Below are 119,253 nucleotides of genomic sequence, written 5' to 3'. Positions count from 1 at the left end.
CAGAAGACCTGAGGCTGCCATAGTTGGGGAGTTGTTCAGGCCTCAGGAGTGCAGTACTCCTGGGATTTCACTGGGTTAAAAGCCTGTGATTGGTATTATTGCCAATCCTTGACTTTGCCTTTTGAGTGTCTGATGTGTGAAGCGATTTCAGCACATGTTGACATGTTCTGCTGACGTGTGCCTGCTGGGATAACTTTCACATCCATTTTCTGGGTCTTTCGATGTCTGCAACGAAGGCATGTTGTGTTTTTTTTATTTTTATTTTTTATTTGCTTTAGATACTGCTCACTCACTGAACCATGTATACTTGGTCTACTTTCACATTCATGTTTTGGCTTTCAGTTTGTGAGATCTGTTCAGGGCTCTTACAAGCGGTCCAAAACGGAGCATTCTGAATGGAAAAGCATCCGCTCAGAATGCATCAGTTCAGACTCAATTCCGCTTTGGAGACGGACTACATCTGATGAAACAGAGCCAAGCGGATCTGTCCTCCTTTGACTTTCAATGGTGTTCAAGACGGGTCCGTCTTGGCTATGTTAAAGATAATACAAACCGATCTGTTCAGAACGGATGCAGACAGTTGCATATCTGAACGGATCCGTCCATGACTGATTCACACTTGCGCTCTGTGCGGAAGTAGCCTTAGCCGGGCTGACCCTCCAGAGGAGAGGATTCTCTGTTGGACCCCAAAGGTCTAAGAGAATAATCCAATTTGGAGCGAATCACTTACCACTAGAATCACTTATTTCTTTAAATCAAAACCTGTTAGACACTATTGATGATATATAGGTTGGGCCCAAGGGAACCCTAATGTGACACTGTAATGAAAATTTTACTGACAGAAATTTTTGTTTCTGGTAGTCCTACAGCAGCACATAAACAAATGGGTTTTATCCCCTAGGTACAATCAGAAGAGACATTTAAATAGCAGTATGCAATTAAAGGGGCTGTCTCATGGACAAAGCCCCCATTGCCTTATAGGTGTGTGTCCCACCGCTGGGACCCGCACCTATATTGAGAACGGAACCCCACAAGATTGGAATACTCATGTCTGGCCACCACCAAGCTGGCTCCCCATAGAAGTGAATGGGAGCGTTCTGCTATTTTCGGCGGCCCCATAGAAAGTGATTGGAGGTCGGCTGTGCATGTGCAGTGTGCCCTCCTTCACTTGCAGGGTTCCTTTCTCGATATAGGTTTGGGACCCACACCTATAAGACAATGGGGGCATATCCTAGCAATATGCCCCTATTGTCCATGATGAGACAACCCCTTTAATTAGACACCACCCCTTTTTATAGGTAGCTAATGAACAGACACATTGTATTAATATGCAGCAAAAAAAATAAAAAATTATTGGGTGGGAAAGCTGTTCTCCCTACAGACTGCACAAATTTCGATGAGTACATTTTTATTTTCTTGGTTGTCCTACAGCACAAACACAAATGGGATTTGATAAGCCATTAGTTAAGGGGGTGTGTAGTAGTTACTTCAAGCACTCTTCTGCCAAATGTAGCACCACATGGCAGCTGCACATATCTGGTAAAGAGACTTGGGTTAGTTCTGCCCAGGATGTGGCTGTTGAGTGAGCTCATAATATTTAAAGGACATGGAACGTCACTAATTGAGTAGCATTTTTTGATGGTGCTGTGGACCCATCTGGCCAGGGTTGCCTTACTAGCCTTGTGCCCCTTGGTGTTTTTGAAAAAGCACTTATGTTCAGAAAACCAAGGACTTCAGAACATAAGTAAGGATAGCTCTTCTGACAAGCCAGTGTATGCAGATTCTCTTGTTAATTTTGTGGCTCTGGAAAGAGCACTGGGAGGAAAATCTGCTAATTTATGTTGACTGCAGAAGTTACCTGCATAGTGTGCAAGATGAGTCTCCCAAGTCTCTGAAATGCAGTTCTTTAGAACGATAAGGTTTGCTGATTGTTTTGGCAGATGTAATAGCCACTAGAATAAAGGATTTAAGAGTAGAGAGATAGAGTTGAAACTTGAGGAAGTTTAAATTGCAGTCTTGGTAGAGCCGATAGCACCAGTGAAGTTGAGCATTAATTGCAGTGAAACGCATTGTTGAGCCTAAGACCTTTATCCAGGCCATCTTGGAGAAACTGCAGTACAGAAGAGATGTCATTAGGTTTTGCATAATTTCTACTGCACCGGGATTTAAATAATGACCACACTCTTATACAACCTGAAAGCAGCTGGTCTTCTAGCGGATGGTAGATGATACATTAGAGAGACCCTTATTACTCAGACTTTGCTGCTCAGCCTCCAGTTGCAGTAGATGGGGATTGGGATGTAGAATCTCTCCTCGGGATACGAGTTGGGCTTCCAGTAATTTCCCTTGGACAGAGTCCACGCTAGAGAGAACCATCCTTCGCAGCCAGAAGAGAAGAATAGCAATGGCTTCAACTTTTTCTTCCTGGATAATCAACGGTAGCGTGGGAAATGCATATACCAGATGGGCAGTTCTTGTGCCCCGTCGTATGCCAACCTACTCCTGGGCTGGTGGGAAGAGTCTGTCGTGTTCGGGGACCCATCTCCGTGGTTCACCGAGCATATCGCCCTCTGGTCACGTTACATAGACGATATTTTCGTCCTGTGGAGCGGACCAGAGGGCGAATTCGGCAGACTCATGTCTGAGTTAAATTCCAACTGTTTCAATCTCAGATTCACCTCTGTAATTGTCAGGGACCGCCTCCCTTTCTTAGATGTGGTGATCTGCAGGGATCATAGAGGAGGCCTGAGCACATCCATCTATCGGAAACCAACTTCGACCAACTCCCTGTTGAGGTGGGACAGTTGTCACCCTGTCCCCCTTAAGAAGGGGATCCCAACCGGACAATACCTCAGGCTTAAACGTAACTGCTCGGAACTCGACGATTTTAAATGCCAGGCTAGGGATCTCAGACTGAGATTCCAGGAGAGGGGTTATCCGGACAGGACCCTGAGACTGGCGTACGAAAAAACTAAGATCCGTACGAGAACCGAGCTCCTCCACCCTACAACTGGGGTGACGAGCGAACCTGCAGGTATTGTCCGGTTGGTAGGTACTTTTGACGCGGCGGCCTCTCAGGTCAAGAGAATCTTGGCCCGACATTGGGATACCCTTCTTATGGACCCAGATCTCTCAGATGTCCTCAGTCCCACAGTTTCTTTAACGTTTAGGAGAGGCAGTAATCTGAGGGACCGTCTGGTTCATAGCCATTTTACTCCACCAGCCAAGCCACGGATGTGGCTTAATACACCCGTGACTGGTTGTCACAGGTGTGGTTCGTGTAGTTTCTGTGGTAGCCTGTCACAAGGTAAAAGCTTCACTGGGGAACCCAATAATACGGTTTACCAGGTGAAGGGCTTTATCAACTGTCGCACAGTTGGTGTGATTTACCTTGTGACATGCATATGTGGGCTTCGATACGTGGGTAAGACCTTTAGAGAATTGCGTAAACGCATGGGGGAACATTTCGGGGACATCCGTAATAGTAGGGATACCCCCATAGCACGTCATGTACAGTTTGCTCACGATGGACGTGTCTCGGCAATCAGGTTTATGGCAATCGAAAGGGTACCCAAATCCATACGGGGAGGCGATTGGAACCGACACATCTTGCAGAGGGAATGTTGGTGGACGTTTACCCTCAATACGGTTGCCCCCCATGGCCTTAATGAACAGATCAACTATAGCTGTTTTCTCTGAGTGCTGGCTGTTTGTGTCTTATTTCCGTGGCCGGGATGTACGGCCATTTAACCCCTGTATCTTTGGTCTCAACTTTGGGGATGTTGGACGTTTACCGTCAGGTCCCCATATGTAATAGGGACAAGGGGGTTAGGGCTTTCATATATGGTTGAGGTGATTCTCTCCGTTTCCCCTCCCCCCCCCCTTGGTGTATTTTCCTTTGTCCTATTACTTTAGCCACTATGAGCACTGTGTTGCCCCCTATTGATACACCCTTGATGGGGGAGTGACGCAGCCTTGGGGCATGCAGACCGGGGGAGCGGTTCTGCATGTCACAAGATATCGAGGATGCCCCTGGTGGGTTCTATACTTAATAAGTAAGGCACTTTACCCGGCATGCCTATCACCAGGAGCGCCTCTGCTGTGGCTTGGTTCCGGTCATGTGACCGCCGCCGTGACGCATCAGCCTTGTGGGCGGCGTCCTGCGGCGGTCACATGGTAGGGAAGCACAGCTTTGCGTTCCACTCTGGGCCCTTTGGAACGCATGGGCGCCGAGTGCGCATGCGCGAACGGACGCCCGTGCGATTGCATGGTCTCGCCGCAACACGCCTCCTCTGACATCATAGGGAGGCGTCGGTGATTATGGGACGCTAAACAGGGCCCCATGGCCTCTATAAAGGGGCGCTTGTCGCCCCTACTCGCTGCCGGTCACCCCAACACAGCGGACACCACCACCCTGGGTCCTAGCTGTGAAGGTGGATACATAGCTGTATGCTGACCGCTGCCAACCATACACGTGAGTACTTCTCCTCCTGAACCCGCCCCCCCCTGTGGGTGGTCAAATGGAGGTCTGCTTAGGTTATGTGACTTACATTGGCGTTTTGTTTTTGCTTTTGTGTTATCCTTAGACTCAGCCACACCAGGACTGAAGTATTTACGCAGGCCATTTCCCTGCTCCTGGGCTATCCAGCCTGAATAGGATAACTGCCATTCTTGCCCCGTGTCCCCTGATGAATCTTGGGGCATCCAGTGAGGAAACGCGTCGGGACACATGAGTATCTTCCCACCCTCCTTTCCCTTTCTGGGGTGACTGAGTGGGGTATTTTTACTCATTTTTTTGTATTCTGCTGTATATGCCATTCCTTCGGACGGATACTCTCCCCTCTGCTAGGGCCTGACCAGGGTCATTTAACAGGGAGAGAGTTCCTGTCTGGGCCACCCCTTGCGGGGCTTTTTGGACCCCGTCCTTAGGACACAGTCTATAGGGTGACTTAGGACAAGCAGGGAGGCAATAGGGCCAGTTTATTTGGTCTCCATACTGTTCTGCCCGCCTTCTGTTACCATCAGTCGTGTCCGTCACCTATATATATATATATGTGTGTGTTTGTCTTTTAACCCTTACTCACTCGCCTGGTGCGGCACTATTACGTGCGCCTGGCGTATGCGCATAGGTTTTTCGTGTTGTTTGTCTGTGGGGCTGTCATTTTATCTCCCAGTTTTCATTAAAATAATATTTTTATCTCAGTATACTGCCCCTTATAGTTTCTTGACTTTTGTACCTTAGCAGTATCTAGGGGGTTGTTCCTATATCCCTTTACTGACCACCTTTTTTCTTATTTAGTATCAGGGGTATGTCCGGCTTTTTGTCCACGGGACTGGACAGGAACGTCTGGGTCTCAGAGGCCAGTGTTGTTTTTTCTGAGCAAACTTTTGTTCAGAAAAAGTATACTCCCACTCTGAACGGTGCCTTTTCTGAGCTGACCCGGCTCTACAGGGAACATATCAGTTCATGGTGGGAGGTTCAAGGCCTTGAACATTACATTAGACAGGGCATCGTACCTAGGGGTCTTCGGATTACCCTCACTCCCGGACACCGCAGTAGGAGTCCTGAATTCTTGAAAAAATGGGAGAGGGAAGCCACATCCAGCTCCCTTAAACTCATGCAACTTCTCCTGGATGAGGAGAAACTGATTCTGACTCGAGCAGAAAACAGCCTCGATGAACAAATTGAGGTTGCTAAGAAGTTCCAGTCAGAATCGGAGTTTGCTGTCAAGGAAGCCCAACTTCAGAACACGGTTGAACGGTATCAATACCAGCTAAAGGACCGCAAACATAAACAGTTCAACAGGGACTTCCAGGACTTCCGGGATAATAAGGCCTATCAATTTTTGACCAATCCACCCGCCACGCAGAATACAGATCTTTCCTCCACCGACACAGACGTTTCTGATGTGGAGAGGGAAAGATACCCCAAGAATAGGGGGCGAGGCCGGGGTGCATACAGGTCCAAGGGACGCGGTAACCGCCCTAGACAGAACCCACAAAACCCTCCTCAACACATCCCAGCACCGACATCGGGTTCACCTTTTTTAGACCAAGGGGCACACTACTATCCCCTCAGGAGCCGGAACACTCAGCCGTAGACAACATACATAACTCTACTATCCCCCCTTCGCTCTGTGTGGACAAACGGGTTATTAATCTCTCCTCCCGTGTACTCACACAGACCGAACTTAAGTTGTTGGGACGGGGATTATCTTTTGTTCCCACAAATAAATTTGATATTTTCCGGTGGACAAGGGACCTACACCTCTTTGCCCGGAGATTAAAGTGGCACAAGTTTTACAAACTGAAAGAGAAGAGGGAAAGTCGAGAACTGGGCGTGCCTGTCGACATCTTGAAGGACGTCCATCTCCTCTTTGACCTCGATCAGGCCCCACCCAATGCAGAGGGGCTAGGCCCCTTCACGTCCCTTAGGAACAGAAGTACCCGCATGCCCCCCATGGGTGACGTATCTTGCGTGGATGTGTTTCTCCAGCACACCACCGCAGATTTGGCCACTATACATCCGGTCCCCCCTAGGTTCAATTGTAGTAGGGAGGAGAGAAGGGCCATCGCCAGTCTGGAAGGTGATAAAGATATTATCATTAAACCTTCAGACAAGGGGGGCAACGTTGTAGTGTTGGACATGGCGGCATACAAAAGCATGTGTCTCTCGATCCTGGAAGATGTTACGGGGTATGAGATACTTACTCATAACCCTACTAATGATCTGCAAAGGACCCTCAGACACATTCTTGAGAGGGCTATAAAAGCCTCTCTAATCAGCGGGGAGGAGTTCGATTTTCTGTATCCGTCTCACCCTGTCACAGCCACTTTCTATTGCTTACCGAAAGTGCACAAGGAGACTGTCCCCTTAAAAGGACGACCCATTGTCTCGGGAGTGGGGAGCCTATCCCAGAATTGTGGCATTTATGTAGATGAGGTGCTACGTCCCTTTGTGTCATCCCTACCGTCCTATGTGAGGGACACCGGGGATCTTTTGGGGAAGCTGGAGGATATCTGCATCGAACCACACTGGTTCTTGGCTTCCATCGATGTAGAGGCCTTATACTCCTCCATCCCACATGACTGTGGGTTGGAAGCCACTAGCCATTTCCTCCAAACCAGGGGTCACCAATTCACGAAGCATAATGAGTTTACCCTTGAACTGTTGAATTTTATTCTATTGAATAATTTTTTTCTGTTTGATGGCCGACTGTACCACCAGCTCAGGGGTACGGCGATGGGCAGTTCTTGTGCCCCGTCGTATGCCAACCTACTCCTGGGCTGGTGGGAAGAGTCTGTCGTGTTCGGGGACCCATCTCCGTGGTTCACCGAGCATATCGCCCTCTGGTCACGTTACATAGACGATATTTTCGTCCTGTGGAGCGGACCAGAGGGCGAATTCGGCAGACTCATGTCTGAGTTAAATTCCAACTGTTTCAATCTCAGATTCACCTCTGTAATTGTCAGGGACCGCCTCCCTTTCTTAGATGTGGTGATCTGCAGGGATCATAGAGGAGGCCTGAGCACATCCATCTATCGGAAACCAACTTCGACCAACTCCCTGTTGAGGTGGGACAGTTGTCACCCTGTCCCCCTTAAGAAGGGGATCCCAACCGGACAATACCTCAGGCTTAAACGTAACTGCTCGGAACTCGACGATTTTAAATGCCAGGCTAGGGATCTCAGACTGAGATTCCAGGAGAGGGGTTATCCGGACAGGACCCTGAGACTGGCGTACGAAAAAACTAAGATCCGTACGAGAACCGAGCTCCTCCACCCTACAACTGGGGTGACGAGCGAACCTGCAGGTATTGTCCGGTTGGTAGGTACTTTTGACGCGGCGGCCTCTCAGGTCAAGAGAATCTTGGCCCGACATTGGGATACCCTTCTTATGGACCCAGATCTCTCAGATGTCCTCAGTCCCACAGTTTCTTTAACGTTTAGGAGAGGCAGTAATCTGAGGGACCGTCTGGTTCATAGCCATTTTACTCCACCAGCCAAGCCACGGATGTGGCTTAATACACCCGTGACTGGTTGTCACAGGTGTGGTTCGTGTAGTTTCTGTGGTAGCCTGTCACAAGGTAAAAGCTTCACTGGGGAACCCAATAATACGGTTTACCAGGTGAAGGGCTTTATCAACTGTCGCACAGTTGGTGTGATTTACCTTGTGACATGCATATGTGGGCTTCGATACGTGGGTAAGACCTTTAGAGAATTGCGTAAACGCATGGGGGAACATTTCGGGGACATCCGTAATAGTAGGGATACCCCCATAGCACGTCATGTACAGTTTGCTCACGATGGACGTGTCTCGGCAATCAGGTTTATGGCAATCGAAAGGGTACCCAAATCCATACGGGGAGGCGATTGGAACCGACACATCTTGCAGAGGGAATGTTGGTGGACGTTTACCCTCAATACGGTTGCCCCCCATGGCCTTAATGAACAGATCAACTATAGCTGTTTTCTCTGAGTGCTGGCTGTTTGTGTCTTATTTCCGTGGCCGGGATGTACGGCCATTTAACCCCTGTATCTTTGGTCTCAACTTTGGGGATGTTGGACGTTTACCGTCAGGTCCCCATATGTAATAGGGACAAGGGGGTTAGGGCTTTCATATATGGTTGAGGTGATTCTCTCCGTTTCCCCTCCCCCCCCCCCTTGGTGTATTTTCCTTTGTCCTATTACTTTAGCCACTATGAGCACTGTGTTGCCCCCTATTGATACACCCTTGATGGGGGAGTGACGCAGCCTTGGGGCATGCAGACCGGGGGAGCGGTTCTGCATGTCACAAGATATCGAGGATGCCCCTGGTGGGTTCTATACTTAATAAGTAAGGCACTTTACCCGGCATGCCTATCACCAGGAGCGCCTCTGCTGTGGCTTGGTTCCGGTCATGTGACCGCCGCCGTGACGCATCAGCCTTGTGGGCGGCGTCCTGCGGCGGTCACATGGTAGGGAAGCACAGCTTTGCGTTCCACTCTGGGCCCTTTGGAACGCATGGGCGCCGAGTGCGCATGCGCGAACGGACGCCCGTGCGATTGCATGGTCTCGCCGCAACACGCCTCCTCTGACATCATAGGGAGGCGTCGGTGATTATGGGACGCTAAACAGGGCCCCATGGCCTCTATAAAGGGGCGCTTGTCGCCCCTACTCGCTGCCGGTCACCCCAACACAGCGGACACCACCACCCTGGGTCCTAGCTGTGAAGGTGGATACATAGCTGTATGCTGACCGCTGCCAACCATACACGTGAGTACTTCTCCTCCTGAACCCGCCCCCCCCTGTGGGTGGTCAAATGGAGGTCTGCTTAGGTTATGTGACTTACATTGGCGTTTTGTTTTTGCTTTTGTGTTATCCTTAGACTCAGCCACACCAGGACTGAAGTATTTACGCAGGCCATTTCCCTGCTCCTGGGCTATCCAGCCTGAATAGGATAACTGCCATTCTTGCCCCGTGTCCCCTGATGAATCTTGGGGCATCCAGTGAGGAAACGCGTCGGGACACATGAGTATCTTCCCACCCTCCTTTCCCTTTCTGGGGTGACTGAGTGGGGTATTTTTACTCATTTTTTTGTATTCTGCTGTATATGCCATTCCTTCGGACGGATACTCTCCCCTCTGCTAGGGCCTGACCAGGGTCATTTAACAGGGAGAGAGTTCCTGTCTGGGCCACCCCTTGCGGGGCTTTTTGGACCCCGTCCTTAGGACACAGTCTATAGGGTGACTTAGGACAAGCAGGGAGGCAATAGGGCCAGTTTATTTGGTCTCCATACTGTTCTGCCCGCCTTCTGTTACCATCAGTCGTGTCCGTCACCTATATATATATATATGTGTGTGTTTGTCTTTTAACCCTTACTCACTCGCCTGGTGCGGCACTATTACGTGCGCCTGGCGTATGCGCATAGGTTTTTCGTGTTGTTTGTCTGTGGGGCTGTCATTTTATCTCCCAGTTTTCATTAAAATAATATTTTTATCTCAGTATACTGCCCCTTATAGTTTCTTGACTTTTGTACCTTAGCAGTATCTAGGGGGTTGTTCCTATATCCCTTTACTGACCACCTTTTTTCATATACCAGATACCCCTTCCAGCAGATTGACAGGCTGTCTGAGGCAACTGCTTGATCAGAGTGGTAAAGGGAGCAGAAGTTCTTCACCTTCCTGTTGGTCACCAAGGCCATGGCATCTAGAACTGGTGGTCCCATTTTTATTTTTTGTACCACCGTATGGTTCAGGCTCCACTCTGATGGTTGAATCTGATTTCTGCTGAGAAAATACGCTTTCTGATTTGAGGACTCCTGTGATATGTAGCATTGAAATGACCCGGGTGTTCTGTTCTGCCCACTTGATCAGCAGTCTGTACTCTGCTTCCAGTTGTGGGCTTCTGGTACCCCTTTGCTTGTTGATGTAGAATACAGTAGGTAGATTGTTCAACTGGACCAGAACAGAGTTGTCTTGGAGAAGAGTTTGGAAATGAGCTAAAGCCAATCTGACTGCTCTAAATTCGTACATGTTTGAGGAAAGCAACTAGCCCTTGTTTGACCATTGCCTTTGTACCCACTGATTATCTACATGGGCACCCTAATAGGAGACATCTGTTGTGAGGAGCTTATGAGGATGAGGGAGAAAACCCCTTCCCCTGTGGAGACGTGAAAGGGCTAACCACCATTGGAGATCTTGTTTCATGAATAACCAGAGCCTGAGATTTGTCCAGGTGTAGATGAGACCTTTTCCATGAAGGAAGAAAGTTTTGCTGGAGGGAAAGAATGTGGGCCTTGGCCCAAGGTACTCCGTCGATAGCCAACATCAGAAGGCCCAGAATTCTCATTGCAAAATGGACTGTCACTGATTGAGCTATTAGGAGACGTACCCCCTTGTGGATCTTCAGTCTCCTTTCTTTGGATAAGGTTACTGTTATCTGAATGGAATCTATGATGAAGCTCAGGAACTGTAAACTTTGAGCTGGGAAAGGTGAGATTTTTGCATAGTTGATCAGGATTTCATGATGTAATAGGCGGAGAGTTGTATGGAGATCCTGAGAAAGCTGGTGAGAAGAATATTTTACCAGCCAATCGATTAGGCAAGTATGTTTTATCCCTCTTCCCCCTCCATAGTTTCCTAGGGTTGGGTACCAGGAAACGGACACAAGACTTTATTTAAAAAACTAGAGGGGTTCTGCCCCAGGATATGGGGCAGACTTGCTGCTGTTAATGGGGCCTCACAAGGTTCTGCCAGGAAAACTGAGGAATGGATTCCAAACCAAGTATGAACAGCAGACAGGATCTGAGGGCCCTCAGATATTAGGTGGCAGCGGATCTGTGCCACACTATGTTGTTGTAGCACCAGGACCACCTCTTACTTCCCCTCTAGGCCGTCGGCTACGCGGCCACTTAGGGGGTTAATAACATCCTTGCAGGCGCTGCTCACTCGGCCGGCAACGGTCATACTCCGTGGTGGTCCCGCAGCTACCACCATCCACCCTCTCGGGATCCGGCACCAGCAAGCGCTGCTCCGGAAGGGTTAACACCTGTATGATGCCAGCCGCCACAAGGAATTTCGGCCCACGATCTTCCCAGTCCGGGGTGACCTCCCCCGGCCGGTGGGTGCAAGCGGCCACTCTCTTTTCTCGGTCCCTCTGCGCTCCGGCTGACCGACAGATCCCGGTCGGCCGTGCGTGAAAACTTAGACCATGCATCGGTCGATAGGCAAGGAAGGGGGCGGAGGAGCCCCCCCACTCCCCTATATGCGATCCGCTCATGTCAAGGCACTTAGGGGGTTAATCACATCTCTGGACAGGGGGTGGGGGTGCGCTGTGGAGCGAATTCTTCCCGCTTCCCTTTCCCACAAGCCGCTAGGCCCCGCCATGGGTCCTCAAGACCGCTTAACCCCTTCTGGCCAGCCACCTCTAAATGCGGCACCAGATTATCTGATCTTATCTCTAGTGCAAAGTGCCTTAACGTTAACACAGTTAACCCCTTCCAGCCTCTCTGCCCACTTAACGCTGTGCGTTCATACGGCCCCCCTCATCACCGCAGGACCACCCTGTCTCTGTGGTACCAGGCTGGGTCCGTGTCCTACAGCGGACAAAGGAGGACATCTCATAGTTCCCAATCCGCCCTCCTGGGTCATTGGTTGATATTCCTCCACCTGCGCAGATCCAGGGAAGGACAGCTGAAGTATTCCCAATCCACCCTCTGGGTCGTGTGGTTGGAAGTTCTCCAGTACAGGACCTCTGGATTCCCAATCCGCCTTCCGGTGCCGTTTGGTTGATAATTCTCCAGCTCACTGCAGTACAGGACCTCTGGATTCCCAATCCGTCCTACGGGTTGATAATTCTCCACCTGCACTATCCAATGGAGAACCTCTGGAAGTTCCCACTCCATCCTCCGGGGTTGTTTGGTTGATCAGCTCTGCCTAAGCAATCCGGTGGATGGAACTCTAGATTCCCACTCCACCCTCTGGGTCGTTAGTTGATATATCTCCACCGGCGTGGCCTACAACTGCCACGGGCAGTTTCTGAGAGGTAGAACTGCGCGAAAGCGGGCCAGAACAGAACATTTCTCCTCTGTCACCTGCGCACCCCCAAGGGTCCTGCTCAGACGCACCCTTCTATCTCTGAAGAAGTTCGGTCCGAGGGGGGAGGGGAATCGGTCATTCGAGCTCTAACGCGAATCCGTTACAATCTTCCAAGATTGCGTCCACAGTAGCCAGCAGTTCTTGTCGTTTGCATTACCCCCTTTCATAAGGTAGAGTATTTGCACCTCTGCTGCATACAATACCTACCTTAGGCATTACCTCCTTCTATAGGTGAACTAACTGCTAGAGAGCTGTTTTCAGTGACGCCCGTAGGCGTTTCCCCTTCCATAGGGGACAGAATTACATTTCCACTAGGTACAGTCCGTACCGTATGCATTAGCCTCTTCCATAGGTGCCGTTATGGCATTATCGCCGGTTCGGTGGTTACCGTAGGCATTACCCCTTCCTTAGGTGGAGTAACTGCACATCGCATATGCATTGCCCTTCCATAAACGGCGTAATCTCTCTACCGTTGCATTCAGTTCAGTTTTTGTATGCATTACCCCTTCCATAGGCGGAGTAATTGCACTACTACTGTTACAGTACTTGCCTTATACACTGCTCAAAAAAATAAAGGGAACACTTAAACAACACAATGTAACTCCAAGTCAATCACACTTCTGTGAAATCAAACTGTCCACTTAGGAAGCAACACTGAGTGACAATCAATTTCACATGCTGTTGTTCAAATGGGATAGACAACAGGTGGAAATTATAGGCAATTAGCAAGACACCCCCAATAAAGGAGTGGTTCTGCAGGTGGTGATCACAGACCACTTCTCAGTTCCTATGCTTCCGGGCTGATGTTTTGGTCACTTTTGAATGCTGGCAGTGCTTTCACTCTAGTGGTAGCATGAGACGGAGTCTACAACCCACACAAGTGGCTCAGGTAGTGCAGCTTATCCAGGATGGCACATCAATGCGAGCTGTGGCAAGGAGGTTTGCTGTGTCTGTCAGCGTAGTGTCCAGAGCATGGAGGCGCTACCAGGAGACAGGCCAGTACATCAGGAGACGTGGAGGAGGCCGTAGGAGGGCAACAACCCAGCAGCAGGACCGCTACCTTCACCTTTGTGCAAGGAGGAACAGGAGGAGCACTGCCAGAGCCCTGCAAAATGACCTCCAGCAGGCCACAAATGTGCATGTGTCTGCTCAAACTGTCAGAAACAGACTCCATGAGGGTGATATGAGGGCCCGACGTCCACAGGTGGGGGTTGTGCTTACAGCTCAACACCGTGCAGGACATTTGGCATTTGCCAGAGAACACCAAGATTGGCAAATTCGCCTCTGGTGCCCTGTGCTCTTCACAGATGAAAGCAGGTTCACACTGAGCACATGTGACAGACGTGACATAGTCTGGAGACGCCGTGGAGAACGTTCTGCTGCCTGCAACATCCTCCAGCATGACCGGTTTGGCATTGGGTCAGTAATGGTGTGGGGTGGCATTTCTTTGGAGGGCCGCACAGCCCTCCATGTGCTCGCCAGAGGTAGCCTGACTGCCATTAGGTACCGAGATGAGATCCTCAGACCCCTTGTGAGACCATATGCTGGTGCGGTTGGCCCTGGGTTCCTCCTAATGCAAGACAATGCTAGACCTCATGTGGCTGGAGTGTGTCAGCAGTTCCTGCAAGATGAAGGCATTGATGCTATGGACTGGCCCGTCCGTTCCCCAGACCTGAATCCAATTGAGCACATCTGGGACATCATGTCTCGCTCTATCCACCAACGTCACGTTGCACCACAGACTGTCCAGGAGTTGGCAGATGCTTTAGTCCAGGTCTGGGAGGAGATCCCTCAGGAGACCGTCCGCCACCTCATCAGGAGCATGCACAGGCGTTGTAGGGAGGTCATACAGGCACGTGGAGGCCACACACACTACTGAGCCTCATTTTGACTTGTTTTAAGGACATTACATCAAAGTTGGATCAGCCTGTAGTGTGTTTTTCCACTTTAATTTTGAGTGTGACTCCAAATCCAGACCTCCATGGGTTGAAAAATTGGATTTCCATTTTTTTTTTTGTGTGATTTTGTTGTCAGCACATTCAACTATGTAAAGAACAAAGTATTTCAGAAGAATATTTAATTAATTCAGATCTAGGATGTGTTATTTTTGTGTTCCCTTTATTTTTTTGAGCAGTGTATATTGTCCCCTGCCGTAGGTGGACTAAGTACAATTACACTGGTTTCAGTGCCGGACGTATGATTTCCCCATTCGGTAGGTGGCGGCATCGCATCTCCACTGGGTTCTGTACCTGCTGTATGCATTTGCCTTCTCCCATTACCGTGCTTCCTGTTGCATTTCCCCCTTCCACAAGTGATCCGCTTACAGGGGAATACCTAAGCATTTTGGGGTTGTGACATCCTCTGTCTTCTAAGAGGATTTGCCTAGCAACACTTGTGGGAGAACCACTCATCTCCATGGGCCTCCTCGGTACCAGTCAGTCATGATATGGTCCTCATCAATACGTAGTGCATTCGCCATTGCGAAAAAATGGGGAGTACATTCCAGTGAGTCGAGTGTCCACTGACTCTGTAATCCCCCTTAGCTGGGGGTTTTGCCCTGACGCTAGCTTGCTGTTGCTCCTGTTCAGAGCCCTTCCATGGTAAAGTGTTTAAGGCTATCTCTACTTAACTGGGGCAATATGGTGCCATGGCTTCTACGGGATAGCCTCACGCCTCCTTCTGGGGGAGTGGTATTTGCGTTACCACTGCATACTATGGTTCTTACTGCACAGCTCCTTCGTCAGGTGGCGGATTCTTCTAGCACTGAATTGGTGGCCTCTGCGGTGTGCCCCCTCCTCCGCTGGGGTATGGGCTAGCGATACAGTTGTGGCTCCCCTTGTTTGACTCCCTCCTCTGGCGGAGTTTTGGCACAGTTACTAAACGCCTTGTTGCATCAGCATTTGCACAGGGTATTCCTTTGTGGCCTTCTATTCCAGAGTTCCGGACCCGGCGGAGGTTTTTCGACGGATGTCATCCGTAAGCCTAAATCATCCAGGATCTATTCAGGACCTGGAGGTCCTTCCTGGGTTTCTGTGGAAGCCGAAAAATGTTCCGCCACTTCGTTTTTTCTCTCCCCACGATCCTGTCCTTTCTACAATCAGGGTTGGACCTTAGTCTGGCCCTTAGTTCTTGAAGGGTCAGGTGTCGGTGCTTTCTATCCTTTTCCAGCGCCCTCTGGCCCCCCCTGGGGCCTGTAAGGACCTTTCTTCAGGGAGTGGCACAAACGGTTCCTTCGTACTGTCCTCTTTTACCGCCTTGGGACCTGAATTTAGTCCTCTCAACGCTCCAGGTTTCTCCTGGAGCCCTTGCGGGAGATTCTCTCCGACTCCTGTCCTGGAAGGTAGTTTTTTCTGGTTGCTATCACTTTCATCAGACGGTGTCTGAGTTGGCAGCGCTCTCTGCAGAGAACCCTTCCTGGTTATTCATAGGGACAAGGTGGTTCGCCGGCCTGTCCCTTCTTTTCTTTCAAAGGTGGTCTCTTTTTGTAATTCCGGAGGGTCCTCGACAGGGAATGGCGGCTTCCAAGGTGGTAATCGCACACTGAATTTGGTCTACAATTGCTGAAGCATACCGCGCCCGAGGCAGGGTTCCGACCTTAGGTGTCACGGCTTACTCCACCAGAGCGGTGGGCGCATCTTGGGCTCGGAGGAATCACGCTTTGGCTGTACTGTCGTGTAGGGCGGCTACTTGTCCTCCTTACACACATTTGCAAGATTTTACCAGGTGCATACTTCGGCAGCTGCTGCCTTAGGCCACTCTGTTTTGCAAGCAGCAATTTCGCTGATGCCTGCAGGTACTTTTGCTTCCATGGGTCTGTGGTTTTTCCCTCCCGTGGACTGCTTTTGGACGTCCCACAGTTCCTGTGTCCCCCAATGAATATGGGCGAGAAAAGGAGATTTTTGTATAACTTACCAGTAAAATCTCTTTCTCGCTCTTCATTGGGGGACACAGCACCCACCCAGTATTTTTGTTCAACCACAGCTGTGGCTGTTTCTGGTTAGAACCCCGTTGGGGTTTTGGCATGGTTGGTGTTCCATGTTTTTTTCTTTGGTTGGCTTGCTTCTCCTACTGCATGTACACAAACTGAAGCTCTCTCTCCAGGCTGGAGGGGGTATAGCTGCCAGGGGAGAAGCTAACAGCTTTTTACTAGTGTCAATGCCTCCTAGAGGTCATAGCTATACCCACGGTTCCTGTGTCCCCCAATGAAGAGCGAGAAAGAGATTTTACTGGTAAGTTATACAAAAATCTCCTTTTTGTTAAAAAAAAAAAATTCTTCTGTTCAGCAAGGTTTGACGGAGAATTTGTTTTGAAAGATGAGGTCTATGATCAATCTTCATTTGCTTCCAGGTTTGGGAATGGAAAAGACCTTTTGAATATACTGCTTTTCCTTTTTCCTGTTCAGAAACTGGTTCTAGCACTCACTTTTCTACAAATTCGTGAACCAGATAACCTACTGGATTTTGGCTTGAATTGATAAAAAATTTGGAGAAATTTTTTTCAAATTCTAAACTGTAACCTTGATTTATTGTACTGGTAACCCAGGCATCTGCAGATGTTTGTGACCATTGATATGGAAACGAAGTCTGGCTCCCACTTTTTCTGTTGGCCTGGTGTTGATAGTTCTGTTTCCTGTTGTCATTCTTCTTTTTGAAGGAGGTATTCTTATTTCTAGCTTTACATCTTCTGAAATCTCGTTTAAACCTGAGAGATCTTCTTTGGAAAAGAAAGGACTGATACTAAGGGGTCCTTTTCTTGGTTGCTGGAGATTTTTCTTTCCCCTTTTTCTTTACGTAGGGATTCTAGGATTTTCTCTAACTGTGGTCAATAAAGGGAAGCTGGCTGAAATGGAAGGCTGCAGAAATGCTTCTTTGATAGAATGTCTCCTGGCCCCTGCTTGATCCATAATGCCCGCCAGGCTGCATTAGTGAGTTCCATGGATCTTGATGAGAACTTCATGGAATCCAAAGGAGCGTCACATAAAAATTCAGAGGCTGACTTTAGGAGCAGCAAATTGGAGAGCATTTCTGCTCTGGGGACTCTGTCTTGTAAGTACTGCGTGAGCTGGCTCAACCAGATTCAAAGCACTGGCCCTGTGGAACATGCTGCCTTAGAGACTGTAACAGAGGCAACATAAGATTTTTCTGTTCATAGGGTCTTTTAAACGGGAAAGAGCTTCAGTAGGAAAGACTGCTTTTTTGGAAAGTCAGATTAACTTTGGGTGATGATTCCTAGTCTTGATATAATCCAGCCTGTAGGTGTATTTAAATCTCGCTCCTGGATCATGCCATTTCTCTGGTCTCAATTGTGCTTTAACCACTCTTGTAGCAGGGGATGCCCGGGAATACCTTTTTCAATTGTAGGTGGAAAATAAAAAAGCCTGTTACATTTAGGTTTGTGCTAAACGTCTTGTCTCACTCCACCTTTTGGTTTTACTGCTTTAAGCAGCTTCTTTTCACGTAATGGAAAAAGCTTGTCTGAATAGTCTAAATCGGAATCTTCAGAAATGATTTGCCCTTCAGAAGTAGAAGCATCATTCGACGATGATATAATCTGGAGGTGAAGACACATTCTTTTCTAGGTCTTCTGGATTTCTGCGCAGATACTACTTAATCAAAGACTTTTTCCATCTCTTCTTTAAACCAGGATAAGAAGTCTTCAGGCTATATTTGTGCTGAACGGTGAGGAAAGACGCACTGCAAACAGACATCATAGGAACAATCATCATTGGTTACAAAGTCTGCCTTGATTAGCCTTTCCTCTTTCTGGCACAGTCTTGAGATAGACATTTGTGGCCAAAGAAAACATATAGCAATTAGAAATAATGCACATAAAAACAGCAGCCACAAATAGGGAGCGAAGCTTCTGATATAGACGGACATCAGAAGTACTGAACACTTTAGAAACAGCAACGAGACATAATCCCTAATCTAAAGCATTTCTTCTTACTGCAGTATATAACAGAAGTTTACATGGGAAGAGACTCCTCATGCCCTTTACTATTTTACATACCTTGCTGGCAGAGCTCACCCAACATTTGAAGACTGCGGAAGACATAGTCTAGCTTCTTGTGATGCGCTGGCAGTTCCCAGCACATGCGCGGTATGAGTGAATGTCCCCACAGCCTCCCGGAAGTGACAAAATGTATCGGCTAAGCGTTGCACCGCCACTGCATACAAAACCCAAACCGTAAGGGGGAAAGGATGAATACAGTCTATGTGCTATGCATGCACACATGGGAAAAGGCACCATGCTTAGCACTGGAGTTGAGCGAAACAAGCTTCAGATGCTTTTTCTTTTTTTTCTTTAAAGGAAAACTGACTTAGTTGTCCATAGCAGCCAATCAGAGTCCACTTTTCTTTTTTCAGAGCTCCTTGGGAAAATGAACAGTGGAATCTGATTGATTGTTTTGGACAATTAAGGCAGTTTTCCTTTACACCGGTTTTGATACATTTCCTCCCTTGTGGTTTTTTCTTGTCTACTAATTTGTCTAAACCTGATACTTCTCTCAGTGTGTGGCACTTGTGAACAAGGCCCTCATTCCTCTTCTGCTAATTGTTGACTTGTTTGTTGCTACGTAATTTATGACTCTGTTCGTACATGAACCCCTAATTGTACAGAAAAGCGGAATACGTTAGTGCTACACAAATAAAGAGTAAAAGTTGTAGTTTTTAATGCACCATATTAGGGTACACACACTTTTTGGGAGGAAAATGAAAAAATATCAGCAATACCGTCACTGTCTTTTTACATTGTAAATTTTATGAGATTCACTTTATAGCACAAATAATATAACTTTCCTCTCTTCGTCAGTACGATTACAGCAATACTGTCCTCTTTTGTGTTAATCACTTTACACAGTTTAGTGTCATCTGCAAAGATTGATATTTAACTGTGCAACCCTTCTGCAAGATCATTAATAAATATATTGAAGAGAAAAGAGCCTTATACTGACCCCTGTGTAACCCACTAGTGACAGTGACCCCCCAATACTGACCCCTGTGGTACCCCACTAGTGACAGTGACCCCCCCCAATACTGACCCCTGTGGTACCCCACTAGTGACAGTGACCCCCCCAATACTGACCCCTGTGGTACCCCACTAGTGACCCCCCAATACTGACCCCTGTGGTACCCCACTAGTGACAGTGACCCCTCCAATACTGACCCCTGTGGTACCCCACTAGTGACAGTGACCCCCCAATACTGACCCCTGTGGTACCCCACTAGTGACAGTGACCCAATCAGAGTGTGCACCATTAATCCCTTCAGGGCCGAGACATTTTTCACCTTAACTACCAGGCCAAATATTGGAAATCTGACGTGTCATTTCATGTGGTGATACCTTTGGAACGCTTTTACTTATCAAACCAATTCTGAGTTAGTTTTTTTGTAACACATTATACTTCATGTTAGTGGTAAATTTGAATCCATGTTTTACCTTTGCTCTGGAGCTGTATGTCTATGGCAAAGACCATAGACGGGAGCAGTGGACAGGAAGTAAGTACGGAGACGGCACGTGCGCACTGCGCTCACCGTCTCCTCATACGGCTGATCGACGGGGGTGCCGGGTGTTATACAACTCCTTTAACATTATTTCCAAAGCTGCTTTGGTTATATAAGTTGTATATAAATTGGTTGTATAGGTTTCAGTGATCATTGAGCCCCTTTGGCTGCTCAGATAGATGACAAATGTCTCCACTGGACATAGATGATACCTTTCAACAAAAAGTGCCATTGACATAAAGTTTGACCTCTATCATAAGAACATTTGATGTTCAAAAACTGCAGGAGTACAGAATATGAGCTATGGTGCTGAGATATTTAATTTTAGCTTTAGGTTGTGTTATAGGTAAGACATTTTCATCTCTCTAGAGGTTTGAGTTGCTCAGAATCTTCCTTGAAACCTGCAAATTAAACAAAACAATAGATATTTTTTCCAGTAGATACAGTATGTCGTATGCAGTAGAAAGCACTGAAGTCAACGCCAAGATAATGAAAAGTACCTTCAACCTCCTCACCTGCTAGATGCTGGTTATATGCCCTTCATTATTGACAGAGAAGCCACTGTGCAGTTGTTTCTGGATCCCACCACGTGTCCATCCTTCTCTGTCTCTACCATTGGGTACACGATCATAGAACCTAGGATTAGGCAGTCACGGTTACATATAGAATCTGTAGGATTGTAGGATCTATAGGATGAGCAGCCGTTGCCATGTGCAACCCCATACAGTATCAAAAAAATCCACAGAAAAAACTAAGATAAAAACATCCTGCACGATATGATATACAAATGTGTGGATGTCCCTGGCCATATTATTAAGGAAAACCACTGAAATAAGATAATAATGCACTTAGTAAAGTAGATGCAAGTATTATATATGGACAAAGTCCTCACTCTGATATGATAATATCTGAGACACTTAGTCAATATATTTTGATCAAAACACATCTGAGCCCGCCTACCAAGCGCCAAGGTGGTCTCAGGTCAGGTGGGTCCTACGCTAAACCTACCTAAGCCATTGGGCTTCTATGTTCAGGAGCGCAGACGCCGCACATATGGTGTGCTGCTCCTAGTCACCTCCATGTGCATGAAGCAACCAATGGGAGGAGGAGTAAGCACACCCATATGTACCACCTAATCAAGGCGCTCTATTGGATAGGAAGGGCAAAAGTGCAGAGGAATGCTACTCCCAAGATAAAATAGGTGCGCATTCACACTTGAAGGTGCCACTCCCTCAAGCAAATACTACAGACAAAAAAATCCTGGCTTAGGTAGGTTTAGCGTAGGGCCCGCCTGACCTGAGACCACCTTGGCGCTTGGTAGGCGGGCTTAGATGTGTTTTGATCAAAATATATTGACTAAGTGTCTCAGATATTATCATATCAGAGTGAGGACTTTGTCCATATATAATGCTTGCATCTACTTTACTAAGTGCATTATTATCTTATTTCTGTGTTTTTTTTTAATAATATAGACAGGGACATCCGCACATTTGTATATCATATTGTGCAGGATGTTTTTATCTTAGTTTTTTTCTGTGGATTTTTTTGTCTGTAGTATTTGCTTGAGGGAGTGGCACCTTCAAGTGTGAATGCGCACCTATTTTATCTTGGGAGTAGCATTCCTCTGCACTTTTGCCCTTCCTATCCAATAGAGCGCCTTTATTAGGTGGTACATATAGGTGTGCTTACTCCTCCTCCCATTGGTTGCTTCATGCACATGGAGGTGACTAGGAGCAGCACACCATATGTGCGGGGTCTGCGCTCCTGAACATAGAAGCCCAATGGCTTAGGTAGGTTTAGCGTAGGGCCCGCCTGACCTGAGACCACCTTGGCGCTTGGTAGGCGGGCTTAGATGTGTTTTGATCAAAATATATTGACTAAGTGTCTCAGATATTATCATATCAGAGTGAGGACTTTGTCCATATATAATGCTTGCATCTACTTTACTAAGTGCATTATTATCTTATTTCTGTGGTTTTCTCCCATACAGTTTCACACTAAATCTCTCAATATTGCAGCATGGGTTGGACTATGCCAAGAGAGTGCTCTGGAATATGCCTCTTTGTCTTCTTTAAAAAATAGTTGGATGCACAGTATGGGCAAGCGGTGGTCTATGAGCCCAGCACCATGGGAAGACATGGGTGGAGGTTTCACACGTTAATACTAAGCAAATTATAAATACACATTCCTGGCCACCATCACCATGGATCCTTTCACTAGCTCTATAATAAACAGCAATATAATCATACGACTATGTCATAATAAAGAGGTTTTCCGAGATATTTTAACTGATGATCCCTTTTCCTGCATAGGTCATCATTTTTTGATTAGTGGGGGTCCCTGCCGATCAGATGTTTGAGAAAGCACAGGCATTCACAGTAGCACCACAGCCTTCTTACTGCTTTGCCTAGGCCAGGTGACATCATGTTCATTGGTCACATGACCTAGGCGCAGCTCAGTCTCATTGAAGGAATGGGGCTGTGCTGCAATACCAAGCACAACCACTATACAATGTAATGCGCTGTGCTTGGTGAGCAGAGAGAAGGCTGTGGCACTACTGCGAGCCTTGGTGCCTTCTCAAACAGCTGATAGGCGGGAGTCTTGGATGTCGGACTCCCACCGATCAGATACCAATAACCCATTCCAAAATCCTGGAAAACCCCTTCAAGTGTTAACCACAAACCACCCTAAATCTCTAGGAATTATATATATATATATATATATATATATATTGATCACCATCCTTAAACATCATGGAGAATGGTTATCAATATTGAAGGGGTTATCTGATGAAAGTTTCTTATTGCCTATCCACAGAATTGGTGATAAATGTTGGATCATTGTAGTTCCTCGAGTCCCGTCTCTGAATGGAACGGTAGCGTGCATGTCAGTCCACTGCATTCACTTCTATGGGAGTGGACAGACATGCAAACTACCCATCCATTCATAGATTGGACCCTTGGTACGCTGTGATCTGAAATATTATATCCCTATCCATTTATCCCCTTCATCACCCTAGACCACCAGTGATTCTGACTCCTGAACAATCCTATGTGTGATGTAATACATGGTAGAAAGTGAGCCCGAACAATCAGTGGAACATCTGTTAAAGGATTGATACCCAAGCATGATGCACAAATCTTTGAGATGGGTAAATCAAATTTGCCAAATTGATTTCCCTATGTCTAGTAATAGAAGAAGCTCTAATTAATATTTTACCAAAATGGAATAGAAATGTGATTAATGATGAGGTTGGTCTAGATACACCACCTTAGGTTGTAGTTGGTCATATATTGTTGTGGGGGCTCCTTCTCTGACTGTACATAGGTGAGATTATTCTTACTGAACCCAGATGCCTCCTAAAAGAAAAACATGGAAGTCGTATATTATAATCTATGATCCTAAACACATTATTTGCCTGTTTACAAACTTTCCATCTACTCACCTTCTTCCCAACAAACATCCTGCCCAAAAGGTCATCATTGTTCTTATCTTTATCACTGGGTCGGCAGTCGTTCAATGGACCCTATGTTTTAATTGTCAACACAAGCAAAGAGAAAATCCTGTTGGAGATGACAGCGGTGATTGAGGGATACAAAACTGAATGAATAAGTCTTACATTGGTACGAAGAACTTGATCTAGTTCTCTGGAGAAACCACTGTCTCTGTCGGAGTTTCTGGCCAAAGCTGGTAATGGCTCTCTACCCTGTTATGCAGGAGAAAAAAGATGTTTTTTTTCTTTCTATTGAACTGATGTAGTCCTCACACGAAGAAACTATGAAGGACCAAGGGCATACGTAGCAAAGAGGAAGACCATGCAGCTAGTATAGGGCCTTTGCAGAGAGGGGGCACAGCCCTGATTTTCTACCCATGCAGTGGAAACATCATCGCTTTCAAAGAAGGGGTGAGGAATTGGCTCAAGGGTCACACAAAGGGGTAAGAACCCCATATTGTTCTGTCCTGGGTGGAAAACATGGTCCTATAATGGACAGCCCCATTATGATTTTCGCTATGGTACTGCCTTTTTCTATGAACTCCACTGGGATGTCCAGTCTACTGTTTACCTGCAAGATGGAAGCTGGTAGAAAATCTGTCTTGGTAATGCTGTGTCCCATCAAACGGTGGTACCCCTTCTATGACATGCAAACACATATGAACATCAATCATCAGTGTGGGGAATAAAATTATAAGAAAGCAAAGCAAAGGACAAGGAAACTGCCTGGCCTACACATTCTGGGATAGCCATTGTGTTGAAAAGGAACCAGTTCTGCCAGTCTGAATTCTCATAAAAACGGCATACAACATGTTATATACAATGAATGTTTCCATTTCAACTGCATTTTATGTCGTATTTTCATTTTAATAGTTTTACCGGCACACGATGCTGTGAAAAAGGATCATGGTTTATGGGTTCCAAATTTGATCCTTCCGTGAATCCAGAATTTTCCATTTCTCCAATTTTTGCTCTTTGGGATAGGCCTGTAAAGAAAGACGTTGATAAAGCATACCAACAGAGTTACAATGCAAATGCAGTGGGGTTCATGGAGAAGAGGACCTCTACTCAGATTGTTACCATCCCCTTTCTTGATTATTGGTGTCAATTATTGGTCTTTCCCTAGGAAGAGGCGCCACAACATGTTGGGAAATGACCACAATCCTCCCAATTTTCCCATATAACTGCATGGTCACCTACTGTCCTCATCCTTAGGCCTCTTGCACACGAACATTGTGTGCCCGTGGCCGTATTGCGGTCCACATACGGCTGGTCCGTAATACACGGGCACCGACCCGTGTGCACTCCGCATCATGGATGCGGACCCATTCACTTGCATGGGTCCGCAATCACGGGGATGCGGAACGGAAGCACGGATCGGAAGCCCACGGAACCACTACGGAGTGCTTTCGTAGTGTTTCTGTCTGTGCCTCCGCACCGCAAAAAAATAGAACTTGTTCTATTTTTTTGCGGTGCGGAAGGATCACGGACCCATTCAAGTTGAATGGATCTCGATCCGTCCCGGCCGCCGCACAGACGTTTCCTGGCAAATTGCGGTCCCCAATGCACGGAACGGACCCACAACGGCCGTGTGCAAGAGGCCTTAGTAAGTGACTTGTCAAATTACAAGGTACAGGGGCAAGGCAATCCAAGATATTGACAGTGAAAATTTTAATTCATAAGACAACTGCTCATTTTTCTGAATTTCTACTAGAAATGTCATATAGGTGGGGGGTCTCACCTGGGTGATGAGTTGCCTTTGGTGTGAACCTGGTTTTGTACTCTGTAGACATGAAGGATGGACCCTATGACAATATGATTAATTCATTATGGAAAAAAAAGCAGATGTAGATACTTAGGATAGGCCATCCATGTGTAATTACTGGGGTCAAACCTCCAGGGCCCCCACTGATTAGCAGAACCTTCATCACACTGCAGTATCTGACATATTAGCATTGCAGCTGACCCCTATTCAAGTTAAGAGGACCAGGCTCTCGTATTAGAAACAGCTTCAGGGTAGAGAATGGCACTCGAGAACTTTGGTGAAGGAGACAACACCCTATTTGCTCTGTTAATTGGTCCCAAAGAAATCCTACTCTAAGGACTGTCTTCATACCTGAAATGTGTAAGTCTGCTTATTACCCTTTTATTAAATTTTGAGATATTAGGGAGGGGGACCCCTTCAGTGCTTTTATCTATCAGTCCAGACACAGAGTAGCTCTGGAGGACACAGCATTGCATAGTCAGTCCATTGATTTCAATAAGAATAGTGTAATGCCTCAATTACCCTGTGGAGGCACTATAGACAAATGAAACACTTTCCGCCACCCTGAGATCAGCAAGTAAATTGGGTAGAGCTGCAATATAAAGTCTATGGATATCTGGGCCACTGTTTCTAGAAAATGGAAAAAATATACTATTTTCTAATCACGGACAATCCCTTTTATTGTGGAAGGCTGTAATTCTTCAGTTAACAGTAGAACTTTCCAACAAACGTAACAGTTTGTTAAGTGATAGAGCAATGAATGACTACCCTTGATATTGACTCACATGTTGGAAGTTCTCCATGTCAGGAGATCCCTTTGCTTGGGGCGCAAGCAGCAGTGGTCGATGTTGTGGTAGGATACCAGGTATGACTTCAGAACCATGATCCCGAGTGTCAAAATGAACTGACTTTACCTGTCATAAAGAATACAGAAACATTTTGGAGAACCCCTTTAATAGATACAGTAAATAGATTAGCATTACCTGTGCAGTAAGGTTATTGTTAGTGGTTCTTTCCCTTGAATTCCTTGAATTGTAGTTGGTTAGTGGTACCAGGTACCAGGCCATGTTCATGAGGTCTAAAGCACGGGTGGGGAACCTCCGGCCAGCGGGCCGTATGCGGCCTGTGGGACCATTTCATGTGGCCCCCCCCCCCCTGTGAAAATGCTAATGACCGCTTCCATTATGGAAGTGGTCATTAGCATGTGGGATCCACAGGAAGATGAGAATAGCGCTGGCTGTACTCACCTTCCCTGGTCTTCTTCCTGCCCCGTAGTGCAAGTAGACGGGCACTATGACCTGGAGCACAGGGGAAAGAAGACCAGGGAGGGTGAGTGAATCTGCCAACTGGCAGTGCCGTTCGGAGCTGGAGAGGTACGTTTATATATTTTTTTATTTTAAATGTCTGATCTGAGGCTAATGGAGGGTGGGGAGGGTCTGATCTGAGGCTGGGGGGGTCTGATCTGAGACTGGGGGTCTGATCTGAGGCTGGGGGCCAATTGGGGGTCTGATCTGAGGCTAGGAAGGGTCTGATGGTGGTCTGATCTGAGGTTGGGAGGTCTGATGGGGGTGTGAACAGGCTGGGGGTGTGATCTGAGGCTGGGGGTCTGATCTGAGGCTGGGGGTCTGATCTGAGGCTGGGGGCCTATTGGGGGTCTGATCTGAGGCTAGGAAGGGTCTGATCTGAGGTTGGGAGGTCTGATAGGGGTGTGATCTGAGGCTGGGGGTGTGATCTGAGGCTGGGGGTGTGATCTGAGGCTGGGGGTCTGATCTGAGGCTGGGGGCCTATTGGGGGTCTGATCTGAGGCTAGGAAGGGTCTGATGGTGGTCTGATCTGAGGTTGGGAGGTCTGATAGGGGTGTGATCTGAGGCTGGGGGGCTGATTTAAGGATGGTTAGGGTCTCATGAGGGTCTGATCTAAGGCGAATGAAGGCTGGGGGGCTGATAGGAGGCTGATGGAGGTGGGGGGCAGATCTGAAGCTGAGAAAGGGACAAAGGCAGAGACAGTGGCAGGGAGAGTAAAAACTGGGTGAACCCCTCTATAGACACCCCTAGGTTTAGCTTGGCTGCCATTAATGCCAAATAAAGAACTAACTATATAACATTCTCAACTTAAAGATTAGACTGCTATATGTGGTAAAAATGGCGCCTGTACTATATGTAATATATATAGTGCAGCTGCCATTTGTGCTGCAAAAATACAGCGCTCTAGATTTTTTTAATTGAAGCGCAATTTCTGTAACTCACCCCTGGTCTAAAGTAACTGTCCATGTGTACTGCACACTGAAGACATTTAGGAGGGGGCAGGAAGCTAGAAAACACCCAAGACTGTAACAAAGAGCTCCAAGATGTCATCAGGGTAAGATGTGTCTTGCTACCATCACTCTCTTTGTATCATATGGGCGTCAGCCGGGCCCCATTTGTTCACAGCTTTGGTGACTGTTACTTACTTTACCTTTATCTTTTGTATGTATTTTAGCATATTTTAATAAACATTTTATGCACCTAAGCTGTGTCAAGCCTATTTTATTCCCGGATCTCAGAATTTACAATCATACTGTCACAAACTTACCTGCCTGTGCTCCAGCTCTGCAGTCTCTGGCTTCAGTGCGGCCGCGCCGGGTGAGACACACTGCTGGGACACGCCCCTGGTGATGCGCCAGCGTCCTTAGCAGCAGGATGCAATGCTCTTTCTCCCCACAGGGGGCGTGTGCTGGAGGAGACTAACAGTGGGCTGATTGCTCAGCTGATCTATACCTGTGTGCTGTGTTCTAATGCCTATCAGGTTCTGATCCTGGGACTCGGTGCTCTATTTAAACCCCTTTCTGGCCTTATTCCAGTCTGTGACTCCCTAGCTGTGCTCCCGGTTCCAGTTTTGTCTGTGTGTTTGGATTGCTCATATTATTGACCTTGGCTTGCTTTTGACCACTCTCTGCCTCGTGTTTTCGGTATTGGGTCTCCCATCTGATTCTGATCTCAGGTTGGTTATTTGACTACCCTCTGTCTCTCGATTTGGTACTATATCATCCTGCTGGTTCTGACCCATTCCTGCTTTTGTCTGGTTTTCTCTATGTGTTTCGTCTGTCTTGCACCTTAGTAGGGTAGGGAACGTCGACCAGTTGCGGACTTGCCACCTAGGGCTTGCACTGCAAGTAGGCAGGGTTCCAGTTAGGGCTCACAGTGTGTGTCTTCCCTACCGACTGCTGTAACACATACAGTAAGTATGCCACCGTTTCTCATTACTCACAGCTTTAGACTTGGTGTTGGTAACTTCGCTGCTGTTAATGTATCCGCTTTGTGGGGAGTAAAGTGCATGGGGTAACGGCTCGGCACCTGTCACATGTTGATGAGGAGTGAAGTCTCTGTTAGTGATTGATGTGTAATTGTTCCGCAGGATCAGTCTGATGCAGAGGAAGAGAAGAAAGATGATTCGTTAGGAATTTTTCATTTGTGTGCTATCTGCATTTTTTGAGGATATCACATTGACCCATTCACTTCTATGGAGCCATGCACACATCCATATTTTTTTGCGGATGTGGCCATTCCTCAAATTATAGAACATGTCCTGTTCTTGTCTGAATTACAGATGAGCATAGCTGTTTCTATTGATGGGAGTGAGAAAAAGGCGGAATGCACATGGAAGGTATACGAATTTTGCTAATTCGTGGTTTGCAGAACGAAATACAGACACGGTCATGTTCATGAGGCCTTGTGGTGAAGTATAGTTTCAATGATCAAACTAATCATTTATCAATCACAATTATAGGTGGAATATGAAATGGAGAGCTCACCCCATGTACGGGTTATCCTTTCGGTCCAGGTTGGGGGAATAGTACACAACTGGTCGAAAGTTGGATTGGTAGCCGGTGCTGCGATGGGAATGAGTGCCAGAGCGCAAGACGCTGGCAGCAGGAAAGTCCGGGCGACCTGCATGACATTGAAGACCAGAAAAAGAATAGATTTTTTATTATTTTTTTTTGCTGCCTATAGGAACATGGGCATCCAGGGTAGCTGGCACAGCAACTGCTATGAGGACGAGCTGAGTTATATTTTGAATTTTTCAAAGATTTGATTCAACTTTATTGGCATTACACATGTATAAATACAGGGTAACGAAATACAGTTTGCATCTAATCAGAAGTGCAAAGGGCAGCAGTGCAATAAAAACAAGTTATATACAGATAAGGATAGTGTAGAAAGTAGGAATAGTTATGTACAGATTATGTACAAATAAGTTAAGTATACAGGTGTTTATATTGCTATATAGAGAGCAAATATACAGATGTACTGTGGACAAATATACAGATGTACTGATGTATACAGATATACAGATAAACTGTTCTATTGCTATACAGCAGGGATCAGCAACCTCCAGCACTCCAGATGTTCTGAAACTACAACTCCCAGAGTGCTCCATTCACTTCTATGGGAGTTGTGAGAACAGCTGAGTATGTTTGCATGCTGGGAGTTGTAGTTTCACAGCAGCTGGAGTGCCGGAGGTTGCTGATCCCTGCTATACAGACTGCGAATACACGGATGTACTATGAACAAGTTATACAGATGCGCTACGTATATACAAATTTACAGATGTATAGTAAACAGATCTGCAGAATGCTATGACAGACTGTGATAGTGAACAATGTGGTGTAAGTACGTACTATAGCAGAGACTTATGCTATGACAGTGTCCCAACTATAGCAGTAACCAATGTGAACATACCGTGAATGTTGAGAATGAATGACAGTCATGATCATGGTCATAGGAAGGGATGGAGGGAGGAGGAGTGTAGAGGGTTAAGTGAGTATGGATGAGCAGGTTCAGCGGGGGACTGAGTTCAGTAGGGTGACAGCTGTGGGGAGGAAACTGTTCCTGAACCTGCTGGTTTTAGTCTGAAGGGTCCTGTAGCTCCTTCTGGAAGGAAAGAGCTGGAAGAGCTTATTGGCAGGATGAGAGGAGTCCCTAAGAATGATGCATGCCCGGCGTAGACATCTCCCTCTTCCTACTATTGAGGATGATGGAAAGGAAACATTCTTTTGTTTCTAATCTGTTTTAATTTTCCAAGATTTATATTTTTTTCTAATTCTATTACAGGGGCGGCCATCTTGCCTGTGCTGTTAACAGCATTTAGATATATGTTTTACAGCCTATGGGCCATATACACAATGGTCAGGAAGGGACCTCATTGACTTCTATGGTAGAGTTTTCTAGCCATGCTCTGTGACCTGTGCAGAGGTCAGGAGGGAGTAGATAAGCTATGATATCACCTATTGTGAATGGTGGATCCAGTGATATTTATAGATAGGCGACATTGTAATCCTGCCTGTGATGATAATGACATGACTGATGAAAAGTGATCTGTACAGACCTAGAAGTGGTCCCTATTATTAGACTTAGTGGCAGTGTGTAAACTGCAGGATTTTAAGATTTTTTTGTTCACAAATATATGGTAATATTGACATGCAAGAGTGAAGGGCATCTGTCAGCAGATCTGTCCCTATGACACTGGCTGACCTGTTACATGTGCGCTTGGCAGCTGAAGGCATCATGTTCCTATGTGTCTGCATTACTGAGAAATAGGATGTTTTAATATTTGCAAATGAGCTTCTAGGAGCAACAGGGGCGTTGCCTTTACTCTTAGAGTCTGTGCTCTCTCTGCAACTGCTGCGCCCTCTCTACTTTGATTGACAGGGCCAGGCATGATGACGTTTGCACTGTCTGGTCCTGTCAATCAAAGTAGATACAGAGAGAGAAGAGTCTCTAGGTGTAAGGGCAACGCCCCCGTTGCTCCTAGAAGCTTGTTTGCATATATTAAAACTTAATTTTTCTCAGCAATGTGAACACATATGAACATTGGACCAACACAGATGTCTTCAGCTGCCAAGTGCACATGTAACAGGTCAGCCAGTGTCATAGGCACAAGTCTGCTGATGTGCCCTTTAAAAATAATATCACCAAAAAAGATTTAAATTACGTTTAACGTAATAACTTGATAACAGGTCATTTTCTGATGACACATTCCCTTTCAGGTGACACCTCAAGTCAGTGTCTCACTCAAGAAGAAGTCTTGGAACTTATATACTAAATTCCTCTTCCGGTGTAGGTCCTCTTTACCCAGGAATGATACATCTACACACACACATAGGGATGATGGAGCCCCCCGGACATGTTTAGCATGTCTGTCAGGACAAGCTAAACGTAAGGGAAAAACATGATATAATATAAATATCAAAGGCAAAACAGACGTAAAGCAATTTTTGAAAATGTCAATTATTATTCTTCACTCACCATATGAGGTGTTATGATTGGTGCAGTAGAAGTTTAGAGGGTCACAGCTTCCTCCTGAACTACCATGAATCCCTGGAGACATTGTTCCAACAGCAAGTAGTCAGTGACCGGGCGATGAGGAAAGGCTCGTGGACACCGGATGCCTCCACACAATGTGGAAACATGAATAACCAGGCTACAGTGACTATGGGAACCCAAACAATGCGGAGCGTGCCGTGCAGGATTCCATTCACTAGAGGCCGACCTACCCCTTCACACTTCTGTCTCCACCACACAGCCGACAAGTGAAGATTTATTAAGGTAGTCCTCAATTGGAACACAATTTCTTACCAAGTGCACTCCAGGTGCAACAAAGTTGCAGCACTCGTCATATCCACTGCAGATGGTGACTCTGATATATGTAATTATTATTATTTATTTCAAAGCGTCATTAATTCCATGGGGCTGTATATCCAGTCGGAGTTAGGGTCCATTCACACGTCCGTAATTTGGGTCCGCATTCGTTCCGCAATTTGCGGACCCATTCCCTTTCAATGGGGCTGGAACGGATGCGAATGCGCATTTCCGTGATCCGCATCCATTTTTTCGGGATCCGCAATTCCGTTCCTGAAAAAAAATAGAACATGTCCTATTCTTGTCCGCAATTGCGGACCAGAAAAGGTATTTTCTATTATAGTGTCTGGGATGTGCAGTCCGCAAATTGCAGATCACACATTGCCGGCGTCCATGTTTTGAGGAACCGCAAAACACATACGGACGTGTGAATGGACCCTTACACAAATATAAAAATACAATAAACAAGAAACTATTAACAGAATGGTACAGAGGGGTAGAGGACCCTGCCCTCAAGAGCTTACAATCTATGATCTATAATTGCCAGCAAAAAAAAACTACGCCCTACAGAAAATCATACTACGTTACATTACTATATAAAACCCCCACAACTTTATTGATACTTATAAGGGTATGTTCACACAGAGAATTTTTGATGCGGATTCCGCACCAAAAACGCATGCATGGGGCTTCCACGTGTTAAACCATACAGCGCTTTTTTTCTGCTCGCAGTTTTGAAAACCAGACCATGGAAAAAGAAGTGAACTGTCCGTTCTTGATGAGGATTCCGCGTCCAGAATTTCCATTGAATATAGGCAACAATGAAAATCATCGCTGCATTAAAAAAACGCATCATGCAAAAAAAGCTGATGTGGATTTCGCATGCTGGAAATCCTTGTCTGAACATACTGTAATACTTAAAACCCTCTCGCTAGTTGGAAGTGGCTCCCTATGAGTCAAGATCTGACTTTTTAAATAAGCCTTGGGACATGACAAGGGAATATAGCTAAGGCTACTTTCACACTTGCGGCAGAGAGATCCGGCAAGCAGTTCCGTCGCCGGAAAGATCCGGCAAAATGTATGCCAACTGATTGCATTTGTAAGACTGATCAGGATCCAGATCAGTCAAAAAAATGTAAACATGCCGGATCCGTCTTTCCGGTGTCATCCGGCAAAACGGACCCGGCATTTACTTTTTTCACCTTTTTTTTTCGGTTTGCGCATGACGGATCCGGCATTTTGAATGATCCGGCACTAATACATTCCTATGGGAAAAAATGCCGGATCCGGCATTCAGGCAAGTCTTCAGTTTTTTTCGCAGGAGATAAAACCGTAGCATGCTGCGGTTTTATCTTTTGCCTGATCAGTCAAAATGACTGAACTGAAGACATCCTGATGCATCCTGAACGGATTTCTCTCCATTCAGAATGCATGGGGATATGCCTGATCAGTTATTTTCCGGTATAGAGCCCCTAGGACGGAACTCTATGCCGGAAAAGAAAAACGCTAGTGTGAAAGTACCTTAAGCCAGATACCCATCTGTACACAGCTGTTTTGGGGTGCTTGCCTCTCATCAGTACAGAGCAGGATTCTCCACCCTTGGGAATTTTTTTTTCGAAATGAAAAAAAGCCTGTTTCTTTTATAGCAGAGGTCCCATGTAGCAGTCATTTAGTACGACTCACAGTGGATTCCATACATGACCCCTTTTAGTATGACAAAGGATATAGTTTTTCATTTTAGATCTAATTGTGCCATCTGATTTTTTATTTCCCACGAAAAACATGCTGCAGTTTTCAAACCAGCACTTGGGTCTGAATACTTTTGTAATTGCATGGGAATAAAAACTTTGTATAGCCACTGAGCTATTCAATAAATGTATCTGTATAGCGCCACCTGCTGTTTGTTATTTTCCTTATTTTTCTGCCTACCTTGCTGAGGTGAATGCACATGCTCAGTTCTATCCTTCATCTACCTCCTGAGCTGTGATAGGGAAAGAGCTGCAGAAGAAAGGACACACTCCCTGAGCAACTGCAGAAGGCGCACACCCCCTGAGCCGCCAGCTTGATATAAATCAGGAGTGAGGTGTTTTGTTTTTAACACTAAGCAGGGCGTACTGGGGGAGCATTATATAGTGGCATGGAGGGAGCATTACATACTGGCACTGGTAGAGAGTATTAAATACTGGATGTGCAGGGCTGAGCATTGTATACTGGCTGCAGGGGGTAGCATTAAACATTGGCATTACAGGGAGGATGGAGGAGCATTATAGACTGGTACTATGGGAGGACATTATATATACTGGCACTAACTACATGGAACGGGGGAGGAGAAGCATTATATACTGAAACAATCGGGGGAGCAATATATATAGGCACTAGGGTGGGGGGCATATATATAGGCCAGGGGGCATTAGAGCTACAGGGGTCGATGCAGGAGGGGCATTATAAATTTTGGGGCCTCTAGTGGCATAATTACTACTGTAGGGGCATTATTATTTTTAGTCACATTATGGAGGGCATTGCTAATCAGGGAAATCTTGGGCAATATTATTGGGGGCACTATTACTAATCAGGGCAATCTGGGAGCACTATTATTACTGATTTGTAAAATCTGTAATAGTCCCCCATCTATGTCTTCTTACTCTTGTGTGGCAGAGGGAGCTGTACACCCCTGACCAAAGACATCAGCCCATGATGGTCTGGACCAAATGGAAAAGAAAAGGAAAGAACTCAAATCCGTGGAGACGTCACCTGCAAGTCAGTGGGTCTGCCGTTCACTGCTTCTTTTAACCCCTTAATGACCTGCGCCAAGTAGACATATTAGGTATCGCCACGTCCGTAATAACCTGCTCTATAAAAATACCACATGAACTAACCCCTCAGGTGAACAACATAAAAATGATAAAATAAAAACGGTGTCAAAAAAGGCATTTTTTGTCACCTTACATCACAAAAAGTGTAATACCAAGTGATCAAAAAGTCATATGCACCCCAAGATAGTACCAATCAAACTGTCATCTCATACTGCAAAAAATGAGACCCTACCTAAGACAATCTCCCAAAAAATAAAAAAAACTATGGGTCTCAGAATATAAAACACTAAAACATGATTTTTTTCAAAATAAAAAACCAAAAAAGTTGTCATATTTGGTATTGTCGCATCCGTAACAACCTGCTCTATAAAAATACTACATGATATAACCTGTCAGATAAACACTGTCAATAACAAAAACGGTGCCAAAACAGCTATTTTTTGTTACCTTGCCTCACAAAAAGTGTAATATAGAGCAACCAAAAATCATATCTACCCTAAAATAGTACCAACAAAACTGCCACCTCATCCCGTAGTTTCCAAAATGGGGTGATTTTTTGGGAGTTTCTACTCTAGGGTTGCATCAGGGGGTCTTCAAATGTGACATGGCAGCTTAAAATTATCTCTGTGAAATCTGCCTTCCAAAAACCATATGGCGTTCCTTTCCTTCTGCGCCCTGCCGTGTGCCCGTACATCCGTTTTACGACCACATATGGGGTGTTTCTGTAAACTACAGAATCAGGGCAATAAATATTGAGTTTTGTTTGGCTGTTAACACTTGCGTTGTTACTGGAAAAAAATTGATTAAAGGGATTCTGTCTGCCCGATTTTCGATATTGAGATTTTGGTATCGTCATATTAGTCTCCATTATGTCATAAAAAATATACTAGTTTTACCCCCCTCTGTCGTTTCATTTTTGATAAAAATAGCTGTCCCTCCGGCCGTTTGTGCCCAGCCGCGCCCCTGATCTCTGAGCCCAGCGCCACCCCGCTGTTAATTTATTCACTCCTCTCAGGGCTTTTTTTTTTTTTCTCAGTGCGTCGTAATCCCGCACATATGCCGATGTCACTAGCTGAGGCTGCTGCCAGGACGTGTGTGACATCGGCGCATGTGCGGGATTATGGCGCACTGAGAAAAAAAAAAGGCCGGAGAGGAGTGAATAAAAATTAACAGCGGGGCGGTGCTGGGCTCAGAGATCTTCAGACCTGAACCGGTCCTTAAAAAGTGGGTTTTGGGAATTTTCTGAAAAATTTCAAGATTTGCTTCTAAACTTCTAACATCCCCAAAAAATAAAATGGCATTCACAAAATGATCCAAACACGAGGTAGACATATGGGGAATGTAAAGTAATAACTATTTTTGGAGTTACTATTGTGGGGTTTCGCTCTGGTAGATAGGGTAAGCGGAGGCAGTACAGAGGCAAAATACAAGTTCTTAACTCAAACTTCAGTGTTTATTCTCACTTGCGGCAGTTGCACAAAACAGCACGTCACTTTGCAGTCTTTGGTGTTAATTCACACACAATAGAAAGTTCATATTGCACAAGTCACCTTGTTGGCAGTTCTGCCTCCAGTAGCCCACAGCAGGCTTTAGGGGGCCTGTTCCCCCTGCACATGGGTCTCAGCCCTCCAGTCCGGCACTAAACCTCAGATCCCAACAGAGACATCTCTGCTGAGCCCAGCTGCCTATTTAAGGACAGCCAGGTGTTGCCAAAACCCTGATCGGCACTTAAACTCCAGTCCGGTATTTGACCTCACCTGGCTAGAAACCAGCCCAGCCGCACGTTGGGAGGAAAATACCTGCCTTCCCAGACAAAACCCCTCGCTGTGTCACACTATCTATTATAAAAGTAGAGAAATTGAAATTTCAAAATTTGCTAATTTCTCAAAATTTTTGGGAAATCTGGTATTTTTTTTATAAATAAAAATGAAATTTTGTTACTTAATTTTACCACTGTCATGAAGTACAATATGTGATGAGAAAACAATCTCAGAATGGCCTGGATAAGTAAAAGCGTTTTAAAGTTATTACCACATAAAGTGAAACATGTCAGATTTGCTAAAAATGGCCCGGGCAGAAAGCTGAAAAATGGCAATTGTCCTGAAAGGGTTAAATGTGTTTTAATATTTTTTTTAGGAAGTAATGTAACGTTTAATTGATTGGGGGGGGGGGAGATTTAGGACCTCTTCATAGCTGTTAGCAGCAGCTACAGATTCTGGCAGTGATCAGTGTATGGAGTCAGAACACTGTGTAGCAGCCACTTTTAGGTACTGAAGCTCAGCCCTCATTCATCAGCTGCAGTTCCGAGAACAGTTTTCTTACTTTTCTAAGGCTTCATTTACACACAGGTTTTGTGCTAAACCAATGTGTTTTTCCTATAAAACGGCCCTAATATATATACACTGATTATTCACCCCGCAGTGAGCTCTATTTCCCTTTGATAAAGCTCTGGCTGCCTGCAGCCACCACTAGGGGGAGCTCAATACAAATTAATTTATACAGAAACCATAAAACTCAACAATAGCTGTACAAATCTCTAGGCGGTGAGCTCCTCTAGCGTTGGCTGTGGTAAGACCATGACTGTGTGAAAACAGATCAGTGTGGGGCACACCCTTCCACCTCCGGCAGTCACGTGGTCGGACGTCAATATAAAAGAACTGGACAACCCCTTTCAGTAATGATTTTATAATACATGCAATCATTTTTCAAGTTATTTTTTTAAAATAGTAATATCAATCGGCACCATTCACACTTTCCTTTATTAATATTATAGATTTGACTCTATTGTCTTCTTTCATGTCCGCCTGCGCAGGATTGGGGTACAAGCTGATGACGACTGGGGTAATCACCATCAGCAGCGAGAATCCTTTGGGTGAGTTACTGCGCCTCCTTAAATAAGTACTCCAGGTCTGGCTGCCTCAGACGTTGCTCCTTATCTCGGTTCTTGGCAAATTCCTTTAGCAAATCCATGATCTCGCTGTTGAACTCCTCTGGCGGTTCCTGGGCCCCTGTAAAAATGATGGACGTCAGGTGAGTAACCGTCTGGTTGATGCTACCCCTCCAAGCCCGTGCTCAATGCTTACACCTTTTCGGGTACAACCTGCTAGCATGATGCAGCTGAGGTTTGGGGGTGATGAGAAAACTTACAAGCTTTAGGCATAAACATGGCTGTAAGATAGAATTGCTTACATTAAAGCATAGCCACTGAGTTATTCAATCAAATATATCTGTGTAGCGCCACCTGCTGTTTGTTCCTTTTCTTATTTTTCTGCCTGCCTCACTGAGATGGAGGCACATGGTCAGTTTCATCCATTAACTGCCACCAGACGGATCTACTGTTAGAAGCTGTGACAATTACAGGGAGAGAGCTACAGCAGAAAGGACATGCCCCCTGTGCTGTGAAAGGAGGAGAGTGCAGTAGAAAGGACACATCCTGAGCTGTAATAGGAAGAGCGCTGCAGCAGAGAGGACCCCCCCCCCCCCCCCCTTGAGCTATGGCAGGGAGAACTCCAGGAGAAAGGAAACATCCCCTGAGCTGTGATAAACAACTGCAGCAGAGAGGATATGCCCCCTGGGCCATGACAGGGAAAAAGCTGTGACAGAAAGGACATGCCCCCTGAGGCTATGCCAGCTTGAAATAAATGTAGCAGAGCAATGAACGGGGAGATCTCTGGATCCATGTGAGGTACAGGGCTGGTTCTAGCTTTGTTACAGATTGTCATGTACTATATGATGTCTGATTTACATTTGTTTACATTAATCATGTGATAACCACTTTAATTTCCATTAAAGTCACTCCGTCCTTAGGGTATGGCACGCGATGCGAAATCTGCGTGGGGCCAAACATGTAGTGGTCAATGGCAGCAGGACTCTGAAGGTAATAGCCCAGTTTTACCATCAAAATTCTGCACACATGGACATCGTACCCTCAAGGGATTTTCACATGGTGGATTTTTTACAAGGATTTCGACATGTTTTCTGTGCTGAAATCCGTGTTATATAAAAAATATATATATACACTGCTCAAAAAAATAAAGGGAACACAAAAATAACACATCCTAGATGTGAATTAATTAAATATTCTTCTGAAATACTTTGTTCTTTACATAGTTGAATGTGCTGACAACAAAATCACACAAAAATAAAAAAATGTAAATCAAATTTTTCAACCCATGGAGGTCTGGATTTGGAGTCACACTCAAAATTAAAGTGGAAAAACACACTACAGGCTGATCCAACTTTGATGTAATGTCCTTAAAACAAGTCAAAATGAGGCTCAGTAGTGTGTGTGGCCTCCACGTGCCTGTATGACCTCCCTACAACACCTGTGCATGCTCCTGATGAGGTGGCGGACGGTCTCCTGAGGGATCTCCTCCCAGACCTGGACTAAAGCATCTGCCAACTCCTGGACAGTCTGTGGTGCAACGTGACGTTGGTGGATAGAGCGAGACATGATGTCCCAGATGTGCTCAATTGGATTCAGGTCTGGGGAATGGGCGGGCCAGTCAATAGCATCAATGCCTTCGTCTTGCAGGAACTGCTGACACACTCCAGCCACATGAGGTCTAGCATTGTCTTGCATTAGGAGGAACCCAGGGCCAACCACACCAGCATATGGTCTCACAAGGGGTCTGAGGATCTCATCTCGGTACCTAATGGCAGTCAGGCTACCTCTGGTGAGCACATGGAGGGCTGTGCGGCCCTCCAAAGAAATGCCACCCCACACCATTACTGACCCAATGCTAAACCGGTCATGCTGGAGGATGTTGCAGGCAGCAGAACGTTCTCCACGGCGTCTCCAGACTCTGTCACGTCTGTCACATGTGCTCAGTGTGAACCTGCTTTCATCTGTGAAGAGCACAGGGCGCCAGTGGCGAATTTGCCAATCTTGGTGTTCTCTGGCAAATGCCAAACGTCCTGCACGGTGTTGGGCTGTAAGCACAACCCCCACCTGTGGACGTCGGGCCCTCATAGAGTCTGTTTCTGACCGTTTGAGCAGACACATGCACATTTGTGGCCTGCTGGAGGTCATTTTGCAGTGCTCTGGTAGTGCTCCTCCTTGCACAAAGGCGGAGGTAGCGGTCCTGCTGCTGGGTTGTTGCCCTCCTCCACATCTCCTGATGTACTGGCCTGTCTCCTGGTAGCGCCTCCATGCTCTGGACACTACGCTGACAGACACAGCAAACCTTCTTGCCACAGTTCGCATCGATGTGCCATCCTGGATAAGCTGCACTACCTGAGCCACTTGTGTGGGTTCTAGACTCCGTCTCATGCTACCACTAGAGTGAAAGCACAGCCAGCATTCAAAAGTGACCAAAACATCAGCCAGGAAGCATAGGAACTGAGAAGTGTCTGTGGTCACCACCTGCAGAACCACTCCTTTATTGGGGGTGTCTTGCTAATTGCCTATAATTTCCACCTGTTGTCTATCCCATTTGCACAACAGCATGTGAAATTGATTGTCACTCAGTGTTGCTTCCTAAGTGGACAGTTTGATTTCACAGAAGTGTGATTGACTTGGAGTTACATTGTGTTGTTTAAGTGTTCCCTTTATTTTTTTGAGCAGTGTATTTACATGTGGAATCAAAGCCTGGGAGCCTCATTCAATGGGGCTAATCCTCGGGCAGATTCTGCAGCACTGCAAGCCATGGCAGAGATCTGAAGCAGAGCCTTAGATTTCTGCTGCAGGATCCACTGCTGTGCGTACGCTGCCCTGTGTGTACAAGGCTGTAAACGCTCTGCTTCGCTTCTCATTCCCAGAACAACTTTCAGCAGTAGATTTCTCCCAGTACCTGTGATCCAGTAGTAGATATCCCAGTCGTTGCTAGGCTCGTTGATAAGGCGGTCGTACTGTGACATCTGCGCCTCTGTCATGGTGTTGAGATATTTTTTGGCAAACAGGCTGCAAAGACGGAAAATAAAACAGCAGAATATAGAGTATACAGAAGAGTATGTAATCTGTCGTCAAGGGACGAGGGTGCTGCTAGCGTCCACCTCCAATCAGCCAGGTGGACAGACAGACGAGCGGTACCTGAGCAGCAGGCAGTTCTCCAGCATGCCTCTCTTCCGGCTCTCATACAACAGTCGCGCTCTCTTTACTTCTGTTTTTTCGTTTTTGCGCTCCTTCCACACAGGCAATTGGATCTCTGCCGCATCCCCCCCTGTGTCAGCAGTTGTCATCCACCGTGGTGCATGGCGAATAAACACAGATGAGAGAAGTGCGCTCTATAAGAAGAACCAGGAGGGCGTCAATGCAAAGGTCCCAGAAGACAAGTCTGCTCCAGTGCAAGAAAAACTAAAACTTTTTCCTTCCTAAAGTAGCCTAATATAAGGTAAATGGAAAAATTCCTGCACAGAGCTGGATTGGTCGGCATGAGCATCTGCTCCGTTTCTCCAGTCACACAGAAGATACTACTAGAAAAATAGGAAACTAGTGTCATGGTAGAATTTTTGTGTGATCCCTAATCCTAAAATTTAGTCTAGGGGCAAAAGAATGAGAAGACATGACTCGTGGTGGTATGTGAATCTTCCTTTTAGACTCCTGGGTGTCACCCTTACAACCTAAAAATACAAATGAACCTATAGGTCGACAGGACTATTTTTCTTCTATCATGTGTAACGGAACCGTTATGTGCCCCCATAGTCATGTATTAAGACGGAATGCCTCTTAAAAGCTTCCATTTTGCATTCCGCCCTACAATTCCGTTATAACGGAATTCCATAACGCAAAGTGTGAACCCGCCCTAAGCACAGCGCCGTACATTGGATAGTGGCCGTGCTTGGTATTACAGCTCAACCCTATTGACTTGAATAGGACTGAGCTGCCTATAGGTCATGTGACGTCAGTGGCCTACGAACAGGCCGCGGAGCACCACCCATCAGATACTGATGACCGCCCAGCATGCAAATCTGCGCAGCTTTTCTCACAAGGTTGCAAACCCCTGCTCTGTAGCATTTGTGCTTGCTAAACTATAACTCCCAGCATGCACATCTGCATGGCTGTTCTCAGAAGTGCACAGGGCCTGCTGGGAGTTGTAGTTGCACAACCACTGGCGTGCCAGAGGTTACTGACCCCCTGCTCTGTAGCATTTGTCCCCAACATGCCACTCTTTTCAAAACTACAACTCTCAGCGTGCACATCTGCTTGGCTTTCCTGAGATGTGCACAGGGCATGCTGGGAGTTGTAGTTGCACAACCACTGGCGTGCCAGAGGTTACTGACCCCTTGCTCTGTAGCATTTGTCCCCAACATGCCACTCTTTTCAAAACTACAACTCTCAGCGTGCACATCTGCTTGGCTTTCCTGAGATGTGCATAGGGCATGCTGGGAGTTGTAGTTGTACAAGCACTTGCGCGCCAGAGGTTACTGACCCCCTGCTCTGTAGAATTTGTCCTGAACCTGCCACTCTTTGCAAAACTACAACTCCCAGTGTGCACATCTGCTTGGCTGTTCTCAGAAGTGCACAGGGCATGCTGGGAGTTGTAGTTTCACAACCGCTGGAGTGCCAGAGGTTACTGACCCCCCTGCTCTGTAGAATTTGGTAAACGACAACTTCCAGCATGCTCCAATAGCTGCAGACAGTCGAGGCCTGCTGGGAGTTGTAGTTCTGGTGGCACACTGGTAGTCCCCCAGAGCCAAGAGCGTCTCACCCTGGCTCTGACCCCTACAGCCAGCATCCTGTACAAGCGCTTCTGTGACGTCACCGGATGACCCCGAGCCCCGGAAGTGGATGAGAACAGGAACCCCACCATCCCCCGCAGGCCGGAAGTTCCGGTGAGCGCGGGATTGTGGGAGCTGCAGAGTTCCACTCACAGTGCGGAGAGACGTGTGCGGGATCCAGGAACGGCCGCATCCCGGCCTGACATCACACACACAGGGGGAGACACAGCCGGACTCGTACATCCAGGGTCCCGGGCCGGGTATGGCGGACGGGGCGGATCTTATTGATATTTACGCCGAAGAAGAGTTCATGCAGGTGGGGGAGACCCGGGCCGGCGCCAAGAGACATGTACAGCCATTTATCTACTTCTTGTATCGCATGCTGTGTACACGTGTGTGCATGTGTGGAGGATGGGGGTTATCTCACTGCCCCTGGGTGATGTCTGTCCCTGGGGTCCTGTCTATAGTCATGGTGGCCTCCATAGTCCTATAGAACCCACTAGTCCGGCAGAGCAGGTTAATGGAGGGGCGAGGGATCCAGCAGCTAAGAAAGATCACAGGACTTCTGATTGGTCAGGATGGAAGGAGATGTCATGTGGTCCCCAGTGAACAAAAAGGGGGGAGGAGGGGGCGTCAGCGCTGTGCATGTAGCGGAAACTTTTTAAAATCTCCTCCGTACGCTGGATGGACTTGTTTATTTTTTGCAAGAAAATCCACGCGTTTAAACCGCAGCGCGTCCGTCTTCAATAATGCAAAGGGTGAAATCTATGGCAGATCTGCCCTGCAGATTTCGGCCGGTAACGGTGCAGATCCGCGGAGGTTGACCCATGGATTCCTGTCGTCATTTTGCGTGTCCTGCGGATCCGCTCAGGGGTTTAGCCCCTTTTGATGCTGGTGCAGAGACCGGTTTCTGAGCACGATGACGCAGTTTCCCATTGGAAACAATAGGACGCAGATTTTTCCAGGCCCTGTGCACGCCGCCGTAGTTCCGGTCCGCATCAGAGCCATGTTTTTTTGCAAATCCATTCATCACAATGGGGCTGCAAAACATTTGAACATTTGTACGCATCCATAAGTCCATTCTGCGGCCCCGCAGGAAAAAGAAACCTGTTAGCGCAGCACTTGTTGCAGGACCAGAGACCGCAGTGCAGCCGCTGAACTGGGCGGGGTTGAAGCGCAGTGTTTTTTTTTTTTTTTTTTTTGCAATTCTGCAATTTCAGTTCAATGGCTGCGCTGCTACACAGTGATCGGGCAGCAGGTGTCGTGTAAAGGGGTATTCCCATCTCATTGATCCTATTTTAATTTGCTATAGAAGAGCCTGTGAGAATTTTTGTAGTTATGTTCCTTTAGGCCTCATGCACACGACCGGTGTGTGTTTTGCAGTCCGCAAAACACGGATGGTGTCCGTGTGCGTTCCGCAATTTGTGGAACGGCGTGGACAGCCATTAATATAACTGCCTATTCTTGTCCGCAAAGCGCGGACAAGAATAGGACAGGTTATATTTTTTTTGCGGAGCAACGGAGGCGGACTGCACACGGAGTGCTGTCCGCATCTTTTGTGGCCCCATTGAAATGAATGGGTCCGCATTCGAGCCGCCAAAACAACGGCCGTGTGCACGAGGCCTTAGACGTGCATGCTCTGTATGCAGCGCATCTCTGTACTATACACGGCCAGGAAGAACTCACCATTGCACGTTCGCTGCTCTGTACTATACTGGCCAGGAAGAAGTCGTCCATGGCGCATGCACGGCGGCGTGCACGTTCAAAACAGCGATGCCCGGCCGGGACAAGCCTTCAATCAAGCTCACTAAGCCCGTCCAGCCTCACAAGCCGGAAACCAGGAAGCGACCAGCGCAGCTCGCAGCAGGTGAGTATGAAATTGCTAGATGGGACAACCCCTTTAAAGGGATTTTCCAGTCCTAATTACATTTTATGTGATGTCCCCAGCCTGCCCCCTGAAACAGAAGACTCATACTCACCTGCCGCTCCGGTCCAACGTACTTCCTCCGCTGTGTCTATGTACCAGTCTCCGAAGTGTTTACATCCGGCGGTGCATGGGTGCGGTCACTTGCTGCGCTGTCAGATAGGTGCGGGTCACACTTCTGGGACCCGCACCTATCTCCAGAAGTGAAGTAGCACACTGCGCATGTACTGTGTCCTCTCCATTCACTGCTACAGGTGTTCTGAAAACACCTGAGAGCGCACTGTGCAAGCGAGGCCACTTCTCCATTTACCGCCATTGGACCACCAAAATGCGCCTAGGGCACTGGCTCTGCTATTTTCAGAACCCCCAAAGCGATGAATGGACAGTACAGTAACGCACATCATTTCCTGGCACATGTCTGATCCATTACCAGCCCTTGGGTACTACCGGCATGTGTGTGCAGGGTATACTTAAATACTGTGTGTCCTGTAAAAACTGTCCAGTCTGTATTATGACATGCATGTACATAATACTGTCCATAATGGGGCGTTCTGCAACTTTGTTTCAGTTCAGCAGTATTTTCAAGATCTCAGCTTGCTGTCAAACATTGTTGTCTACATTCCGAGGCCTAAGGGTTCAGCTACATGGCGATCTTGATCTTGCTGAAGCCTAAAAAATAAGAATGGGGCCGTGGCGTGTCTTGCACGTGTACCGCGACCCCAGAATTGCAAAAAAATTCAGTTGAGTGCTAGCACCGATACACTGCGAACCCTAAATCCTGCACAGACCTGATACTTCTTATAAACCCAGTGTTTGCCCAAATTGTGCCCAATCTAGACGATCAGCGGTGAGCTGGACTCCGTGCTGCAGCATGGTAGAAAACCATAAGGACAAGGGAGAGTTGAAAATAATAATAATTTGGCACACATTGGCGCGTCCTAGATATTTTCGTTATGCAGTGACTATGCTCATATGCAAAGTAGCCCCTTTCAATGTGAAGTGAGTTCTGCCATGTAGCGCCTGGTGCCCTGAAGCTCTAACGCTCTTAAAGGGGTTGTTTAGGATGAGAAAAACATGTCTGCGTTATTCCAAAAACGCCATCACCCCTATGCATGGGTTGTGGCTGGTATTACAGCTCGGCTTCACTGGAGTCAATGGGACAGTGCTGCAGTACCACACACGTGCTGTAGACTGGGGAGGTGCTCTTTTTGGAAGAAAGCAAGCAGGTTTTTCAAATTCTGGAAACCCTTTCTACCCTTTCCTGTCTTATTTACTTTAATTTTTTTATGCCTGGTGTCAGTAAGAATCTGTAGAGCTGTGGAAATGCAGTGCAGACATATTGTTTTTGATGACTGGGTCACTCAGGTCTGTTTGTAAGGCCCGATTCACATTTGCTTTCATTATCAATGGATAAAATCGAGTTCATTTAATTTAGTGCAGTCTGGAAATAACCGTTTGCTGCCTGGAAACGGTCAACAAGTTGCTGTTAACTGATCTAGAGGCTTTTTTTTTTGGGATCTTGCAATAGTTATTGAATACATTGGGACCGGATGATCTTTTTACCATTTGCAAGTTACGTTCACATGTAGTGCGGCGTATAACACGACATTCAGAACAAACTCTGTGGTTTGTGCCCAAATTTTCAAGATTGTACATTTTTATTTTATTTTATTGTGATTCATTTTCTTCTCTATTCACCTCTAAAGCTGAACTCAATTTTGGTTTCCTGTTAGTCTGAGCTCAGATGATGGTTGCAGAGTTGGGACTGAATGGCTGCAGTCAGTTTCCAGCGCGCAACCACCAGCCCGTTTCTATAATGTAGCTATTCGTTTTTGAACTGGGTGAATAAATGAAGGATTTGTCTAAAATTAGGAAGAAAGATCCTGTTTTTGTATTTTCTTCCCAGAAATGGTGCCACTCTTGTGCACGGGTCGTGTCTGGAATTGCCACCCAGCCCCATTTGAATCCGAGACCCATATTTCGTGTGAGACTGGAGACCCCCAGCTATATGCAAACCTCGATCGGGGTTCCTACAGCCATAAATAACAAAACCAGATCTGAAGTTAAAGGGGTTGTCCGGGTTCAGAGCTGAACCCGGACATACACATATTTTCACCCAGGCAGCCCTCCTGAGGCTAGCATCGGAGCATCTCATGCTCCGATGCGCTCCCTTGCCCTTGCTAGCTCGCGCAGAGCAAGGGCTACTTTGTTTATCATAACACACTGCCGAATGGAAACTTCTGCCCGGCAGTGTGTTCGGTGACATCACCGGCTCTGATGGGCGGGCTTTAGCGCTGCCCTATCTGTTTTACTGGCTAGGGCAGCGCTAAAGCCCGCCCATCAGTGCCGATGACATCACCGGGTTTCCTGGCAGCCCCATGGAGAGCCCGGTTTGTCACCGGAACTCCTGAAAATGCCTTTGCCCTGCGCGATTTAGTGCAGGGCAAAGGAGAGCATCGGAGCATGAACTGCTCCGATGCTCAAATAAGACCTACAGCGAGTTCGAGAAGTCTTCAGACCCTTTCACTTTTTTTCTCTTTTTTTTTTTTTTTTGCAGCATAGTGCTAAAATAAAAAAAATAAAAAATTTCACAAATCAATACCCCATAATGAGGAAGTGAAAACAGAAGTTTAGAAATGTTTGCAAATTTATTAAAAAGGAAAAGCTAACATTTTGCATGGACCGAAGTATTCAGAACATCTGCTATGACACTTTTAGCTCTTGGGACCTCCCATTTCTCTTCATCTTTGAGACGTTTCTACACCTTGATTGGAGTCCACCTGCGGTAGATTCAGTCGATTGGACATGACTTGGAAAGACACAGCCCCTTCTATATAAGGTCTCACAGCTGACAATGTATATTGGAGCAAAAACCAAACCATGAGGAGGAAAGAACTGCCTGTAGAGCTCAGAGACAGGATTGTGTGGAGGCACAGATCTGGAGAAGGGGACAAAAAAAACATCTGCTGCATCGAAAGTTCCCAAGAGCACAGTGGCCTCCATAATTGTTATATGGAAGACGTTTGGAATAACTAGGGCTCTTCCTTGAATTGGATGCCCCTCCAAACTTAGGTAATCATGGGTGAAGTCCATTGGTAAAAGAGGTGACAAAGAACCCAATGGTCACTCCAAAGATCCGTGTGTAAATGGGAGAAACCTTCAGAAGATCAACCATCGTTGCAGCACTCCACCAATCTGGGCTTTATGCAGAGTGTTGAGGAAAAAAAGCCTCTCCTTAGCAAAAGACACATGAAAGTTAGAAAAAAGGCACCTAAAGGACTCTGACTGAGAACCAAGATGCTCTGGGACGGCGAGACAAGTCAGTGTTGAGGAAAAGCTGAGTGGAGATATTCTTAATGAAAATCTGATCCAGAGTGCTCTGGACCTCAGACTGGGCTGAAAGTTCTCCTTCCATCAAGAAGCACAGGACTTAAGGGCAACTCTGTGGATGTTCTCGAGTTGCCCAGCCAGAGCCCTGACTTGAACCTAATTGAAAAATTGAGACTTGAACATGGCTGTCCACAGATGGTTTCCAACCAGACAGATCTTGAGAGGATTTGCAGAGAAGAATAGCAGAAAATCCAGGTGTGCAAACCTTGTGGCATCATATCCAGGAAGACCACGGGCTGTAATCACTGCAGAAGGAGCTTCAACTAAGTAAAGGGTGTGAATACTTATGTCAACACAATTTTATTTTCCCCTCGAAACGGATAGGAATATGGCTTAAATAAGTGAGGTCAGGAGATCAGATGAAAGCTACACAGTCCTGAGATGACAGGATTCAAAGACAGACTGTGACAGCTTGCAAACCGACTGATTTTTAACCCTTGTATCTCAGAAACGGCTGAACATTTTTAATAAAAGACCAATTGAAAAAATGATTTTTAGCCCCACATGAGTAAAATGCAGTCATAAAACAAAATTTGCCCTGAAGATATCTATAGCCTTTAAGTGATCAGCGGATGGGTGAGACGGTTGTTCGTTGTTTTTATATTTTTTTTCTTCTTCCTCTGCATAATTAATGTACCAGTCTGTTATTGAAGATATCTAGAATGTCTTTTGAGCCAGAGACGAGAAGCAAAATTTTTAATCCTGCAAGACCTAAAGTTGCCCGTGCACGGCCTTTTACAGCCTGCAGTGCGCCCTCTGTTCATTTCCCCGCTCTGTTCTCATTGTAGAGGCTCTGCTCTCTTAGCAATGATACACTTGCCGGGCCCTGGCAATTACAGTACAGAGGGAGCAGCAGTTGCAGAGAGAGCAGGACCTCTAGGTGTAATGGTAACTCCCCCCCCCCCGTTGCTCCTAGAGGCTCATTTTCATATATTACAACATCATTTTTCTCAGCAATGCGGACACATATGAACATGGGACCAACACAGATGCCTTCAGCTGCCAAGTGCACATGTAACAGGTCAGCCGGTGTCATAGGGACAGATCTACTGATAGATTCCCTTTAAAGGGGATGTCCAGCCTTTGCGATAGATGCGGTATCCTCAGGATAGGCTATCAGTAGCTGAACAGTGGGGGGTAAACACCCTGCACTCCCGCTGTTCAGGTGTAAATCTGCCTCTGGAAGTGATGTCCTAGACCTCATTAGAGGCTAGATGACCCCTTTAACTTGTGCTCGGGGTTTGTTGGTCATCTGTTGCCTCAGAGGCACACAGATCTGCGTGGGAGCTGCTTATATAAAATTTTATAATAATTTAAAATCAACCCTATTTGCACAGATGTCTTTCTATTAGATGCATGTGAATAATTGAGAATGTGTGCATGTCCTTACATTACCTAACATTTACGCTGGTCCTCTGCATGCTGCCAGTAGTTTGCTGCCAGGATTGATAATACTGCTTCTGCCTTTCCCTAGGAATCTGAGTTTGCTGCTGAGCAGCTAGACTTGTATGATGATGTCTTGGCAGTTGCATCTCTTGGTCCGGTTCACAATGATGGGAAGACTAATGAACCGACCTCCCCGGTACAGGCCACTTTAGCCGAATCCAACAAGAAGACTCCGGCCATGCTGTACACCTACAACAATGTGCGTGTGAAGGCCTCTGTGTACATAGGAAACTTCACGTGGGTGAGTCTGACGAGTTCTTCTTGTCGAATAAGCATCCCTTAAAGGGGTTGTCTCACTTCAGCAAGTGCCATTTATCATGTAGAGAAGGTTAAGGCTACATCTACACGACGACATTTGTCGTGCGACAGATTGGTGCGACAAATGTTGCGCCCTATGTCACGCGACAATTTTTATAATGGCAGTCTATGGTGTCGCACTGCGACATGCTGCGACGCAACAGTCGCAGAAAAATCCATCTCGAATAGATTTTCTGCGACTGTTGCGTCGCAGTCGCAGCATGTTGCAGTGCGACACCATAGACTGCCATTATAAAAATTGTCGCGCGACATTAGTGCAACAAAATGTCGCGCGACAAATGTCGTCGTGTAGACGTAGCCTAATACAAGGCACTTACTAATGTATTGTGATTGTCCATATTGCCTCCTTTGCTGGCTTGATTCACTTTCCCATCGCATTATACACTGCACGTTTCCATGGTTACGACCACCCTTCAATTCATCAGCAGTGGCCGTGCTTGCACTCTATAGGAAAAAGCTCCGGCCTCTCTGGTGGCCGGGACCGTGGGAGCGCACATAGGGTGGTGCTTTATTTTTCTATAGTCTGCAAGCACAACCACCACTGATGGGATTGCAGGGTGGTCATAACCATGGAAACGAGCAGTGAAAAATGTGATGGAAAAATGAATCCAGCCAGCAAAGGAAGCAATATGGACAATCACAATGCGGGATTTCTGCAGTCACTGTAGGGCAAGAGTGTTATCAACCACTGCACCTTGCATTTTGCCTCTGAGTCTGAGAATTTCCCTTTGGCTTCTGCCAGGCTGCTATATGTTGGTATGCCTTTTCTGCTGCATAGGATACATCGGCGGCAACTGTGGGAGCAATAGGGTATAGAGTTCTTTCATTTAAATGCAGTGTGAATAGAGTTTAAGGACTCTGTCCCTAGTTCAGTGCTAGTGTGGCAAGTGGCGCAGTGTTAGGCTACTTTCACACTAGCGTTCGGAGCAGATCCGTCTGATGATTCATCAGACGGATCCGCTCCGATAATGCAGACGTTCGCATCCGTTCAGAACGGATGCGTCTGCATTAAAACTTAGAAAATTTTCTAAGTGTGAAAGTTGTCTGAGCGGATCCGTTCAGACTTTACATTGTAAGTCAATGGGGAACGGATCCGCTTGAAGATTGAGCCATATGGTGTCATCTTCAAGCGGATCCGTCCCCATTGACTTGCATTGTAAGTCTGGACGGATCCGCTCGCCTCCGCACGGCCAGGCGGACACCCGAACGCTGCAAGCAGCGTTCAGGTGTCCGCTCACTGAGCGGAGCGGAGGCTGAACGCTGGCAGGCGGATGCATTCTCAGTGGATCCGCCTCCACTGAGAATGCATTGGGGCCAGACGGATGCGTTCGGGGCCGCTCGTGAGCCCCTTCAAACGGTGCGCTCGAGCGGACACCCGAACGCTAGTGTGAAAGTAGCCTTAGTTGACCTAAAGGGAAAAAATATTGATGACCTATCCACAGCATAGGTCATCCATATAACATCGCAAGGGGTCCGAGTCCTAGGACCCCCGCCAATCGGCTCTTTCGGGAAGCTGTAGCGCTCACCGGAGCTCTGTTGAGCGTGGCAGTCTCCCAGGTGCCTACCAAGCACAGCGCTGTACATCATATAGAGAGTCTGCATGGTATTGCAGCACAGCCCCATTGTCTTGAATTGGGGGTGAGCTGCACCTAGGCCATTGTGACCAATGTACGGTGATGTCACATGGCCTAGGAAGAGGCCATGATGCTCACAGAGGACCCTGCCTCTTCTAACAGCTGCTAGGGCAGAGGTCCCGGGTATTGGATCCCTGCCAGTCTGATATTGATGACCTATTTAGAGAATAGGTCATCAATATTAATTCCCGGATAACCCGTTTTAAAGAGGTTTTCTTATGTCGCTGTTACTAAGGGAAGGTTAGACACAGTCCCGAGTACCAGCCAGGCGGGAAACAGTGGAGCGGGCCCCTTCAAACAGCTGATAGATGGGGGTGCTGAGAGTCCTTCACCATTTTGAGGATAGGTCTATAATATCACGAAAGCGTAAAATAAACCTTTAAGTGTAAGACTGTGTTGTTCTGAAAAAGCACAGAAATGCGACATTACAAGGCCAGATAAAATTTGTAACTAATAGCGGACAGCATCCCTAAGAGGTACAGTTTCCAAATTTCACAAAACGTGGCGGCACTGAATTGCGTTCCAAAACTCGCAGGAATACACATCATTATTGACGGCATAGAATCCAGAAGTTTTTTTTTTTTATTCTTTCCTTACTTCCCATCCCACCCTCCTCTCTTCCCATCCCACCCTCCTCTCTTCCATTCTCTTCCCATCCCACGCTCCTCTCTTCCCTTCTCTTCTCTTCCCATCCCACGCTCTTCTCTTCTCTTCCCATCCCACGCTCCTCTCTTCCCTTCTCTTCCCATCCCACGCTCCTCTCTTCCCTTCCCTTCTCTTCCCTTCCCATCCCACCCTCCTCTCTTCCCTTCTCTTCCCTTCCCATCCCACCCTCCTCTCTTCCCTTCTCTTCTCTTCCCATCCCACCCTCCTCTCTTCCCTTCTCTTCTCTTCCCATCCCACCCTCCTCTCTTCCCTTCTCTTCCCTTCCCATCCCACCCTCCTCTCTTCCCTTTTCTTCTCTTCCCATCCCACCCTCCTCTCTTCCCATCCCACCCTCCTCTCTTCCCATCCCACCCTCCTCTCTTCCATTCTCTTCCCATCCCACCCTCCTCTCTTCCATTCTCTTCTCTTCCCATCCCACGCTCCTCTCTTCCCTTCTCTTCCCATCCCACACTCCTCTCTTCCCTTCTCTTCCCATCCCACGCTCCTCTCTTCCCTTCTCTTCCCTTCCCATCCCACCCTCCTCTCTTCCCTTCTCTTCTCTTCCCATCCCACCCTCCTCTCTTCCCTTCTCTTCCCTTCCCATCCCACCCTCCTCTCCACTCCTTTCTTAGATTCACACCTATCTCTTAATGTATTAAAAAAAAATTGTAACTGATGATATTTCATATTTCATTCACCAGTGGACGACAGATCAGCAGCTGCTCTCCGCCATCCGCTCAGTTGGCGTCCACGACCCTGTGGAACTGAAGTTTGCAGAGAACCGCGCTAACGGAAAATCGAAAGGGTGAGAATGAGCACATCCTAAATGTTTTATCTAAATGAGGTGCAAGAATCAAAGTACATTTTGTAACATTCACAAATAAGTTTCAGTTCAGAACGTGTCTATATCAGTGAATAGTACTTTCCTAATATAACACTGCTATGAAGCATCGTTCTTGGAGTTAGTGACCCAATCATAGCACATAGGGCTGCAGAGATGGGTTTTATGAACGATTTATACCTTATGTTGAAAAAATCGGTTCCTCTTTTATTTCTCGTGGAATAGTATTACTCAACAAGTATTTACTAAAGCAGATGTGTCCGGAGTGGTGACAGGTCCTCTTTTAAAGGGTTTCTCATTAAGGCAACCTCTGTCCATATGCCCTGTTGGGGATCTACATTAATGAGGCAGAGTGGCGACCATCATGTCTCTGCATTACATGCATACTACTGCCGCACCCTCTCCACGTTGACAGGGCCAGGCGTGATGACTCCCTGTCAATCAAAGTGCAGAGGGCGCGGTGGTTGCAGAGAGAGCAGAACCTCTAAGTGTAACAGCAACGCCCCCATTGCTCCTAATAGCTCATATGCAAATGTATTATTGTGAGATCTGAGGTTTGGGACTTAATACGACATAGGTGCATAAAGAGTTTACTAAACTGATAAAAGATAGATATATATATATATATATATATATATATCTATCTATCAGAGAAAAATGGCGCACTGGCAAAAAGTGAAAGGTTGGGTGCACGTTCTTGAGGGAATAGGCTTTTTACCCCAATAAATAGTCCAGAAAATGAACGGCACTCCAGTAGGTCATGAACAAATAGCTCCTTTATTCACCCGTGCGGTACAACGTTTCAGCTTGAAAAGGGCTCTAGTATTGAGCCGAAACGTTGTACCGCATGGGTGAATAAAGGAGTTATTGTTTCATGACCTACTGGAGTGCTGTTCATTTTCTGGAATATATATATATATATATATAATATTTATTCGCACAGATATACAATGATGTAAAATTAGTCATTGTCCAACGAATGGGCCAGCTCCACATCAACCAGTTCCCAACATGTCACTCGGCTGATGCCCATATGACACAGAGGTGATGGTAGCAAGACACATTTCACTCTCATGATGTCTTCAATGGAGCTCCGCTCTTTATTCCATAGCTGTTTTCTAGTCTCCTGGGCCCTCCTAAAGGTCAGTGCGCATGTACAGTTACTTCATACTGCAGGAATGCGGACAGTTATCAGGCATCACTACATTTCAAGGAATTAAAGGGGAAGGACTGATTAAAACCTTGCTACACAGCATATAATAAAACCTCAGCAATGCAGGAACACGGGGCCAACACAGATGTCTTCAGCTACCAAGTGCACATGTAACGGCTCAGCCAGTGTCATAGGTACAAATCTGCTGACAGATGCCCTATAATGGCTGGCATGTAATACATTGTTGCAGGCTGGCTTCAGTTAGGGAAGGGGTTGTCTACATGAGAACTGCCACACTGGCTGCGCACATGCGTACACTATTCATTTTCTTTTTGAACAAGCTTTAAGCCGCTGACAGTGGAGCTTCACTCCTTGTTGATGCAGGATGGTTTTTTACTTTGTTCAGCGGGTTTTTAGCCTCCCAAAATAAGGGCTCATGCACACAAATGTACGCTAGCCGGGCCTGTATTGCGGCCCGCAAACAGCGGGTCTGCAATATACGGGCCCCGGCCGTTTGTGCACCGATCACGGATGCGGACTCATTCACTTGAATGGGTCCACAATGCAGAAGGAGCGGAACGGAGGCACTGCAAAAAAAATAAATAGAACATGTTCTATTTTTTTGCGATGAGGACCGATCACTGACCTGTTCAAGTTGAATGGGTCTGGATCGGTCTGCTGAAACTGCACGGATGTTGCCTGTGCATTGGGGGCCGCAAATTGCGCTCCCCAATGCATGGAACGGCCGACACACGTTCGTGCGCATGAGCCTTCAATCTGGAGGTTCCACTAAAGAGTTGCAATTTTTGTGTTTAGTTGTACTTTGAGGCAGTTGAACACAAAGGAGTCAATGTTCCTTAATCCTTTTCCAGCAAGAGTCTCTGAATAAAGTGCCCATAGTCAGTGACAAGTGCAAAGGAAACCCCTTCCCCGATTTCGGTCTAGAAGCCACCCAGAGTTTCCTATATCTTAAGTCTGTCGGATGTATGGAAACGAGAGCGTATACGTTTGTGAATGTTACCAAATGCTTTTTCAGGTAGGAGGGTAATGCACAGCTTTGTCGTAGACTTGTCCCTGTGTGCCCGATGTGTTAATGGTCCCTGTAATGTAGGTATGCTGAGGTGGTCCTCTCTTCAGAAGCCTCTTTGAGTCACATTTTGGAACAGTTGCCTTCAAAGAAAGTAAATGGGAAGAAGCTTGATGTTCGACCAGCAAACAGGCAGAGCCTATCATTCTTTGAGGCAATTGCACGAAAAAGTAAGAACCTTTCACCCACTTGTGGTATATATATATCTAAAAAAAAAAAATTGCTCCTAGTCCAACCAGAGCGCCAGTGGTTTTCATCGTCATCAGCATTGCTTTGCGCATTGCTTCACTTGCATTTCTCATGCTGATCGCTACAGTCCTAATGCTTTATTCGTAACCACAGAGAAAAGTTTCAATCAACCGCATGATGAAAGAATGTAGGAAAAGGTTGACGGTACAGCTGGATGATTTTGCGAAAAATAAAAAATCGATCATTTTCAATTTAAAAGGTTGTGCAAGAATAGGCCGGACCTGTAAAAGGAAGCCTACTTACCTGTGTCCTGCCGCCGGCTCCTTCTCCTCCAGGCCTGTCATGCTACTCTGGGCTCCCTCACTGTAAAGATCTGGTTTGACATCGCCTGCAGCCAATCACTGGCCGTGGCGGTGACCGGATCCCCTGTGTCATGATGTAAGGGGAGCTGGTCATCACTGCGACCGGGGATTGGCTGCAGGCGATGTCAAACCAGATGTTTACAGTGGAGCCAGCGCAGCAGTGCAGGCCCGGAGAAGGGGCTGGCGCCAGGAAACGGCTAAGTCACCTTCCCATTACAGGTACAGCACAACCCCTTTAAGAACGATAATTGATTTTTCACAATTAGATTTTTCTCTGGCTATAACTTTATTTTTCTGCCAATGTAGCCACAGGAGATTTTTTTTTGCGGGACAAATCGTTTTCCCCCCCTGTTATTCTGTGGGTCAGTATGATTACTACAATACCAAATAAATATATATATAGTTTTGTTTTTTTCCCACAGTAATAGCACTTTTCAGGTAAAAACAATACTTTTTATTTTGCTGCATTCCAAGAGCAAGGACTTAAAGGGGTGTTCCCATCTTGGACATTGGGGTAATTAGCTAGGATATACTCTCGCGTGCGGCCGCCCTCCATACATTCCTCTGCGCCGAGAATGGGAAGCGCACTACGCAAGCGCAGCCGCCACGCCACTTACTTTAATGGGGCTAATGGAAATAGCCGAACCAGCGCCCAGCTGTTTTTGTCGCTCCCCTAGGAATGAATAGAGGTCGACGCCCGCATGCACAGTGTGCTTTCCAGGACTTTGCGGGCACTGTTCTAAGTATAGGTGTGGGTCCCATAGGTGGGACCCACACCTATCCGACATTGGGGGCATGTCCTAGCGATATGCCCCCAATGTATGAGAGGACACAACCCCTTTAATCATTTTTCCACCAATGTTGCCGTATACAGGCTTGTTTTTGACCATGGTGGGGGGACATAGGACTTATTGATTAACATTTACAGTATTTTTGGGACCAGATCAGAAAAGACAATTCCGTAAAAAAAAAAAATCATTTTCTCGTGCATGGCATTGGGGGACACAGCACCATGGGTATATGTCCAACTACCACTAGGAGGCACTAGACACAAAAAGTGTTGGCTCCTCCCCGTTGGGCTATACCCTCTCCACAGGCACAAGGCTATTCAGTTTTTGTCTAGTGTCCGTAGGAGGCAGACCTGTCCTGCTTTTTTGCAGGTCCTGCTGTTTATTTTTTATTTTATTTTTTATTCTTTTTTTCTCTCTTCTGCAGGTCTCGGTGATCTCCACCGTTATACCTGCTGCAGGCTGGGGCTCCATCGTGTTCCACTTTAGTTGCCCCCCCTGCGGGCGCGTACTTCTGTACCATCGCCGGTCACCCAGTCCCCACAGACTGCATCCGCAGTGGCTTGCCGGCATTCCCACGGTTTCCGTGTTGAGTCTGCCGAAGGGGTGACCCTGCGGAGCCCGAAGACATCAGATGGTGAGTATAGTGAGTATATAGGAGACCTGCTCCCTTCTCCCCTGTCCCTGCCCCAGGGTTAGGTTCCCTCCTGTGGCCAGGGGGGTGGGATCCACCTTAGCTGGGGGTCCTGGGAAGCTTCCATCTTCCTCCACCTTTCTCTTCCCCCTTGGTTGGTTTTTTCTCTCCTCCCTGGCCACACAGTCCAGGCGTCGCTTCTTCTGGGCCTTCCCCGCTACTTTAGTCCCCGGTTTTTGCAGGGACTAGGCCTCATCTTCCATGGCCCGTTCCCGGCTCCCAGGTGCTCTGTTTGCCCTGTTCCGCCCACCCCCAGGCGTCGCTCCCCCCCCCCCCCCCACCCTCCTCACCTAGTTTTGTGGGTCCGGAGGCCCCTCGGTCGGCCGCGATTCGTCCTGCCCCCCTCGCTCCATTCCCGGCCGCCTCATAAATCGAGGCCCCGGCTTTTGGGCCTGCTAGGCCGCGATCTTCCTGGCCCCTCCTCCTTGCTTCCCGGGCTTTTCAGACCCCGCCCGGCCCTCGGGAGGGGCTATCGCTCTCCTCCCTTTACTGGATCTAACGTGGGTTATCTATCCAGTGGATAGATCCTCAGTTTAAAAGAACTGCAGACCCCCTTTAGGTCATTGTCCTATGTACTGTGTGAAGGCAGCTAATGCTGTACATAGGGATCACTCAAGTCGTTCCCCCCCCACCCCTCCTCAATTGCTTCATTTCTCCTGCAGCCTCTATAGCTGCTGCAGCACCTCTTTGGGGAACATGGCATCCGGGTCCAGATATGACAGCCTCTGCTGTCTGCTCTATGAGGGTCTCCTCTCCCAGCCTCTCCTCGGATCGCCACGTCTTTTCACGTGCGTCCGCTGTCTACGAAGGCTGCCATGCGGTCGGCCTGTCCCTGCTTGTGTGCAGTACCTCTTTCCAGACCCCATTGTGTCCCCTGACCAAATCCTTTTGTGTAGGTCCCTTCTGAATGGTCTCCCTCTTTGTCAAAGCCATGGGAACCTTGTCCGACTCTCCCAATCCCTGGCGGAGTCGCTGGACCGCTACCTATCCAATTGCGGCCACCTATGCCCTCCCAGGGTCCTCCCTGCAGATGAGGCATGCTCAGATACCGGGTCCGGCAAGGGGTAGCTCACAGTACAACCTCGGGTGGTCTCAACAGGATTCCACCCCTCCTCGGCATCCTCGGGTCCTCCCCAGGACAGGCCTGAGGCTGGTGACGAATCCTTTCCCGTCACCCCATCCGTTGCCTCGGGGGACACCTCTGCACCGATTCCCTCGGAACAGAGCATCAGGCGGTCTTCCTCCATACAGAAGCCTCTGGGAGGTCAAGACTAACGTGCACGGAGGAACCTCTCCTACCCAGGGTTGGTATCCCCTCTAGTGGATTTTCGGATGGCGCTCCCCTGACTGCACAGGTATTCAACCGCACAGGTAAGGCAGCCGTCCCCGTGTTTAGCATAATGAGTCACCTACTTGGTGTCTCTGGTACGTACGCCTTCTCCTTAACAGGGGGGTACCTGCACCACTGCCATAGGCTGTACCTGACAAGCCTTCCTGGTTCCCCTATACCAGGGGCTATGCTCTACACATTTGAGAGTGTTTCCACCGGGTCCCCATCCTGGTGCTGGTGTTCGCCACTCTACCTCATAACGGGGGTCCCTGTTCTTGGCAAGCGCCTCCTGTTGGTTGGTAAGGAAAAGCAATTATATATGGCTGTTTCCATCCGCCTTGCTCCTTTTCATAGGTAGAGTACCTACACCTACTCCAGATGCTGAAGCCATTACTCCTGGCTGGCTCTATGGTGTTCCATGCGGCACTATTTCTCCCTTCCGGGCGAGATACACAGGCCGCCTTCAATTGCCTTGGCAATTGCACCTGTCTGTTCCCAGCCACTTTGCTCCTTTCATAGGTAGAGTACCTACACCATCTCCTGATGCTGTAGCCGATACCTCTGGCTGGCTCTATGGTGTTCCATGCGGCACTATTTTTCCCTTCCGGGCGGGATATACAGGCCGCCTTCAATTGCCGTTGCAATTGCTCCTGTCTGTCCCCAGACTTTTTTGCTCCCTTTCATAGGTAGAGTACCTACACCATCTCCGATGCTGTAGCCAATACCCCTGGCGGGCTCTATTGTGTTCTATGCGGCAACATTTCTCCCTACGGGCGAGATATAGAGGCCACTTTCAATTGCCGTAGAATTGCCTCTGTCTGGTTCTAGTCGGCACCAAGCTGCCACCTTGGTCCCTTCATAGGTAGAGTACCTACACCATCTCCTGATGCTGTAGCCGTTACTCCTTTCTGGCTTTATAGTGTACCATGTGGCATTTTCTCTCCCTTACCGGACGAGATATTGAGGCCTCCTCCAATTGCCGTGGTCATTGCACCTACCTCATCATAGTGTGCACCAAACGGCCATCTTACTCCCTTCATAGGTAGAGTTCCTGCACCGTCTCTGATGCTGCAGCCGTTACACCTGTCTGGCTCTATGGTGTACTATGCGGCTCTGTTTCTCTTTTTTTTCAGGCGAAATAGAGGGCCTCCTTCAGTTGCCATTTCACCTACCTGATTGTAGTGTGCACCTGTCTTGTTCTTTGTGGTACCGTGCGGCCCTATTTTCCCCTTCCCGGGCGGAATATAGGTACCATTGCTAACGCGGTAGCCGTTGCACCTCTCTGGTTCTAGGGTGCACCATGTGGCCACATTGCTCCGATCTTAAAGGTAGTACCTCTACCATCTCCAGATGCTGTACCCATTACACCTTTCTGGTCGTTTTCTGCACTACGCAGCCATATTTCTACTTTACAGGTTGAGTACCTGTACCCTCCAAATGCAGTAGCATTCCCAGATTCTGTGGCTATGTTTCCACTCTCCTTAGACATGCAGCCACTTTCCCTATATTTTAAGCATGTGGTTGTATTACTCAAGGTGCTGGGCCCTATGGTGCAATCTGTGGCCCATACAGTTTCTGTATTACTGGGTGTTTTCTGCCCCCAGGTTCTAATCTGTGCTGCGGATGTTGGTTTCACCCTTTTGGTTCTTCCATACATCTCCACTCCGTTTCTGTCGTACTCAATGGTCTCCTTGTACTTCTCAGGGCACTGTCTACAACAGGCCATCCTGGTTCTGCATGTGCATGGTTTCCATATCTGGCAGGGGTGGGCCAGCCCAACCCCCACCTTGTCGGTCTAGTGCTACTTATTGTAGCTCCAGTATATGGCTGATCTGTTCTGATCTGGCGGGTGGTCCACATTCAACCATGCTCCCTACACCATGGCCAGGTGGTTGTTGGCCTTTGTGCTAGGGTTGCTCTTGCCATCTCTATAAGGTACTACGGTTTGCTGCGCTTCGCGTTACCCCGCGTTGTTTCCTATTACAGAGTGGCCCATTCCTGGTGGAGTACAGGGATCTCCACTGGATCTTCTACCTTGTTGGGGCACGTAGCTGGTGTGCATCGGCCGCTGCAGCAGTTTTCGGTCATCGCTGGATGTCCTCTGCCACATGGAATCCTTCTGGGGTCATCAGCATTTTTCATCACTGGACGTCCTCCCTGACGGGTCAGGGACAGGACCACTGAGCGCCACACACCTGCCTGGTAGGTAATTTTTCAGCTGGTTGCTCTGGCATCGGACAGGGTCCCGTAGTTCCTTCTGGGTCCAGGTGTTCTCTGTATTCCCTTATATTCTCTGCTTAGTTGTACTACATGACAGAGGGGCAGTCCCCTTGGACCTTGCCGTCGTTTGCACCTGTCAGGTACTTTCTCCCCCCAGGGAGTTTTCAGTACGCCGGTCGCGGCTGGTTTCTACATTTCTGTGTAGTCTCACCCGGCTTTTTCATGGCGACTTCTGCATTCCTTATGCATATGGATGTCTGTCAATTTAGTGGTACATCCCGAGCTGCTGTACTTGTCCTCTCTGGGACAATGTATACAGTTTGCTAGTCACTGTTCTTGGAACGGGTAGTTGTCCATGGCCAATGTCCCTTCCCCTATGGTAGTTTCATCTCTCCTTTCCTGGATATTCTGGCTTGCGTTGTCTTCTGGTGGTTCAGCTCCTGGTTCCTTGTGAGCCCATCCCGGGTACTCCTTCTGGAGTCCCTGGTCCCCGTTTATTTGACCACTCAGGTTCTGCATGGCAATCGTTTTTTTGGGGGGATCGGGGCCTGGGTTGATTGTTCCCTTTTTGGGTTCCAATAGCCTTGTGGTCTTCTTGGGATTCGTGTCTCTTTTCCCATCCTCCCACGTCAAGTACCTGGTATTGAGTGGTTTAGCACAACGGTTTGCAATTCCGCCGTATGGTCTCCTTCGGGAGGGACCTCCTACTGTTGTAGAACCTTTCCTCCTTCGGCGGTTGGAGTACTCTCCTTCTACTTCCATGTCTTTCAGTCCAGTGTGTCCTGCTGAGATTTCCTGGGCCTGTATCTGGTTCCTTTTTTCCCCTGATGCTTCACATGCCCAGAGTTTCCTCTGGTCTTACGCTTCACAGTGATATCTTGTTTTCCGAGGCTCGGGCCTCATCTCCTGTTTTTGGGACGCAGGTCTTACTCTTTTTTCCTGGCTTTTACCTACAACCCCCTCCTTCTCCAAGGGTTGGCGGTTTCCTCTAGCAGCCTTGGGTTTTCGCCTTTTAAATAGGGCGCATAACTTCATCATCTGCCTTGTGGTGAGGGGAGACCTGCTCCCTTCACATGTGAGCCTTGCTACGGCTTCACTCACTCGTTTGGCTTCCAGTACTTCCTTGTTTCCTTCTCCCCTGGCCTGTCAGGGGTTGACCACAGGTTTTTTCGCTCTTTGGGTCTGAGACAATTTAGAGGGTTAGGTAGTCCCAACACGCGGTGCTGTCCTAATTTTTTCTCCAGCCCTTGGCTGAGCTCGGTGTTCCCTTTTGCCGCCTTCTTGCATTTGGGATTTTCTTCCAGGCATTTTTCCTGGGGTGCTGACAGTCTTCTCTGATTCTTCCTTGAGGCTTCTTCCTTGTTATGGAACCTCTTGCCCATTCCGTGTTTTCTACTGTTGGGTCACATGGTTCTCCTGCACCTGTATACCCAACCGGTGGCATGGCTGTTCTTTTCCCACCCTCGGGGACTGCTTTGGGACGTCCCATGGTGCTGTGTCCCCCAATGCCATGCACGAGAAAATTGGATTTTTTGTACTCACCGTAAAATCCTTTTCTCGTAGTAGGCATTGGGGGACACAGATCCCACCCTATGTTTTTACTTCCGATTTTCCGGGCTGGTCTCTTGATCTTTCCCGGTACGGGAGTTGTTGGTTCCTTGCTTTTTTTTCTCTCTCCTACTGCTTTTTGTACAAACTGAATAGCCTTGTGCCTGTGGAGAGGGTATAGCCCAACGGGGAGGAGCCAACACTTTTTGTGTCTAGTGCCTCCTAGTGGTAGTTGGACATATACCCATGGTGCTGTGTCCCCCAATGCCTACTACGAGAAAAGGATTTTACGGTGAGTACAAAAAATCCAATTTTTTTGCGTTCATGGGGTGGTTTAAGTAAAGTTATCTTTATTATAAAGGTTGTGAACATGGTGATAATGTGGATCTGCTCGTGTTTTTTTTTTTTTTTTTTTACCATTTAATTAATTAAAGAGGACCTTTCACCTTGAAAAACATTGTGAACTAACTAAGTATGCTGACATGGAGAGCGGCGCCCGGGGATCTCACTGCACTTACTATTATCCCCGGGCGCCGCTCCGTTCTCCTGCTATGCCCTCCGGTATCTTTACTCGCTAAGTTATAGTAGGCGGTGTCTTCCCTTGTCCTGTGGGCGTCTCCTTCTCCTAGGCTGTAGCGCTGGCCAATCGCATTGCAGAGCTCACAGCCTGGGAGAAAAAAACCTCTCAGGCTGTGAGCTGTGCGCTGCGATTGGCCAGCACTACAGCCTAGGAGAAGGAGACGCCCACAGGACAAGGGAAGACCCGCCTACTATAACTTACAGAGCAAAGGTACCGGAGGGCATAACGGGAGAACGGAGCGGCGCCCGGGGATAATAGTAAGTGCAGTGAGATCCCCGGGCGCCGCTCTCCATGTCAGCATACTTAGTTAGTTCACAATGTTTTTCAAGGTGAAAGGTCCTCTTTAAATAAACTTTATTAACTATTTTATTTTATTTTTTGTCCCACTAGAAGGCATAGCTTTTATAATGCAGTGGTATACCTTGTATACCAGTGCTATACATCTTATCACTGTGGCAGTGACTGGCAGTCTTTTTGGCTGTATCTGTGACACTGTGTAATAGACGTACAGTTACGGCAGGCCTGGGGGCTTTTGTTTGGTCCTGGCTACCTGGCAATGCATGGGCCCCCCACAATTGCATTCACGGGAGGCCTATAGTGACAGGGAAGGCCCTTCCTTGTGTTTAACTGCCCAGAAGGCAGGGAACGCCATTGACTGTGGCATCTAGGGAGTGAAAAGGCTGGGATCAGGGTTTACTCTGTGCGGGGTTTCTTCATTGCCTGCTCCAGGAACTAAAAAAGGCTGTGTTGAAAAAAATTCAATATGACTATTTTTCAAATGCAACAATATCGCCGGACACTAAAAGGATGACTTCATCAAAGTAATTTGGCTAATCATCCAGCCATAGTTGGAGGTGATCATTTTAGCAACACATCGGTAAGGTCCATCATAAATCTTGTTCACAGTTTCCATTGTATATGCAGTATAATAAGGTACCTTAAAGGGGGACCCCCACCGATTATGAGAACAGAGATCCCGTTCCCTTCGGGGGGCTCCTTGAAATGGGCAGGGTGGTAGGTCGAGTATGCGCTCTGCCACTCCATTGATCTCTATGGGAATACTGGAAATAGCCGAGTAATGTACATGGCTGTCTCTGGAACTCCCGTAGAGAGAAATGGGGCGCCAGGTGCAGCAGTGCACTTACCTGACCTGCCACGCTGTACATTTTGGTGGTTCCCGAGGGGTACGATGTCCCCTGTTCTCATGATCGGTGGGGCAGGAGCTCCCATGGTCTAATACTTTTTTATTATATCCATTATTCTGTAAATGGGGGATAACTTCTCACAACCTGAATACCCCTTAAGAATCCCTTTTGGGGGGTTTTGAATTGCACGTTTTAAAATTTGTTGGTTATTTTATTTTAGGGGAATTTTCGTTTTAATAGGTTGATTTTTATAAAAAAAATTATACCCAAAACTGTCAGCATGTTATTCTTAGTGTATTACACATGTCTGATTTATAGCAGTTATGTATAAAAAGCAGCTCGGCGAGCATGTGTTCTGAATGGATGCCGTTGTGAGACACTTCTGGCGACAGCTTATTTCCCCTGAGAACAAAGGGATTGGGTATGTTGAAATCCAACAGGCCCGATCCTTCTTGTTTTCCCATCTGCCCGGGTAATGTTACATAGTAGATGGCCAGGTGGTCCTGCCATATTCTGAAGGTTCAGCCAGCACCAATGTGTTTCCCCAGATTTAGGTTGCATTCATACCTCCATATTTATAGTCTGTGGCAGGAAATTTACAATTTTCATTGTCTTGGACCAAGTTTGGTGAGTATTCTGATCCTTTCTGATACATCTGTGGCCATGATTTACATAACTGTTTTGGGCGCAATCCACTAAAGAACACAACCCAGTCATACATGTAAAATAAGTCATTAAAGGTTTTCCCTTATTTTGCTCTACACCGTCTTGGTGACAGTCGTTTTTAGAAACGAGGTTCTTTTACATAAATTCTTTTCCATTTTGTTTCTTTACAGCGGAGGGTGTTCCTAATTCAAAGGACTCTGTGGACCCTGCAGATGGCTTCTTCAGCCCCTCTGATCCTGCTCTGTCATTACCACGACCAGAGACTCCCAAAAATGTTGTGCCGTCGTACTTTGCACGCCCACCTTTCATGGACAACAATTCTCGCATCCCTGTTATGACCCTCCCTCGTCCTCCGATGTCCGTTCCTCCCCCTCCTTCAGCTGCCTTACCTGTGGTATACAGAGCCCCCCCAATTCCTCCCATGCACTATTCCCACCTTATGCCCCCACCTCCAAGGCTACCACCTCCACTAATGCCTCCCCCAGGTGGGGTTCCTCCAGCTCTTCATCTGAACCCTGCGTTTTTCCCTCCTCCAAATTCCATGGTCTGTCCCCCACCGGATCCATACAAGATGATTTCCAATCCCTATCTACAAGGACGGTAAGTGTTAAATACACAGGATATTAGATGTTGTACAGAATGATGTGCTCAGCACCACAGAATCAACGTGAGCCTTCTGCTTAAAGAGGTTATCCCATCTTAGACAATGGGGGCATATTGCTAGGATATGCCCCCATTGTCTGATAGGTGCGGGTCCCACCTCTGGGACCCGCACCTACAAGGAGAACGGAGCGGAGAAAGTTGAGGAGGGCGCACTGCGCATGCGCAGCCGCCCTCCCTCTATTCATTTCTATGGAGCCGCCGAAAATAGCCGAACGCTGGCTTGTCTATTTCCGGCGGCTCCATAGAAATAGGAGTGGTGGCCGCGCATGCGCGGTGCGCTCCTATTCACTTCAATGGGAGAGGCGGGGAGCTGCGCCTGGTGGTGGACGGACCCCGGGAAACCCGGGGTCCTCCACCCACAACTCTTCCCGGCTCCGTTCTCCTTGTAGGTGCGGGTCCCAGAGGTGGGACCCGCACCTATCAGACAATGGGGGGCATATCCTAGCTTAACATGGTTTCATTTAACATAGTCTTAATATAAGACTATAGATCAACAATTGATCTGTGGGGGTTCTGACCTCTGGGACCCTTGACGATTAACACAATGTAGGGGATGCATTACCTGCTGGAGCACTTCAGGCCTTTCATTGTTCAAATTGGTGTATTGGTCAAAACTGCTGACAGATTCACTTTGAAGTGGTTCTCCAGGACTTTAACATTGATGGTCTAACCTTTAGGCGAATAATGTTTGATTGTCCGGTATCCCGAAAGTCAACAGTCCTAGAGAACCACTTCAAAGTGAATCTGTCATCAGTTTACTATGCAGGCGCTCAGGAGATTTTATTATCAGGAGTAGTGTGAATATGAACTTTTGTTCTGGCAGATTCTGCTGGTTGGATGCTACAGCTGAGCAGAACCTGGCAGGTTAAAGACACAAAAACAAAATGGTACAGTTCACCTGAGCTAGTGGAGATGGCACTCTGTGATGGCGTATTGTTCGTATAATTGCAACTCTGCAATATTTACACAGTTGCGTTTTCTGCTTGACACTTATGAGCCTGTCTTGTCTAAGGGCTCTTTCACACTTGCGTTCTTTTCTTCCGGCATAGAGTTCCGTCGTCGGGGCTCTATGCCGGAAGAATCCTGATCAGTTTTATCCTAATGCATTCTGAATGGAGTGAAATCCGTTCAGGATGCATCAGGATGTCTTCAGTTCCGGACCGGAACGTTTTTTGGCCGGAGAAAATACCGCAGCATGCTGCGCTTTTTGCTCCGGCCAAAAATCCTGAAGACTTGCCGCAAGGCCGGATCCGGAATTAATGCCCATTGAAAGGCATTGATCCGGATCCGGCCTTAAGCTAAACGTCGTTTCGGCGCATTACCGGATCCGACGTTTAGCTTTTTCTGAATGGTTACCATGGCTGCCGGGACGCTAAAGTCCTGGCAGCCATGGTAAAGTGTAGCGGGGAGCGGAGGAGCAGCATACTTACCGTCCGTGCGGCTCCCGGGGCGCTCCAGAGTGACGTCAGAGCGCCCCATGCGCATGGATGACGTGCCATGCGATCACGTGATCCATGCGCTTGGGGCGCCCTGACGTCACTCTGGAGCGCCCCGGGAGCCGCACGGACGGTAAGTATGCTGCTCCCCCGCTCCCCTTTACCATGGCTGCCAGGACTTTAGCGTCCCGGCAGCCATGGCAACCAAAGTCCTGGCAGCCATGGTAAAGGGGAGCAGCATACTTACCGTCCGTGCGGCTCCCGGGGCGCTCCAGAGTGACGTCAGGGCGCCCCAAGCGCATGGATTACGTGATCGCATGGCACGTCATCCATGCGCATGGGGCGCTCTGACGTCATTCTGGAGCGCCCCGGGAGCCTCGCGGACTGTAAGTATACTGCTCCCCCGCTCCCCACTACTACTATGGCAACCAGGACTTTAATAGCGTCCTGGCTGCCATAGTAACACTGAAAGCATTTTGAAGACGGATCCGTCTTCAAATGCTTTCAGTACACTTGCGTTTTTCCGGATCCGGCGTGTAATTCCGGCAAGTGGAGTACACGCCGGATCCGGACAACGCAAGTGTGAAAGAGGCCTTAGGGTAACTTTGAATGATGACAGCGGGGGAACAGGGGACAATAGAAAAAAAAATGGGGATCTGGACTCCTCATGTGAAGTACTTTTGGCATAACCAATGCACATTCTGACTACTGTGTAGCCTCTGGGACCCTCTGAGACTAGTGCAGCTTATTCATCAAAGGATTTTGTGTGTTCAGGGATATGAAACTCCAACAACCCCTGGTCAGTGAAGCAGAATTTGAAGAGTTAATGAACAGAAACAGAGCGATATCAAGGAGTGCACTTTCCAATGCTGTTTGTGGGGCAACGTCAGGTATGTCCCCTCTGCCTATCTTATACTCAGCTGTTTTTGTCTTTTTCATAGTTTTTTCTTTCTTTCTTGTAGTATTTGACCTCGTTGTCGTTCTTTTTCTAAACGCAGGAGATTATGCAAATTCCATAAAAACCTTGGAGACAGCTATTGCTGTTATAAAGGAGTCCCGTGTAGCCAATGATGAACGTTGTCGTGTCCTCCTGACATCTCTCAGAGATTGCCTACATGGAATACAGGACAAGGCAAACTCTTCCAGGTGAGCAGTGTCCTAGTATTCCCACATGCACCTGGTACAAAATCCAGAATTCTAGCTGTGCTTTACCAGGGGTCTATCCTGCTGGTTCAGTACTTTACTTACTGTATTTAGGAGGAGCTGTAATTACACTGCTGCAATGGTCGGGCCCCTGCCCATCCTCAGGATAGGTCATCAATATAGAATAAGCGGAGAACCTCTTTAACAGTGATTGACAGAATCTTATAGATCTCCACTCAATTGTAAGGATCTTTCTATATCGGAGCCAAAGCCAGAAGTGGATCCAGCAGGAGGACGTATACGTTTTTCCAATTACCGTTGACTCCACTTTTTTCCAAAAATGATGTGCGTGAAATTACTCTTAAAGGGTTTGTCTCACTTTAGCAAAAGGCATTTATCATTGTAGAGAAACTTTAATACAAGGCACTTACTAATGTACTGTGATTCTCCATATTGCCTCCTTTGCTGGCTGGATTCATTTTTCCATCACATTATGCACTTCTCATATCCAGGGGTTATGACCACCCTGCTATCCAGCAATGGTGGTCGTGCTTGCACACTACAGGAAAAGTCGCTGACCTATGCAAACTCCTGTGATCTTGGCCACCAGAGAGCCTGGCGCTTTTTCCTATACTGTGCAAGCACGACCACCGCTGCTGCATTGCAGGGTGGTCGTAACTCCCGGATACGAGTAGTGTATAATGTGATGGAAAAGTGAATCAAACCAGCAAAGGAGGCAATATGGAGCCTCGGTTTTGAAAAGTTAAATCTCCATCTTTACTCCTGATTTATCATGTGAAGACACACAAGAGGCATTATCCACCCTTTCAGCTGGCTCTCTGACATATTGCCCCTGCAGGAAACGACATCGCTCCAGAGAGAGATCACCTAGCCGGTCACGAGAAGGCAGCAGCCGGCGTCATAGAGACCCACATGAAGATCGATCAGATGATTATTATCATGACCGGCATCGCGACAAGGACCGACATCGTTAGTACAGGTAATTGCTGAGAGAGAGGGATAATCTCCCAGCATTACTTGTTACCTGGACCTCTGTACAGGGAGATTTAATTTCTGGAAAGGGCAACCTCCCTCACGGCATTATTTTTATCAATCTGTCAGAATAATGAATGCAGCTCTGGAGTATAATGTGGTAGTAGTCAAAGAGAAGTAATGCAAAGTAGTTATAGTGTTTCTCATTTTAATATAGAATTATTTAATAATTTCAACTGTAAAATTTTTTCTAAAGGTGGACATAACCTGAAAGTGCAGTGCAACCTGCTGGCAACATGTTATGGAGGAGATGGGCAGAGAGAGAGCGAGATTAGATGGGCAGAGAGAGAGCGAGATTAGATGGGCAGAGAGAGAGCGAGATTAGATGGGCAGAGAGAGAGCGAGATTAGATGGGCAGAGAGAGAGCGAGATTAGATGGGCAGAGAGAGAGCGAGATTAGATGGGCAGAGAGAGAGCGAGATTAGATAGGCAGAGAGAGAGCGAGATTAGATGGGCAGAGAGAGAGCGAGATTAGATGGGCAGGGAGAGAGAGAGATTAGATGGGCAGAGAGAGATTAGATGGGCAGAGCGAGAGAGAGAGATTAGATGGGCAGAGAGAGAGAGAGAGAGATTAGATGGGCAGAGAGAGAGAGAGAGAGATTAGATGGGCAGAGAGAGAGAGAGATTAGATGGGCAGAGAGAGAGAGATTAGATGGGCAGAGAGAGAGAGAGATTAGATGGGCAGAGAGAGAGAGAGATTAGATGGGCAGAGAGAGAGAGAGATTAGATGGGCAGAGAGAGAGAGAGATTAGATGGGCAGAGAGAGAGAGAGATTAGATGGGCAGAGAGAGAGAGAGATTAGATGGGCAGAGAGAGAGAGAGATTAGATGGGCAGAGAGAGAGAGAGATTAGATGGGCAGAGAGAGAGAGAGATTAGATGGGCAGGGAGAGAGATTAGATGGGCAGGGAGAGAGATTAGATGGGCGGGGAGAGAGATTAGATGGGCGGGGAGAGAGATTAGATGGGCGGGGAGAGAGATTAGATGGGCGCGGAGAGAGATTAGATGGGCGCAGAGAGAGAGAGAGATTAGATGGGCGCAGAGAGAGAGAGAGATTAGATGGGCGCAGAGAGAGAGAGAGATTAGATGGGCGCAGAGAGAGAGAGATTAGATGGGCGCAGAGAGAGAGAGATTAGATGGGCACAGAGCAGTAGGTTTAAGCAATTCTGAATAAATTGACAACTGGATGTTACTATTCTGCTTGTCGATGGGGGCATGTTCCTTTGTGGATGGTGTAGGGACCCACCCTGACGGAGCGGCCATGCTGCCCTCAGGATGCGACTGCCTGAGGCCGAGTACCGCGCAGTTATAAGAGCTTCAGCTGTATCCTATTAGCTGATCCAAACGGCTGTCTTCATTGGTAATGGCCTCACGGATTTGGGGGTTACTGCATGGCCATTACCAATGAAGACAGAAGAAACGGTGCGGTTGTAATTAGTTAATAGGATGCAGTGGCAACCCATCTGGCCCACGTGGCATGCGGCCACGTCCCAAGCGCAGCACAGTCCACTGTTAGAAGAGATCAGGTGCTCCGTGAGTGCCCGTTGCCTCTTCCTAGGCCATATGATGTCACATGGCCTATTTGCAGATAATCCCTATTGAAGTGAATAGGGCTGTGCTGCATTACCAAGGACAACCGATATACAACGGCACTGTGCTTGATAAGCTGGGTCTCCGCAGTACCCACCAGAGCTGCGGCTCCCTAAAGCTGGGTGCTGGGACTTGAACCCCTGCCAATGTGATGATGATAACCTATCCTGGATAACCCTTTTAATTTCCAAGAAGAATAACAGAGGAATAGCTCCGCACCAAGCTCTAAGAAAAGAGGCTCTGTCTTTATTTCATGGGGCATAAACGTATTTATAAAAAATCAACTAACGGGCCCTACTTCATTTCTCTCATTTAGTTATAGGAAATCTTTCCTCTGTTATCTTCTGCAGCTCTTCACCGGCGAATTTTCTATAAAATGCATTTAGGAATTACATTTGAGAGTTTTGGAAGCCTCATGTAACTGACCATCTTCTCTTTACAGGCCTCAAGGATGATGCACAGAATTTTTTTTTTTCCTTTTTAATTAAGAGGGACAATTTTGTTGTGACCTGGGGATGCCACGTGACCCTCCAGCTACAAATTGTCGCAGCCCCTCCCCTGGGAATTATTCCATTTCATGCAGGGACCATCATGTCTCCTTTACGAAGCACAGCTCTTTCCATCCTTTGCCCATCGACACGCCTGCGCTGGAAACCCTGAGAGGATACAGCCTCTCCCGCTGTGCAGGCCATACTGTTTCTCCAGGATGTTTTTTCTTTTTTTCCTGCTTCTGAAGATCTGCCGCTGTCTCACCAAACAATAGTTGATTTGCTTCTCTCTCTACGTGTTTCTCTCTCTCGTTCTTGTAGCGGCTCGTTCATCTAAAGAGATTATTTATATTCAGTGACTCTTAACTTCCATACAGTGACACCTGTGACTTCGAGCTCTGTTCCGTAAGTGCACTGACTTAATACCGCCAGTTTTTTGGTCCCCCCCGTCCCTTTTGTCTTCTGGTTCACCCAGTGCTGAGGTGCGCTGGAAAACGCCGCTGAATGTGTTGTATAGTAAGACCACTCTTTGCTGAGACGGAACTGGAGAACGGAACTAACTCCCCGCCCTGTCCCTTTCTAACCATAGTATTTGAGTTGTATGGAGGGAGTGCATTGACCAGGTGTGTCCATGGGGAGGGGTGAGTTCAGTGCTTGGCCAACCAATTATTTTTTTTTTTATGTATATAAAAAAATGTATCAAGACTTTTAGTTGTGCATCTATGGTGGGGACATTGTAGCTTACAAGGCACCATTTACTACCCTTGCCTCCCAGCAGCGGGGAATTCACCCCTCCCACTAGACATTCATTATCTCTACCTGGGAATTGTGAATAAACTTGATAATGTTGTCAATATTTTACATGAGTCGTCTTCTTTTTCTTTATACTACACCTAGCAAGTATGCAGAATGTAGATAGGTGGGCACCACAGTTACTGCACAGACATAGATTATATAGGACTACTTTATTTTTGCAGAATCATGGTGGCCAAGGAGTGGATTGACATCTACTGGTCATCTTCTGAGCTTTGACAAATAAAGCACAATTCTGGCCACCCAGCTACACCTTGGCGTCGTAAGCAATTTTAATTTTTTTTCGTTCTCTCTTCCCTATTTTCCGAGAGACATAAGGGTACCCTTTTCAAAAGGGCAAGATCTGCAGCAATTAAAAGTTGCAGTTTTTGTTTTGCTGCGGTTTGGGAGCAGAGAAATCTGCACAGACATTCAGGCGGATCTTCTGCGTGTTTACCCGCACCCGTGTGCCAGTACGCTAACTCTTACTTTTATGTTCACATAGCCAAGGGATTGTTGTTGCTTTTTGGCAGAACAAGTTGTAATTTCCAGTGGCACCATTGAATATTCCATACAATATATTGGGGGGAAAATTGTTAATGTGGTTAGAACTGGGATGGGGTTCTGCATTTTTTTTCTTATGGGGTTTGTATGTGCGATATTCATTGGGCAGTAAATAAAAATGACAAGTTACCTTTATTCTGCAGGTCAATACGATTACAGCGATACCAAATGGATGTAGTTTTTGTTATGTATTAATTGGAGATGAGCGAATTTCATATTTTGAAATTCGTTCATGCTTCGTTTGGTGGTAACAGCAGAATTGTGTTATGGATTCCGTTACCACAGACCATAACGCAATTCTACAGGGTGGGCCATTTATATGGATACACCTTAATAAAAGGGGAATGGTTGGTGATATTAACTTCCTGTTTGTGGCACATTAGTATATGTGAGGGGGGGAAACTTTTCAAGATGGGTGGTGACCATGGCGGCCATTTTGAAGTCGGCCATTTTGAATCCAACTTTTGTTTTTTTCAATAGGAAGAGGGTCATGTGACACATCAAACTTATTGGGAATTTCACACGAAAAACAATGGTGTGCTTGGTTTTAATGTAACTTTATTCTTTCATGAGTTATTTACAAGTTTCTGACCACTTATAAAATGTGTTCAATGTGCTGCCCATTGTGTTGGATTGTCAATGCAACCCTCTTCTCCCACTCTTCACACACTGATAGCAACACTGCAGGAGAAATGCTAGCACAGGCTTCCAGTATCCGTAGTTTCAGGTGCTGCACATCTCGTATCTTCACAGCATAGACAATTGCCTTCAGATGACCCCAAAGATAAGTCTAAGGGGGTCAGATCGGGAGACCTTGGGGGCCATTCAACTGGCCCACGACGACCAATCCACTTTCCAGGAAACTGTTCATCTAGGAATGCTCGGACCTGACACCCATAATGTGGTGGTGCACCATCTTGCTGGAAAAACTCAGGGAACGTGCCAGCTTCAGTGCATAAAGAGGGAAACACATCATGTAGCAATTTCGCATATCCAGTGGCCTTGAGGTTTCCATTGATGAAGAATGGCCCCACTATCTTTGTACCCCATATACCACACCATACCATCAATTTTTTTGTTCCAACAGTCTTGGAGGGATCTATCCAATGTGGGTTAGTGTCAGACCAATAGCGGTGGTTTTGTTTGTTAACTTCACCATTCACATAAAAGTTTGCCTCATCACTGAACAAAATCTTCTGCGTAAACTGAGGGTCCTGTTCCAATTTTTGTTTTGCCCATTCTGCAAATTCAGTGCGCCAATCTGGGTCATCCTCGTTGAGATGCTGCAGTAGCTGGAGTTTGTAAGGGTGCCATTTGTGAGTAGCTAATATCCGCCGAAGGGATGTTCGACTAATGCCTCTCCAGTGACATGCGGCGAGTGCTACGCTGTGGGCTCTTGCTGAATGAAGCTAGGACAGCCACTGATGTTTCTTCATTAGAGACAGATTTCATGCGTCCACATTTTGGCAAATCCAACACTGAACCAGTTTCATGAAACTTAGCAAGCAGTTTGCTAACTGTAGCATGGGAGATGGGTGGTCTCGTAGGGCGTCTTGCATTGAAATCTGCTGCAATGACCCGGTTACTGCGTTCACCAGACATCAACACAATTTCTATCCGCTCCTCACGTGTTAACCTCGGCGACATGTCAATGGCTGTAAACAAAGAGAAACTTGTAAATAACTCATGAAAGAATAAAGTTACGTTAAAACCAAACGCTCCATTGTTTTTCGTGTGAAATTCCCAATAAGTTTGATGTCACATGACCCTCTTCCTATTAAAAAAAACAAAAGTTGGATTCAAAATGGCCACCATGGTCACCACCCATCTTGAAAAGTTTCCCCCCTCACATATACTAATCTGCCACAAATAGGAAGTTAATATCACCAACCATTCCCATTTTATTAAGGTGTATCCATATAAATGGCCCACCCTGTATAACGGAATGCACCATATAGGACTTTATAGAGAAGTACTGAGCAGTAGAGATGTGAATTAAGCACGTGGGGTGATATATAATATTGTTATCTGCTGATATAGTAAATGCAGTAGTCTATATGAGGTTTGTGCTCAGGTAGGATCTTACTCAAAATAATAAAAACTTGGCACTCCAAATGTTTAGTTTTGCTTGTGATTTTATTGCACAGATTAGCTGCTGAATCGGGTCTTTCTCTCAAGCTCACTCCTTCCTCTCTCCATATACTTTTATGGGAACTTGCATTTTGATCCTTCAGTGAGAAGGCAGCCAGTCTTGGCATCACAAGATGGAAATAGCAGAAAACTCTTAGAAAACATTAAAAGGCTTTTCTAGGCTCCTGATATTGATGACTTATCCTCCGGATAGGTCATTAACATCCGATCAGTGACCGTCCGACATGTCAGCTGTTCCCTGCAGCCTCCGGTTCTGGAGCTAGCACTGTGAATGGAACACGAAACCCAGCACTGTTCAAAGTGTTGTGGCTGTGCTGGGTTACTGCAGCTCTGCTACCATTCACTTCAATGGGAGCTGAGCTGCAGGAAACAAACACGGCCGCTACACTTTATATCATACCCTCACCAATATTGATGACCCTTTAAAGGCTGTGGACGCCTTTGTGGGGCAATTTTTTTTATTATTGCATTTTGAGCTAAAATCCGTTTTTCAATTGGTCTTTATTAAAAACGTTGAGCCCCTTTCTTTGTTCAGCCTTAAGATTCTCTAAATGGTATGCTCTGTTTTCACTGTGTTTCCTCAGGCAGCTCAGCTGACAGCTCCTGATGGCTCACCTTATAAACACAAATTATAGCTCAGTTCTTATCTTACTGATGAGAATGTTGCTTAAAGGGGTATTCCCATTATCACTTTTCATACTTGCCTGCATTGAGCGCGACGTTCACTTCCTGGATTCGGCTGGGCTTGATTGACGTCTTCTCCTGCCCGGGCCGCGCTTGGCCAGAAGACTGAATATTTTCTCCCGGCCGGGCAGCGCAATGTCCTGCATGCGCCATGGTGACTTATTCCTGGCCTGTATAGTACAGAGACGGCGTGCGCGTTCGCGGCTCTGTACTATACTGGCCAGGAAGAAGTCGGTCATGGCGCGTGTGCGTTCAGGACATTGAGCGGCCTGGCCAGGAGAAAATCTTTAGTCTTCTGCGCAAGCGCGGCCACAGGATTCGACAGGCGAGACGGGGCCGTAACCAGGGGAGACTAAAAACGTATTTTCTCAAAAAGGGTGGGAATTGGGTAATAAAATGTATTTACAAAAATGATCACAGATTTAACAGTGATCATTGTGATGGGAATACCCCTTTAAATAAGTGTTTGAGCCATTATTAATTTAGAGATAAGGGTTCTTAGATGACCGGCATTAAGTGAGAGTACCATTCTCACAGCTAGACAGAAGGTAATCCTTTATGACAAAGCTGCTGAAAAAAAATAGAAAAGTACTCTTACCGGTAATTAGTTTTTCCCAATAGCCTCCACAATGGCCCTTACAGGAGGGTGTCCCCGTCCCCAGGACAGGAAACCATGTAGAAGCGCAAGATTTAAAAGGCCTCGTCCCCTTACCTATTCAGTCAATAAGAGAGGACACGGAAGTGATGCAAGAAAAACATATATATTAAACAAAACAATTTACATCCTTATACAACAAGAAAATAAAAGGGTGGGAAATCCCAGTGCCGTTGTGGAGGCTATTAGAAAAACAAATTACCGGTAAGAGTACTTTTCTCTTTTCCCCGACGCCTCCACAACGGCACTCGCAGGAGGATTGACAGAGTAGTCATGCTAGAGGGGGACAGCAGCTGAAAGAACTCTGCGACGGAAAGACAAGTCTTGGATTCCATGAATCTTTAATCTGTAATGATTAAAGAAAGTCATAGGGATAGCCCATGTAGCCGCCTTTCAGATTTGGTCTAATGAGACGGACGCAGACTGCCCATGAAGAAGACATTGCTCTAGTAGAATGAGCTCTTATACCATCTGGAGGATGAAGATTCTTCTGAAGATAGGCTGAGCTGATCATATTCCTTATCCATCTTGCTATGGAAGATTTGCTGGCTGCGCGTCCCTTGTTCGGACCCTGGTATTGAAGAAACAGCTGATCTGACTCTCCTAGCAGTTGTTATTGCTACGAGAAAAACCGTCTTTAGGGTGAACAGTTTAAGAGAGATTTCTTCAATTGGTTCAAACGGAGGATCCATCAGGACCGAGAACACCAGGTTGAGATCCCAGGGTGGAACAATAGTACGGGAGACGGGAATACTTCTCATAGCTCCTTTCAGAAATCGTTTAATTAACGGGGAGTCTGCTAGCTTAATGTACAAGGTCGAGCTGAATCTATCTCCCTCACATGGGATTGAGCATAGGCGGTTCTTAGAACTTGCATATCCAGACCATGTACAAAGCCAGATAGCTCTTCTGGTAGCATTAGACAGAGCGGCTGACCTAGCAGAGAATCTGACTAAATCCGCAGATGCATCTGCCAGAATGTTAGATGCTTTTTTCAAAGGATGCTAAGATCTCCCCTCTCGGGGTACCTGATGACAGGTGTTCTTTTAGCTGGTTTAGCCAGACAGATAGTGTTCTGGCAGTACAGGTAGATGCTATGCTGGGGCGCAACATCGCTGTATTTGTCTCCCATGATTTCTTTAACAAATTTTCACATTTCTTATCCATGGGATCTCTGAGGAGGCCCGTGTCTTCAAACAGGAGGGAAGTTCTTTTAGAAATCCGTGCCACTGGGGCATCTACTTTGGGTGTCTTATCCCACAGATTAGAGTCAGACTCTGAAAAGGGGTATTTGCGTTTAAAGGAATTTGTTACGGCCGACCTCCTTTTCCGGATCTCTACACTCCCTGGATATAAGGGCTTTAATATGGTTATGGATGGAAAAGGTCCTTTTCTTTCTTTCCCCCAGCCTTTGAAATATTTGGTCCTGGATGGAATGTGTTTTCTTTAACATCTTCTATATTCATAGTGGCTCTTCTGGTTTTTAGAAGTCCCTCTGTTTCTTCCGGAAGAAACAGGTGTTCCAGAATCCTCATCAGAGGAGGAGTCGTCGTCTGAGTCGGATAACAATTCCCCTAATCTAGATCAAATACTGTATCAGAAGCAAAGGATCTATGCGAGGTAGATGGGCCCAGGGGATTGTGGCATAATCTTTGATTCCACCGCCGCATTAACCTCTTCCTTTATCATAGCCCTCATGGTTTCAAGGAAGGAGGGCAACTCATCTGTAACTATCTTCTCAGTGCATTTTGGGCACAAAGGCTTTTTGGATTTAGAGGAGAAAAACTTGTGACATATGGCACTTTTTTTGCGCGTCGGGTCTCCACTTGCTGGTTTAGGCATCAAAGTCTCTCTGCCCTAGAAGATTAAGAAAAAAACTTTTTAACGGGCCAGAGAGAGAGAGACCGACACCTGCACCAGGGGTGGATTTTGTAAGGAGACATACTATCAACACCCTCTGAAGAGACCAAGATAAAGGCCCCCTTAACACTGATAGGAGAAGGGAACCAAAGACAGTATTTAAAGGGAGTCTGTCACCACCATTTCACTTTTTAACCCTTCCCATAGCTCCCTAGCATGCTTACAGTTAATAAAAACGTTACCTCTGGCATCAATCCTGGACTTATAGAACCCTCAAAAACGATCTTTATAAGATATGCAAATGAGGGCTCGCAAGTGCCCAGGGGCGGCGTTACTCTCTTAGGTGCCCTGCTTGCTCAGCCTTCTCATTGCGTCCCCCCGCCCCTTCCTACCCTCTGACCGCCTTTGTACTAACTTGTTATGCTGCTGATATCCCGCGCCGGCGCACTCATTCCTTTGGCCGGCGCATGCGCACTGCGATGCCCATTCCTTGTACGGCATCACAGTAACTATTGCGCATGCGCCGGCTAACGACGCCGATTTTCGCGTCGTTAGCGGTGCATGTGCAATAGTTACTGTGATGCCGTACAAGGCATCGCAGTGCGCATGCGCTGGCCAAAGGAATGAGTGCGCGGGATATCGGCAGCATAACAAGTTAGTACAAAGGCGGTCAGAGGGTAGGAAGGGGCGGGGGGACGCAATGAGAAGGCTGAGCAAGCAGGGCACCTAAGAGAGTAACGCCGCCCCTGGGCACTTGCGAGCCCTCATTTGCATATCCTATAAAGATCGTTTTTGAGGGTTCTATAAGTCCAGGATTGATGCCAGAGGTAACGTTTTTATTAACTGTAAGCATGCTAGGGAGCTATGGGAAGGGTTAAAAAGTGAAATGCTGGTGACAGACTCCCTTTAAGAAAAAGATCTCTCTCCCATGGGGAGGAGGCTTACCGGGCTGAGGCAGAGGGATCCACAGGCTTTTTTTTTGCAGCGTCCGCGTCTCCTGGGGCAAGCATGGAGCGAGGGTAGAAACTGAAAATTCCTCCCACCCTTTTATCTGGAATTCCGTGCCACCGGAAGCGCCGCATGCTCACGAGATTCTCTTGCCCAAGGAGAATCTCACCTGGTGATGTCATACGCCGGATCCCCCGCGAGTTCCCCTTACTTGGGAACTTGCACGCGCGCCTGGGGAAGCCTTTATGCAGGGCTTACTCCAGAGGAACGCGTAAGGGAGGCCAAGCGTCCCCGGGGTACCCGTTCCCTGCTCCATCCCTCCCACATCATGGGATTAATCCACAGCTAGGAGGAAAAAAAGGTTCCTGGCACTCCAGGAGAGGCTTCCATGCATACCCGAGGACAGGAAACAACGACTGAATAGGTAAGGGGAGGAGGCCTTTTAAATCTTGTGCTTCTACGTTGTTTCCTGTCCTGGGGGTGGGGACCCCCTCCTGTGAGTGCCGTTGTGGAGGCGCCGGGGAAAATTATTTTAAGCTCGACATGAGTAAAATGCAATCGTAAAAAAAAAATTCCACCCGCAGGGTGTACATAGCCTTTAAGGATATGGCCACACATTCAGGTTTTTTAAGCCAAAACCAGAAGTGGATTCATATGAATCCACTTCTTAATTGACAGGGCCATACGTGATGACTATTGAGGAACCTGGCCCTGTCAATCAAGAAGAGGGAGGGGCTGGCAGAGGAAGCCGGGTGAGCAAGGGTGCACACAGAGCGGTTTGGGCCTGCCCTTGGTGCACTTAACTGCTCTTTTATATATAGATTAAAAGCATGGTTTCTCCAGAATGAAGATCAGCCGAGCAAGCCGTACGAGGCATTGTGCCTAGTTTAACAGCAAATAAAAATACTGAAGTTCATCCTGATTGCCACATCCAGTCGCAAGTCAGAAGAAGGGCCTGCTGCCAGTTGGGCGGTCACATAATTCCAACTGGGATCATGGGAGTGACGGAAGGGTAAGTAGTGCTGAAAATGTATTCTCTCCACAGGGCTAGCGAAAGAGCCATTTTAGGTACAGGCCCCTTTAATCTCTTGGCACCCTCTGATGTAATAGTACATAAGCAGTTCACAAGAGGTATATGGAGCAGGATCCCAAACTGATCCCACTCCATGTGTGTATAATCCAGCCGCAATGATAACTCTGATCCCGGTTATTTAAGGGTACTTTCACACTTGGGTTGTTTGATTCCGGTAGGCAGTTCCGTTGCCTGAACTGACTGCCTGATCAGGCAAACTGTATGCAAACGCATGTCATTTTTTCTGACTGATCAGGATCCTGATCAGTCAGAAAAATGCATTGCAATACCGGATCCGTTTTTCCGGTGTCATCAGGCAAAACTGATCCGATATTTATTTATTTTTCTCATTTTTAACAGTCTGCGCATGCGCAGACCAGAAGGTCGGATCCGGCATTCCGGTATTTTGAATGCCGGATCTGGCACTAATACATTCCTATGGAAAAAAAATGCCGGATCTGGCATTCAGGCAAGTCTTCAGTTTTTTTGGCCGGAGATAAAACCGTAGCATGCTACGGTTTTCTCTTTTGCCTGATCAGTCAAAATGACTGAACTGAAGACATCCTGATGCATCCTGAACGGATTACTCTCCATTCAGAATGCATGGGGATAAAACTGATCAGTTCTTTTCCAGTATAGAGCCCCTGTGACGGAACTCTATGCTTGAAAAGAAAAACGCTAAGGGCTCTTTCACACCTGCGTTGTTGTGTTCCGGCATAGAGTTCCGTCGTCGGGGCTCTATGCCGGAAGAATCTTGATCAGGATTATCCTAATGCATTCTGAATGGAGAGAAATCCGTTCAGGATGCATCAGGATGTCTTCAGTTCCGGAACGGAACGTTTTTTGGCCGGAGAAAATACAGCAGCATGCTGCGCTTTTTGCTCCGGACAAAAATCCGGAACACTTGCCGCAAGGCCGGATCCGGAATTAATGCCCATTGAAAGGCATTGATCCGGATCCGGCCTTAAGCTAAACGTCGTTTCGGCGCATTGCCGCATCCGACATTTAGCTTTTTCAGAGTGGTTACCATGGCTGCCGGGACGCTAAAGTCCTGGCAGCCATGGTAAAGTGGAGCGGGGAGCAGCATACTTACCGTCCGTGCAGCTCCCTGGGCGCTCCAGAGTGAGGTCAGGGCGCCCCAAGCTCATGGATCATGTAATCACATGGATCACGTCATCCATGCGCATGGGGCGCTCTGACGTCATTCTGGAGCGCCCGGGGAGCCGCACGGACTGTAAGTATACCGCTCCCCCGCTCCCCGCTCCTACTATGGCAACCAGGACTTTAATAGCGTCCTGGGTGCCATAGTAACACTGAACGCATTTGGAAGACGGTTCCGTCTTCAAATGCTTTCAGTACACTTGCGTTTTTCTGGATCCGGAGTGTAATTCCGGCAAGTGGAGTACACGCCGGATCCGGACAACGCAAGTGTGAAAGAGGCCTAATGTGAAAGTAGCCTAATTCATCAGATGCTGCGGTTAGACAGGTGGGGGCTCCCTCTACCCTCCGATTGGTGCCCCCTCAGAGAAATTGCGGGGTTTCCGATCGGCTGCTATGACAGCCAGGGGCCCTGTAAAAGGTTCCCGATGCTGTCACAGTGAGATGCCTGCTTCCTGTATATAAGCGATCAGAAGACTGCATGTACAAGTCCCTTAAGAGGATTAAAATTACAATAAAAATATTTTTAAAAGTTTAAAGAAAATATAAACAATTTCAAATCACCCCCTTTCCTAATTTTACCTATAATAAAAATACTTCCCCACCTCATAATGTGTATTGCCACATAAGTATAATGGCTGAACTTTTAAAATCTAAAAATGCTTTTCCTGCACGGTGAATGCAGTAATGGAGCTCACAAACAAAATACCCCAAATGGTACTAATAGACTAGAACTCATTTTACAAAAAAAAAATCCTCACAGCTCTGTACACAGAACCAAAAAGTTTTGGGAGTTTGAATATGGCGATGCAAAGAATTTTTTTTTTTTTAAGGATTTTTTTTTAACTAGTAAATCATAATGAAAACTATATAAATTTGATATCTGTGTAATCATATTGACTCAAAGAATAAGCTTGTATTGTAATGTCAATTTTAGCATGTAAAGATCAATATAAAACCTTGAAAACCATGGTTGGAAGGAATAAAAAAAAAAAAAATTCACAACAAATAATTTTTTCCTGTTTTTCAATACAAAATATAGTGAATTAAGGCTTTGGCTACATGGTGATGTAAGTCTTGCACCAAGACAATCTAATGATGGTCAATGGTTCCAACTTGCAAAACATAACTCCCCATACGGCTGTGTGAATGGAAAAGTAAAGAAAAAAAAAGTTTTGGAAACCAGGGAGGAAAAAAAGAAAATTGTCTGGGTCTTTCATTGGTGATGGCACATGTCGCAGCTGTCCTGTGTTTTTGGTGTGGCAAAAAAATTTGCCCCCTTCCCCCCCCCCCCCCAAAAAAAAAACCACATGCAGTTTTTGCAACAACATACCTACATTTATGGTGTGTTTTCTTCCAGCTAAAGGCTACTTTCACACTTGCGTTGTTCTTTTCCGGCATAGAGTTCCGTCACAGGGGCTCTATACCGGAAAAGAACTGATCAGGTATGTCCCCATGCATTCTGAATGGAGAGTAATCCGTTCAGTTTGCATCAGGATGTCTTCAGTTCAGTCGTTTTGACTGATCAGGCAAAAGAGAAAACCGCAGCATGCTACGGTTTTATCTCCGGCTAAAAAAACAGAAGACTTGCCTGAATGCCGGATCAGGCATTTTTTCCCATAGGAATGTATTAGTGCCGGATCCGGCATTCAGAATACCGGAATGCCGGATCCGTCCTTCCGGTATGCGCATGCGCAGACTGAAAAAAAAGGTGAAAAAATAAATGCCGGATCCGTTTTTGCCGGATGACACCAGAAAGACGGATCCGGCATTTCAATGCATTTTTTCGACTGATCAGGATCCTGATCAGTCTATCAGTTAGCATACATTTTGCCTGATCCGGCAGGCAGTTCCGGCGACGGAACTGCTTGCCGGATCTCTCTGCCGCAAGTGTGAAAGTAGCCTAAGGCTACTTTCACACCTGCGTTCGGGTGTCCGCTCGTGAGCTCTGTTTGAAGGCAGCCGTCCAGCCCTAATGCATTCTGAGTGGACGCGGATCCGCTCAGAATGCATCAGTTTGCCAGCGTTCAGCCTCCGCTCAGCAGGCGGACACCTGAACGCTGCTTGCAGCGTTCGGGTGTCCGCCTGGCCGTGCGGAGGCAAGCGGATCCGTCCAGACTTACAATGTAAGTCAATGGGGATGGATCCGTTTGAGCCATATAGTGTCATCTTCAAACGGATCCGTCCCCATTGACTTTCAATGTAAAGTCTGGACGGATCCGCTCAGGCTACTTTCACACTTAGAAATTTTTCTAAGTTATAATGCAGACGCATCCGTTCTGAACGGATGCAAACGTCTGCATTATAGGAGCGGATCCGTCTGATGAAACATCAGACAGACCCGCTCCGAACGCTAGTGTGAAAGTAGCCTAAAGCAAACATTACAAAATAGAGTAACATTAACCCCTTTCGGATGCAAACCGAAAGTACAGCTGTGCGCATGAGACCTAATGCTGAAGACATTAGAATTTGGATAGTGTGAAGTGAATTCAAGCTTGTAGTAAATGCCGATGTCCTGGGGATTCGTCTTCACACTGGAGAACATGGGCACCACCTTGTATAATGCAGAATAAACACGCTTTAAAAAAAAATCATTTTTATATTGTGGAGTCACATAATGGAATAAACAGACACACAACCCCCCCCCCTCCCCCCCATACACATGAACCGAGACTGCTATTCAGTGCCGCTACCAAGTCTCTACCAGCAGTGACGGGTCACTTTACTGCAGCCTGGATAGAAGCTCGAGGCTCCTGTGATTTGCACAGCAAACAAGAGATGGGACATTCAGGAATCCAGAGGAGTCATCCTGGAACGGGGGCGACCGGACACTCAGTAACTCGGTTCTCTGTAAAAGAAAACAAGAAGGTCAAAAGGGGTTTTCCATTTAAAAAATAAAATACCGCCAGCAGTCAAACCTACTGCATTATATAATTAAGAATAGGAAGTTCTGAGTGCATTTTTAACTCCTCCAGCATACCTGAGATCTGTGACCCGCACCATCAGTCTCTGCCTCTCCTTCCCCTCCCAGATGTAAGCGGGGTCGACGGTCTCATTAGTATTCACTTCAATGCAGTGAATTCTAATGAAGAGGTCTCTCTTCCAGCACATAGACTGTCACTAAAGAAATTATTTAACAGGTCTTCATCAGGATTTGAACTCCAGACCTTCTGTATGTCAGGCAGAATAGTTACCATTACACTACAGACCTGCTCTGTTGGAAGGGCAGAATTATCTGTACTTAAAAAGCAGCTTTCTTCAGAGACATAACACCAAATAAATAATATATTACTGAAATGAAGGGAGAGAAAAAAAAATATAAAAAAATCTACCAATCGTCATACATAAATACTATGTACACTAAATTGTACAGCTTATTATGATTACAGGGATACCAAATGCTTTTTTTATGATATTTCATACTAATGATGTTACAAAAACTTTAAAGGGGTTATCTAATCCTATTAAATATCCCCCCATATGCAGGGCCCCTCACATTGAATATACTTACCTGGCTCCCCGTGTGCAGATTAAAACATCTGGTGTTGGGGGGGGGGGGGAGCTAATGGCAGGCAGGGATAGGGACAAGACTCCCTAGTGTCACCCACTGCCATTGGCTGCTCAACCGCCCGGCACCGGATGTTTTCATCCACACACGGATGGAAGCAGTTGGGGCGGAGCAGGGACCAGGAGCGAATCAGGGAGTCAGGTAAGTATATTCAATGTGAGGGGCATTTTATAGGATTGAATAACCCCTTTAATGTTTTTTGCTTTTTTTTGTTTTTTGTAACAATAACCTTGCAGAAAATTCAAACTTTTACGACAGAGAAAAAAAAAGCTGGAAAGTAAAAATTCTATTTTTCGGTCATAACTTTTATTATAAAGATTATTATACAGGTTTCAGTGAGATTTGAACCCCAGACTCTGTCTGTACAGTGACCAGCTGCCCTACCCATAGAAATACTCTGCTTTGAAGATAGGATTATTTACTATTACAAGACAGTATTTGGTATCCCTGTAATCAGAATAACCAGTACAATATAGTGAACGGCAAACAGTGTGAATAAACGGTTTGCCTTTATGGAGCCCTGAAATTTCTGATGGCAGCCCTGGATCAAAGTCAGCTTCAAGCCCGATGGTCTAACCTCAACGTTTGACACAGCATCATTGTGCAGTGGCCGGGTTTGGGGTGGCCCCAACGCTACGCTGGGTCCCCTGGACACCGTTGAGGTGTCACCACGTGTTGCTGCTCTCCAGAAGGGATGGTAAGGTGTGGTGCACCCCAATGGGATCCAAGTCCATCTTTACTGGAGGAACTCATGTGCAAAACAATCCAGGCGAGGCACAGGGCTGGCTCCTCCAGTCTGCTCCCTGGCAGAAGAAGGGTTTGATGCTGAGGAAAGGTCTGAGCTAGCTGTCCCCCTCTCTCTCAAAAGGCTGGTACCCTGGTCAAAGGCTGGAAGCCCACGGTCTGTAGCTCCGTAGTCCGGGTGGCTCCTTGGTCACAGGGCTGGTGACCCATGGTCTGTGGCTCAACGTCCCCATCTCAGCGTCTTCTTCTGGTCGCTCATGCAGGCTGGCAGAGTCTCCCCCTCCAAGCACTGGTCCCTAACTGCAGAACACTAAGAACTCTGACTGCTCTCCTTATATACCAGTTCTAGCTAGACTGAAACCTTCTAGTGGGAGAGGTGGAGAGAATCGTATTATCAAAAAGCACTAATTGAACAGTTCGAGGCTACCACAAGGGGACAATCCTATTAAGAAAAAGCACTGATGGAAAAGTTTGAGGCTACCACCTGGGGAACATCTTATTATGAAAAAGCACTAATTGAACAGTTCGAGGCTACTACCAGGGGGAAATCTTATTATGAAAAAGCACTGATGGAAAAGTTTGAAGCTACCACCAGAGTTTACCCCGGTGGTCTCCTCAATCTGTTCAATCAGTGCATTTTTATAACAAGATTTCCCCTGGTCGTAGCCTCAAAGTGTTCAATCGGTATAATGTGTGGGTCGCTCGCTCTCAGCCTTTAATAGTACTTTTGTTTCAGGTAGAATCAATTTGTACCCAAATTTAAAAAAAATTCTAAATTTGGCGAATCGCACCTAAAATGTATTTCAAGAAATTTACACATCCCTAATGCAAACGTCACTCTGTATGATCACGCATGAATGGGACACTCAGTAACAAATAATACTATTCTCTCTAAGTTAGGATAAAGTACAAAGTATCATAAGTGACCAAAATGACACATCAGAATGAACCGTGATTACCTGCAGAATGTGATGAGCGCAGCACAGCTCAGAATTGCCTCTAAGCCATAGAAGAACAGCAGGATACAGCTCAGAACGGTCTCCAGCCTCAAAGCATATGTTTGAAGGAATAGGAAATACAATGCAAGCAAACCAGTGGGAATGGTTAGACCAACACTGACCACTAGGGGGAGTTTTCGCTCACACTGGTTACCACGACATCCTAACGAAGGGAAAAAGTATAAAAGTTAGTCGATCAGCTTTGCAAATGTTTGAGAATGTATATAAAATACAAAATAGACGATATAACACATCTAGGGATGAGCAAACTTCAAGTTTTGAAGCTCGGGTATATGGTAAAATGCATTATGGATTCCGTTGCCATGGACCATAACACAATTCAAGGACGGAATGCATAACGGATCCGTCTGATTTCCGTTATGAAAGAGTCCCCTTTCGTGTTTGGAAAAAAATGATCCGCCACCATTGATTTACATGGTTTTTGGTGCTGGATGCGGCTTGTTCAGTTTCCCATGCCGCACACACATACGCTGCTTGCATGGGGACGCAACAAACCAGAACGGAATGCATTCTGGTGAACTCCGTTCCGGATTGTTCCGTTTTGTCCCCACCGACAACGAGTGGGGACAAAACTGAAGTGTTGTACGGCGGTTTTGAGGCCCTGTGCCGGATCTCAGAACCGGACAGCACAACGCAGATGTGAAAGTAGGCTTATTAATGACCTATCCTCAAGATAGGTCATCAGTATCATATTGGTGGGTGTCTGATACCCCCACCGATCTGTTGTTTGAAGAGACTGTGGCATGTGACCCACTGACGTAACGCATGAGTGACAGGTCACCGCTGCCGCCAGTGATTGGCTGCAGCGGTCACGTGACGCCATCGACAGGTTGTTGATTCCCAGAGACCCAGGATCTGCCGAGGTGTGAAGTGACACAGCCAGAATCCAGAGGTGGGGACCGCACCGCGAGTCCAGCCACTCTGAAGAGGTCTGGTAAAAATGTTTAAGATAACCCCCTTTAAAGGGGTTCAGCAGTTGTTTTTTTTTAACTGATGATCTATCCTCTGGATAGATCATCAGCATCTAATCGACAGGGGTCTGACACCCGGGACCCCTGCCGATCAGCTGTTTGAGAAGGCGGCGGCGGCCTTCTCGCTGTTTACCGCAGGCCCAGTGACGTCACGACTAGTATCAACTGGGCGGACATAAGCTCCATTCAAGTGAACAGAGCTTAGCCCCCGCCCACGCTAGTTGATACAAGTCGTGACGTCACTGGGCATGCGGTAAACAGTGAGAAGGCTGGAGCGCCGCTGCCTTCTCAAACAGCTGATGGGCGGGGGTATTGGACCCCCGCCGATCAGATGCTGATGATCTATAGATCATCAGTTAAAAAAATATATAAATGCACAACCCCTTTAACCTGCTCGCCATCTAGATCATAGCAGCGGCACTGTGTAATTACGCCTTCCTCTCCCATACACTGCGCCGCCGCTACGATGTAGACAGTGAGCAGTTTAACAGTGAAGAGGACGCAGCGCTTGCATGATTGCAATGACATCGTCCACATTAGCATGGGTGCCGGGTGTCGGACCCCCACCTGAGGATAGGTCATCATTATCTAATCACTGCACACCCCCTTTAAGAGCAAATCAGCTGGTGACGGCTCGCTACTTCCGTGCCCTGATCACACCCCATGATTGTAGATCTAGGGCACATCCAGGCAGAGGCCTAATTAAATTTTAATGTCCAGAAAACTTTCCAGTTCATTAACTATTAGGCCTCTTGCACACAAGCGTTTTTTTTCCGTTCCATTTTTTGCGGATTCCGTATGCGGTCCGTATGCGTATGAATTCCGTTTCCGTATTTCCGTTCCTCTGACAGATAGAACTTGTCCTATTATTGGCAGCAAATAACGATTCGTGGCTCCATTCAAGTCAATGGGTCCACAAAAAAAACGGAATGCATCCATATGTCTTCCGTATCCGTTCCGTTTTTGCGGAACCATCTATTGAAAATATTATGCCCAGCCCTATTTTTTTTATGTATTTACTGTTTAATTATTATTGTATGTTTCTGTTTGCAATCCACAAAAAACGGATCACAAAACGGAAAAACGGAAGCGGAAACACTAATGAAACAACAAAACTGAAAAACTGATACGTTTAAGGCTACTTTCACACTAGCGTTCGGGGCTCTGCTTGTGACTTCCGTTCAAAGGCTCTCACAAGCGGCCCCGAACGGATCCGTACTGCCCCAATGACTTCTGAGTGGATGCGGATCCGCTCAGAATGCATCAGTCTGGCAGCGTTCAGCCTCCGCTCCGCTCAGCAGGCGGACACCCGAACGCAGCTTGCAGCGTTTTGATGTCCGCCTGGCCGTGCGGATCCGTTCAGACTTACAATGGAAGTCAATGGGGACGGATCCGTCTGTCCTGGCTCCGCTTTGACACGGATCCGTTAGAAACCGTTCACGTCTCTGCATATGCCCAGTAACTTCCTGTCCCTCCCCCTCATCGTCGGCCATTTTGGATTATCGACTTGGTGAGACTGGTAAGTATGAAGTTTTGTCTGTTTGTCTATCTCTCTATTTCTAGGGTGGGGGGGCTGCTGGCACTTGGGAAGGGGTGTGTGTCTGGAACAGTGGGAGCCGCTGGCACTGGTGGTGTGGGCTGCCTTTATGGGGGGCTTCTGGCACTGGGGGGGGGGGGCGTGTGTGGCTGGAACTGGGGGGGGGGGGGGGTCTGCTGGCAATGGTATGATGTTTGTGGCTGAAGCTGTGGTTGCTGCTGGCACTGCGGGGGTGTTTGTGGCTGGAACTGTGCGGTGCTTCTGGCACTGCGGGGGTTTTTGTGGCTGGAACTGTGGGGTCTGCTGGCACTGCGGGGGTGTTTGTGGCTGGAACTGTGGTTGCTGCTGGCACTGCGGGGGTGTTTGTGGCTGGAACTGTGGTTGCTGCTGGCACTGCGGGGGTGTTTGTGGCTGGAACTGTGGTTGCTGCTGGCACTGCGGGGGTGTTTGTGGCTGGAACTGTGGGGTCTACTGGCACTGCAGGGGTGTTTGTGGCTAGAACTGTGGTTGCTGCTGGCACTGCGGGGGTGTTTGTGGCTGGAACTGTGGGGGCTGCTGGCACTGCAGGGGTGTTTGTGGCTAGAACTGTGGTTGCTGCTGGCACTGCGGGGGTGTTTGTGGCTGGAACTGTGGGGGCTGCTGGCATTGGGGGGGCTGAGGGCACTGTGGGAAGGTTGTTTGGAACTGGGGGCCTGATGTCATTGTGGGGGGCTGCTGGCACTATGCGGGGCTGCTGTCTCTGGGGGTGTTTATGGCAGTTGGGGGGGGGGGGGATTATGGCTCCTGTCGGATTCATTTTTTTAATCATTTTATTATTAGGGTCGTTCCCAAAAAAAGAAAAAAAAGAATAGAAAATATCTGCGGTGGGCAAGCCCAGATCTATATTTTAAAAAGTAAGTATTGAAAAAAAAAAAAATTGTTGATATATGAGGAAATAGTGCTCTACAAGTTCCTTTAACGTTATCTGCATTTTGTCTGGTATTCTGTTGCGTACAGATGTCCTCAAAGAAGACAACCATTGACTGGAGTAACCCACCCAGAAGGCGCCGCCGTATTCAGTGGCCGGTAAGTATAAAATCAACACTTGGAGTTTTTACTGTTTGATTCGTTGCATTAATCAGTATGTGCTCTTATTATAGATTTCGTCTTCATCATCTGCGGAGGGCTCTCCAGCAATGGCCAGCTCACCTGCCGAATCGCCAGAGTCCAGGGGAGGTGGACCAAGCCCGGACTGGGGCTGTCAAGAAGTATATATATATATATATATATATATATATTATAGATATCGTAATAATTTTTTTTATTTAAGTACAGTCTTCTAAAAAAAAAAATATTTGTTTTTAGCAATCTGCACCTAGAGCCGCCAGCGAGGATCCCCCAGTCGCCTCCAGAGTCCGCGGGAATGAGCGTGGCGGTCGTAGACGTGTAAGTATTGAATTAAGTCGTTTTAATTAGCATTTTGTATTAGGATTTACATTCAATTTTGTATTTCCTTTTTTCCAGGGTTCCGTAGGCTCCACCAGGGAAGATGAGGAGTTCGGGGTTCCGAGCATAGATAACCTGCTCTTCATCCAACTGGTGGAGGCGCGTCCAGCATTATGGGACCACTCCGACCGCCACCACGCCGATCATCGTCATACCCAGCGGCTCTGGAGGGACATCTGTGCTGAAGTTTTTGAGACCTGGGGGATCTAGATGCGGCGGCTCAGGAGAAATATGGTAAGTAAAACAATATGTATTTTAATACTTTAAAATATTGTTCTTTTCCTTTCATCATGCCGAGTTTAGTTTTTATTGTTTTTTTCGATAGTCAAACTGGTTACAACGCGTTGGCGATCTATCCGGGACCGCTTCAGGAGGGATTACAACAAGGAGGTTCAGGCCCCGAGTGGCTCCGGAGGAACCTCAGGGGCCACCTACATCCATACGGCGGCCCTGGGGTTCCTACGAAAGGCAATGGCACCAAAAAGGTAAATATTTATAACAACTGTTCAAAAAAAAAAATTGTAAAGGGGCTGTCTGAGACAGCGGAGCGTTTGGCTCCCCTGTTTTGGCCAGCCCCCTATGGTATACGGTAGACATAGCATAGAACATGGATGTTTTATTTAAAGAACAATTCCTAACTTTCCTTTTTTTTTTCTACAGAAGTGCCAGCAGCACTCGGGAGCCTGACCAACCTCCTGAGGCGGAACCGGAACAGATCGCCAGCGCCAGCCCTCCTATCCCTCATGCATCGGCTCAGGATAATCCGAGTCCCCTACCGGGTCCCTCCGCTCAACAGAGGCTCTTAGGTTTTCGTCAAAATTTGAGAGCCCTGGTGAGCAGGCAAAGATCCGGTAGGCCAAATCGAGCTGATTATGCGAACCTTGTAGAGGTCGTTTCCGACGCTCTAGAAGGTTTTGCCCAACATCAGATGGAGTTTGGTGCTGACTTGATTCGCCGCTGGGAGGGGGCGGAGTCGGCGTTTCAACGCAGCCCTAACTACCATTATGGGGTAAGCATGATCAGTTTGATGGACTCAATGACGCCTGAGCAGTTACATGAGTTTAAGATCATGCTAGAGAACGGGTCATGGGAAATCATGCACCGCCCCGAACCCCCACCCCCACCCCCATCCCACACGAGTGGCCAGTACCGCCAACCTTTCCCTTCCCACCCCCCGAGCATGTGTTTCCTTCTGCTTCTTTTTCTTCTCCTGCCCCGTATTTTCCTCCTACTTCTTTTCAAACTCCCTCCACCTCTACACATGCTCGGGTCCCCTCCTCCTCAGACCCTTCCTTTCTCAACACCCCGCAATTATGCCCTGCATCCTTTCCTGTGGCCCGTAGTTTTACCTCAGTGGATCGCCAGGACAGGGGGGCTACCATTGCCAGCCCCAGACCATCAACCCCACGACAGTCCACCTCCCCACAACATTTTGAACAATTGTAAATATAATTTTTGTTTATATTTATTTTATTTATTTTCTGTATAAAAAATAAAAAAATGTTTATACTTTACTGCACTGTGTCTGTGTTTTTATTGTCCTGTACAGGGAACCTTGGCACTACAGCTGTGTTGAAATTAAAACTACCCTAGTCTCACTACTGTGCGTTTATTACAACACCCTTGGTAGTTTTTATATCAAAACAGCATTAGTGCCAATGTCGTAAGATCCATTAAAACCTGACCATCAATAATGAGCTATCTTTTGGCTCCTTATTGATCGCAGACCCTATGGTTGGCACATGAACAAGCAAATGCTTGTTCATTGTTCAATCTTGTGCCCTTTCATATGAGCCCTTGTGGGAGTCACGGTCCATCAGCATCATCAGGAATTTATTAATAAATTGTGATTTTAACGTTTAATGATTTCCCGATGACGCTAATATAACTAGTGTGATTACCACAAGGGACACGCAAGGGACATACCGTTTTTAAAGGGGTATTCACATAGACAATGGGGGGATTTCACTTGAATATGTCCCCATTGTCTGATAGGTGGGTAAACATTGGTAGGACCCGCACCTATATCGAGAACGGAGCGGGGAGCACTGTTGCTGTAGGACACATTTCCCATGGTATGTCCACCACCAAGCGCTAATCCCCGCCTCTCACATAGAAGTGAATGGAGGGCGGCAGCACAGTGCGACCTCATCTACTTTCTTGGCTTCGTTCTCAATATATGTGAGGGTACCAGCCGTGGGACCCGCACCTATAAGACAATGTAGGTATATCTTAAAGTGGTATGCCCCCATTGTATGAGATGAGAAAACCCCTTTAAAGCCTCTTGCACACAACTGTATGCCCCAAGAGACATACGGTCCGAGAGCGGGCCATATGTCCCGTAGTGGCATTGATCGTGCGCACAGCATCATAGTGTACAATCATCCTGTGTAAGTTGAGCTGCCCGCGGGGATATAGTCTTGCACTAATAGATCATATGAGTGCGGGACAATAGCCCAGTTTTCGCCCCATAAGACGCACCCCCCCAAAAAAAAAATGTCACTGCGTCTTATGGGGCGAATACTAATGAGTGCTTCCATTATGGAAGTGCTCATTAGTACCGGAGGACCGGGAAGCAGGGAATGCAGCGCTCCTGGGGTTCTGTACTCACCGCCTCCTGGTCCTTTGCCGTCGGCTGTGCAAAGCATGAGGGCGCTATGTGACCTCACGCTGCGCGCATCGGGTCACAGTACAGCCGATGGCAGGAAGGAGAGAGAGTGCTGGAGGTGAGGAGCAGTGGCGTCCGGAGCAGGAGAGGGAAGTGGATTTTTTATTTTATGTGAACTGAGTGTGGGGGCTGATCTATGGCTGGAGGCTGATCTATAACATGGGGGCTGATCTGAGGCATGGGGAGGGGGGGGGTCTTCTTTATATTGGGGCTCTTATCTAAGGTCTGATTGGGGGTCATTCACATTGGGGTCTGATCTGAGGTCTGATTGAGAGTCTTATTAACATTGGGGGTCTGATCTGAGGTCAAATGAAAAATATTTTTTCCTCTTTCCTTATGGGCCAGAGCGTCTTATAGGGTGAAAATATGGGTATACGTGATTAGTATTTGGTAGCATTGCCTTTAAAGGGTACCTGACATCCAGCTTTCCCATTTTTTACTATGCCCATTACCTTATTACTTCTGTCATGTGTTTTCCGAAGTGACCCACTTCTGTGTAGTGTGGTTGTTGTGAAAAGCCACTTTATTGCATGGCCCCCACATATGCGAATTACCTTTTTGAAGTTAAGGATGCAGGATCTTCCCTGCAGCAAGTCATGCTCGCCGCACCCTTTTCCTGCCCTCTTCCCCTTGATGGATATTTCGGACCTGTGTCCACATCATCTTCCTGTCTCCTATTCCCGCGCGTGCGCACACTGTCTCAGCCATGGCACATGCTCATAGAGGCGGTAAAGCCAGGTGATGTACACACAGCTTTACGGCACGCCCCCTTGTGTTAAGTATAGTAATGTCCACGTCCACCCACTTAGGTGGTCGCCGATGGGTCAGGAAGCTGCTCTGGTGGCTTAATGCGTAGCCCTTATCTCTGAACTCCTGACAGCTCATGAACACACTCAGTAATATAAGAATGTAGCTATAATAAGTGTTTAAGAGCTGTCATGAGTTCAGAGATAAGGGCTAACACATCGAGCCATCACAGCAGCTCCCTGACAGATTCACTGTATTGCAGAAAGAAATGGTCTGCAGATACCTTGAACGTGAAGGCTGTAGAACAAAAACGTATATATTTTAAAAAATGTTAATTTTTAGCCCAAAATAAGTGAAATGCGATGACAGAAAAATACTCCAAAGGTGTTCATAGCTTTTAAGACGCAGAAAATTAGCACTAATCTTCAAACCAGTGTACGTGTGCAATGTCATGATATATGTACTGAATGCGCAGTGATGTAAAGCCCCTCTTCCCATACGTCCTTACTACTCACCAAGATACAGGCGTGTGACCTCAATGCCAAGATAAAGAATAAGCATCACCACCTCCAGTACAAGATTGGAGGTGGGGTAGGGCAAAATCAAACCTGCAGGCAACAATTAAAAAAAGAACATTAAGTGTTTTTTTTTCTTCTTTTTTTTCTAAGTAGACCTGCCATCAGGATCAACCCTATTAAAGCAGGCATAACGTTGATCATGCTGAGTAAAATGACACTATTTTTGTGTTTTTACGTGCCGTAGTTACCAAGTGATTTGCCTTTTTTTTTATAGCAAATTAGCTTATTGGTGCTCTAAGGGGTGGGTCCGAGCCCTTGGGGGACCAGATCTTCAACGCTCTGTTCCTCCTACCACTCCCCCACCCCCCTTGATCCACGGGGCCAGTCATTTTGCCTGACCCTATATTGTTGCGACTGTGCCGTTTCTCCCAGTAGAGCATCTCATAGATGCCTATTGTGCATCAACTGGAGAATGGAAGAGGGTTGCAGGGCATTGAAGATCTGGTGCTCCAAAGGCTCAGGCTGACCCCTGGGTGCACCAATAATTCAGTAACCGCAGCATGTATAAACATAAAAATGGTACTATTTTACTCAGCATGATCAATTCCAGCACCAGGCATTACGTCTGGTTCAAAAGGGGTTGATGTTGCGGACAGGTCTGCTTTAACTGACTGGACAACCCCTTTAAAGAAGACCAGCATATGAGATACAGATGCAAAATTTTACCAGACTGTATCAAGGTCAGTTCCTTGCACTATGACACAGTTTGTGCTTGCCTGAACATCGGGTGTTGCAGTGCACACGACCGTATGTATTTTGCGGTCCGCAAAAAATGGATCCTCAAAAAATACAGATGACATCCATGTGTATTCTGTATTTTGCGGAACGGAACAGCTGGCCCCTAATAGAACAGTACTATCTTTGTCCGTAATGCAGACAATAATAGGACATGTTCTATTTTTTTTTGCGCACGGGGTAACTACAATTTTTTTTTGCAGACCCATTGAAGTGAATGGTTCCGCATACGGTCCGCAAAAAAACCAGAATGGACATGGAAAGAAAATACATTGGTGTGCATGAGGCCTCACAGTGTCATATGTGAGGATGTCTGCCACCTAGTTCACGACGGCATCGGCAACCAGCAAGATACCAGGGGAGCCTTGCAGCAAGAAATGCCCATGTCCCATCACCCATAGGCATGATAACAACCATCACTCACCTTTATATATAAATATCAGCGCTTCAATGAGAAAGTAAGAGGCGCAGTACCAGCCGTTGAGGAAGAAGAGAACTTCTAGCGGGGTGGAAGACAGCTGCTGTGGTCAAGGAAACCTCTTTGAAAAGTACAACATTTCATCGTGATATTAATACCAATGACCCTGAAATCTCCCCAAATATATCCAGAAGAAGTCCACAGGGCTCCACGTGTTCCCGGCAAAACACAAGGCGATATCTCATGTAGCGTATTCCTACGGGGCTGCATCACAACAGGTCACATGCAATATGACAAGAATGGCCAACCTGCGGACTCTCCAGCTGTCGCAAAACTACAACTCCCAGCATGCCCCGACTGCCTACAGCTCTCAGCCTACAGCAGGGCATGGTGGGAATTGTAGTTTTACAACAGCTGGAGAGTCGCAGCTTGGCCATCCCTGCCATATGACATCTGAGAAACCTTATAAAGGAATATAAAAGCTATAGATAACAGCGCCCCCTAATGTTCTAATATTATATGCATAAGGCCCCACGCACACAACCGTCTCCATTTTGCGGATCCGCAAAACACGGTTACCGGCCGTGTGTGTCCCTGCATCCTGCGCTCCCGCACATTCCGCCCTATAGAAATCCCTATTCTTGTCCAATAAAACGGACATGTTCTAAGGCCCCATCCACACGACAGTATTTTTGGTCACCAACCTAAGTGCATTTTTTTTTGCGTAGCCATTCATTTTAATGGGGCCGCATCCGTAAGTCCGTTCCGCAGTCCCGCAAAAAAGATAGGAGCCCGTCTTATGCTTGTCAGTTTTGCAGACAAGAATAGGGATTTCTAACATGGGGCGGAATGTGCGGGACCGCAAAATGTGCGACTCACGCGGCCGGTATCCGTGTTCTGCAGATCCGCAACACAGATACGGTTGTGTGAATGGGGACTAAGGCCGTTGTTTGGGGCCACATACAATCCGCATTTTGTTGCGGTTGGCGCACAAACCTATTCATATCTACGGGTCCGTGTCCGTTCCACAAATGTCCTATTCTTGTCCGTTTTGCGGACAAGAATGGGCAGTTTTCATTAGGAAAATGTGGCATGCACATGGCCAGGATCCGTATTTTGTGGATCTGCGCTTTGCAGACCGAAAAATATATAGATAAGTGTGCCTGAGGCCTTTAAAAGCTAAAAAATATAAAAAAATAAAGTTATATATATTATAGAAAAAAAAATATATAAAATAAAAAACAAAACTTTTCAATTAAAGGTGCTGTTCGCTTTTCTGGGAGGTTCTCGGTCTTTCCTCCCCCTCTGAGGGTCCTACATGTGGAAGCCACTACTGACCATGTGCTCCTCTACAATAGTGGGCGACTACCTGGGCTCCACAGCACGATAGGGATCCAGGAGATTGACCTATTGGGCTGTGGTGCTTGTTGCTAGGCAACCTCAGGGGCAGAAACACAGCTGGAGTGCATGCTGGGACTTGTGCTCCCCCTTCAGATGGAGAGTCGTCAGTGCAGTAAAGGATACAACTCCTCGTCTTCTCCCTGGCAAACAGAGAACAGCGACATCCAGATCAAGTACAACGAACACCCACACATCCCTCTACATAGCAGCGGCTCGTTGTGAAGGGACAACCCTCAGCATGCACTGACAAGCGCTGGGGGTTGTAGTTTCACAAGCAGGGCGCAGATAGAAGATCCCAGCGATTCGTATGCACTAAGTAGGTGGCGAGGAGAGGTAAGTCTCCTCCGCTGCTATTATATCAACGGACGTTATTCATAAGCCGCTCCGTCTTATCACTCACCTTTGGACGCCATCTTGTTGCTCCAGGGACGCGGGTGACGTCACTTCCTGGATACTGGCCGTCAGTCTGCTCCTGGTCCTGAGCCGTGTACAGGGCTGGAGAATACGGGGGACTGTGTACATCTATACACGTGACTGCTGCCCCAACACACCCAGCACTGCTATATCTCTATGACAGCTGCACCAGCACACTCAGCTCTGCTATATCGCTGCACCAGCACACTCAGCTCTACTATATCTCTATATATGACAGCTGTCAGCATGACAGCACTGCTATATATGACAGCACTGCTATATCTCTATATGACAGCTGTCCCAGCACACTCATCTCTGCTATATCTCTATATCTATCCATCTATACACATGACTGCTGCCCTAACACACCCAGCACTGCTATATCTCTATATGACAGCTGTCCCAGCACACTCAGCTCTGCTATATCTCTATATATGATAGCTTCCCACGCACACCCAGCTCTGCTACATCTAATACACATGACAGCTGCACCAGCGCACCAGCACACTCAGCTCTACTATATCTCTATATATGACAGCTGCCCCATCAAACCCAGCTCTGCTACATCTATACACATGACAGCTGCCCAAACACACCCAGCTCTGCTACATCTATACACATGACAGCTGCCCCAGCACACTCAGCTCTGCTATATCTCTATATATCTACTGTATAGCAATACTTAGAGATATATAGATGTAGCAGAGCTGGGTGTGCTGGGGCAGCTTTCATATATAGAGATATAGTAGAGCTAAGTGTGCTGGTGCAGCTGTCATGTGTATTAGATGTAGCAGGGCTGGGTGTGCTGGGGCAGCTATCATATATAGAGATATAGCAGAGCTGAGTGTGCTGGGACAGCTGTCATATAGAGATATAGCAGTGCTGTGTGTGTTTGGGCAGCTGTCATGTGTACAGATGTAGCAGAGCTGGGTTTGCTGGGGCAGCTGTCATATATAGAGATATAGTAGAGCTGAGTGTGCTGGTGCAGCTGTCATGTGTATTAGATGTAGCAGAGCTGGGTGTGCTGGGGCAGCTATCATATATAGATATATTTCAGAGCTGAGTGTGCTGGGACAGCTGTCATATAGAGATATAGCAGTGCTGGGTGTGTTTGGGCAGCTGTCATGTGTATAGATGTAGCAGAGCTGGGTGTGCTGGGGCAGCTGTCATATATAGAGATATAGTAGAGCTGAGTGTGCTGGGACAGCTGTCATATAGAGATATAGCAGTGCTGGGTGTGTTTGGGCAGCTGTCATGTGTATAGATATAGCAGAGCTGGGTGTGCTGGGGCAGCTGTCATATATAGAGATATAGTAGAGCTGAGTGTGCTGGGACAGCTGTCATATAGAGATATAGCAGTGCTGGGTGTGTTAGGGCAGCTGTCATGTGTATAGATGTACACTTAGCCAGCTATAACAGTAGAAGTCTCATATTTTTTCAGTCAGTGTCAATGCCTCTCTTATGACCGTGTGGTTAGGTGCTTTGCCTCTGATACAGAAGGTTGTGGGTTCGAATCCCAGCAGAAACTTTTCTGAAATACAAGCACTGACTCCATATGGACATACAGGGCGGGACACAGGTGTCACGAGGGTGTCAAGAGCCACGCCTGACTCCGTTGTACCCGGGGTCAGGAGGTCGCAGCGGTTGGCTGCGCGCTCTATGTAAGATAGGGCTGTTTCCTTATGGTAGCTTTCTGGGTTTGCTTTGCAAACCCTTTTGGCTCACTCAGGGATCTGTAGCTCCTTCTCCTCAGCTGTTCCTTGTCCAGCACTCCCAAACCTCCTTATATTCCTCTCTCCCGCTTCTCTGGTTGCCAGAGATAGAGCTTCCTGCCTGGACTTCTATTCTGACCTTCTGGAGCTGTGTTGCTGCGTTCTCTGATTGTTGATCCAGAAACGCTACCCTCCGGATCCCTGTTGGACCTTGGTGGTCTGCTGTGGTCGCCCACCTGGGTGTATGTGTTTGTCTGTGTTGTCTGTCCTCTCCCTGGTGTTTCCCTCTTAGTGTCAGTGGTGCGGACTAGCGATCCCACCGCCCCGTTCACTACATAGGGCTCATATTAGGGAAAGCCAGGGTTTAGGCACGTGATCGCCGCACGGGTGAGGAACCCGTCTAGGGACGTCAGGGCAGTCAAGTGCCAGCTGCAAGGTGAGTCAGGGGTCACCACTTTACCCTCTCCCTTGGGCAGGGCTTTCCCTTTTCCCTCCCTGTGCGTGACGCCGGTCATTACAACAGGAAGAGGCTGCATCGCATCGCTGACATGGAGGTAAGTATAAGTGTTTTTTTTAATACCCGACTGTTACTGCCATGGGGGGAGCCGGAGGCACTTGATACTGGCACATGGGGGGGGGGGGGGGGGGGGGGTTTGGTACCTGATACTAGCACATGGGGGGAGGGGGGTTGGGTTGGCACCTGATACTGGCACATGGGGGGGAGGGGGGTTGGCACCTGATACTGGCACATGGGAGGGGGGTTGGCACTAGGATACTGGCACATGGGGGAGGGAAGGAGAGAGGCACCTGATACTGGCACATGGGGGGGGGGTTGGCACCTGATACTGGCACATGGGGGGGGTTGGCACTATGATACTGGCACATGGGGGGAAGGAGTGAGGCACTTGATACTGGCACATGGGGGGGGGGGGTTGGCACTATGATACTGGCACATGGGGGGAAGGAGAGAGGCACTTGATACTGGCACTTTTTTTGGGGGGGGGGAGATGGCACTATGATACTGGGACATGGGGGGGGGAAGAGAGAGGCACTTGATACTGGCACATGTGGGGGGGAGGAGAGAGGCACTTGATACTGGCACATGATGGGGGGGCATCTATGGGGACACTTACTGGCACATTATTGGGGGGCATTATGGGGGACACTAGGCCGGCAGCCTATCAGAGGCCGGACACTGAGGGCATCTACTGGGGCACTATATATGGGGCATTTTATACTGGTACATTATGGGGGGCACTAGCAGGAAGGGGGGAGAGGAGCACTATGGGGGAATTTACTGGGGGCACTATATAGGGGTATTTTATACTGGGACATTATGGGGGCATTAGCTCAACTTGGGGCATTACAAGGGGGTATTTTTTGCACTGTCACATTAAAAGGAGAATTATTTCTACTAGGGGGTGTAATAGAATACAGTGACTGCACCGGGCCCCGCTGCCATTACAACACCAGATGCCGGCCCCCAGACCCTGTATTGGGGGTCATTCACTCACAGGGACACTGTTATGGGGGGATCTGTGGATGACACATATATAGCATAAGGTGCTATATATGTGTCACCCACAGATCCCCCCCCACAACAGTGCCATCCACAGAGCCCCCACAACAGTGCCATCCACAGAGCCCCCACAACAGTGCCATCCACAGAGCCCCCACAACAGTGCCATCCACAGAGCCCCCACAACAGTGCCATCCACAGAGCCCCCACAACAGTGCCATCCACAGAGCCCCCATAACAGTGCCATCCACAGAGCCCCCATAACAGTGCCATCCACAGAGCCCCCATAACACCTTTTGGTTCAAAATATTTTTTAATTTGGCTATTCCCCACCCCTCTTGTAATTGTTCCGCTACTTGTGGGCTGCGCGGGAATGAGTTCAGTCACTTCGGTGCACAATCCCGTCCTGCAGCGCGTGATCCCGCAAGACCCGCCGCTGTAGGTCACGGGTCTCGCGGGATCACGCGCCGCAGGATGGGATTGCGCACCGAAGTGACTGAACTCATGCCCACGTAGCCCGCAAGTAGCGGATCAGTGGAACAAGTACAAGGTGGGTGGGGGATGATCTGTGGGGTTGCCCAGACGGCTAGGCCCTTCACAGTAGTTATTAACCCCTTTCAGCAGTCCCCCATTCACGGAAGGGGGGACTGCTGAAAGGGATTAATAACTACTGTGAAGGGCCCCCCCCCCTTTCACAGTAGTTATGTCCAGATATGTGCCCCCTTCACAGAAGTTATGCCCACACTGCTTCTAACAGAGGCTCACTAATGGACGCTGAGATTAGATCACCCCATAGGAAAGCATTGAATCAATGCTTTCCTATGGGGAAAAATCTGACCCTGGAGGTCATCATGCAGAGTGTGAGGACGTCCAGCGTCAGATACCGGACCAAAGGTCTGTTTTACTCCAGGAAGCCCTCAGGTGGCTGCCAGCGACTAGAGACTGACTTATTGCTGGAACATAAACAATGCAGCTTCTCTAGAACATTGCAGCTCGATTTGCAAAAGGGACACTGTACCCAGACCACGTCAATGAGCTGAAGGGGTCTGGGTGCCTTTTGTGCCGCTTTAACTTTGAAATCTTATTAAAGATTGTGTAGGGTGTGGCTGGAGGCGGGGCAAGGGTGGGGCTTGCAGCAGAACATGGGTGGGGCCTGTAAGGGGGCCCTTGATTTATTTTGCCCGGGGGCCCTGAGGGTTCTCAGTCCGCCCCTGACTGTGACACAGCCTGAGGCCTGGCTTATGTATGGAGCAGTGGTCCTAGTATAGGATATGTCTCAGGCAGCAGTGGTCCTATAGGATATGTCACAGGCTCAGGAAGCAGTGGTCCTATAGGATATGTCTCAGGAAGCAGTGGTCCTATAGGATATGTCACAGGCTCAGGAAGCAGTGGTCCTATAGGATATGTCACAGGCTCAGGAAGCAGTGGTCCTATAGGATATGTCTCAGGCTCAGGAAGCAGTGGTCCTATAGGATATGTCAGGCTCAGAAAGCAGTGGTCCTATAGGATATGTCTCAGGCTCAGGAAGCAGTGGTCCTAGTATAGGATATGTCTCAGGCTCAGGAAGCAGTGGTCCTATAGGATATGTCTCAGGCTCAGGAAGCAGTGGTCCTATAGGATATGTCTCAGGCTCAGGAAGCAGTGGTCCTATAGGATATGTCAGGCTCAGGAAGCAGTGGTCCTATAGGATATGTCTCAGGCTCAGGAAGCAGTGGTCTTATAGGATATGTCTCAGGCTCAGGAAGCAGTGGTCCTATAGGATATGTCAGGCTCAGGAAGCAGTGGTCCTATATGATATCTCTCAGGCTCAGGAAGCAGTGATCCTATAGGATATGGCTGAGGAAGCAGTGGTCCTATAGGATATGTCTCAGGCTCAGGAAGCAGTGGTCCTATAGGATATGTCAGGCTCAGGAAGCAGTGTTTCCATAGGATATGTCTCAGGCTCAGGAAGCAGTGGTCCTATAGGATGTCACAGGCTCAGGAAGCAGTGGTCCTATAGGATATGTCTCAGGCTCAGGAAGCAGTGGTCCTATAGGATATGTCAGGCTCAGGAAGCAGTGGTTCCATAGGATATGTCTCAGGCTCAGGAAGCAGTGGTCCTATAGGATATGTCTCAGGCTCAGGAAGCAGTGGTCCTATAGGATATGTCACAGGCTCAGGAAGCAGTGGTCATATAGGATATGTCTCAGGCTCAGGAAGCAGTGGTCCTATAGGATATGGCTGAGGAAGCAGTGGTCCTATAGGATATGTCTCAGGCTCAGGAAGCAGTGGTCCTATAGGATATGTCAGGCTCAGGAAGCAGTGGTCCTATAGGATATGTCTCAGGCTCAGGAAGCAGTGGTCCTATATGATATGTATCAGGCTCAGGAAGCAGTGGTCCTATAGGATATGTCAGGCTCAGGAAGCAGTGGTCCTATAGGATATGGCTGAGGAAGCAGTGGTCCTATAGGATATGTCTCAGGCTCAGGAAGCAGTGGTCCTATAGGATATGTCTCAGGCTCAGGAAGCAGTGGTCCTATAGGATATGTCTCAGGCTCAGGAAGCAGTGGTCCTATAGGATATGTCTCAGGCTCAGGAAGCAGTGGTCCTATAGGATATGTCTCAGGCTCAGGAAGCAGTGGTCCTATAGGATATGTCTCAGGCTCAGGAAGCAGTGGTCCTATAGGATATGTCACAGGCTCAGGAAGCAGTGGTCCTATAGGATATGTCTCAGGCTAAGGAAGCAGTGGTCCTATAGGATATGTCTCAGGCTCAGGAAGCAGTGGTCCTATAGGATATGTTTCAGGCTCAGGAAGCAGTGGTCCTATAGGATATGTCTCAGGCTCAGGAAGCAGTGGTCCTATAGGATATGTCTCAGGCTCAGGAAGCAGTGGTCCTATAGGATATGTCTCAGGCTCAGGAAGCAGTGGTCCTATAGGATATGTCTCAGGCTCAGGAAGCAGTGGTCCTATAGGATATGACAGGCTCAGGAAGCCGTGGTCCTATAGGATATGTCAGGCTCAGGAAGCAGTGGTCCTATAGGATATGTCTCAGGCTCAGGAAGCAGTGGTCCTATAGGATATGTCTCAGGAAGCAGTGGTCCTATAGGATATGTCTCAGGCTCAGGAAGCAGTGGTCCTATAGGATATGTCTCAGGCTCAGGAAGCAGTGGTCCTATAGGATATGTCACAGGCTCAGGAAGCAGTGGTCCTATAGCATATGTCTCAGGCTCAGGAAGCAGTGGTCCTATATGATATGTCACAGGCTCAGGAAGCAGTGGTTCTATAGGATATGTCAGGCACAGGAAGCAGTGGTCCTATAGGATATGTCTCAGGCTCAGGAAGCAGTGGTCCTATAGGATATTTCAGGCTCAGGAAGCAGTGGTCCTATAGGGTATGTCACAGGCTCAGGAAGCAGTGGTCCGATAGGATATGTCTCATGCTCAGGAAGCAGTGGTCCTATAGGATGTCACAGGCTCAGGAAGCAGTGGTCCTATAGGATATTTCACAGGCTCAGGAAGCAGTGGTCCTATAGAATATGTCTCAGGCTTCTGTTAGTTAATGACCCACTATGTGTCTAGGAATGCATGCAGCATCCACACCTTTTCTTTGCAGGCAACGTTTTTTATAGGGTTGGGTACATGTCACTTCAAAACGCCGGGACAGTCACTGAGAACTGGTATTAAAATATGCTGCAAATAAAGATATATCCATTTCCCTAGAACTCATTGGACTTCCTTTTGCCCCCAGTGCCCTTGCATTTACCCCATATTAATTACGTTGACAGAGCAGGTGTCCACCAATCAGCGGGGCTAAGGTGCAGCAGTGGAAGGACATGGTGTCTGCCCAGGTCAGAGTAGTACCTGGAGTCCGCACAACTCAGAAGGGGAGCGAAATCCCTACAGCAGCTTCCGCTCTGTTTTATAGGTTTACTGTGCAACGTGGCGCCCTGTTCTTTTATATCGACAGTTACGTTTTGAAGGCTTAGAGAAAGCATTTTTTTCCAACTCATTGTTGTAAAATGTAATATATCTCCCCCCATGTAGGGGAAGTATCAGTTCTAAAACTGATAAGAACAGACACTACAATTCAGGTCTGCTAAAAAGTGATAACCTGAAAACGTTTTGATCTACTGCTGGAATCTTGGATCCACCTTACCCTCCGATAAAAGGGCTTCTCCTGGGCACGCTCCTTATTCTGCCGACTCTCCTTTCACCGAAAAGCAGCAGGGATTAAATCTGCTTAAGGGCTCATTCAGACGACCGTCTATTTGTGTCCACGTCTTGCAGAACGGATGCGGACTTATTCATTTCAATGGGGCTGCAGAAGATGCGGACAGGCATCCGTACTTCCATTCCGTTGCCCCGCAAAAAAGATACAACATGTCCTATTCTTGTCCGCAATATATCATGTTGTTTTGCGCATCCGCAATTTGCGGACTGCAAAAATGGATACAGTCATCTGAATGAGCCCTAAGACTATATTTTTTTGCACTGGTCTTCAGCGCTCCTGACCTTTCCGTGCACCATTAGCCAACCATGCACTCACACACTCCCTTCTACGCAGGATGGCTGCCATATGTAACTGTATACTCAACTGACCTGTTCAACCGTGTCATAGCTGTCCAGCAGAAAGAGCCCTTTATGAGGTCTTCTTCACCCCTGGCTGCGGAGGTTCTTCACTGGGACATGCAGTGTTCTGTCTATTCAAAAACGTGCACAGGCCCCGGACTAGCTGCCAAATGAGGGAAAGTGTTGCAGGTAGTTTCCAACTCGATATCTCCACTCTGGGGAAGTCCTATACCTTGCGGGGGTGCAGACAACAGCACTTGACAATATCCCGACACCTCATGGCGCAAAACAACCACAAAAAGGATATAGTGATTCTTTCTTTATTGGTGACCTCTATGACAACACGTTTCGGGAGTGCAAAACCCCTTCATTGAGTCTTCTAGGTGCAGACGAGCAGAGTGCCGATCAGGGTCAGGACCGTGATGCAAGCGGGAGACTCTCTCCTGACTCTGCTCGTTTGCACCTATTTTTGGTTCACGGCCGATCCGCATTTTTTGCGGATAGCACGCGGACCCATTCATTTCTATGGCGCTGATAAAAAATGTGGACAGCACACAGATGTCATCCGTATGCTGTCCGCATCCACGTGGCCGTATGTTCGTCTGCAAAAAATAAAAAATAACACGCCCTATAGGCATTTTTAAAATAGGGCGTGATGCGCGGATCGGGAAAATATGGGACGCATGTGGCCGGTATCTGCATTTTGAGGATCCACAGTTTGGGGATTGCACACGACCATAAGTAAATTCTACTCTCAAAAGACAATTAAAATCACATAATACTTCTAAAGGGTAGTGTGTCATACATACCCCTATACGTAAGGTGCACCTCTGAGAAGGCGTTAATATAACGCATATATGCCTCCCTACCACACAATAAGGCCTCCTGCACACGACCGTATGGCTTTTTCAGTGTTTTGCGGTCCGTTTTTCACGGATCCATTGTTCCGTTTTTTGTTTCCGTTGTGTTTTCGTTTCTGTTCTGTTTTTCCGTATGGCATATACAGTATACAGTAATTACATAGATAAAATTGGGCTGGGCATAACATTTTCAATAGATGGTTCTGCAAAAAACGGAACGGAAACTGAAGACATACGGATGCATTTCCGTATGTGTTCCGTTTTTTTTGCGGACCCATTGACTTGAATGGAGCCACGGAACGTGATTTGCGGGCAATAATAGGACATGTTCTATCTTTAAACGGAACGGAAAAACAGAAACGGAATGCATACGGAGTACATTCAGTTTTTTTTTTTTTTTAAATGAATGGTTCCGTATACGGAACACAAAAAACGGGGAAAAAAAAACGGTCGTGTGCAGGAGGCCTAATAACGCATCCAGATAGAAATGCGAGATGGCTGCAAAACTCGGCATGCAGTTATGTCTCAGGCAGATTAGGCTGGGTCTTGCCATAACATGTAGTGAAAGTGCTTCCGCCACTTCCCTATAAGAAAAATCTCTCAGAGGCTACTTTTGGGTGGTGTGCGATCAATGTCTCTATGACAAAAACACATTTTACTTCTCTCAGTTCAATGATGATCCCTGTTTTCAATGGGAGGCAGCACTGCAGTAGGCTGAAGCCGCGACCGTGCCAACAGCCACCGCGACTGTCCACTTGTGGCTTAGCTCCATTCAATGGAGCTAAGCTGCGAGCGGATCAGTGGCATCTAAAGTGAATAACCATGGCAGAACCTGCAGCGGTATCTGCTGCAGTATGTGCTGTCAAAATCCGCCATGTGAATGGGCCCTAACAAAAATGCAATGTGTAAACCTGGCCCATGTGCGCTGACCCTCCTCTTTATTCCTTACTTACCAATGTCTCTGGATACTTCACCCACTGAATGGATTTGCTAATTAACGTGTATAAAGGTGTTGGAATACTACCTGCACGATTACCATGCAACACAAGCCTTGTAACGATTGCCACATGGGATTTTTTGGGGCAGTTCAGTAGTTGCAGTAACACTCATGGGAATGGTATTTAGGGAACCTTATAAAAAGCTTATTTTAAAAAATGTTTTTCAACTTTTTTATACTGATGACGTATCCTTAAGATTTCAGTATCCATCAGTACCTGATTGGCGTGGGTCCAACACCCAGGACCACCGCTGAACAGCTATTTGAGGAGACCACGGTACCCCAGTGAGCGCCGCTGCCTCCTCACTGTTTACCAAGCACAGCGCCATACATTGTATAGTGGTTGTGCTTGGTATCGCAGCTCAGCCCCATTCACTTGAAAGGCACTGAGCTGCGTCTAGGCCACGTGACCGACGAATGTGACATCACTGGCCTAGGGTAAGCTGCGAGAAGGCCGGTGTCTTCTCAGACAGCTGACTTGCCAGGTGTCGGATCCTCACAATCAGACACTGATGGCCTATCCAGAGGAATGAATGGAGCGACAGCTCGCATTTCCGACCAGCTGGTCCGTCCATTTCAGGTGGGCTCCATGGGGAAGGCCCCCCTTCCTTGTGATCGTGGGGGTCCCAGTGGTAGAACCCCCAAACAATCTGTTATCACCTATCCTGTGGATAGCGGATAACTTTCTCTAACCTGAATGCCCCTTTAAATTTCCACTCCTAAGACTAGTGTACGAAAAGATTTTTGAAATATTTTTTTTAATTAAAATAAACTATGAAACATCAAAAACTAGAGGAGGTTTCATTACATCTGGGCACACATCTCACTTATTGAAAAATGAATAGCTCTGAAAATACTGGACGAATAATTTACAAAAACGGTGTTCTCCGGGCTGAAAGACGTCGCTGTAAGGCAAGAACGTATTAAACATAGTTGTCAGACAATCCTCTCACAACATTAGGATCAATTGTTCTGTTCTTCAGGGGTTCCAAAAACATTTTGTGCTTGGTCCCAAATGACCATTGATTCAGTTAACCTCGTACTCGGGCAAACTCGTTGCGCAACCACAAAGAGTCATGGTAGTAGCGGGAATCTCCCAGACTTAAAGCGGTCCTTTTGTAGAAGTAAAAATACAGCACAGCCACTGTCAGTATAGAAAAAAAACATGGTTACGAGAAGCAGAACGATCAGACTGCAAAGACTTGAAACTCTAAATTGTGTATTTGCCCTAAAAAGGTCTTGTGTTGTAGGTTAAGGTACTTTCACACTAGCGTTTTTCTTTTCCGGCATAGAGTTCCGTCCTAGGGGCTCAATACCGGAAAAGAACTGATCAGTTTTATCCCCATGCATTCTGAATGGAGAGCAATCCGTTCAGGATGTCTTCAGTTCAGTCTTTTTGACTGTTCAGGACGGAGATAATACCGCAGCATGCTACGGTTTTATCTCCGGCCAAAAAAACGGAACACTTGCCTGAATGATGGATCTGGCATTTTTTTCCATAGGAATGTATTAGTGCCGGATTCGGCATTCAAAATACCGGAATGCCGGATCCGTCCTTCTGGTCTGCGCATGCGCAGACTGAAAAAAAAAAAAAAAAAAAAAGGTGAAAAAAAAATGCTGGATCCGTTTTTCCGGATGACACCGGAAAGACGGATCTGGCATTTCAATGCATTTGTAAGACGGATCAGGATCCTGATCAGTCTTACAAATGCCATCAGTTGGCATACGTTTTGACGGATCCGGCAGGCAGTTTCCGGCAGAGGAAATGCTTGCCGGATCACTCTGCCGCAAGTGTGAAAGTAGCCTTATCTTCCAAAGAGGCGTCTCTCTCATCTTCTACAAAGACATCATCAAACAAAATGACTCAAAAGGGGCACATTTCATTTCATGTTTTTACATTGTGCAAATTGTGGATCCGCAAAACACAGATACCGCCACATGTTGCGGAACGGAAGTCCCCTAATAGAACAGTTCTATCCTTGTCTGTAATGCGGACAATGATAGGACATGTTCTATTTTTTCTGGAACCGCCATGTGGACATAGAGTCATTTCCAAAAAAAAAAAAAAAAGCGCAACAGACACGGACAAAGCATATGTTTGTGTGCATGAGCCCTAAAAAACACGATTTAAACAATAGGTCATTCTCTGACGACACATTTCCTTTTAGAGCTAGAAGCTCCGTGTCCGTTGTTCCGTTTTCCGTGATTTTCTGCGGACCCATTGACTTTCAATGGTCCGTTGAAAACTCGGTGAAATGCACCGTTTGTCATCTGCGTCCGTGTTTCCAGTCCGTCAAAACAATATGACCTGTCCTATTTTTTTCACGGACAACGGTTCGCGGACCCATTCAAGTCAATGGGTCCGTGAAAAAACATGGAGGCACACAATATTGTCATCTGCGTCCGTGATCCGTGTCCGTTTTTTTCCTATCATTTTCAAGGCAAACTTGTCTTAGATTTTTTTTTCACTTTTCATGTCTGGTGATCCTCCAAAAATCAAGGAAGACACACGGAAACAAAAACGGAAACGGATCACGGAACCCCGTTTTGCAGACCGTGAAAAAATACTGTCGTGTGCATGAGGCCTAACTCCCCTGGGGGAGAGGGGTGGGGATAAGAACCGATCCGTGAGTTGTTATTGCAGACATATATTCGGCTACTTTCACACTTGCGTTGTGGTTTCAGTTAAGTCCTCATGCATTCTGAATGGACAGAGATCCGTTCAGGATGCATTAGGATGTCTTCCGTTCCGGCAGCATTCCGTTTTGTGACCGGACATAAAACCTCTGGTCCTAAATGTAAGTCAATGGTGATGGATCAGTTTTTTTTTTTTTTTTTTTTAGGAGCCTAAAAAAAAAAAAAACGGATACGTCACCCATTGACTTTCAATGTACTTAGTGACGGATCCGTTTTGATTTCACACAACCGCATCCTGATGTGCAAAATCAAAACAGATCCGTTTAATTCCGGTATAGAGATCCTCCGCCGGGTCTCAATATCGGAATTAGCAACGCCCGTGTAAAAGAGGCCTTAGTTGTCAACCAGTTTTCTCAGACGTAGATATTACAAAAGAAACATCTAAATTATTTTTAGCAACCTGACAGACGAGGACAGGTCTGGGACCTTTCTAATCATTGATAACTAGGGGTTTACTTATTTGGCTCTGGAACCAAGAAAGCAAAAAAAAAACAAAAACAAAAAAAAAAATGCGCGTGTAAGAGATGTCACAAGCAGAAAGACATACCGACTCTCTGCAGAACAAACAGCGCCTGCAATCCATCCGACCACACAAAGATATTTACAGCTTTCCACCGCAGATTCTAAGAAAAAAAAAAAAAAAGTTGAAAAGAGACAATACAGACCAGGACGGAAGATGACACTGCATGGAATAGATCTAGACTTACCATCAGCCATACGTGTAGCGACACACTCAGGGTTAAATGCAGAGCGCAGAATATAACGGTGACTTGGAAGCGCTGGCAGAGAAGGCCCAGCAGCCCGGCTTGGAACACAAATGTATTAAACAGCATAAGAAACAGGACAATGACTGCAAATAACGTGCCGACATCCTGCAATCTGAAAAAGAGAAGAGAACGCTGCTCAATATGGAAGGACGATGCTTAGCAGATGTGTGTGTAATGTGTGTTCCGGATCTATTACTTGCATCTGTCAGCAGATTTGTCCCTATGACTGTGGCTGACCTGTTACATGTGTACTTGGCAGCTGAAGACATCTGTGTTGGTCCCATAGTCAAAGGTGCCTGCATTGCTGAGAAAAATAAGGTTTTAATATATGCAAATTAGCCTCTAGGAGCAACGGGGGCGTTACCATTACACCTAGAGGCTCTGCTCTCTCTGCAACTGCCACGTCCTCTGCGCTTTGTTTGTCAGGGCCAGGCTTCATGATGTTTTCACTGCCCGTTCCTGTCGATCAAAGTGCAGAGGGAGCAGCAGTTGCAGAGAGAGCAGAGCCTCTAGGTGTAATGGCAACGCCCCCATTGCTCCTAGAAGCTCATTTGCATATCATTTTTCTCAGCAATGCGGCCACATATGAACATGGGACCAACAGAGATGTCTTCAGCTGCCAAGCGCACATGTAACAGGTCAGCCAGTGTCATAGGGACAAAACTGCTGACAGAGGCCCTTTAAATGACCCGAACTCAGTGTCATAGATCCCTTTGATGCCATGAGTTCAGGTCAGTTAAAGGGGCTGTTTGGTTTTCTCCTGAAACTCTACAAGTCTGCGCTGCCGCTCTGCTTCTCCCGGTGGGGCTCTGTTTACCTGGCTGCAGTGGTAATGTCACATCGACAATACATGACTGCTGCAGCCAATCAGATGCCTCAGAGCTGCACTGAGGAGAAAACGGAACAATCCTTTTAAACCCATGCAGATGGAAAAATAGACTGATGTGAAGGGAGAGCCCCGGGACATAATGCTTCTGTCTGAACCAGCAAAACCTATTAAAACAATTCACTTACATGAAAAGCACCAGCTGGATCACCGGCGCTGATCGCAGGAGCTCCGAAAATGAATTCACAAACAAATCATATATCAGAAGCAGGAACTGTAGAGTGAGGACCAGGCTGTAATTCCCCGGCTGCAGCATCCTCTCCTGACACACACAGCGGCACAGATACATTAATAAGGACAGGAAATGTAAAGAAACACTCTAGGTAAAACATATATGACTGCTATAGGGTCTGGGTGGGGAGGAGCATGACACAAGGATTTCAAGAACAACAAAGCAACTTTGCCCCGGGCCCTGTACTAGGCACAACAAAGCATAGAAGTAGTGCCAGGGGCTTTCCGAACTTTGCATAAGTACAGGCAACTATAAGAAACTGTTACAGTGGTGACCCGTGCCTGGAAACTCTGATAACATATATTACAAAGTTTCTTATATTCACCAGTACTACTGATTTATGAAAAGTTTGTTCATTAAATACACAGACCACTGAAGCTGGCCATGGACAAAAACCTTTCGTCCCGATGTGCATTTATTGACAGGGTTCCAAAAAAAAAAAAAAAAACATTGCCCAAAAATCTGCAGAAACGAGTGAATTGTGGAAGCTCAGATGACAGGTGTGACCAGAGTGAGCGTTCACAATAAAGATTATTGTTGGCCGGCAATACAGCCCCTCGTATGAACAAGCGTCCGTCCGTCGCCTGTAATGGAAATGTATGAGAGCGGGAAAAAGAAACGATCGCATGAACGAAAGATCACACAATGGGGGAGATTTTGGTGTAAAGTAGAACTAGCTTAGTTGTCCATATTACCCAATCAGATTCCACCTTTCTGAAAAATGAAAGGTGGAATCTGATTGCTTGCTATGGGCAACTTAGGGTACCTTCACACTTGCGTTAAACTTTTCCGGTATTGAGTTCCGTCCTAGGGGCTTAATACCGGGCAAAAACGGATAGGTTTTGTCCCCGTGCATTCTAAATGGAGAGCAATCCGTTCAGGATGCATCGGGATGTCTTCAGTTCAGTCACTGTACGGTTTTTGGACCAGAATGCCGGCATTATTTTCCATTGAAATGCATTAATGCCGGATCTGGAAAGACGGATCCGGTTTAGCGGGGTTTCACATAACTTCTCCCACAGGGTTACCCAATTTAACATACTATATCTCGACTATACTATTCCCCTAAAGTCTTGATGAAATTTTATAAGTCCAGAGAATTTAACTGTAAAAAATGTGGGCAGATAAGGCATGGACGATGTCCACATACTTTGGACATGTATAGGGATCCAAGATTTCTGGCGGAAGGTAAACGAAACAATAGAGGCATATCATAGGTTTAGAGTCCCGGTAGAGTTTGAAATATGCATTTTTTGGAGCGATGGATGGGGTAGAGAACTCAAATCATCGAGAGATAGCAGTTAAACTACTATTCCAGGCCAGGAAGTGTATAATTGGACACTGGGGTAGTAGTGTGTCACCAACGGTTAAGGAATGGGAGAACCTTGCCAGGGTCTCGATAGTCAGAGAGAAATTCCATTTGGTATCGACAAAGAAAAAAATTCTGATTAATTACTAGATTGTGGCCGAAGTGGTTGAATTGATTGAGAATCGAGGGATATCTGGGAGGGGATGGGGAGAGGAAAGGTGGAGGTCCCTTTTCTTTTTCTTTTTACTTTTATTTTTCTTCTTACCCCTGGGAAGGGAGCAACAGGCATCGGGGTAAAATTGGGTGGGTTATATGTAAACTGTATTTATGCTGTTTTACACTGTAAAAAGAATACTGTGAAGTTGTAATGGATTTTTAAATAATAATAAAGATTAAGTTTAAAAAAAAAAAAAAAAAAAAAAAAAAAAAAAAAGTGAAACAGATAAATACCGGATCCGTTTTTCTGGATGACAACCGGAGAGAAGGATCTGGTATTGCAACCCATTTGTGAGACGGATCCACATCCGGATCCGTCTACAAATGCTGTCCGTTTGCATACAGATTGCCGGAATCCAACAACGCAAGTGTGAAAGTACCCCAAGATGGTTTTTCTTTACACCAGTTTTAATAACTCTCCCCCATTGTGTGATCATTTATTCATGCGACCGTCTATTTTTCCCGCTCTCATACGTTCCGATAACTAACGACGGACACCCGTTCCTACGAGGGGCTCCCAATATCTGTTACATATAGGCACAAATAAACGAGCGCTGATCAACTTACCATGCAATCAGTCGATCAGAGCTCGCTACAAGCAACTTACCTGCACATGCAAATGGCCCTGAACCTCTCTAGAGTAGCACACTGGGTAGATCAGTGACCAGTAACCTCCAGCTGTTGTGAAACTACAACTCCCAGCATGCAAACATGCTTGGGCTGTTCTTCTAACTCCCACAGAAGTAAATAAAGCATTCTGGGAGTTGTAGTTTCTGAACAGCTGGAGTGCCGAAGGTGGCCGATCCCTGGCCTAGAAAGTGTGCATGCTGGGAACTGTAGTCTCTGACCCCAGCTCTGTAACCTCATTTCTGACTCTGGGGGGTCATTTATTTAGACCGTCATTTTTGGTGGTCTTTTTACTACCATTTTTTAATGGTGTTGCTGCTGGCAGAAGCCCCTAATCTATGATGGGGCGTGTACCCCACACTTCCTTGTGTTGAATGCGACGTAAAAAGGCCTGTGTGACAAAAATACCCAGCGGGCATCTAAAAAGTCTCAAAAAAGGGGCCATGTGACAATTTTAGGGCGTAAAATTATTTTAAAAACCGAAAAACAGTAAATGACCCCCCTCTCACTGGAAAATAGGTGTGGATCCCCCCTATAAGTGCAACTTCTAGGTTAGAGGGGTCTGCCTAATTAGGGGAAGAGCTGTCGGTACAGCTGGCTGCATGTGGTCATGTCCACAAACAGCAATCCATGACCTTTTGCGGTAAAATCTTGCAGCCACCGTAAAGAGGGGGGGGGGGGGGGTGAATGCACGTGGGACACTGCCTTTTTGGGGCAGACCCCTGTAAATAAGACCAATCTATATATATATAAAAAGGTAACTTTTCATTAGTTTGAACTGAATGTCATCACTAGTGATGAGCGGAGTTCTAGAAAATTAGATTCGGCTGCTTCGCCGAATTCCATTAAGAAATTTGCTTAGTGACGAATTACTTCCTCACAGAGCGCGTTTCTTTGTATTTAGGGGGCGCAATGGCAGGGAACAGCGATCGCGTGACAAACACCCGTCATTGAACCCCTCAGATGCCGCGTTCATAGCCGATTGCGGCATCTGAGGCTACCATTTAGGTCTTTCAAAGGTTAATCAGCGTAAAAAAAACAAAAAAAAAACAAAAAAAAAAAACACCTTATCCATTTGCGCGCGAAGAGGCCACCGCGGCCATCTTGATTGAAGACACCGTGCAAAATCTCGTGCTGTGACACGATGACTTCCTCACACTTGCCGGCGTGGTGACCTTATACGTCACTGCGTGCGAGATTTTGCACGGTATCTTAAATCAAGATGGCCGCGACGGTCTGTTTGCGCACAAATGGATATGTTTTTTTTGTTTTGTTTTTTTACTGCCATTTCAGGGAAAATTGATTCCTTACCACGAAGCACAAGGAAATTTGGCTTCTTAGGGTATGTTCACACTAGCGTTTTTCTTTTCCGGCACAGAGTTCCGTCCTAGGGGCTCAATACCGGAAAAGAACGGATCAGTTTTATCCCCATGCATTCTGAATGGAGAGCAATACGTTCAGGATGCATCAGGATTGTCTTCAGTTCAGTCACTGAACGGCATTTTGGACGGAGGAAATATTGCAGCATGCTGCGGTATTATCTTCGTCCAAAATTCCGGATCAGTTGCCGGATCCGGCATTAATTTACATTGAAATGTATTAGTTTAAAATACCGCAATACTGGATCCGTCCTTCCGGTCTGCGCACGTGCAGAACAGTAAAAATGTGAAAGAACATATATAACAGATCAGTTTCTCTGGATGACCTCCGGAGAGACGGATCCGTTCTTGCAATGTGTTTGTGAGACGGATCCGTCTACGAATGCTGTCCGTTTGCCGGATCACTGCCGAGAATCAAACTGTTCCTGAAATTTGGATCGAAGTCAATTGGTTTGACTTCAGTTCGCTCAAGACAAGTCATAACAATTGTATTTGTGCAGTGACCCAAGGGAGGAATTCCAGGTAGCTGTAGCTTGCAGGGTGCATAGTACTACAAGTCCCAGCAGGCTGACATGTTCTAATACAGACGGGACATGCTGTCACTTGTAGTCCCACACTCAGATTGCTGCCTCTGCTCTATAGGAATGTCAGTGGTAACTGAAGGAGTAGGTGTAATGGAGGTAACGAGAAACAGAGGGGCTCCGACGGCCACTAGGACGGAGCAGGGCACAGAACCATACATGCAGGAGGATTACTTACACAAGTCCGACGGCCCGCTCTATCTACAGCGCCGCCGCCATGATCCTAGAGTGCTCGCTGCCATGACAACCGTGATCTGCCAGCGCTGGACGATATACAGGCCACGTGACTATTCATCTACTAATAGGGAAGGGCTACGGTGTGACGTTCAGAAGGAAGACGGACATTTTGGATATGGGAACTCCTTCCACTACTGTAGTAGGTTGGCCACTGGCTTCACCCCAGAAAGTCGGACCTCATAAGCCACGCCCATCTAAACGGAGCCACGCCCCCATCACGGGCCCTATTATTATTATTATTATTTTTTTATTTTTTTTTGTTGGGGGGGGGGGGGGGGGGGAGAATTTATGGAGGGGCCGGTTGGTGTACTGGAGCCAGCCAGTCCCCCCTTCACAGTAGTTGTTAACCCCTTTCAGCAGCCCCCTATTCACAGTATTTATTAAGCCCTCAGCAGTCCCTTCACTGAAGTGGGGGCTGCTGAAAGGGGTTAATAAATACTGTGAATGGGGGGCTGCTGAAAGGGGTTAATAACTACTGTGAATGGGGGGCTGCTGAAAGGGGTTAATAAATACTGTGAATGGGGGACGGCTGAAAGGGGTTAATAAATACTGTGAATGGGGGACGGCTGAAAGGGGTTAATAAATACTCTGAACGGGGGGCTGCTGAACGGTTAATAACTACTGTGAATGGGGGGGCTGCTGAAAGGGGTTAATAAATACTGTGAATGGGGGGCTGCTGAAAGGGGTTAATAAATACTGTGAAGGGGGGCTTTGGAAGGGGTTAATAAATACTGTGAATGGGGGGCTGCTGAAAGGGGTTAATAAATACTGTGAAGGGGGGCTTTGGAAGGGGTTAATAAATACTGTGAATGGGGGGCTGCTGAAAGGGGTTATTAACTACTGTGAAGTGGGGGCTGCTGAAAGGGGTTAATAAATACTGTGAATGGGGGGCTGCTGAAAGGGGTTAATAAATACTGTGAATGGGGGGGCTGCTGAAAGGGGTTAATAAATACTGTGAAGGGGGGCTTTGGAAGGGGTTAATAAATACTGTGAATGGGGGGCTGCTGAAAGGGGTTAATAAATACTGTGAATGGGGGGCTGCTGAAAGGGGTTAATAAATACTGTGAAGGGCCTTCACTGTAGTTATTAACCCCTTTCAGTAGTCCCCCCTTCACAGTCGTTATTAACCCCTTTTCATCAGCCCCTCATTCACAGTATTTATTAACCCCTTTCAGCAGTCCCCCATTCACAGTATTTATTAACCCCTTTCAGCAGCCCCCCATTCACAGTATTTATTAACCCCTTTCAGCAGCCCCCCATTCACAGTATTTATTAACCCCTTTCAGCAGCCCCCCATTCACAGTAGTTATTAACCCCTTTCAGCAGCCCCCCATTCACAGTATTTATTAACCCCTTTCAGTCCCCTCTTCACAGTAGTTATTTATTCCCCCCTTTCAGCTCCCACAGTAGTTATTAACCCCTTTCATAATCAGCAGCGCCAGCCTAGCAGCCTTTCTTATAACTTATTTCCCCCCCCTTTCACAGCAGTTATTACAGTCCCCCCAGTCACAGACTCCCCCTCCCCCTTTCAGTTTCAGCAATCCCCGACCCGGCCACAGTCTTTCAGATCAGTAAGCTACGACTACCCCAGCGCAGCTGCGCTCCTCAGAGTCTGTCTTCCTTCCACTTCCCGCTGCGCCCACGCCTGAACCAGAATTGACTGGAGCGAATCTGCAGGCAGCGCTGCCGGACGTCACATGTGACGTCAGTGCGCTAAGTGCTCTGCACTTTTGACTAGTGATCCTGTGACATGTGCGTGATACTTAAAGTGCCCCGTACTAGTCTCGCCAAGAGTCGCCGTCGATAACCACAAAAAAGGAGGACTTCTGACCGCCCGTCCTGGCCTTGTGCTGGATGGAGGACCAGGAGTCTAAAAACCGGACATCTGGCCACCTTATACTGTAGTGTCTAATATTCCAGCGGTAACTGATGACGTACAAGTCACGTAAGGTTAGTCTGTGGGAGAGAAGGGGTATAGGGAGCAGTCTATGGGAGAGAAGGGGTATAGGGAGCAGTCTGTGGGAGAGAAGTGGCATAGGGAGCAGTCTGTGGGAGAGAAGGGGTATAGGGAGCAGTCTGTGGGAGAGAAGTGGCATAGGGAGCAGTCTGTGGGAGAGAAGTGGCATAGGGAGCAGTCTGTGGGAGAGAAGGGGTATAGGGAGCAGTCTGTGGGAGAGAAGGGGGATAGGGAGCAGTCTGTGGGAGAGAAGGGGCATAAGGAGCAGTCTATGGGAGAAAAGGGGCACAGGGAGCAGTCTGTGGGAGAGAAGGGCATAAGGAGCAGTCTGTGGGAGAGAAGGGGTATAAAGAGCAGTCTGTGGGAGAGAAGTGGCATAGGGAGCAGTCTGTGGGAGTAAAGGGGCATAGGGAGCAGTCTGTGGGAGAGAAGGGGGGGCATAGGGAGCAGTCTGTGGGAGAGAAGGGGGATAGGGAGCAGTCTGTGGGAGAGAAGGGGTATAAGGAGCAGTCTGGGGGAGAGAAGTGGCATAGGGAGCAGTCTGTGGGAGAGAAGGTCATAAGGAGCAGTCTGTGGGAGAGAAGGGCATAAGGAGCAGTCTGTGGAAAAGAAGAGGTATAGGGAGCAGTCTAAGGGATAGAAGGGGTATAGGGAGCAGTCTGTAGGAGACAAGGGGGATAGGGAGCAGCCTAGGAGAGATGGTCTATGGCAGCGGTCAGCAACCTTCGGCACTCCAGCTGTGGTGAAACTACAACTCCCAGCATGCTCCATTCACTTCTATGGGAGTTCTGAAAACAGCTAGGCAAGTGTGCATGCTGGGAGTCGTAGTTTCACCACAGCTGGAGTGCCGAAGGTTGCTGATCCCTGGTCTATGGAGTCTGTGAAATAAATCTGAGAAGGAGGAGCATTGGGAGCAGTCTGCGAGAGGAGCATGGGGAGCAGTCCGCAAGAGAAGGAGGATCATAGGGAGCAGTCTGCGAGAGAAGGAGGATCATAGGGAGCAGTCTGCGAGAGAATGAGGAGCATAGGGAGCAGTCTGCGAGAGAAGGAGCATGGGGAGCAGTCCACAAGAGAAGGAGCACAGGGAGCAGTCTGTGGGAGAGAAGGGGCATAAGGAGCAGTCTGTGGGGGAGAAGGGGGATAGGGAGCAGCCTGGGAGAGAGGGTCTATGGATTCTGTGAAAGATATGTGAGAAGGAGCATGGGGAGAAGTCCTCAAGAGAAGGAGGAGCATAGGGAGCGGTCTGTGGGAGAGAAGGGCCATAAGGAGAAGTCTGGGGGAGAGAAGGGCCATAAGGAGCAGTCTATGGGAGAGAAGGGGCATAGGGAACGAGGCTGAAGTTGGTTTCTTATTCACATCATTTGTATTTTTATAATGAATTTTAAGGACACCTTATCTCAAGTAATAGAAAAATTGCTGTGAAATTACGGGCACAAAATGGGCATAGAAGTGGGCACGAAGAAGTGTGATTTAAAGACTTAAATGAGTTTGGGCCACCGATCTCGGACTGCCAACATACAGAGGGTGATGCCCCACATCAGATACAAGTGAGTTCAGCCTGGCCCGAACAGGTTTTGGGCATGAAAACTGGCATCAAAGTTGGCAGACGGACACTTTTCACTGATTTCAATAAGTATCGGTAATTGGTATTTTTAAGGGGTTAAATGAATTTGGGCTACTGATCTCGCACGAACAACATACAGAGGGTGATGCCCTGCATCAGATATAGTTGAGTTGAACATGGCCCGAACAAGTTCTGGGAGGTGGCAGTGTGAGATCAGTGGCCCGAATTCATTTAACC

At 47.1% G+C, this 119,253-nt stretch overlaps 5 protein-coding genes and 1 long non-coding RNA gene across 7 annotated transcripts; 2 read left to right on the top strand and 4 right to left on the bottom strand.

Annotated features, from left to right (window-relative positions):
* Nucleotides 1–19,890: 19,890 nt before the first annotated feature.
* On the bottom strand, nt 19,891–31,762 carry PPP1R32 (protein phosphatase 1 regulatory subunit 32). The gene is made up of 12 exons (XM_040409371.1): nt 31,623–31,762; nt 29,129–29,264; nt 28,585–28,738; nt 26,124–26,252; nt 25,315–25,378; nt 24,453–24,559; nt 24,145–24,213; nt 23,700–23,786; nt 23,526–23,606; nt 23,351–23,439; nt 20,596–20,716; nt 19,891–20,481 (listed from the first exon to the last, which is right to left on the bottom strand). The coding sequence occupies exons 1-11, from the start codon at nt 31,702–31,704 to the stop codon at nt 20,599–20,601; spliced, it is 1,116 nt and encodes a 371-aa protein (XP_040265305.1). The 5' UTR covers nt 31,705–31,762; the 3' UTR covers nt 19,891–20,481; nt 20,596–20,598.
* Nucleotides 31,763–37,466: 5,704 nt separating this feature from the next.
* Nucleotides 37,467–42,534, bottom strand: SDHAF2 (succinate dehydrogenase complex assembly factor 2). The gene is made up of 4 exons (XM_040409372.1): nt 42,418–42,534; nt 40,800–40,993; nt 40,561–40,670; nt 37,467–37,776 (listed from the first exon to the last, which is right to left on the bottom strand). Exons 1-4 carry the CDS (start codon nt 42,517–42,519, stop codon nt 37,646–37,648), a joined length of 537 nt encoding a protein of 178 aa, XP_040265306.1. The 5' UTR covers nt 42,520–42,534; the 3' UTR covers nt 37,467–37,645.
* An 11-nt stretch (nt 42,535–42,545) lies between these two features.
* On the top strand, nt 42,546–71,631 carry CPSF7 (cleavage and polyadenylation specific factor 7). 2 transcript variants are annotated; one of them, XM_040409369.1, is made up of 9 exons: nt 42,546–42,776; nt 49,216–49,428; nt 52,486–52,589; nt 54,890–55,035; nt 64,558–64,987; nt 67,261–67,376; nt 67,485–67,632; nt 68,489–68,629; nt 70,713–71,630. In XM_040409369.1, the coding sequence occupies exons 1-8, from the start codon at nt 42,690–42,692 to the stop codon at nt 68,622–68,624; spliced, it is 1,380 nt and encodes a 459-aa protein (XP_040265303.1). In that variant the 5' UTR covers nt 42,546–42,689; the 3' UTR covers nt 68,625–68,629; nt 70,713–71,630. The 2 variants fall into 2 exon arrangements, with proteins under 2 accessions (XP_040265303.1, XP_040265302.1); XM_040409368.1 differs by having other exon boundaries at nt 42,549–42,743; nt 70,713–71,631.
* Nucleotides 71,632–83,275: 11,644 nt separating this feature from the next.
* On the bottom strand, nt 83,276–96,949 carry TMEM216 (transmembrane protein 216). Its single transcript, XM_040409623.1, has 6 exons — nt 96,914–96,949; nt 96,637–96,653; nt 95,119–95,212; nt 93,897–93,989; nt 85,914–86,115; nt 83,276–83,490 (listed from the first exon to the last, which is right to left on the bottom strand). The coding sequence occupies exons 1-6, from the start codon at nt 96,924–96,926 to the stop codon at nt 83,475–83,477; spliced, it is 435 nt and encodes a 144-aa protein (XP_040265557.1). The 5' UTR covers nt 96,927–96,949; the 3' UTR covers nt 83,276–83,474.
* LOC120980487 lies at nt 89,716–90,176 on the top strand. Its single transcript, XR_005774532.1, has 3 exons — nt 89,716–89,728; nt 89,826–89,906; nt 89,985–90,176. It is a non-coding gene; the product is annotated as an uncharacterized LOC120980487 (long non-coding RNA).
* A 10,375-nt stretch (nt 96,950–107,324) lies between the features above and the next one.
* TMEM138 (transmembrane protein 138) lies at nt 107,325–115,544 on the bottom strand. The gene is made up of 5 exons (XM_040409554.1): nt 115,437–115,544; nt 111,043–111,176; nt 109,969–110,140; nt 109,809–109,884; nt 107,325–107,708 (listed from the first exon to the last, which is right to left on the bottom strand). Exons 2-5 carry the CDS (start codon nt 111,168–111,170, stop codon nt 107,596–107,598), a joined length of 489 nt encoding a protein of 162 aa, XP_040265488.1. The 5' UTR covers nt 111,171–111,176; nt 115,437–115,544; the 3' UTR covers nt 107,325–107,595.
* Between the last annotated feature and the right edge of the window lie 3,709 nt (nt 115,545–119,253).

This window comes from Bufo bufo, chromosome 10, assembly GCF_905171765.1.
Source record: "Bufo bufo chromosome 10, aBufBuf1.1, whole genome shotgun sequence".
NCBI lineage: Eukaryota > Metazoa > Chordata > Amphibia > Anura > Bufonidae > Bufo > Bufo bufo.
The sequence above is the reverse complement of the archived record's forward strand: the minus strand, read 5'-3'. Positions and strand labels throughout refer to the sequence as shown.

Bases quoted from the DNA above. Each gene is read 5' to 3' on its own strand.
- PPP1R32 (XM_040409371.1), bottom strand. From the start codon at position 31,704: ATGTCTCCAGGGATTCATGGTAGTTCAGGAGGAAGCTGTGACCCTCTA. The intron at 23,607-23,699 runs GTAAGACTTATT...ATTAAAACATAG, and splicing joins ATCAAGTTCTTCGTACCAAT to GGTCCATTGAACGACTGCCG. The intron at 23,440-23,525 runs GTGAGTAGATGG...TTTTTCTTTTAG, and splicing joins GGATGTTTGTTGGGAAGAAG to GAGGCATCTGGGTTCAGTAA.
- CPSF7 (XM_040409369.1), top strand. From the start codon at position 42,690: ATGGCGGACGGGGCGGATCTTATTGATATTTACGCCGAAGAAGAGTTC. The intron at 42,777-49,215 runs GTACAGCCATTT...GCCTTTCCCTAG, and splicing joins GGGCCGGCGCCAAGAGACAT to GAATCTGAGTTTGCTGCTGA. The intron at 64,988-67,260 runs GTAAGTGTTAAA...TTGTGTGTTCAG, and splicing joins AATCCCTATCTACAAGGACG to GGATATGAAACTCCAACAAC.
- TMEM138 (XM_040409554.1), bottom strand. From the start codon at position 111,170: ATGCTGCAGCCGGGGAATTACAGCCTGGTCCTCACTCTACAGTTCCTG. The intron at 109,885-109,968 runs GTAAGTCTAGAT...TTTTTTTCTTAG, and splicing joins CGCTACACGTATGGCTGATG to AATCTGCGGTGGAAAGCTGT. The intron at 107,709-109,808 runs GTATGTCTTTCT...CTATACTGACAG, and splicing joins GTTTGTTCTGCAGAGAGTCG to TGGCTGTGCTGTATTTTTAC.
- TMEM216 (XM_040409623.1), bottom strand. The intron at 93,990-95,118 runs GTGAGTGATGGT...TGTTGCCTGCAG, and splicing joins GCTGATATTTATATATAAAG to GTTTGATTTTGCCCTACCCC. The intron at 86,116-93,896 runs GTGAGTAGTAAG...TCCCTTCGTTAG, and splicing joins GGTCACACGCCTGTATCTTG to GATGTCGTGGTAACCAGTGT.
- SDHAF2 (XM_040409372.1), bottom strand. From the start codon at position 42,519: ATGGTGGGGTTCCTGTTCTCATCCACTTCCGGGGCTCGGGGTCATCCG. The intron at 40,994-42,417 runs GTGAGACGCTCT...TTCTTCTTATAG, and splicing joins CTGTAGGGGTCAGAGCCAGG to AGCGCACTTCTCTCATCTGT. The intron at 40,671-40,799 runs GTACCGCTCGTC...CCGTCTTTGCAG, and splicing joins GAGAACTGCCTGCTGCTCAG to CCTGTTTGCCAAAAAATATC.